Source organism: Tamandua tetradactyla, chromosome 13 (assembly GCF_023851605.1).
Source record: "Tamandua tetradactyla isolate mTamTet1 chromosome 13, mTamTet1.pri, whole genome shotgun sequence".
Taxonomy (NCBI): Eukaryota; Metazoa; Chordata; class Mammalia; order Pilosa; family Myrmecophagidae; genus Tamandua; species Tamandua tetradactyla.
Window position 1 is genome coordinate 80341834 of NC_135339.1, and position 144179 is coordinate 80486012.

The 144179-nt window shown below is 36.8% G+C and overlaps 1 protein-coding gene and 1 pseudogene across 14 annotated transcripts; both read right to left on the bottom strand.

The window, feature by feature from the left end:
- Window positions 1–5426: 5426 nt before the first annotated feature.
- Window positions 5427–69949, bottom strand: RAB11FIP2 (RAB11 family interacting protein 2). 14 transcript variants are annotated; one of them, XM_077126157.1, is made up of 9 exons: window positions 69107–69947; window positions 61975–62417; window positions 60822–61290; window positions 28924–28969; window positions 23150–23299; window positions 22380–22424; window positions 18433–18592; window positions 17046–17133; window positions 5427–8669 (listed from the first exon to the last, which is right to left on the bottom strand). In XM_077126157.1, exons 1-7 carry the CDS (start codon window positions 69457–69459, stop codon window positions 18515–18517), a joined length of 1584 nt encoding a protein of 527 aa, XP_076982272.1. In that variant the 5' UTR covers window positions 69460–69947; the 3' UTR covers window positions 5427–8669; window positions 17046–17133; window positions 18433–18514. The 14 variants fall into 14 exon arrangements, with proteins under 14 accessions (XP_076982272.1, XP_076982275.1, XP_076982269.1 ...); XM_077126155.1 differs by lacking the exon at window positions 5427–8669 and adding an exon at window positions 12240–12452 and having other exon boundaries at window positions 12875–17133; XM_077126156.1 differs by lacking the exon at window positions 5427–8669 and adding an exon at window positions 12275–12981.
- LOC143654663 (U6 spliceosomal RNA) lies at window positions 7989–8089 on the bottom strand (annotated as a pseudogene).
- Window positions 69950–144179: the final 74230 nt, after the last annotated feature.

Consider the following 144179-nt stretch of genomic DNA (forward strand, 5'->3'; position numbering starts at 1 on the left):
CAGAGCCGCTGCCAGTCTGGACTGAGGGGTTCAGAGAAGGGACACATTGGAGGAAAAATAACTTCAGAGGCAAAACCGTGGAGGCTGAGGTCTGAAGTCAAGAAGCCTCGGGCCAGGAGAGTGGACCCACCCAAGCCCGTGGAGAGGGTGAGTTTGCCCCAAAGGCAGAGAATGGGCCTTCCACCTCATTGCAGTGGAAGAGTCATGCCGCCTCAGGCCTTGGAGAAGATGAAGCACATTCTTTGGGGTTTGGGGGGAGCCTGGCTGCCACCACATGGAGGGGTTAAGCGTGTGCCCCGGAGATGGCAGAGAGCCCGGGTGCGGCCCCAATGCTTGGAGAGGGTGGAGCCAAGAAAAAGGTGGTCTCCCCAATATCCCCCAAGGTTGCATTCAGAGAGAGGCAGGCGTAGGCATTTGGAAAGGGTGGGACTGCCACTTTCTAAAGCCCTGAGGATAAATGACTCTCAGACTTTGAACTCTAATGGACTTTGCCCTGCAGGTTTTCGAAACTGTATGGGTCAAGTGACTCCTGTATTCTTTTCTCCCTAAGGAAATGTGTATATGTATCCTATGAATGTTCCTCCTTTGTATGTTGGCAGCAAATAACTTGTTGTGAGTTTTCAAAGGTCCAGAGCAAATGGAGAGAATTTTGCCTTAGGACAAACCATACCTGTAACTGACTTGATGAGATTTTATACTGTCTCTAATTTTGTACTTCATTGTATTGCTACTGAAAGGTTTAAGGTTTCTGATATTGTTATGAAGTTAATGTATTTTGCATATGGGAAAAACATGTCTTTTTTAGGGGCCAGAGGGTGGAATGTGCTGGTTTGAAAGGAAGTATGCCCCCTAAGAAAAGCCATGTTTTAATTTAGATCCCATTTCATAAAGGTAGAATAATCCCTATTCAATACTGTATATTTGAAACTGTAATGAGATCATCTCCCTGGTTGATGTGATTTAGTTAAGAATGGTTGTTAAATTGGATTAGGGGATGACATGTCTCCACCCATTTGAGTGGGTCTTGATTAGTTTCTGAAGTCCTATAAAAGAGGAAACATTTTGGAGAATGAGAGATTCAGAGAGAGCAGAGAATGCTGCAGCACCATGAAGCAGAGAGTCCACCAGTCAGTGACCTTTGGAGATGAAGAAGGAAGATACCTCCCGGGGAGCTTCATGAAATAGGAAGCCAGGAGAGAAAGCTAGCAGATGATGCCGTGTTCACCATGTGCCCTTCCAGCTGAGAGAGTACCCCTGACTGTGCTCGCCATGTGCCTTCTCACTTGAGAGAGAAACCCTGAACTTCATCAGCCTTCTTGAACCAAGGTATCTTTCCCTGGATGCCTTTGATTGGACATTTCTATAGACTTATTTTAATTCTCGGCCTTAGAACTGTAAATGAGCAACTTATTAAATTCCCCTTTTGAAAAGCCATTCCATTTCTGGTATATTGCATTCTGGCAGCTAGCAAACTAGAACACTAATGTAAATTATGGTCTATAGTTAAAGGTATAATTATAATAATATTGTTTCATCACTAGGTTACAAAGTTACCATATTAGTGCAAAGTGTTAATAATGAGGAAAACTATGTGTGTGTGAGGACGGGTATATGGGAACTCTATACTCTCATTTTTCTGTAAACCTACAACTTCTCTAATTAAAAAAATAATTTTCATATATTTCTGTCTCTGTCAATGTGGTAGACTAGGGGTCAGAAAAAACAAGAAGTATGAATCTAAAGCATGTATTTGCTTTGAAGTTACCTGTTGACCACTGATAACCTAGACCTTAGGTTTTAAAGGGCTAGGAAAAAATGTGAACAGAAGACAAAGAGTGCTACTCATACAAAATGGAAGCTTAATCAGAGAGCCTGCAGAAAACCAGGATCCCAAAATAGGTAACATACCAATTACATCAACTATTGTAAAAACCTCAGAGTACAGACAACAGAGAAATTTGCCTGTCTCAGATTTGATTCTGAATAGGGAGAAATTGCTGCTTGATAATTCCTAACTATTTGCCCCATGGATTTAGATAGAATCTATCTTCCTTATCTGGTCCAGTGCACCCTGGACCAGATAAGAAAGATTTTCATTTAAAGTAGTCCCAGATTGATGGCATTTTAAGGTGGCAGGCAGAAAAAAATGCAAATTTTTTCTGGCGAAAAGTCTACAATAAAAAAAAAATAACAAAACACAAAGAAACATGCCACAAGAAAGAGTGAGCAGAAATGATAAAATGCAGAATGAGATTACCAAGACTACATATATTTGCATTACTCACTATAGAATATAAAATAAAACTATAAAAATATTTAAGGAAGTATAAAACTACAGCAGAGAAACAAGAGCAATCAAAAAAGATCTGGACAATAAAAATGAGAATACTAAAAATGAAAAATGTAATAAAGAAAGTAGAAACTCAAGGATATGTTAAAGAGGTCATTAGATACAGCTAAAGAGAGTGGAGTAGAAAATAGCTGTGAAGAAATAGGATATAGCATAGCAAGACAATGTGTTAAAATTCAAGAAAAAGAGGTTAAGGGATATGGAGATATAATGAGAAGGTCTAACATATATCTACACTGAATTGAAAAAGGCACTAGAAAAAATGAGCAAGAAGCAATATTAGGAGAGATGACGGCTAAAATCTTTCTAGAAAAAATGTGCTGAAAACACAAATTCTCATTTTCAGTCTGACTGATGAAAATCAAGCAAGACAAATAAAACAAAAAATATATAAGAACAACCCAGTGAAATTTCCCAGCACCAATGGAAAGAGAAAATGATTTATGACTCAGATAGGAATTATAATTTAGACTGTCAGATGATGTCTCAACATCAATAATGGAATCAAGATGACATTAAAATGATATTTTCAAAGGATTGAGAAAAAAGTAACTGGCATGATGGAAGTGAACTCTATACTTAGTGAAATACCTTTTAAGAACCAGGATGAAATATGGATATTTTCTACTAATAAAACAAAAACTTTAAAAAGGCTTACAACAAACAGACTTTTAATAAAGCATTTTGGATATACTTCAGTAAAGGGGAAAATAATTTCAAGAGAGAGGCAAGAAGAAATAAAAAAGAAAAAAAAAACACAATCTGTCTAATATGTGAGGTTAAAAAAGAAGATGGAATAAAAATTGGACAATAATATACAAATTGATAGGGGGATGACCAGAGTTAACAACTATTCCAAAGTCTTTGTATTGTTTGAGAAGGGGACACATCAACATGTAGCTTTTAATAGGTTAAATAAGCATGGTAAAGATTCAAGAGTAATTACACAAGAATAAGAACAGAATGTACCATTTCCAGCTCTGAAGAGGGAGGAAAATATAAGGGGAAAAATAAAAATTTAATCCAAAAGAGGTAAGAAGGTAAAAAATGTGGGGAAGTAGAGACATAAAAAAATGGAAAGCACTTAATAAAATGGTAGAAATAAATCCAAATACATCAGTGAGCAATACATATAAATATTCTAAACTATTCACTAAAAAGGCAAAATTGCAAGAAAGGACTTAATAAATTCTGGTTACAAGAATATGGGCACCCAAATTCATTCTCCCCTAGTTCCATAGTCATTTACTATAGCTAGGCCCATTGCTGCTCAGCCTCACTGTGCTTCTCAGTCCCTCTTGTAGTGTGGACTGGTCATGTGACTGTTTTCACTATTAGGAGTGATACTGATTTGTGCCTCCTCCAGTTTCTTGGTTCCGGCTCCACTGTCATTTGGACAATGAAACCAGCCTAAAGAATGGCAAAGCAACGTCCTGGATGGTGATCACAGAATGACTGTATGGAACTACCCTTCTAATTCAATTGCTCACCTTTTACTGTTCCATGGGATAGAAACTTCTTCAAATCAATGGCTTATTATCGGGGCTAATCCTTCACAGACTCTTTCAGAATATCAGATAAATCCAAAGAAAGTCAAAAAAACACATTTACAGAGAAATTCTATTAAATATTCCAGAAACACAAGACTGATTCAAAATTTTGATTCAAAATTAGAATATTTAATAATCTAAAGAACTATGCTAAAATATTAAAAGAATAAAACCATTAGATCAGGAAAAAGCATTAGATGAAAAAAGCATTAAATAAAATCAAATATCCATTTATACATATTTCCTAAATTAAAATCTAGAAAATTAAAGTAGAAAGAAACCTCTTTGACTTCGGGGCATCTAAAAAAACCCACAGCAATATGTAATGATAAAACATTAAAAGTTTTCCCTTGACAGATACAAGAAAAGTACGCTTGCCGTCATCACTTTTATTAAACCCTTTGGTAATGGTGCAAGCAGAGCAGGAAGACAAAAAGAAAAAAAAAGAAATTAAAAGATATAATAATTTTAAAGGTTATAAGAAATAATACCTAAAATAATCCATTAAACAATGATAATAAGAAAAGGCTTAACAAACTTGTTGGGTATAAAATAAATATATTAAAGTCTATAAAATTCTATACAATAGCATCAAGTGGAACATGTAATTTAAAAAACAATAGCCATTCCTGGTGCCTGCCCATGTCAAAAACAAAACAAAACAAACAACAGCCATTACAATAATAACAAAAATATGAAATATAGATAAACATAACAAAATATGTTCAAGATCGTGATGTAGGGAAAAAAAGTTGCAAGATATTAAAAACCCAAATAAATAGTGGATAGAAGTGAATAAGAATACTATGCATCATTAAGATATCAATTGTCCCTAAGCTGATCTGTAGCAATAATTCAAATGAGAATTTCAAAAGCGTTTTCATGGAGGTGCAAAGAACCACAAACTGCCAAGATTCTCTTGAGGAAGAATGAGCAGGAGGTTTCAAACTTTTCCCAAGTTCTGACGACCTTATTTTAAAACCATACTAATTAAAACAGCCTGGTACTGGCAAAGGGATAGATAGATTAAAGGAAAAACAAAAACTAAAGAGCCCAGAGAAAAGATTCAGACAAATGGAAATTTAATACATGGCAGAGCTAGCAAATAAGATCAGTGGGTATTGAAACAATTGTTTATTTATATGGAAAAAATTGAATCTACCTCATATCATATAAAAATCTATTTCAGGTGGGTTTAATATTTATATGTAAATGATAAAACTTTAAAACTTCTGGAAGAAAATGTTTAAAGGCAAAACTAAACTTTTTAGAACATATTTAAAAGGTAAAACTTTAAAGTTTTAATAGAAAATATAGAATAACTTAAGAATAAAACACCAAATAACTATGCTGAAATGGGGAATTTAATAAATAAGACAAAGAAAGTATAAAAGAGAAAGGAAGAGATTGATAAATTCAACCTCAAAGATCATTCGTAAAAAAAATCATAAAGGGAGTGAAAAGACAAGCCAAAATCAAGGAAAGATATTTGCAATGTGTATAAGTGACAAATATCATTATCCAGAATTAAACCTACTAAAAATCAGTAAGAATAAAAAACAAACCAAGAGTCAAATAGACAAAAGACATGGACAGCCATTTCACAATGGAATATAGTCATCCTCATTAGTAATAAACAAATGTAAATTAAAATCATGCTGAGCTATATCATCTAACACCCACCAGATTGACAAAAATTTAAAAGTCCAGCAATGCCAAGCTTTGGCAAGAAAGTAGAACAATGTGAAATCTCCCTGCTGGTGACAGGGTAAATTGATGCAACTTTAGAAAACAATTATTTAGAAAAATTAAAAATGTACACATCTACATTCCTAATAAATACTCCAGCAAATATATATAAAAATATTTATGGCAGCATTGTTTGCAAGGGGAAAGTCCTGGAATCAACACAACTGTTTATTCATAGGAAAATGGATAAACATCCTTGCGTTATATTCCTATAAGTTTCACATAGTACTAAGCGAAAAAGTAAGTCATGCAAAAATATGGACAGCATGAGTACATTTATTAAAAAGTCAAAATGAGGTAAAACTAAACAATATATTGCTTAGGGATAAACATATCTGCAATAAAATGATAAAGATAGGCAAGGAAATATTTAACACAAAATTAGAGAGAGTAGGGGGAGGGAAGGAATTAGAAAGGGGTTCAGGGAAAACCAACAACTCTCTTAGGCTTAAGAGTCACCCCCAAGAGAGCCTCTTTTGTTGCTCAGATGTGGCCTCTCTCTCCAGCCAACACAACAAGCAATCTCACCACCCTCCCCCTGCCTACGTGGGACATGACTTCCAGGGGTGTGGACCTTCCTGGCAATGTGGGACAGAAATCCTAGAATGAGCTGAGACTCAGCATCAAGGGATTGAGAAAACCTTCTCCACCAAAAGGGGGAAGAGTGAAATGAGACAAAGTATCAATGGCTGAGAGATTCCAAACAGAGTCAAGAGGTTATCCTGGAGGTTATTCTTATGCATTGAGTAGATATCACCTTGTTATTCAAGATGGAATGGAGAGGCTGGAGGGAACTGCCTGAAAATGTAGAGTTGTACTCCAGTAGCCATGTTTCTTGAGGGTGATTGAATAATGATAAAGCTTTCACAATGTGACCGTGTGAATGCGAAAACCTTGTGTCTGATGCTCCTTTTATCTACCTTGTCAACAAACGAGTAGAACATATGGAATAAAAATAAATAATAGGGGGAACAAATGTTAAAATAAATTTAGTTCAAAAAAAAAAAAGGGGGTTCAGGAGGGCTTCCAAAGTACTGCTAATGTTCTATTACTTAAGTTAGGTGGTGCCTGCACAAGTATCTTATTATTACTCTTCAAACTGTATTTATATACTGTATAAAGTTTTTTTTGTATGTTCTATAAAATCTTCCCTATAAGAAGCATCCATCTACTTTTTATTAATGGTTTTATCAGGAATGGGTGTTAAATTTCACCAATTGCCTTTCACCATTATTGGAGATCATCCTGACATTTCTCCATTGACCTATTAATATGACCAGAGTAACACATTTCCTAATATTGAACCATCTCTGTATTGTTGGAATTAATCTCTTTTGGCCAAGGTAAAAATGGACTATTGATTTCCTTTGCAATTGTATTTTTTTAGCATTTTCACATTACTACTAAGTGAGAACGGTCTATAGTTTTGCATTTTCTTTTAAAGGACAGTTTTTAACCTCTACTACTTAGTTTATCAGTTTTAAATATTATCAATTGTTTCCTCAGTGGAAAGATAAATCAATATAATCACATTCGTTCCCACTTCCTCTCCACCCCTCAATGCATAACTATTTACATTCTATTCTGCTACTCTGTCTACAATTCCTGTAGTCTTCATATATAAGTAGATTTAGTGCTCACCCTTGCTTCTTTTCCATGGCTTCAAAAAATAATGGAACATAATTCAGAACTTTAAGGAGATAATGTTAAGAATATCTAGGCAGCTGAAGTCAATATCAGATATCTAAGTTCCAAACTACAGGTCCAACAAAATATGTTTAATATTAATCTATGTGCTAAAAGCAGGATATTAGTTGATGTTAGAGCATTGCTTGTTCATAAATGTTATCCAATCTGTCTTTTTGGGTAACTGTATGTATTTACATGCATTATCCTATAAACATTTCAATGAATCAAAGTTGTGATTGTAAGCATGATTCTTTTTATACTCTCTATGACCATTTTCACAAATTGTGCACAATTCCCATTGATGTTAAAGGTTTTTTTTAAAAAACTTTTTATTTTGAAATACTTTCAAACTTACAAGACAGCTGCAAAAATAATACCTGAGAACTCTAACATAGTCCCTCTACCCTGACTCTCTGCGCTGGCCTAGAGACCCATATCCACCAATATAGAACATGTTGCCACATATCTATTTATCAATCTATCCATTCAACTGTCCAACCATCCACCTGTCAGCCAGTCTATCTACTTTCTAAATATTTGAGAGGAGGTTGTACACATCATGCGCCTTGAATATTTAATTCTTCCATGTATATTCCCTAAGAACAAAGATGTTCGCTTATATAACCACTTTATGTACAATTATCAAGTTAAAAGATATGGAACACTTCATGAATTTGAATGTCATCTTTGAGCAGGGACCATGCTTATCTTCTGTATTGCTCCAATTTTACTACATGTGCTGTCAAAGCAAGCAATATCAATGGGTTTTCTTAATGTAATTCCTTATATTGAGAAAGTTTGCCAAGTAAAACTTATTTGGAGAAAAGATCTGACTTTTAAAAATCCTATCACCCTTCATGCTTACCTTTTTCAGAAACTAGACTGGAAAATGTCAAAGACTTGAAGTTTTCCAGATGCAGTTATTACTTATCATTATTAAGAGAATAAGTGTTATTATTCCTTTAAGAGAAAAAAACAAGTTACTTACATTAATCCATTCTATTTGATATTATCCCTTTCAAGGGTTAGAAGCTATATGGCTATTCAGAAATTCACCGACTTACAAAATTTCATCCCAAATGTAACTAAATTATTCAAGTGTTTACAAGTTATTTCCCAGCATTCTTGTCAAGAATCAATCATCATTTAAAATATGAATAATTTAGAATTCACATAGCCTAATGGGGCTCTGAGCATCACCTTGCTCACTACAGAAGATTTTTATATTTCATCTGTTGAAGTTTCCTATTTTCAATAAAATGGTCAAATTAGACATTACCTGATACTGGGCATGAAAAGTTTTCAATTAGTTCTTTTCAATTTAGAGGTTACTGAAAACAAACAAACAAAAAACTTTAATGTACAACTCTTAATCTACACAGCTTTTTGGTACTTATTTTTCTCCAAATCTACAAACTCACGGGTCATGAATCTTAATAGTTTGTTTCTTAAAATTCACTTTCATTCATCTTTCATTTCTAAATGACATTGTTACAATTCCAGGTAGAGAATGATAATGAATTTCCTGTAATGTAGAAAAGGAATCTCAATAGTCCGTTTGCATCGTTACTTTTTATTCAGAATTGTTCCTATACTGGAGATAAAGCAGTATTTTTTTTTTTCAATGTTGTTTGGAAACATTTACCAAGTTTCAACTACATTTGTTCAAAATTAAACTCACAGGTTAACTAATGAATTCCATGTGGGCTTAAAATCAGTCTTTCATGCTATGGGGTACATTTATCATTAACTTATTGCCTTGGATCAGCACGGACTGAATAACATGAAGTTCCATCCTCACAAGAAGGTAACACTCAAGTTCCATGAATTGAGTTGTGATTAGCTCAAGAGTTCTTAACTTGTTGCTCTAACTTGGGTAGGCCTTAAAATTTTTTTTTTGAAGTCCCTTTAAAAATGGAAGAAAAAATGCTGGAGACACAGGTTCAATTCCCAGAGCCTGCCCATGCAGGAAAAAAAAAAAAGAAGAAAAAGCATGGACTTCATTACTTGTAGGTGACACCTCTAATCGAATATGACACTATTTCCCTTTATCCATTTTGTTCAACTTTGTATCATCAGTGCTTGGAATAGTGTTTCGCACATAGCAGGCATTCAGAATGTATTTACTGAGTGAAAGAAAGGATGAATGAATATATACTGGATTGGATCAATGGGTGGATAGAAGAGACCAAATGAGGTCTCCCCAACTTCTACAAAACAACAGCAACTGCTAATGGATCAATTAGCATTCAAGATGAACTCTATTTACCTCCCTGGACAGAGGTTTTATTCTGGACTCATTCTTTCTGACCATTCAGTGGAAGACATGTAATATTAAATAAAGCAAAGAAGCCTATCTTGCTCAGTGTTCTCATCAAAATGATTTATTTCTGCATTGTGATATAATTGAGAAAACTATTTTTTTTTATATCTAAGTTTCTATAAGACTCCTAAACAAAGGAAATCAATGTTCTTGCTGTTACAGTTAGGGACCATTCAAGATTTCCTTCTTTCTCATTAAGTACAAATATAAGTCAAATTAAAATGAGAGCTCCTCCCTTCATTAAGGACTATAGTAAGTATTTTATAACAACCACGTTGTAATATTTTAAAGTACAGATAATTAAAACCTCAGCATGCTGCCATCCAAATCACATATAACAAAATAGTAAAACCTTATACCATATTTCAAAGTACCAGCCACTGAACTCCTTCCTCCCCTTCCTTGCTTTCTCTGGCATGCCTTTACTGAGGATCTGGAATGTGGCATGCCACTTGTACACAGTGGGGAAGAAAAAGTGAACAGATAATTTGTTCTGTTCAATATGCATGCAGATGAGAAGGGCATAAGGACAAGTAAACAATTACCTACAAAATATAAAAAGCCCTCACTAAAATAAAGGAATCATGCTCCTCAAATTTTGGTAGACTGCCTGTAAATTGAGATAAACATTTATTTCTGCCTGGTCCCAGTTTATTCCAGCAATGTTTTCATGGTAATCCTCTCTCTTCTAGGTCCAGCTCCTACTGTTTAAATACTTATTTTTATTCATTTCAAAGGGGGTTCCCTTAAGAGATAACATCACTTTCTATAAAAGGTTTTTATAACAATCCTATGGGTCTAGTAAAAAATAATTTGATCACCCATTCTAGAAATATTTATGGAGAATGAATCATCCAGGCACTTGGCTAGGGGTCAATTTTAGTGCTACCATGACTAGAAGCTACAACCCTTTGTCAGGAATCCTTAGTATATTTTTTAAAAATCGCTATTAGACACAGAAACAAGGACAAATAAATGTGCAAGGTGAGAGTCTGCTGGAGGTCAACAAAACTCAGATGGGGAACTCTGCTTAGAATGGAATAAGCAGATTTGAAAGAAATGCCAGATGAAAAATTTATCCATATGATGCACCACTCCACAAAATATTTGAGGTGGTTTACAAAAATATATACAATTCAATATGGTGAATAAATAATTTACGGAGTCAGTACAGAGAAGTATGAATAAGCAAATAATAAAGGTAGGAGTAAATTTGTGATTTAGAGACACATACTGAAATTCATTTATAGTTACTGGAGAATGCCAAACACAAAACGGAAGAGTAACTTCAATGAACCCTGTTCAACACACTTTTCACTTAACAAATAGGATGAACTCAGTGTAAAGAAAACTGAAAAGCATTCATAAAATGACTGACTAGTGTGAGAATCAGCAGAAAGAGGAGTCCCAAATTCTTTTAGGAGAATAACAATAAACACTTATGGAATCTGTAATAATGTTGAAAGGGTAAGGATGGGACAAAAGGTTGGGATAAATATGCTAATATCCCAATATAGTGATGTATCCATATCTGATGTAGCCAATCAGAAACTAAGATGTGGCACACTGCTGCGGTCTTATGGCTTTTTTTTTTTTTTTTGGTATGCTGTATGGTGGGTGTCATGGTCAGGTTCATGTGTCAACTTGGCCAAGTGGTTACCTGTTTGGTTGGGCAAGTGCTGGCCTGTCTGTTGCTATGAGGACATTTCATAGAATTAAATCATGATTCCATTTGTAATCAGCCAAGGGCAGTGTCTTCTGCAATGAGCAATGCTGGCTCCAGTGGTTTCCTCTATGTTTTCAGTGGCCTTCTCTCTCAGTCTCTGTGTGTGTGTGTGTGTGTGTCCTTTTCTCTCTATTTCATGCTCTTATAAAGGACTCCAGTAAGATGCTTAAAACTCATCTGGAGCCGCCTCAACTGAAATAACCTAATCCAAAGGCCCCCCTACAACAGGTCCACACCCACAGGAATGAGCAAGCTTTAAAAATATGATCTTTTCTGGGATCCACAAAACCTCCACACATCACAAGTACTATACTTTTTATCCATTCTTACACCTCCCCAACCCAGAAAAAAAAACTAACTCCAGGGCTTGCAAGCTTAGGCAATCACAGGGAGGCTTCAGAGGCAGTTAAATATAACAAATAACTGTTAAATCCATTGTACCTCTCTCTATTAGTTTTTCCCCAAGCTCTTTGTTTTATCACTATGTGGTTCATGCAACTCATATGCCTTCATGAAAACAAAGTTTTAACTTTTGAAAGAGCACCACATTATTCTAAGATTATTCTCAGTTTTTATTCTTTTCAGTAGCTCATTATAATTATTATCCCAAAGCAAAAACAAAAACACCTGCTGTATTGTGCATAATTTTCTATCAACTCGTCTGTAGCTTTAGCTACTGATTTCTTTAGAAAGGGATCAAGCAAACTATTAGTCCACATAGAAAATGTGAAAATAGATTTAATAGATGAGAATATTTTCATTTCAAAGTATTTTTCGTTTCTTCACCTTTTGCAATTATGGAGTACCAAATCCTTTTTGGTATTCCCCATATATTTTTCATAATTATCTTTTATGATATTTATTGGGGAAATATCTGAACATTTGTCACAAAAAGTACAAGAACAGATATATACATGCATACACACATATACATACTCACTACAGATATTATGGTCCTGTATATTCTAGGAGATTCAAGTTTTCATTCTTCCATTCTCTAAAATTCTGAATCCACTGCTTTCTCTGTTATAAACTGACACACTGATCATAAGGTAGAAAAATGACCTGAAACAAAGAATTTTTGTGCATTTTTCATGATATATTGGATGAGATCAGGCTCTGAAACTGCAGGAATGAAGGTTTGGGTCATGCCAGGCAAAGAACCATGGCCAGCTGAAGTGCTTGCTAAGAGTAAAGGGAACATGGAATGAGTAGTGGAAGGAGGTAGTGATAAATATGAACTACGACCATGTGATCAGTTACAGAAACGAGGACTGTAATGCTGTTTTATTCATGTTATACTATTTAAGTTGTAAGATATCAAGTTTAAGAATGATTACCCAAGGACTTGCACCTTATTCTGGAGAGATTTAATGTGTTTCCAGTTATATGCAGGACAGTTGAGTATTGGTGAAAGAAAAAAAAGTGTGTTTTATTGTTTTTTTATTTAGAAATTAGGTATGGTTTAAGGTGATGTGTATACCTACCAAGTTGACAAGGGATGGACTGTCATGGTCAGGTTCATGTGTCAACTTGGCCAAGTGGTGTACCTGTTTGTCCAGTTGGGCAAGTACTGGCCAGTCTCTGTCTTTTGCTGTGAAGACATTTCATAGAATTAAATCATGATCACATCAGCTGCATCCACAGCTGATTCCATTGTCTTCTGCAATGAGTGATGCTTAATCTAACCACTGGAAGCCTTTTAAGGAGGATACAGAAGAGACAGGCTCTTTTCCTGCTTCAGCCAGCAAGCCTCTCCTGTGGATTTCGTCCAGACCCTCCATCAGAATTATCAACTTCACGGCCTGCCCTACAGATTTTGGACTCTACATTTCCATGATTACATGAGACACTTTTATAAATTTTATATTTATAAGCATTTCCTGCTGATTTTGTTTCTCTAGAGAACCCTAACTAATACAACGGGGGTCACATTTCATTCTTTTTCCATGTGAGCGTCCTGTTATTGCAGTACCATTTGCTGATTTATTTTTTTGTTTGCGTCTTTTGGGAAGGGCATGGGGGTCTTACAGCTTTTGACAAGGAGATGTGCTTTGGAAGTTTGAGGGACAACCATGAATCTTACATATTGTGAGACCAATAAAAACAGGAGGCTTTTAATTCCAAAGGGGGGTGTGTGGAGGAATCAAACACAGGAATTGGAAGCAGTTAAGGGAAGGCACAACTAAAGAGTAATAATCAGGAGCAAGACTTATAATGGGTCTGGCATTCCCTTGACTCTAGTAGAATCAGATTTTTTGGGGGGGTACATGGTCCAGAAATTGAGCCTGAGTCTCCCGCATGGATGGAAGGCAAGCATTCTACCACGGAACCACCCAGGCATCCTTAGAGCCAGATTTTGCTCCACATGCACACCATTCTGGCACATTCTTAGAAGAGGCATTATAACGGATATGTAGTTTTGTAACCCTAAAGTAATAACATGTCTACCAGGAGTGGGTGAGGTTCCTTAGGCTCATTCACAGCTAAAAGGTATATGGATCTAAGAATCCAGGAGTATACATGCAGCCAAATGACATAGGAAATCTCAATTTTCAATCTTTCACAACAAGGTCCTTGTTCTGGGAGCAGGAAGACACAGTTGGGAGACCACGTATCATGTCAGTCTCCTCTACCATTATCACTAGTACCAATTCAGAGGAAAGAAGTGAACACATAGCCTCAACTGGCAATAGGATTAAAGTATCCTTCAAGGCCTAGGATTCAGTAGTGAGTCATTGCAGAGCTCAATGTTTCCAAGACTAACAAATCTAGCACTCCCCCCAAGCCGCTGCCTGCAGGATGATTCCAGAATAGGAGAGTTGTCCCCTAGTCATAGCTTCCCTCCTTGGTTTTCTTCACAAAACATACTCTTATCACTGTTTCCATGGAACTGATGTAGTTACTCTACAATTATGTCTCACACTGATGAAATAATACTTAAGAGTTCAAATAAACAGAATTCTAATTAGCATTAACTCCAATATTTTTATTTAAAATCTTCTCAATTAAAGTCAAAATGATATCTTAAGGCCATTGCAGCACAGTAATTTTCCCAGATGAAGAAGCAGCTTCATTATTGGAAAGATTTACTACTAGATTTCTTTTTTTAATTAAAATACATGGATTGTTTTCATTACAACTCTTCCTGAATATTTCATGTGTTTTGTACTTTATTTGCTGTACTTATCTTCATCGTGTACATATTATTCAAATATTCTCAACAGATGGTCTCAAGTGCTACATATAGCATTAAATGAATGGGTTGGAAAACAAATGAGTCAAGGATTAAAATATTTTACAGCTTATAAATCATGAAAGATGTTCAATAACAGTACATTAATAAAAAATCTTTAAAAGTAAGCATAAAAACATTAAATGACACAATTGAATCAAATAAGAACTATTTATGATAAATGTTATTTCTTAAAGGAGGTGTTTGTCCTGTTTGGTCTCACAGGGTATAACCTAAATTAACCCAAGGCTGACAACCTGGTTGCCAGCAAGCCTGGCCTCCTGTCCTTTCAGCCAACTCCTGTAGATTTCCTGCCATCTTCCCGCCTCATTAATTCCTCATCATAACTAGGAAAGGAAATAAAACTCATAATTTTGTTACTTTTCAAACTGTCCTTAGCAAAATTTTGCTGAAAGAGGTTGAAACTACAGGTTCCAATTTTCAATTAACTGTGAAAATCTGTTTTCTCTAGTTCCCTAATACTAGGTTTCTATTATATGCTCATCTAATGTATGACATTTTCATTGAGAGTTTGCACAACGATTTCAAAAAACAAAAACACCGAAACTCAGTTTTTGCCTGTGTTCCGATGTCTTTGAACCCATTTCATATTATTAATGTATTACTGTTTCAGACATTATTCCACTGAGAAATAAAGACTCTCCCATTAGATGATCTCTCTCACACTACCCTTATTTTGAATTCTGTTATTTAACCTAATGCATAACGACATTCTCCTTATCATTTACTGTTTCTGATATTTGATGCAAGACCTAACAAGACTTTTAAATTTCATTCTAGATTTCCCTAGGTTGCTGTCACCTGGCCAAAGGTCTCAATGCAAATCAAAATAAGAACTTGACCCACTTTTGATTGCAAGAAGAATGTAAGCTTTGTATAATCACTATGCTATTTGACTAAGCAAGTTAATGCCATAGTAAAGTTACAAAGTGGCGTTAAGTGAAACCTCTCAGCAAGTCATCAGCCTGCTTCATTTGTAATAGTAAAGTCCATTACACAATTTCAGCCATATATTCAAAACTCTATTCTACCAAATTTCATGTGTGGTTAGGCTCAGTATTTCCTTTTATATGCTAATATCTTTTAAATCAAAGGCTTCTGTGAGGCTGAGAAAGACACCCTCCTTAACCAAATATGCAAAGGTAATCAAATCAGACCAAATAGAACATTCTGATAATTTTCTATTAAGGCCCATATTTATTTTTTTTCTTCTCAACCACAGTAACACATTTATCACACAAACAAAACACATCACACCAATGAATCAACAGTACTTATAATGTATCTACTGTGCATAATTCATGTGCATACCTCAGGCTCATTCTTCCAATATGAAGCTTCATCATACTTCAATATAAAGCTTCTTCAAAATATAAAATACTCATTTCATTAAAAAAAAAAACTAAAACTATAGATTCAGAAATTAAATTAGAAACTTGCAAGAAAAATTATAGTTAGCCAAGAAAAGTATTCTCTAAACTACATTAAACTAATAAAAGGAGAGAATTTAAATGTATATAAGAATCACCTGAAGCCTTGTTAAATCAGATTTCTGGGTTCTACTCTCAGAGTTTCTGATTCAGTGAGTCTAGGACAGGGCCTGAAAATTTGCATTTCCTACAAGTATTCACATGATGTTGACATTGCTGATCTGGGGACAACACATTAAGAACCACTGAGAACAATCCATTTTTCCTGATCTGGCTGGGATCAAAAAGTATGGTGGAATTTTTTTTTAAAACTTTTTTGTTGTATAGTATAACATATATACTAAGCAAAGAAATAAAAAACCAATAGCTTTTTCTTCAATAAGCAGTTACAGGACAGATTCCAGAGAGTATGGTAGAATTTTATATAGCTGATGTACAAAACCAAACAAACTACTATTTTAAAAGTTAAATAGCCATTATAACTAATAGAATTATGTATTTTATAACTTAAAACTAAAATGAAAATAAACATTTACTTTAAATAAATTACTGGAAATTATCATACACCATTTGTGTTTTGGCCTTAACACAACACAATAAGCTAAGCTGATCTTTGGGACAATGATGGTTTTTATACAATTTTTACTAAAAAGCAAAAGCATCCAAAATAAGATATTGGAAAGTCCCAGTTAACTCAAAAAGGCTACGTAAAAGATCCTGAGATAACATTTTAAAATGTTCTGCATACAAAAGCAGTGGCCCTCAGAATGTAAGTCAGGCTACCTATACTGTTTTCCCTTTTGAAAGCAATCACACAGGCTCAGTGACAGGCATGCTGGAGAAACTCTTGAGCTGTGGTTCACAGTCTTATGTAGCACATGCACCCTACACACTCCTCAGCCGATCCAGTTTTTTTCATTAAAATCATTTGTGGACAAAGTAAAAAATAAACAAAATCTGAATTGTTCTTACCATTATTATTATTTTCATTGATGGCACATCAAAAATAGTGACTCAATAAACAAGATATTGCAAACTGGTGGCCCTCAGACTGTTTGGCCTGCATTGTTGGAAAAAAATATTGAATTATTTGCCAAAACGTAGAAATCAGATTTTCTCATAAAAATCTATATTGTCTAGAAAGATCAGGTTTAGCAACTTTGGCCTTTGCAGTTATTCCCATTTGGCAACACTGAGCTGGAACTGAACAGCTGTTGCCGCTTTTAGTGGGGAAAATATGCTCTCCAAATCACCACTGGCTCCAGTAACCTCTACTCTTGTACATCCAGTCTGCCTTATTATTTACCTTAGCTTCCTGCCTCTGTAAATTTCTGAGTTTACAATCCTTGTCTTAACGGTTCTAGTACAATGAAGAAAGTCTGCCAAGAACTGCAAATAATGTACAGTCTCTAATATCCTTTTCTGTCATTCAATATAGTAAAACAGAATGTGAGTAACATTATTATAGCAATAATCTTTACTCCATTCTAATTTATACAGAAAAATAAATCACTTGCAAACTTTGTTACTTATTATCAGTAACAAACTAAACCATTTCCTACATTTGAGCATAACACACCACGCTTGGGAAACACTGATAGAGAAATTTTTTATTTCAGACTTCCCAGTACAAATTGCAGCTTTTCAGTATGCTTAACAAATGATGGAGACCATTGAAAATTTAAAAATCATATGTTAGAACGTGAGGAGCATAACAATGAAATCATGCACTCCCAGTTCATGTAATTAGAGACATATAATAATGTTTATAAGTGTTAACCTTATATAATTATTTAAAAAATGTTAAAGTATGACATTTTGTTGTCATGTAAATTATTTAGGGGGAAAAGGGTAAAATGTTGGAAATCCAGCTCACAGGCCTATTTCGAAACACTGAAGAGAAATATTTCAGAGAAAGGTACTACACTACACTGAAACAAAACCTATGTGAAAAGTGGCCCCCTTAGAATAAAAATAACTCTCCACTTTCAAATTACTCCTTTTATCTATGTCTCATTAGACTAAGGAAAAATACATGTGTGCTGGGGATAGGTAGAAAGGGTAATGATCCAGAGGAAGAAGACTGGGGGAAGTGGAGGGCTAGGATAAATGACCCTCCAATCTAGAGAAAACTAGAGGACCGGAAGGTGTTCTGGCCCGCAGAGAAATCTCTTGTTCCAAATGTGTATGATTTCTGTCCAAGACTGCATATGGATGACACGTCATAATCTGGAATAGTACAACTGCCTAAGACACTGCCAGGGGGCAAACACACACACACAAACACACACACAGTGTGTGCTCAAAACACCCTGGACTTTTAGACCCACTTCTCCCCTCGGCCTCTCAGGCTGTTTACCTGAACTGCTATGTTGAGAGGACGATGTGGTGATCAATTAATAGGAAGTGTTGACAAATGCTATGGGTTTGCCAATCCTACTCTACTCTTCCTTGAGATCCACAAATGGTTTCTTCATTAGTTGTCTCAAATTTCCTCTGAAGGCTTGTACAATCCTTACCTAATAACAGGGTGATGTGAGGAATAAATGAAATAGTACATAATAATAAATAAGACAGTCTACATAAACACTCAGATATTGCTTTTGCCAACCCATAAGCTTCACCTCCACGAGCAGATGTCTGGATTCCTCACTACTTTTTTCCCAACCACTAAGTAAAGTACCTTACATGGGAGGGCATTCACAAATTTGTTGAAAGAACATTCACTCAAAAGTACTTAGTATCCACTCTCCAAATGACTTTTCAGAACTATTTTCTGAGTATGTAAGTATTATAGATTACTTGCTGCAATATATCTAATAACAGGCAGCCCAAATGTTCATTAAAAGATGAGGAGTACTTATGCACTGATATGTTATGGTAACACTGTTTTGTCTGCAATAAGAAATTTTGAGAACTGAATTAAGATTAAATGCTTTAATCAACTATAAATCAATAATCCTTGTATACTATATAAAAATTGATTCATGCATCAGATTACATAAATTATACAGTTGTCACATTATGCAATGATTACATTACTTTGAGTTTGTACCTACAAAATGTATGCAAGTTTCTAGAGCATTAACTTATTAAGATAAGTAGAATACACTTCAGTTATAAATAATGTTTACAACTTTCAAATACCTGCTAAATATATACATTTCAAGATCTGCAGCATTCTGTACCTCAAAATACAATCTGGAAGTTTCAAAACTTAATAGGCCCAAATGTGTCATCTGTTATAGAGTTCAATTCTATTCTAAGAGTAGGTTTTTCGACAGAATATAAATGAAAGAAAACGTCAACTCTCGTTTAATGCTTGAAGAGCTTCTAACTTCTCACTTAATAAATGAGAGAACCCTTCATATGCAGATTAATTAGTTAAGGTGTTACCGATTGCATATTAAATACTTTTACTGGTTGCACCTGGATTACTAAATTATAAATCTGTGAAAATGGAAGCTTTCAATGTGTGCTGACAGACCCTTACATCTACCATCATGAACCAGCAGCACCAAGACATTTTACCTCCTACTTCAAAGACAGTGAGTGAATGCACATGCTTTATATTTCACTTACACATACACAAGAGGCACTACCAATATCTCTAAGACATATGAACACATGAACATCAAAAAGTTTAAGGTCGATTTACAAATCCCAGGTAGGTTGCTTTTTCTAAAAAGCTACACAGGAAAATAAAAGTTCTAGTGTAATAATTACTGTAGATATATTAAAGACAGCAATTTTTATTTCCTTTAAGATTCTCCTTGTTAAAGAATAAGGACCTTATTCTTCTTTTGGGGGGGTGGAAATGGGGTTGTGGGGGTGGGGAAATTGGTAAAGGAAGGATGTGAGGAAAGCAAGTTTTTCACTAATGAGCTTAATTTTACTTAGGTTTCCAATCATGAAACCCTTTTAAATTACAAGGTAACATTCTCATAGCTGGAAAATTACAACAAAATCTTGACTTACTGCCAAAAGCAATTGATGCAGTCATGTATAATCTATGGATAATACTACATTCATGGGTGGATGGCAAAACTAGGCTCAATGCATAATACAGCAGCAAAAAGCAATACTTAAAAATTTTTCACAAATGGATTATACATTAGTTTATATACAGTTCTAAGATGTGACCCTGGTATTCAATAAATGAAACCTGAAGCAAAAGTGGGAGGACAGTATATTTAATACTTTCAAAGCTGAATTTCAGAATGGGGAGGGTAACTGGGGTCACAAAGCAATACTGTTTTAAAAATAATATCAGAAATATATTAACTATATAATAGAAGCATGTTAGCATAAAATACGTTTGAGACGAATCAATTTTGTTGTTTTAAAAAAATTTTTCTGTTGGTGAAATGTTTTGAGCACACATTATTTTTACTAAACATAAAAGCAACAGCAAAATCTGTTTATAAGTCTTCCTGTGCATTATTTAATAAGTACGTATATTTTATTTACATTTCTGAGCTACTAACAAAATATACCATTAGGATACTTAAAAGTTATATTTTGGAAAAGTAAACTAAGGTCATCTTTTGGCTTTTTATTCTATAATGACAGAAATTAAAATGACTCTGCTTACACTTCTACAAAAACACAGGAAATACTGATATTTACTTGGGAACACATTTCTACCTTTTGTTTTTAGTTTATTAACTGATTCTCAAAATATGTAATAAGTGCTACTCTAGGTCATGAGTGAAAATTCATTAACGTTAGAAGAGGAAATTTCCAGGCAGTGGTAAATATAGATTCAGTTTTCAATACAATACTTGTCACAGATTTAAAAACAGAAATACTGATTCAGTTATAACCAAATAACTCACTATAGATAAGTCTAATCCTTAACAGTTTTTATGTAGGCAAAGAATCTCTCCTTAAAAATGAATTTCCTCATTAAAAAATAGCAATGTTTGAACCATATTTTTAATGAGCTCTATTTTTGTAAAACACCCCCACAATGCAAAACTGACATCTTGATTCATCTATAAAGAACAAATTTGGTCAAAGCATATTCAAATATTTGCAGATACCTATCATAATACTGAAAGCACACGGATTTCGCATTTTTAAAAGTGTAAGAGCCTCAATTATACAAACAGAAGAACCACATGGTAAGAGTTTTGTAATATTTGGTAAAAGTTCATTGAAATGGTGCTATGTTTAAAAAAAATACTAATTACCAGAACCTCAAATGAGAAAATAAAATTCTACACTTGACTTTGAGGTTTATTAAAGAACTTTATAAGTGGAGGGAAAAACTGTCAAGTGCTATTTTTCTTTCTCAATTTCTTAATTTCAGGAAGTTACTTATTTTTTATTTGGGAAACAATTCCAGAATTTAAAAAAGTACATGTTCTCACAGGAAACTTAAAGAAATTCAGAAAATACAAATAACAAGGTATTGTAGCTTATGCATATAAGCTAGACCTAGTATTACCTGATTCAAAAGATTAAAATGAGCCTGCTTTTTAGATTACTTTCAGTGATGTCTTAGTAGAGACAAATTTTAGAGAAAATGCAGTTTGTTAAAAGACTGGGAGAATCTGTAAGTCTTTATTTACTGCTGAATTTTTCATTTTAAATTCAGAAAGATAAAGATACTCTCAGTGCTTCATATTTTAGATGTTTAAGTTGAAAAATAAGCATTAGATGATTAGTAACACTTTCATACTATTGTTTTTCACTCTGAACTTCAGACTAAATTTGTATAAATACATAAAGATATCCATGGAAGTAATCAACATTGTTGGGGAATGGACTTTAAAAAAAAAGTAATATAATTTTGTGATAAATCAATTTCTTAAAGGGTGGGTGTAGAGTAATGTGTAATGTCATGCTTGTAAATATCTGCTCTAAAACCTCACTCCTCCTTTTGTACCTCTTTATTTGGTTCGAGACTTAAAGGCAACCATCTGTTCTATTATTTATGTAACTTGAAACCAAGCCTAATTCTTCATTCCTAGAATATGCCTATCGCTTTATCAGGCATCAAATGATCACCTACTTTTGTTCCTTCAAAATTATCTTCAGACACATTTTGCTAATATTTTCTCTGCTAGTGATTTAAATGCATGCAAAATTTCTACACAATAAATTACATTACCTTACTTTCTGCTTACACCTTAAACAAAACTCAAAATGTTAAGAAAAAAAAATAAATTCAAAGGAGTTCATGCTGACATGAAATTAATATAGTTTCCTAAAATACATCATTCTTTAAAGGACTTTGGGTCAGTACTTTTGGGAAAAAGAGCAAAAATATTGATGCTGGAATAAGATATAGCAGCTCACTTTGAAACCAAACTTCACATAGTCAAGAGTGATTTGAAGCAGCTTCTGAAAAACAAACCATAATAGTAGTAACAATGATTTGTTTGCATTGATACAGCACACATATATTTTCAGATTAAGAAACTGGTATCCCAACCTTAGAGGCAACTGGTCTTTTTAAATGTTCCCAAATCCATGTATATATGAGGTATATGCATGTATTCTATATACAAAGATACATGAACATATATATTCATGTATATATGTATATAAATATAAACTTTTTTAGTAGTTTATAATGAGCAGTATTCTTGCTGCTAAATATGTCTACAAATTGACATCTGAGAGACCAACAACTACAGTATCAATTCTACTTTTTGAGAAATCTATTCCTGAGGAACAAGTCATATACTTCGGAAGATATTTCTAGGCCTCTAACAGATGAGTGGGCCGGCACCAGCACCTAAGTAAATCCCAAGGAACTGCTTATTCACCAAGAAACTGGCCCATTTTCACTTTAAAATTTTATTGAGCTCACTTCAAAAGTCACTCTTTTGATAGTCTTTGCTAATATTTACAGGTAAAATAATTTTTCACAATGACAGGAAATATATATAATGAAACCTGATACTATACTCTCTTTCACTAATGCCGTTTTTCCTTTTTACCTTTTTTTTTTTTCCAAAAATTATAAATGCAGTACAACTGGCTTATTAACTATTGGAGAATTTGCCAGCTTTCCTGGATGGTTCGTATGGCACTCTGAGAATACTGGGGGTCTCTTCCATTACCCGTACAAGGAGATTGTCGATGTAGTCCTCTAGTTCCCGGATGTGAGTGTCTTTCCTCCTAAGGAGCTCTTTGTGTTTCACGAGCTCCTGGAGCACCTCCTCATAAGTCAGACTACGATACCCTGCAGTGGCATCAAAAGGGTTGCTGTCCTAGAACAGAATAAAGACAGTCATTTTAGTAGATAAAACATCAGGAACAGACATTAGGAATTATTTAGAACTTCAACTTTTAGTTTTTCAAACTTTGAATCAAGTTTTTTCCAATCCATGACAAATCAGATTGTCTAGATAGTTCTATGGCAAGGATGAGGGCAGATGCATTAAAGCCTTGATTATAAGCCTAATTCTTTTCCTAATATTAGAGTTTCCTATGATTTAAGACTAAATTGAGGTAAAATATTCTATAATATAATTAAAATCAATTAAAACTAAGGATCTCTGAATTAACTTAAAGGCACTATAAAAAGCAACTGAAAACTATACACTTGGACATGGAACTGCCTCAACTCAACTGTGGCTTGATGGCTTTTTATTGAAGACTATTACTAGAAGTAGCAATTTCAAATCTGCTTTTGCAGTTTGCTATGAAATGTTGAAGGTATTCAGAATTAAATCAATGATCATCTTCATAAGAAGCCCCTTGGGAATGACTTTTGTTTTAACTTAGAGACAGGAAAAGCTTTTTTCCCTTGAGAAACTGGTCTATTTTCTTCCATTACTTAACATCCATCCAATTTATCTTATTTCCCTTTTTGCCCTGGCTATCAGGGAATTCAAGTTAAACTACAACTATGTAAATACTTAAGGTTAGTGTATTTGCATTATTTTTCTTGCATTTCACTTATTTACTTATTTTATTAACTTTATATTATTAATAAAATTTTTTAGACAAAATATAAATATAACCAAAAATAAAAGAAAAAGGCATTGATTTAATTTATTTTTACTATAAAGCATTATATTAATGGCAAATTAAAAGCAAAAAAGAATAACATTTATCAGGAAATTAATCAAGAATTACTATAACCTTGTTTTCTATTTATAATTTGTAGTACTTAGATTTTTCATGATGTAAAATATAATACCCAAATATATATTAGCAATTTTTATGCCCTTTAGTTCTATCATTAAACTTAACTTAAAATGATCTCCATCACTGTTTTCAGAACAGTTCCATTTGGCTTTAAGAAAAATAAACCACAATTTTGTGGCAATTAGTTTACTTGCTTTTAAGAACTAATAGTGTCTAGTCTATTCAGTGTATGGTGGTAAATGTAGAAAGGCTTTTTTTTTAAGCAAGAAATTATATATGTCTATACTGATTTTCAGAGTCCACTTTAATTGTGCTACGCATCTAGGAGTTTTTACCAATAAAGCCAAGGTATAACTTGTTAACCCCTCTGAGGCACTACAATTTTGCAACACCAAAAGGAAGAAGCTAGAGTTCAGATATCAGCTAGCTGCTTGTGTTACCGACACACACCCTATTCCTCAAGGATAAAGAAAAAAATTAGGAATGAAAAACTTCTCCAGTTCCACAGCATCTCTCAGGTGTTACAGAGAACACGGAATGTGCACTAGGCCTTCAAAGATTATGTCAGGCAGAAAACGGGAATGGGCATTTCAAGCAGTGGGCTCTGCTTGTTCAAAGGAGGAAACAAGGTTCAAGGAACAGTGGTCACTAATAGATAATCAGCTGGACTGGGAAACAAAGTACAGGATAGTGAGAGGGAGAAGGAGAAAGCACTGAAAGTCGTAGGTTGGCAAAAGAACATCAAAGATATTTAACGCTATTAAGGCTTTTGCTATAGGAAATAGGATGTCATTGAAGCTATCTAAACAGAGGACTGACATGATTAATATTATGAGCTATGTTCTAGGAAAATTAAAATGGCAATAATGGGTAAAATAATTTGGAGGGAATGAAAAGATTATTTATAGGGTTATTGAAATATTCAATAAAAGGTTAAAAAGAACATCTGCTAGGTCAACAGAATGAAAGGATAGAATACTGAAGGAAATTGAGTTTAATTTCTGTAAGATTTATTTAAAACAACTTATTTTAACATCAGAAACTTGGGACGCATATAATTTATGCATTATATTACCCTCATCTCTAAAAACTTTTCAGAATATTGCTTTAAAACAATTAAATTACAATTCTAGAGACAAGTGTTGGTTTACTTTTTATTCTCTTTTTCCTCAGATCAAATTAATCTTTTATATAAGTTTACACATGCTAACGATTTCACTAGTTTATTTAACCATTCATGAGCAATTTAGATATACAACATAGTAAAAAATCTCTGAAATGCATTCCTATAAAATGTTTATTATATTGAGATTTCTACAGAAAAGACATACTATAGAGATAAGTATACTTTTAAAAATCTGTTAAAAAAAAAAAGCTAAATTTCATGATGTAAATTTCATGATGACTTTAACCAAAATATTTTTACATAGATTAGAGTCATAAACTAACCTGTCTCACTTTCCTTAAATGAGATGGTCTCAAGGTCCCTATCAACCCTAAAATTTCTTGATTTACAAAGTAATTTTACTGAACTGCAATTTTAAAAGTAATAAAGTCCAACATTATAATGTGATTTCATTTTCCTAATAGTGCATTTACTGAAAAATAGCAGTCCTTCTAAGAATTGCAAAGATTAATGAAATTAAATGAAATGACATTCATTAACGATTAATTGACTGCTTTACATTTTTTCTTTATATAACAATAGCATTTATGCAAGTCTTTCTAAACTTGCAGTACTACTGGATAATGTAATTTTAAAAAAATTCAACATTCTTTAAAGATAAAGGATGAAAGATGTGTCAAAAAATTCTTGTTTTGACATAAGTGGTTTAAATTAATGCTATGATATTATATCACAGCATTTAACCTCTCAAAATAATCAATTACTATCTCAATATTATTCAACACTTTAGAACCATGATCTATAATATACAGATCCATTATTTGTCTTATTTTTACCTTCAGAATTATCTAATACTATTGTTTAGAAAAATTTCCTAGAAATATACTTCTTGCCTTTTCAGTAAGTTTTCCATGTCTTTTTATGTGAAAATTTTATCCCAAATTTCTGCATCAAGTTACTGAGCAAGGAAAACATCTTAGAAACACATGTACTATAAACTAGATTCTGTAAAGAATATAAAATAATTAAAACAGCTTCAGGCTTAGTTCTAGCTCTTATCATATATTAGAAAACCATGTAAACCATTCTTCAATGAACAGATATACTCAATAAATATATATCCCCTTCTCTTTGATATAAATTTTTATAATGAAGAGTATTAACTAATATATAAAGAAGAAAATTAAAATATTTTCTGATTATAAAAATTATCTTGCTTAAATAGGAAAATGCTCTGACAAATATAAAAATTATTTTTTCAAAAGATACTTTCAATTTTATTCTTGGAAAAACTTCAAAAATGGGGAAGCCCCCAAACCAGCAGACTCAAATGTAGCCAACAATGGGACTCCTAAGTACTCAATATTTTTCTTACAGTATTACTCCATATAAGATAGCACATATGTTTTTAAGATATTTTCTTATTTTAAAATGTAATGTAAAATTCCTTCCTGCCCACTCCTTCCCTTCCAAAACCAATTCTTTCTCATTTCTACCAAACCTGTTAAAAATTTCCATATGCAGATATAAGAAAACGAGAAGTAGGTGAGAGAATAATAGAACTGTTTCAGTCAATTTTCTAACTGAAATTTGAAATAAGAGTTGTGCAAAAAGATTTTGAGAATTACTAGTGATCTATTTTTACTTTACACATAGTCTAGCCTTTTAAACTAGGAAATGTATATTTTTTACAATATTTAAATTTAAACAAAAGCAAATTACCAGGACTCAAAATAACTGAAAATTTAAAGAAAGGTTGTCCTGGTAACCAAATATTGGTGGGGTACTAACTGACATCCAAGGCAACTAGAGGAGAGAGAGAGAGAGATAAGATGAAGGCTTGGCATTCTCTGATCATCTCATTATTGTTCTAATGAGGAACTTTGCTCTGGGAATATCATCTCAGCTACTTTCACATCTTTTGTCCTACTCCCTTCATCTCCCTTTCAGTTCTTAATTAGGCCTTAAAGAGCTCACACTGCCCTTTCAACTGGCTACTGCTCCTGTTTAAACACTGTGCTTTCACAGACAGGTGTTGGCACTAGCATGTAAGATATACAAACTTAATTATAAAATACTATGTCCAAAAGGGGAAAAAATAACTTGGTGGATGGCTATTATTGGAGAACTTAATGTAAATTACTTCAAACATCTTATAATCTTCAACAAAAAAAATTTGTTCAAATACTTTTCCTCAATACTGACCAGTATGAGGAAGAGTTTTCTCCTCTTAATTGTATCTTGCAATAAATTAACAACACCTAGTAATCCTTTAACCGTCATTTAGAATAGTTGGTATTCCAGAGAAAAGTAATCACACATCAAGGATTCTTTTATCACCTTTAAATTCTTTAACTAAAACAATTTTCACATTTTATTTCTTTAAAGAATTCTAAGGATGCTTTTACAGCAATAAATTACAAGATTTGGAAAACTGTATTTACAACCACGTGGAAATTGTAATTAAGGTTACTTAAAAAACAATAGCTACACATTAAATCGATTTTTTGATGTTGCATTTTGCTTGAGATTAAGTAACCGCCTGATAGAATTCATTTTACTATCTGATCAAAGGCTGATTTCATATATTCTGACATTTCTCGCCAGACTGCCATATTAAAAAGATTTGAGTATTTATGAAACATCAAAACTAACAAATCATTTACATAAAACAGAAAAAAAAAACAGTACAAAGTCATCTGCTTCTATAATGTTTTCTACAATTTTAAAGACAACTACAGTTAAGAGTGGTTTATAAAATAAACCTTCACTCCACAAGGGTTTCTTCTAGGCATATCACATCATAGAAAACTGTGATGTTATTGCTTAAAAAAATTCTTATTATACATCTGGATCACACACACTAAGGATAGATGGTTCAAACAGTAACTACCAGTTTCTTGGAATAAAGGTTCTATTCCTGTTCAGTATGAATTTCGTTTTCTACCATATTTTTGTATAGTAACTTATTTTGTAGGTTTAATATATTTAGAATTGGCTGCAGATGCAATGGAACTTTGAACAGAGAACTAACACTGGACTTCAAAAAGAACTAAAATGAAATTAAGTTATCTGAATCCATGTGAAATATTTGAATTAAGTTAGCTGGTCACTGACAGTCCTGTTAATAAATTTAGTTTTGTTCTGACTAGGAAGCTAAGTCTCCTAAAGATTCTTTGGAATTCTTTCTTGGTTAACTAGATTTCTTGCTAGGATTATTTTCCTATTGTTGAATGTTAACAAGCAGCTTTGTTCTTTCTTCAATCTCTGCCTCAAGAACAACAAGAAAATGTTATATCTTCTCCACAAGCTCTTATTTCATAACTAGAATGTCATGACATTCAGCTTTCATATTAATTTCAAAACAGTTTGCAAACAAAATGTAGATATTCTAAACTGGCTTCAGTTATAACTATGTTTGCCTGAACTATCATCCTATCACATATTAAAGGTAAGTTTAAATTTCCCTTTCTTTCTTTCTTCCCACACTACCCGGCCAGGCTACAATATTCCCATAACTGAGGTATTCATGAGGACTGATGGAGTTTTAGAAATGTGCACCAGAGTGAAAAACGCATGTTCTTTGGGACTTCTTTAGCCCCCTCAGGCACTTACCAGTATTTTCCTGAGGTCTTCATTGCTTGTTGGATTCATATGAAAACTGAGGAATTAAATATAAACATAAATGTTAAAAGTGTAACAGAGTCCACATGGAAGGAAACACATATAAACAGACAATATTTAAACCAACATTGCAGTAACAATTTCCAAAGCCCTAAGCAACACAGAGTGAATTTTAATCCAACACATAGAAAAGAAACAGTATTTCCTCAGCATACTTAAAACATCTACAATTCCAAATATTGAAGGAAAACTCTTCAGTTATCATCAGAACTGAAAAATTGTACATCTAAATATGTCATTTCTAACTATAGGTAAAATAAAAGCAATTTTATCTTGCAAGATATTTTATAAAACTAATTTTTGCATTTTCAAGTATTATTCATTATATACACACACTCTCATTTGCCTTGGGCCTTCTGATATAAAACTATGGAGAAATAAGTAAAATGTGGATAGAAATAATGTAGAATAAAAAAACTGAATCTATATTTTAGAAAGAGCTAGATATTTAAAAAATGAATTTTAAAACATTACCCCACCAAGAAGGAATTCGGATTTGGATAAGCCTTTTCTGTAACTAAATTTGTCATGATTTTTAAGTAGCTCATCTTCAAAATGTAAATACCCAAACTGACCAAAACAAAACAGATTTCTTCCATGTAAAGAATAAGAAAACTTCACAACTGAATGCTATAATCATTTTCTTCTTTGAAACAAGTCCACTATGAAGGGGGTTTTGACCAAAAAGAAGCTAAACATCAAAGCCATCTCATGAGTAAATATTTCATAGCTGCTATTCAAGTTTAATTTTTACCCAGCACTGAAGAGTATTAGCCATTAAAACTTCTACGAAGCATTACTGTCCAAGGAGCATTTTCATTAAATAATAAAAAAGTTAACTGTAAAAAATATATAGCTTCATTTTCAATGAATTATCAAAATGCACTGTGAGGGCAAAATGACTGGAATTCTTGGATGACTTAATAAATTAACTTAAAACTTGAGAGTTTACACCAAAAAATCTAGAAACAACTATAATGTCTGGAAAATATCTATTATTACAGGAACATATCCCAATCTGCAAATCGACAGAGCAGACATGCATGTACAGTTCAACTCCCTCAAGAGAATTGGCCACCTATTCATGTTTTCAGTTGTTATGACTTAAGATTCATAGTACTAGTTTACAAAACTGGTTGCTGACATTTTCTAGAGAACTATTATGGATACATCTCACATTTCAAGAGTTGGGTGACATGGAAAAGAAGAGTGAAGCATTTTAAGAACCTACAATGCAACAGTTATGGCTCTAGGGGGCTGACAAATTTTCTCATGCCTTGATCTCACTTTCTTTGTGGAGTTCTGTATGGTTCTGAACTTGAGTTGCTGAACCAGCAAAGCTTCAAGAGCATGGCAAAAGAATAACTTAACAGGAAACAGTAAAAAGAAAAGCCAAAAAGACATCACATAATAGTACTCTGTCTAGAGTGCTGCAGTAGCAGCTGCTAACACCTGTGGACCATCCCCTCCGATTTTCCACCCAAGGTAGCCAACATAAAGGTCCCTTGGGCTAATCTCATGTTACCTCACTATCTCACAGTACAGTTGTTTATTAGTATCAACTCATTCTGCCACAATCTCTCTCCATTTGATTGTGAACTTCTCAAGGACAAAATGATTTACATTCAGGCATGACAGAGTACCACGGTGGTTGGTAGTAGAATAGAGGATAAGGCCCTAGAGCCAGGAGGTATGAATTCAAATCCTGTTTCTGCTCTATACTTGTTGTATGATCTTGGACAAGTTACTTACCTTTATTGTGTCCTTTTAACGGTTATTGTATCTGGGTCCCCTCATCTGTAAAATGATGATAATAACAGTATCTACCACATAAGGCTGCTACCAATATTAAATGAGTTAGGAACATGTGAAACACTTGGTATGGCTACTAACATTTAAAACGCATTCAATAAATTATTTTTCTTAGTAAACATTTACAAAGCACTTAATTCAGGCCAGGTACTATTCTAGGCACTTTACCAATATTAACTCATTTAATCCCTCTAGCTCTTAAAGTAGGGTTAATACCTTAATTTACTGAGAATTATTATACTAATTTTCAAAGTGAGGTAGCATGCCACAGAGCAGTGAGGTCATATGCCTGCAGTCAGCCAGTCGGTAGTAGAAGAGCTGCCCGGATCTAGAACCTATGACACCCAGTGCTAGTCCGGAGCTCTGCAAAACGGTCTACATAGTAAGCCTGGCTGCACTGCTGAGAAAATGCTGAACACACAGGGCTCACTGACTAATTAGACAGTAAACACATGGGGGGGCGGGTTAGAGGGATGCACTCTAGATAGGCCCATTTTAAGACCCTCAGAGAAAATAAGTATTCTATCACAGCAATTGGTCAAAGAAGGCCTAATTCCTGGAAAATATAGGATTTTAAATTACATGAAGGATAGATTTGGCAGGCTAGAGAAAGAGGAGCTTGCAGACATATGGTGTGGCCTGAGGCTGCTAAGCATGGCATCGCTGCAAATGCTGAAGAGACTGGAATACAAGGCAGAATGGGAAGGAGCTTTTGAAGGGTTTTGATGCAAAAGATCACAATATTAGACCGATTCATATAGCAACAGACAACTTTTGGACAATATCAATTTTTTTATAAATATTAAAATGTCTTATGTTCAGGAGCGTAATCCATCACGTTATATCCTTGAAGAATAAAAGATCCTGTGACTATATGCATTTCAGTGTATGCCTCAGAAAGAAATTATTAAATTAAGAAACAGGAATAATAATATTATATGTATTGTAATGGGGGGTTTTACAGAACATTTATAACAAAGATGTTATCAAAATCACAAAACCAACATGTAATATCCAACAGCTTTAACTGATGGAACTAAAATGAAGTTCAATGACCACCTAAAAAAATACCTGAGAATTCTTCAGAATGGTTCAATTAAACAAGTCACACCTTAAGGGAACAAGGTGTCCAGTGTAGCAAGTCACAGCTACTTCCCATTATTCTACCTGCCTGTTAATAGTGGTCTGAGGCACTCTCTCCAGTTCACCATCCAGCAAATCTGAGCACGAGGGCTCTTTGATTGGGTATTGTCTAAAATCTAAAGGCAGAAACTCTCCCTTGTGGTCTGCTTTATATGCACACATTGATGTGTCAAACACATGATGAACTCAGTCATTCATGGCTGCCTTTTTTCATCTGTCCTGAAGTAGAAAAAAAAAGAGTTAACTGAACTGGATTGAATTAGCTTGGGGAAAAATAAAATGTCTCTATTTATCGAAGTGTGGCACCAATTTGAGATATCTTTCTTTTTGCCTGCTGTCCTCATGTCAGACAAGATACTGAATAATACAATCTGACTGCTCAACTGAGTTGCTGAAAGGTTAAAGAAGAATGGTGTTTTTCATCAGGTATAAAATAAATTGAGACATGCTCACTTTGAAAATGAAGTACATATAAATCTAAACTTCAGAATTAAGAAAATTTAGTCTTAAAATCAAAACTGAAGGAGTCTGGGGTTGGCAGAAGATTTTCAGGTAACTTTAAAACTGATAGTGTTTTACTTAAACATTCTGAAGTTTTTAGGTGAAAGCTTGTAAAACTTCACTTAGTGTTATTTACTAATATGAAAGAATTTTTCCAAGTAAACTCTAATTTTAAAACTTCAAAATAATACTCAGAGGCTATATTTCTAGAATTATCTATATTTCTTTCATAACATCACTTATTCATTTATGCCGAAGTTAGAAAAAAGAATGAATAAAGAAATAAAAACTAAATAGATGAGAACTTGAAATTTCCTTTGATTTCTGCTATGCACTAGTTTTCCACATACAGCAAATCAATCTTAAAGTGATAAAACTAACTGCTGCAATAATTATTAAGGCATTTGCCAGTGGATATAGGTAGTGCTTTGTTTGTTTGTTTTCCACTCTTTTCTCTTTTTTAAACATATAAATAGTCTTTCGGGACAAGAATACCTAAAAAGGGAAAGAAACTAATTAGAATGAAAAAGTATAAAAGATCCTGCAAAGACCTAAAAAAACACAAAAGAACAAAGATCTATTGAAAGTGCTTAAGAGTAAGCTAGTATAAGACAATGCAAACACAACTGTGTGAATTCCTTGCTCTCTAGGATTTTAAATCTTTCAATGAGAAGTCACTTAACAACACTTAAAGCTCTTTTGAAGGCATTTAAAAACAAGTACAGAGTATTATTACACCTTCCATAATATCTCTTTCTAAACCCCATTACTGCCGAAATTATAAAGCAAAGTCTATACCGGTCTACAACTTGATCCCTTTTTGTATTTAATAAGTGAATTCAAGGTATTTGCAAAATCTTGGGGTTGTCCCATCTATAACCCTCTCCCCTGGCTGGGGGGGAGGAGAGAAAGGGAAAGAGGGGGACTAAAGAGACAACTGTCTCAAAACACCATTCTATTCTTTATTGTATATGGGAAATAAGTAGAACTTTAAACTATCACAAAAGAACTGCTGAAATTAATTCTGTTCAAAGGAGAGTATCCTATTGATCTTATTTAACTAAAGTGTGAGAGAATGGACTCGAATGGACCTAGGGCTTCACTTTGGAGACAAATGCATACTGAGAACTGTAACATATTCTAAATAAAACCTTAAAGTGTGAGAGAATGGACTCGAATGGACCTAGGGCTTCACTTTGGAGACAAATGCATACTGAGAACTGTAACATATTCTAAATAAAACCTTTAATGAGACTGAAAAAAAAGGAAGAGAAAAAGATCCCATTTATAGTGGAGAATAATAACACTAGTCCTAAAAACAACGGATATTTATTGAACTTTAACCAGGGTACCAAGCACCGAGTACTTTACACATTAACTCACTTAATCCCTAACAATCCTATAAATTGGCTACTATTTTATTCCCATTTACAGATGAGGAAACAGGTACAGAGAGGTTAGGAAGCTCTCCAAGGTCACACAGTTATTACTAAGTAACAGTGGCAGGGTTCAAAGGCAACCAAACTCCATATCTAGTCCAAGCTCTTCAGCCATAAACTGCACTGCTTCTACATGGATGCTCTCTGTTAAGAGTCCTACTGTGAGCTCACAATTGGTTGGTTTCAAGGAGTCCAATACAATTTCTTAAGGACTTTTCCAACCAGAAATGACTAAGCAAAGTCTTAGGCTTAGAAAGTCATAAAGAGTTAGAATAATGGCTGAACGATTTTAAAATAACTGTGTTCATTATTTGCCATGTGCCCCTCCTGCTCCACTCTGCCCTGCTTCCTGCACCCAGGAGGTTGAACCCTGCAGAGGACACCACCTGGTTTCCTTGCCCTTGAGCTTCTAGTTATACTCTGCCACTGAGAGACACCTGCAGGAGATGGGAAAACAGAAAGGAGAGGCAGGGTATTTAGCCCATCTCTAACCCCATCTCACCACTCCCGCAATCCCTCCCTGTTGGGCTGCAGGTTTTCATAACAGCTCCTCTCCATACAGCAGCAGCTGTAGCTACAGCTGTTTCTTCACACCTAAGCAAGGTCCTCCCTTCCAGACATTGCTGATTCCTGGTGCTACACTCTCCCTCCTTGGTGTCCTTAACCCTGGCCACACCTCTGTAAATAGTCTCTACATTAAACCACCTTTGGTTATCTCTTTGGAGTGTGCCACCTGTTTCCTGCTGAGACTCTGCTACAAGAATACACAATAAATGCCACAAGATATTCACTTAATAATTTAAAACGGTTTAGGACAAAGGTTCATTCTATTTTCCTTTCAAAAAGAAAGAAGAACCAAAGAAAAACAATATATCATGATTACTCACATGAATTATCTACACTTACCTTTTCCCTTCAATTTCTGATTTAGGCTCCACAACTACTTATTTTAACACTTTTTTCCTTTCCCAAAATATACATAGTCTCCTACCTTGCAAACCCTAATTCCCTGCTAGCCACTGGCAGAAATCATCCTGGCCTTCGTTTAACAACACTTTTCACAGCCACAGAACTAGAATATTTTACATTCAAAATTATCTTCAATTCAGGACTCACATTATTAAAGATTGATTACTCCTGCAGTTTTCAAATGGTATAATTGCTTAAAGTAATTCTGGTTTGAATGACACCACCCCATATTCACATAGTGCCTTACAGTTCACAACACATTTTGAAAAACAGAATTCTCTGGCATGTGTCTAAAGGAACAGTAATCAATAAGGTATGAGAAAAGTAGTGTCAGAAGTGTTTCACTTCTAAGATCTCTTACAATCAAAATACCATCTGATCAATCGTCTCACTTTTTGATTCTCTCACTTCCTCACACAAACTGGATCTGCTTTGTGGACTTCCACTCCATCTCCTAATCCATTTCTATTGGCTCACCTCTCTCCCCAGAGCATATTTACAACCCATCACCCCTGGTACCTTTTTATTTTGCCAATCTCTATTCCCTCCCAGGTGAACCTTGTGGACTGTTACTCTCACTCACTCACCTTCTATAATCTTCAACATATTTCTACCACCAATACTCATTGCTTTTTCCATGAAAGGTTACTAATAATATTTTTTTACCGAAAGCAATAGCTGTACTCTCCTTCACCTCTCAACTCCATTTCATACCAATGACTTGTTTTTCTCTCTTCAGTGATATCTGGTAGCTTGAATTTTCTCCTAAGTTTCCAATTACTCCTTTTCTTTGTCATCTTCCTCTTCATACCCCTCAAGTGGAAAATAATGGATATTTGTTCGGGTTCTGTTTCCAGACCTCTTTTTCTGCTTTACCTTGGTGATTTCATATTCTTATACTACTTTACCATCACTATAAATGGATGACTGCTACATTTTTTATCTTCAGCCACAATATTTTTATCTTTTATGACACTACCTTTACAGATGCCTGTTGAGTATCTCAAACAGGATATCCCACCTGTACCTAAAATTGATACATTCTAAACCAATCATCATCTTGTCTTGCAAATCATCTCTGTCTGGTTTTACTCCTTCTGGTACAATTTATCTCCTGGTACCCAAGGTGAAACCTTGGAAACCTCCCTGACTCAAGCAGCCCTCATAAAAAAGCCAACTTCTCCCCATCCAGCTTGCATATACAGATCTCTCATTTCTTCCCAGCCGCTCATTTTCACTGCTCACTTTCTGATATCAAGAACACATTAACTAGACCCCAGCAATAAATAGCTTATTAGCTTCTGCCAGTCCTTTCTTATTCAATCCAGCCTACACCTCACTCCTGGATATGGCATTCTAAAGCTCAAGCTAGCCTCAATATTCATCTGTAAAAAATTTTTGGCCTCCATCTTCCTTCAGAATAATGATATAATTCTTCAGCTAAGCATCTGACCCACTTTACCTTTCCTGATTTATGGCCTACCATTTTAGTGACTAGGGGCAACTTATTTAACTTCCTATAAATTTCATACATTTTCAAATTTTAGAAACAGAAATGCTACCACCTATTTTAAAGAGTTAGGAAAAAAATAAATGTGAAAATGTTTTATATAACAAAGTGCTATTTAAATATATGGTATAAAGCTTTACCTTTTATGTATGTACCTTAACCTTGCATTCCCTAGCTCTCCAAGCCAGCTGGAGGAAGAAACCACATTTCATTAAACTTTCCAGTCCCCACCAACTTGCAGAGTGCCCAGGGCACAGTGGATGCTTAACAAATGCATACTGAACAAACAGCTTAATGAAAATTTATAAAAACTCGACTGATTGTTGACCAAGTAAATCTGTAGCTCAATAAAAGTTTTCCCAACAAGTACCAAGTTCCCAATAGTGTAGACAATCATCTGTTCTCTAGATAACAAAAACTATTTATATCTAAACTTGGTGGGTTTATCAGTGGAATGTTTTTCAGTTCTTTCTAAGACAGGAAGAATTATTCCAATATTTGCAACTGCCAATAAGAATGTAAGTAACTAAGTTTTCAAACTGGCGGACTCTCAATAAAATCACTTCAACTAACCAGTTTATCTAGTACAGTTTAAGTATTTGACTACAATACAGATTAATATGAAATTGCTCTGGTAAATTCAGAAACAAGTTATTTATTCCAGAGAGGTTATCTGTCAAAGGAGTTTAAAAACTGATGTTATGTCCCGATATATCCCAGAGTAATTTGGGCAGTGAAAAAAAAAAGTTTTGCAAAGTCTCCTTTAGGGACTGGGGAGAAAAGAGGAAATATTCAACTTCCCAATTTGGAGAAATCCTAATATGCTTGCAAGCAGTGGGGACAACCAAATCAATAGGCTGAATCCTTAGATCTTGGGGTTTGCCCCTATGAAACTTATTCCTGTAAAGGATAAGCTAAGCCTACTTATAATTATGCCTAAGAGTCACCTCCAGAGAACCTCTTTTGTTGCTCAGATGTGGCCTCTCTCTTCAAGCCAACTTGGCAGGTAAAATCAATGCCCTCCCCTCTCCACCCCCCACAACCCGGGACATGACTCTCAGGGGTGTAAATCTCCCTGGCAATGTGGGACAGAACTCCTGGGATGAGCCAGGACCTGGCATCATGAGATTAAGAAAGCTTTCTTGACCAAAAGGGGGAAGAGAAAAATGAGACAAAATAAAGTTTCAATGGCTGAGAGATTTCAGAGTCCAAACATTATCCTGGAGGCTATTCTTATGCATTAATATAGATATCAGTTTTTAGTTTATGGTGTACTGGAATGACTGGAGGGAAGTACCTGAAACTGTTGAGCTGTGTTCCAGTAGCTTTGATCCTTGAAGACAACTGTATAATGATATAGCTTTAACAATGTGACTGAGTGATTGTGAAAACCTTTGTCTGATGCTTTATCCAGGATTTAGACAGATGAGTAAAGAAATATGGATAATAAATAAATAAATAGGGGAGATAAGGGGTAAAATAAATTGGTGGTCAATGAAAAGGAGGAGTAAGGGGTATGGGATGTATGAGTTTTTCCTTTTTTTCTATTTCTTTTTCTGGAGTGATGCAAATGTTCTAAAAATGATCATGGTGATGAATATAGAACTATGGGATGATATTGTGAGCCACTGATTGTACATGTGAAAATTTGTCAATAACAATATTTAAAAAGAAAAAAGAAAAGCAACAACAAAATATTTTTTTAATGATCCTCTTTTTCAAAGGCTCTAGAAACTGAAGTGTTCCAAAACAAAATTCCACTATGGTAATCATAATCACTGGTACATTCCAATTATGTTTATAGCCCATGCAAACAGGGATTAAGAAGCAAGGTGAAATTCACCATTGCTTTTCTTCTTTCTTTTTAGATAAAGTAAAAAATCAGTACCAACTGAAATTAATGATTTATAGATTAAAATACTACATTACCTCTCATGGGACAGGGCATGCACACTAAACACCTGGATGACAAAACAAAACCTAACACATAAATGTCTATGGGGATTAACAGTAATTTACTTATTTGTATTCTCACAGGATATCTTATATGAGATCTCACAGGCAAGACAATTAAAAATTGTGGTCAGTGACATCAAAGATCATGGACAGCAAACTCAGACTAGATGCTTTTCTATCATGAATAATAGTGAACATTTTGATGGAAGCCCTAAAATTTGATAATCTAAAGACCTCTATGAAATTAAGGCATGTTTCATCAAGAATATAGTATTCAATCCAAGTTTAACTCACTATTTTCTTCTGGCGATAATCAAAAAGAAACAATTATTGCAATGAGAGAAAAAACGATTCACAAATTTCCAAACATTAGCTCCATGGATTCCAAAAGTTCTCCAATAATTTAAAACCAAGCTTCTCAGTTTTTTGTTTCTGTAGTTCTATACGGCAGCCTGAGAAAAATAAATCTGGTGTCACATGCAGAATTTATATGCTATCTCATTTTTAACTTAAAAATTCAGATGGATCTTTGTATTTTATTCCATAATATAATCACATATCTCTTGAAATAAAAACATTCTTTCTCCCTAAAGCTTCAGAAGTCTGTGACTCTGGGAAGTTGTACTGGGTTTACCCTGTTGTTCTGAGTAGATCCGGGTCCACTGCCTGCCAGTTATCCATAATCTTGGGTCTACACCCCAAAATTAGAAGGCTAGCATTAAAAAAGACATTCTTGGAGATCAAGAGCTTGTTTTAATATGACCATGCAATAAAGCAATATATATGCTGAAAAGGAAAATTTTATTTTGTATAAAAATACATCATCCAGGACTTGAAGGACGTAGGTAGAGGACAGTAGACTGGATTCACCCCTGCTCTGTGAAACAAGAAGAACCAGGACAGAAAAAAATGACTGGGACTACAGTTACAGTGTGTGAGTGATCTAAGAGGATCTTCTACATTTCATAGGGAAGCTCTGAACAAAGGAAGCGGGAAATTGAGATAGGAAAATAGGGTGAGTCTGTTCAGCTGTGACTCAACCAGGGGCAGGGGTTGGAGCGCGAGGAAGTGCAGGTCCAAGGGAGCAGACCGTCCCTCTACTCCACTCTGCCCTAGTAGCTAGCTTGGGAAACCTCCCCATGCAACTTCATAGCCAGCAGCAACATAGGGAACCTAGAGGTGTGCTTAGTTACCCATGGTAAAAAGTCACTCTGCTGGGTGCTGAGATCAGCAATCCCACCAGGTGCCACAAATAGCCATCCTGTTGGGCAATGTGAATGGAGGATCCGGTTGGTACCAGGCATTGTGACCACCTGCCCTACCAGGTGGTGTGAATGGCTGCTCTGTCCCATGCACTGGGACCACCCGCTCTACCATGCCCCGGGAACAACCCCCAGTCACACACACCATCTTACTCAGTTGGCTGCCTCAAATAGGGGAGACACAGGACTGAGGGGAAGAGGTGGCTCAAGAGCATCATCTGCTGGAAAGAAGCAGTAAGTGCAATCTGGCAAACTCCCTATCTACTCTTGTGTTCTTCCTTCTGTGGGAACATGTCTGAGTTCATTCCCAATATATCTTGGGGTGTCTCCTTTCGGCTTTGGTGTATACTACTGTTGAGGAATTTTTTTTATTTTTGCTTTTTGTTCTGGTGCATTGGCCAGGAGTTGAGTCTGGTTCTCCAGTGTGGCAGGTAAGCGTTCTGCCATTGACCTACCCATGCATCCCCACCTACCTTTTAATAGACCCTCAAATAGAACTGCATCCCATCCATGAGATATGTACCGTGGTTTGACAGGGAATCACTGACATACCAAGTACAAAGGAGATCTTCAAAACAAATTCAACAAATACAAAACCTTAGATGAGTGGTGGAAATCAACTTGCAATATAACCTTATTAAGATAACCAAATGTCCTGAACACAACAGAAAATGACAAAGCATGTGAAGTTTTAGCCAGACATGGTCCAGTCAAATGACCAAATCAAATCGTAGAGGGAACATAAAATTTGGAACAAATAATCAAAGTTGTTCATCAAGAAGATATGAGAAGTGCATAAAGAATTATTTGAAAAAGACAGAAAAACAGCAACTCTCACAAAGATGAAAGATACTGTAGACCAATTTAGATATACTAGAGACACATGATACCAGATTCAATGAAGCAGAAAGAAGAATAAGCAAGCTAGAAGATAGATCAATTGAACTCAAGTGCACAAATGAACAAATGGCAAGAAAGATGGCAAAAATGGCAATGGATTTCAGGAAAATGAAAAGACAACATCAAACACACAAAGATAAGAATCACTGGTGTCCCAGAAGTAAAAGAGAAGAGAAAGGGCTAGGAAGATTAGCTGAAGAGATAATGGGAGAAAAATTCCCAACTATTATAAAAGACACAAATAGGCAAATAAAAGAATCTCAACTAACCCCAAATAGAATAAATCCAAACAGGCCTACACCAAGAAACATACTAGTCAGATTGTCACATGTTAAAGAGCAGCAGAAAGTTTTGAAAGCAGTAAGAGAAAAGCAATTTACTACATTCAAGGAAAACCACATAAGACTGAATTTAGACTACTCAATAGGCACCATGGAAGCAAGAAGGCATTGGGATGATATATTTCAGATCCTGAACAAGGAAGGCTTCCAAGCCAAGAATTCATTATCCAGCCAAATTGTCCTTCAAAATTGAGGGAGAGATTATATCTTCTCAGACAAGCAAAGGCTGAGGGAATTTGTCAACAAGAGACCTACCCTACAAAAAATGCTAGAGGAAGTCCCATCAGCTGAAAAAAAAAAAGGAAGGAAAGGGAGGTCTAGAGGAGGGCACAGAATTGAAGAGTACCAGTAAGGGTAATATAAAGGATAAACAGAGAGAGAGGGGAAAGAATATACAGAGCTGACAAACAGATGTAAAGGATAAGATGGTAGATTCAAGAACTGCTTTTACAGTAATAACTTTGAATGTTAACAGACTAAACTCCCAATCAAAAGATACAGATTTGGAGAATGACTAAAAATATGATCCACCTAAATGTTGTTTGCAAGAGACACATCTTAGACCCAAGGATACACATAGATTGAAAGAGTAAGGATGGAAAAAAGATGTTCTATGAAAGCTATAACCAAAAGAAAGCATGAGTAGCTGTATTATTATCAGATAAAATAGGCTTTAAATGCAAAGATGTCACAAGAGACAAAGAAGAACCCTACATGCTAATAAAAGGGATAATTCACCAAGAAGAAATAACAATCATAAATGTTTATGCTCTCGATCAAGGAGCTCCAGTGTACATGAGACAAACACTGGCAAAACTGAAGGCAGCTATAGACAGATCAACAGTAATAGTGAGAGACTTCAATACACCACTTACTACTAAAGACACAACAACCAGACAGAGGATCAAAAAAAAAAAATAGAGAATTTAAACAGTGCGATAAATAAATTAGACCTAATAGACATATATAGATCATTACACCCCAAAATACCAGGATATATATTCTTCTCTAATGCCCATGAATGTTCTCCAGGATAAATCATATGCTAGGACACAAAACAGGTCTTTATAAAATTTAATAAGATTGAAATTATCCAGAGCACTTTCTCTGACCACAATGGAATGAAGCTGGAAATTAATAACCACCAAAGAACCAGAACTTTGACAATTATATGGAGATTAAACAACACACTCTTAAATAATCAGTGGGTCAAAGAAGACATTTTGTTAGAGAAATTGGTAAATATCTGAGACGAATGAAAATGAGAATACAGCATATAAGAACTTATGGGATGTGGCAAAGGCAGTGCTGAGAGGGAAATTTATTGTCCAAAATGCCTTATATTAAGAAACAAGAATGAGCAAAAATTGAGGACTTAACTGCTCACTTGGAGAAATTAGAGAAGGAACAGCAAACCAACACCAAAGGCAACAGATGAAGAGAAATGACAAAGATTAAAGCAGAAAAAAACAAACAAACTGGAGAACAAAAAAGAAAAAAATAGAAAGAATAAACAAAAACAAATGTTGGCTTTTTGAGAAAATCAATAAAATCGACGGACCCCTAGCTAGGCTGACAAAAAAAGAGAAAGGATGCAAATAAACAAAACAGAAATGAGTGGGGGGTCGTTACCATGGATCCTGAAGAAATTTTAAAAATCATGAGAGGATCTATGACCAACTATATGCCAACAAACTAGACAACTTAGATGAAATGGACAAATTCCTAGAAACACACAAACTATCTATACCGACTCAAGAAGAAATAGAAGATCTCAACAAACCAATTACAAGTAAAGAGATTCAATCACTCACCAAAAATCCTTCCACAAAGAAAAGCCCAAGACCAGACGGCTTCACAGGGAAATTATATCAAACATTCTAAAATGAACTAACATCAATCCTGCTCAAATTTTCCAAAAAAAAAGAGGAAAAAAAAATGTTACTTAACTCATTTTATGAAGCTAACATCATTCTAATACCAAATCCAGATAAAGATGCTACAAGAAAGGAAAACTGCAGACCAATCTCCCTAATGAATATAAATGCAATAATTATCAATAATATACTAGCAAATTGAATTCACCAACACATCAGAAGAATTACACATCACGACCAAGTGGGCTTCATACCTGGAATGCAAGTGTAGTTCAATACAAGAAAATCAATCAAGGTAATAAAGCACATCAACAAATCAAAAGGGAAAAAAATCACATGATCATCTCAATTGCTACTTAAAAAGCATTTGACAAAACTCAACATTCTTTGCTGATAAAACACTTTGAAAGGCAGGAATTGAAGGACACTTTTTCAGTATTATAAAGGGTATATATATATATATATATATATATATATAAATACACACACATATATATATATACATATATATGTATATATATATATATATATAAAATCTATAGCCAGCAACTGGCTGTGATTGAAATTATTGTGAGAGACTGAAATTATTCTCCATAAGATCAGGAAGGAGACAAGGATGCCCCCTGTCACCACTATTTTTCAACAGTGAACCATAAGTCACAGCTAGAGCAATTAGGCAGGAGAAAGAAAGTAAATAAATAAATAAATAAATAAACAAACAAACAAATAAATCCTTCCAAATCAGAAAGGAAGAAGTAAAACTTTCATTATTTGCAGACGACATGATCCTATACTTGAAAAACCTTGAGAAATCTGAAACAAAGTTAATTGAGCTGATAAACAAAATCAGCAAAGTTGCAGGCTACAAGATTAATGGACAAAAATCAGTAATATTTCTATTCACTAGTAATGACCCAACTGAGGAAATAATTAAGGAAAAAAATTGCATTCACAATAGCAACCAAAAGAATCAAGAATCTAGGAATAAGCTTAACCAAGGACTTGTACACAGAAAACTACAAATACCGCTAAAAGAAATCACCTAAATAGATGGAAAGACATCCCACGCTCATGGACAGGAATGTTGAACATTGTTAAGATATCAGTTCTACCCAAACTGATCTACAGATTCAATGCAATACCAATCAAAATTCTAGCAACCTTCATTGAAGACTTGGTAAAGCTGGTTACCAAAATATTTGGAAGGGAAAAAGACCTCGAATAGCTAAAAGTATTTTTAAAAAGAACAGAGAAGACCCACCCGCCCTACTTCTCCCCTAGCTTTCTCCGCCGGCCCACCGCGCGGCGCCCACGCCCTGCAGCAGCCGACCCGCCCGCCCTCCTTCTCCCCTCTCTTTCTCGGCCGGCCCGCCGCGCGGCGCCCACGCCCCGCAGCAGCCGACCCGCCCGCCCTCCTTCTCCCCCCTCTTTCCCCTCCTGCTCCGGCGGCTCTCCAATCACCACGGTGCCCTCTTCCCCCGCCTTCACCGGCTCCTCCGCCACCAGCCTCGACAGCCTTGCCGCCCTCACCTTTCCTCCTCCAGAACAGCTACTGGGGGAGTGGAGATAATACAGAGCAGCTCCCGGAGCCACGAGGGAGATCAAAGGGACGGCGTACCCCATCCTGGAACGGCTGACTATCTGGGAGAACCAGCTCCGGTGAGATCACCAAGGGGCACGGACTTTCCTGGGTGGGACGGCAAGCGACTGGAGTCCCTCCCTTCCACCTTCCCAGGCCAGCTGGTAGAATTGGACAGGCGGTCCCCTTAGGCCACAGCGGCTAGTGCCCCCACCACGCGAGGCCCCCCGGACCAACTGAGATAGTTGGGTCGGAAATCCCCAGACTGCGGAGAACAGTGACCGGGGGATCCCTTCCAAACACGTGACTCCCCCGTCCGGCTGGGAACAGTGCACTCTACCGGGCTGCGACAGCTGGCGCCCTCCCGCCACGCTTGGCGCCCCGGGCCGACTAGCTAATTCAGCCGGACGCTCTCCCGTGCTGCGGCGGCCGGCGACCCTCCCCGCATTCGGAACCCCAGGCCGGCTGGCATTCTTCCAAGATGCTTCGGCTGCTGAACCTCCCCTACGGCGAGAATTTTCCAGACTTAAAGGACCCACAGCAACTTTCACTGGTGGAACCCGTAGACAAACGTGTGCCACGAGCGCCACCTACTGGGCAGGATAAGAAAAACAGAACCCAGAGATTGCACAGAAAAATCTTTCAACCTGTGGAGTCGAAAACCCAGGGAAATCTGACTAAATGCCCAGACGCCAGCAGAAGATAATGGATCACGCTCAGAAAATTGAACATATGGCCCAGTCAAACGAAGAAACCAATAGTTCAAATGAGATACAGGAGCTGAAACAACTAATGCTGAATATACGAACAGAAATGGAAAACCTCTTCAAAAACGAAATCGATAAATTGAGGGAGGACATGAAGAAGACATGGGCTGAACATAAAGAAGAAATAGAAAAACTGAAAAAACAAATCACAGAACTTATGGAAGTGAAAGATAAAGTAGAAAAGATGGAAAAAACAATGGATACCTACAATGACAGATTTAAAGAGACAGAAGATAGAATTAGTGATTTGGAGGATGAAACATCTGAATTCCAAAAAGAAACAGAAACTATCCGGAAAAGAATGGAAAAATTTGAACAAGGTATCAGGGAACTCAAGGACAATGTGAACCGTACAAATATACATGTAGTGGGTGTCCCAGAAGGAGAAGAGAAGGGAAAAGGAGGAGAAAAACTAATGGAAGAAATTATCACTGAAAATTTCCCAACTCTTATGAAAGACCTAAAATTACAGATCCAAGAAGTGCAGCGCACCCCAAAGAGATTAGACACAAATAGGTGTTCCCCAAGACACTTACTAGTTAGAATGTCAGAGGTCAAAGAGAAAGAGAGGATCTTGAAAGCAGCGAGAGAAAAACAATCTGTCACATACAAGGGAAACCCAATAAGACTATGTGTAGATTTCTCAGCAGAAACCATGGAAGCTAGAAGACAGTGGGATGATATATTTAAGTTACTAAAAGAGAAAAACTGCCAGCCAAGACTCCTATATCCAGCAAAATTGTCCTTCAAAAATGAGGGAGAAATTAAAACATTCTCAGACAAAAAGTCACTGAGAGAATTTGTGACCAAGAGACCAGCTCTGCAAGAAATACTAAAGGAAGCACTAGAGTCAGATACAAAAAGACAGAAGAGAGAGGCATGGAGAAAAGAGTAGAAAGAAGGAAAGTCAGATATGATATATATAATATAAAAGGCAAAATGATAGAGGAAAATATTATCCAAACAGTAATAACTCTAAATGTTAATGGACTGAATTCCCCAATCAAAAGACATAGACTGGCAGAATGGATTAAAAAACAGGATCCTTCTATATGCTGTCTACAGGAAACACATCTTAGACCCAAAGATAAATATAGGTTGAAAGTGAAAGGTTGGGAAAAGATATTTCATGCAAATAACAACCAGAAAAGAGCAGGAGTGGCTATACTAATATCCAACAAATTAGACTTCAAATGTAAAACAGTTAAAAGAGACAAAGAAGGACACTATACACTATTAAAAGGAACAATTAAGCAAGAAGACATAACAATCATAAATATTTACGCACCAAACCAGAATGCCCCAAAATACGTGAGGAATACACTGCAAACACTGAAAAGGGAAATAGACACATATACCATAATAGTTGGAGACTTCAATTCACCACTCTCATCAATAGACAGAACATCTAGACAGAGGATCAATAAAGAAATAGAGAATTTGAATATTACTATAAATGAGCTAGACTTAACAGACATTTATAGGACATTACATCCCACAACAGCAGGATACACCTTTTTCTCAAGTGCTCATGGATCATTCTCAAAGATAGACCATATGCTGGGTCACAAAGCAAGTCTTAACAAATTTAAAAAGAGTGAAATCATACACAACACTTTCTCGGATCATAAAGGAATGAAGTTGGAAATCAATAATAGGCGGAGTGCCAGAAAATTCATAAATACATGGAGGCTCAACAACACACTCTTAAACAACAAGTGGGTCAAAGAAGAAATTGCAAGAGAAATTAGTAAATACCTAGAGGCAAATGAAAATGAAGACACAACATATCAAAACTTATGGGACGCAGCAAAGGCAGTGCTAAGAGGGAAATTTATTGCCCTAAATGCCTTTATCAGAAAAGAAGAAAAGGCAAAAATGCAGGAATTAACTGTCCACTTGGAAGAACTGGAGAAAGAACAGCAAACTAATCCCAAAGCAAGCAAAAGGAAAGAAATAACAAAGATTAGAGCAGAAATAAATGAAATTGAAAACATGAAAACAATAGAGAAAATCAACAAGACCAGAAGTTGGTTCTATGAGAAAATCAACAAGATTGATGGGCCCTTAGCAAGATTGACAAAAAGAAGAAGAGAGAGGATGCAAATAAATAAGATCAGAAATGGAAGAGGAGACATAACTACTGACCTCACAGAAATAAAGGAGGTAATAACAGGATACTATGAACAACTTTACGCTAATAAATACAACAATTTAGATGAAATGGACAGGTTCCTGGAAAGACATGAACAACCAACTTTGACTCAAGAAGAAATAGACGACCTCAACAAACCAATCACAAGTAAAGAGACTGAATTAGTTATTCAAAAGCTCCCTAAAAAGAAAAGTCCAGGACCAGACGGCTTCACATGTGAATTCTATCAAACATTCCAGAAAGAATTAGTACCTACTCTCCTCAAACTCTTCAACATAATCGAAGTGGAGGGAAAACTACCTAATTCATTCTATGAAGCCAACATCATCCACATACCAAAACCAGGCAAAGATATTACAAAAAAAGAAAACTACAGGCCAATCTCTCTAATGAATACAGATGCAAAAATCCTCAATAAAATTCTAGCAAATCGTATCCAACAACACATTAAAAGAATTATACATCATGACCAAGTAGGATTCATCCCAGGTATGCAAGGATGGTTCAACATAAGAAAATCAATTAATGTAATACACCATATCAACAAATCAAAGCAGAAAAATCACATGATCATCTCAATTGATGCAGAGAAGGCATTTGACAAGATTCAACATCCTTTCCTGCTGAAAACACTTCAAAAGATAGGAATACAAGGGAACTTCCTTAAAATGATAGAGGGAATATATGAAAAACCCACAGCTAATATCATCCTCAATGGGGAAAAATTGAAAACTTTCCCCCTAAGATCAGGAACAAGACAAAGATGTCCACTATCACCACTATTATTCAACATTGTGTTGGAAGTTCTAGCCAGAGCAATTAGGCAAGAAAAAGAAATACAAGGCATCAAAATTGGAAAGGAAGAAGTAAAACTATCACTGTTTGCAGACGATATGATACTATACGTAGAAAACCCAGAAAAATCCACAACAAAATTACTAGAGCTAATAAATGAGTACAGCAAAGTAGCAGGCTACAAGATCAACATTCAAAAATCTGTAGCTTTTCTATACACTAGTAATGAACAAGCTGAGGCGGAAATCAAGAAACGAATCCCATTTACAATCGCAACTAAAAGAATAAAATACCTAGGAATAAATTTAACCAAAGAGACAAAAAAACCTATATAAAGAAAACTACAAAAAACTGCTAAAAGAAATCACAGAAGACCTAAATAGATGGAAGGGCATACCGTGTTCATGGATTGGAAGACTAAATATAATTAAGATGTCAATCCTACCTAAACTCATCTACAGATTCAATGCAATACCAATCAAAATCCCAACAACTTATTTTTCAGAATTAGAAAAACCAATAAGCAAATTTATCTGGAAGGGCAGGTTGCCCCAAATTGCTAAAAACATCTTGAGGAAAAAAAACGAAGCTGGAGGTCTAGCGATGCCAGACTTTAAGGCATATTATGAAGCCACAGTGGTCAAAACAGCATGGTATTGGCATAAAGATAGATATATCGACCAATGGAATCGAATAGAGTGCTCAGATATAGACCCTCTCATCTATGGACATTTGATCTTTGATAAGGCAGTCAAGCCAACTCACCTGGGACAGAACAGTCTCTTCAATAAATGGTGCCTAGAGAACTGGATATCCATATGCAAAAGAATGAAAGAAGACCCATATCTCACACTCTACACAAAAGTTAACTCAAAATGGATCAAAGATCTAAACATTAGGTCTAAGACCATAAAACAGTTAGAGGAAAATGTAGGGAGATATCTTATGAATCTTACAACTGGAGGCGGTTTTATGGACCTTAAACCTAAAGCAAGAGCACTGAAGAAAGAAATAAATAAATGGGAGCTCCTCAAAATTAAACACTTTTGTGCATCAAAGAACTTCATCAAGAAAGTAGAAAGACAGCGTACACAATGGGAGACAATATTTGGAAACGACATATCAGATAAAGGTCTAGTATCCAGAATTTATAAAGAGATTGTTCAACTCAACCACAAAAAGACAGCCAACCCAATTACAAAATGGGAAAAAGACTTGAACAGACACCTACCAGAAGAAGAAATACGGATGGCCAAGAGGCACATGAAGAGATGCTCAATGTCCCTGGCCATTAGAGAAATGCAAATCAAAACCACAATGAGATATCATCTCACACCCACCAGAATGGCCATTATCAACAAAACAGAAAATGACAAGTGCTGGAGAGGATGCGGAGAAAGAGGCACACTTATCCACTGTTGGTGGGAATGTCAAAGGGTGCAACCACTGTGGAAGGCAGTTTGGCGGTTCCTCAAAAAGCTGAATATAGAATTGCCATACGACCCAGCAATACCATTGCTAGGTGTCTATTCAAAGGACTTAAGGGTAAAGACACAAACGGACATTTGCACACCAATGTTTATAGCAGCGTTATTTACAATTGCAAAGAGATGGAAATAGCCAAAATCTCCATCAACAGAAGAGTGGCTAAACAAACTGTGGTATATACATACGATGGAATATTATGCAGCTTTAAGACAAGATAAACTTATGAACCATGTAATAACATGGATGGACCTAGAGAATATTATGCTGAGTGAATCCAGCCAAAAACTAAAGGACAAATACTGTATGGTCCCACTGATGTGAACGGACATTCGAGAATAAACTTGAAATATGTCATTGGTAACAGAGTTCAGCAGGAGTTAGAAACAGGGTAAGACAATGGGTAACTGAAGCTGAAGGGATACAGACTGTGCAACAGGACTAGATACAAAAACTCAAAAATGGACAGCACAATAATACCTAATTGTAAAGTAATCATGTTAAAACACTGAATGAAGCTGCATCTGAGCTATAGGGTTTTTTTGTTTTTGTTTGCTTGTTGGTTTGTTTGTTGTTGTTGTTTTTTACTATTATTACTACTTTTATTTCTTTTCTTTATATTAACATTTTATATCTTTTTCTGTTGTGTTGCTAGTTCCTCTAAACCGATGCAAATGTACTAAGAAACAATGATCATGCATCTATGTGATGATGTTAAGAATTACTGAGTGCATATGTAGAACGGTATGATTTCTAAATGTTGTGTTAATTTCTTTTTTTTTCTTTCCGTTAATAAAAAAAATAAAAAATAAAAAAAATAAAAAAAAGAACAGAGAAGTGGGTGGACCAACACTTTCTGACTTTAAAGCTTACCATAAGGCCACAGTAGACAAAACAGCATAGTACTAGCACAAAGACAGAAGTATTGACCAATGGAATTGAATCAAGAGTGCAGAGATAGACCAACAAATCTGTGGTCAACTGATCTTCGACAAGGTCCCCAAATCTACTGATACAGGACAGAAAGGTCTTTTCAATAATTGGCATGGGAAAAGTGGATATCAATAGTCAAAAGAATGATATCAATAGCCTTACCTTATACCCTATTCAAAATTTAACTCAAAATGGATCTAAATGTAAGAGTCAGTACCATAAAAATCCTAAAGAAAAATGTAGGAAAACATCTTCAAGACCTAGTAATAGGAAGTAACTTCTTAAATTTTACACCCAAAGCACGAGCAATGAAAGAAAAAAAAGAGGCTGGCTCTTGGCACATAGTAAGCCTACAAATGGTAGCTCTTATTGTAATCTTAGTATATGGCATCTACAGAATACATTTCAGTTGCTTCAAATAATTACTTCCAAACAATTACATATTCCGGTTTTTAAAAAAATCTTAAATAGAAGTAGAACTTAGGAGTTAATTTTTTTTCATTGACCAATAAAGGATAGTTTTTCTAGTTTCTTTCAAGAAGTATGTTCAATAATAATCTTTGATGAAATAAACTAGTTAAGTAAAAGTATTTTCTGTATTAAGTGGCACATTAATGTTATTACTTTATAAGGCAAATGCATTATAAATAAATATTCAATGCAAAGTCCTTTGTTCAGAAATTCTTGCATAACATTGATAAGGACAATGCAGAGTAGATATCTAAATTTTGGTTTTACAGGAAAGCATGATGAATATTGCCTTAATTCATATGGCTGAGGTCAGATTAGATTGCTAAAGAAGACAGTTAAAACTATCATAGTAAGAAGGATAAATGCTGCTTACTGAAAACACCTCTAAATATTTCTGGGACCCCTTTGGGAAAAAGATACCTGCTATGTTAAGTTCCCACAGGCCACTAATATGTATTCCTCCTAATCAAGATCTGAATTCTTTATCAGTAGAAGTGTTCTCTTTTCTGTTTGTTTTCACTGAGATTTTAAGATTCTACTCAATTATATAGAACATAGTTCCATGATTCCAACTAGAAAAGAATTGGTAAAATAACTAAGTTGTTAGTAAAGAGCTAATGGATATAATCGTATATAGTCATTGTTTATAAAATAGTCCTTCAAAAAATATCTGGTAAGATTTTAATGAGCTTTCTTACTACCACAAGAAATTAACAGTTGTCTGTCTACTCACTGTCCAATTTATAAAATCAAGTTCAACAGTCAAAATCAGGGCAAAGGCCTCCTCCTTGAAGAAGCATTTCCTGATTTCTAGTAGGTTGACTTGCTTTTTCCTCTGCCTTTCCACCGCAAATTGTTTATACTTCTGTGCAATACAGTTCATTCTGCTTTGATTATAGGTCATTTCCTACATAGCATTCCCCCTAGTTACCATAGGTAGGACCTGTTTTCCCTCTCTATGAATGATAACCAACCTCCCTACCCCCATCCCTAAAAGAGTTTTATACACATTTGTTAAAACAATCGCAAAAACTGGTTATTTGTAATGCAAATTTTACTCTAAGAAGGCCAAACTCATTCACATAATTGCTATTTAAGTGGTATTGGCACTTTTATAGAAAGATTTGAGCTTAAAATGTATAAAATGCCATTCTGCATTATATTTAATAAATCAAATCAAAGAGCAATAATCTATTCTTAAAATATAAGTTCAAAGAGACAAATATCAAATACATAGTATATTCTTGGTTAAATGTATGTAGGAAAATCATTTCCAAATCCAATAAACTGCTTTATTTTGTATCACCAGCAGCTATTTAAAACACCCTGGTCACAAAGCAACACTAGCATCATAAATCTATACAGATACAGTATATCAAAAATTAGAGCCTTTTGATATGAGAAAAAATATTTAACAGGCGATGTGGTGGTCATAGTGACCCAACTGAAAATGCTCTAAACATAGAAACAAAAGGCCTGGAAAAAGTGGCATACAGGGGAAGTAAGGCTAAGTATGCAAGAAGCAGAAGTTATTTTCTTAGTGAGAAATTGATGAAAAGGGTTCCATAAGGAACAAGGTCAGGTAAGCCAAAACCGCTGGAGAGAAATATATGTAGCAATTACAGTATTAAGGTAAAAATATTTTAAATGCATATATCCATAAACAGTTACAGAAACTTGCAACCTTATGTTTAAAGACAAAGTGTGTTTCAGTGCTCAAAAACACACTTTCAAGAATTATTACTGTTATTAACCTGCTAGTCTCAAACAACTCAAAATACGGTATTTCTATTCTCTAAAAAAAAATCTAAAATAAAGACAGCTACTAATTAAAAAACAAAAAACAAACAGAAAAAACTCAAACCTTTCCACCAAAATTCCAACTGTGATTCAGACTACAGAACAGATGATGTTATATTAAATAAAACACTGTTTTTAAAATGATGTATTTCATCAGACAGTGACTGAAGACACCACACTAGAATAATTCTTATTGTTTCAACAAGCAGAATTGATAAGGCCTATTTTAGCCAAGATATATTTCTCAGAGATAATCCCTTCTTTTCCATCCTCATTGCCATGTGACCTCCACGAACTCTCAGCTCAATGGTTATTCCAACTTCCAAACTAGTTTTCCTGCCTCAAGTCCATCTCCTCCACTCTCCTACGACCTGCCCAACAGATTCTTCATGCTAGCCCAAGGCTATCTGCCTAAAACCTTGATTTGACTGCATCACAACCCCTTTCACGGTTCCCCACTGCCTTTCCTTAGGATGGAATTCAAACTCTTTACAACCCAATATTTACATGCCTGTTTCAATGAGGTCAAAGAGCAGAATTTATATTTTAAATCCTTTGTATACAGCAAACATTCAAAAATAAATGAAAATGAAAATATAAATGAAAGAATCATTTCATTGTCAGATTAGAAAGTTGGAAAACATCATCCTGAAGGACTAGGGTAGACACACTGAGATGGGAGGCAATGAAATTAAATGCAAGATGCACAAGAGCCTTCTTTAGAGTCTTTACATTTAGAGTATACATGTTTATAACAAATGTTGTAGTTTTCTGAATCAAATTGCACATTCCAACAATTTCAAATTTACACAAGGAATAACTGAACCAAATATTTGAAATTGGGAATATCCCCAAAATCTCAATAAAAAGTAAACACCAAACTGGTGCGTTGAGAGTGTCCACTGGCCTAAATCCTAACAATTTTAAAGCACATAGAGAGCAAGGTTAATTTGGAATAGGCAATTTTAGCCTTTAGGCCATAGGTGAAAAAAAAAACCAAGAACGATTTAAAATCACAGAAGTCATGTGTTTCCAACATATTTTTCTCAACTTATGCATGTCCGTTAATGGCAATTAATAATTATTAATCTATTTGTATCATGTGCCCCTGCTTCTTGGTTTTACAAAGAAATAATCCGCTCAAATCCTATCTTAAAAATTAAACTAGGGCGAGCAACAGTGGCTCAGTGGCAGAGTTCTCGATTGCCAAGCTGGAGACCCAGATTCGATTCCGGATGCCTGCCCATATTAAAAAAAATAAAATAAATAAACCAAACTACCTACATGTTGATTTAAAAACATTACTGCCTTAGGTCACTGAAATTTAATCTTAATATTTTCCTATCAGAAACCTCTTCAAGAGAACTTACACACTGTATCTGCATTTGATCATATTATAACAACCTGCTCTCTTTTAACTATTGGACTCACTGTGTTATCCTGTCCAGTGCCTAAGAGCTCGTTAATTACCTAAACTATATCTCCATAGGTCTTGTTAATTACCCGTCTCCTGTCTCAGAGGACCTTGTTAATAACTTGTACAGTCTCTCTAAAGAGGTCCTAACAACACATTAAAATTAAAGATGCTTTTCTTTTAGCACCTGTCAAGTGCTGTAAATTGAGAAATTTTCACATCAGTTTATTAACCTACAGTAGTTTTTTGTGGATTTTTTTTTTTTTTGGTGGGGGCTTGTTTTCTTCTGTCTCACAGAATCTCTGTATCTCAATCTCTCAGGTTGGAAAAAAGTAATAGCTTAGCAAAGTTTTATCTTTTTGTTACAGAGCTTTTTTTGTTTTCAATTTTGAAGTCGATAAATTATCAATTTGCATTAGTGAGCTAGCAAAAGGATGGCATAGTTGGCATTTGCAAATTAACCCATTGGGAGATGCACCAATTAATGAGAGCTATTATAATGAGTATTAGGATGACAAAGGGTAAAAAAGTTTCGAGTAGTATCTGGGGAGTTAAGCATAAAAGTTCTTGTTACTGTTAAGGGAACTAATCACACTGTATGTTTTATGTTTCCAGTCATTGTTCCACTGGATACATTCTGTAAATCCCTGGGCACTAATGGATTAATAGCTCTAAAACTCATCTCAAAAGTTTTTGTTTTCTGTCTCACAAATGAGACTACAAATTTTCACCTGTGTAAAAGATTATGGCCTGTTATGAATAACAGGCAAATTATATTTAATATTAGACAAATACGAACAAAAAGTAAAGTGTACTATTAAATCTTACGCATGGTAAGGTTTACAATGCCAAAGGCTGAGCTTTAAATTCATACAAGAAAAAAAGTACATAAGAGCTATTATAAAAATGTAGGTTTAAAAACTAAGAATAAATCTTTTCTTTAGAATGACTTGCTTACTGCAGCTTTTTTTTTAATCAAAATTTAAGCCTATGGTGGAAAGCCCATCATTTTTTAATGGACATATTAAAGAATTTCATATAATCATATAACGATTATATGCTTTAAAAGCCTATAGTGATTCTTTTATTTGTGAAAATTAGAAACACACTTATTTAATATACATTCTAGGTCAACAATTTTTCATAGTTTATAAGAAAGGTATAACACATGAAGCACTGACCAGTTAGGAAACAAGGAAAGAAAGAAAAAAGGGAGGGAGGGAGGTTACCTTGATCCCAAAAGTAAAAGCACACTCTCTTGCAAAATTTTTAAATAAGTCCTAAATTTTGATCTATTGATCTATTTCTGTACTGCCCTAAAAAATAACTATTTGGCCTAAGTTTACCAGCTTAAAAGGGTCTAGTTTCTACAGCAAATATTTCAAATGGAAATACATGCACTAGTATAATTAATAATACCAGAAATATTACAAAACATACCATTAAATTATATCAGAACTACCTCAGAGTTTGCTATGTAGTATTTACAACTACAGTAAAGCAGAAAATAATGAACAGGAAGCACATTCCTTGTGCAAGTCACAAATAGATGGATGTTCCCAAAGCAAAATAACTTAAAAATACCTGACAATTCCTGATGCCTAGTCATCAATAAGGACTTTCTGAACGTCTATAAAATAGGTCATATAATTTAGATCAGTAATTTCTAAATCTCACTGATAATCAGAATCACATGGGAAGTTTTTTAAATGTTAATTTTCTAATTTCAGAACCTCACTCACTAAGGTTTCTAGTTCAATCTGAAGTGGTGCCCAACATACTGTACTTAAAAAAAACTTTTAAGTTTTAAGGAGAACTTGATCTGAGTCACCCAAGATCACCCAAGAAAAAACGATTCAGCAAAAACTGTTAAGGTGCTTATACAGCTTAGTTAAAAAGACTACAATTTAGATACAACAAACATCATATAGCAGTTATGTTCTATACCAGGAGCAATTTAAAGACGGAATTAATCAAGAAAGACCTACAGAGTTTGTAGCTTCAAGGACAGACTCAGACATTCCGACAAGTTAAGAGTGCATTCCAAGATCAGGCCAAGGAATGGAGATGAGATGGTTTACATGGGCCCCAGGATAAAGAAATATAATAAAGAAATTCATTTAGATGGAATAGAGAGACAAGGCATAGTAAGAGAAAATTGGATAGATTACAAAAAAAAAAAAATCCCGCAATACAATAAGCCTAGAAAGTTAGAAAGAAGAATTTGGATTTGGTGGTGTAAAACTGCTCTTATACTTTTTGGCCTAAGCACACGGTGCCCTGCTTACTAGGATAAGTATGCTAAATGCTTTAATAAATAAATGCAAAAATCTCAGTAACTTAATATTCTGAGAATTTATCACTCAGATAAAGTCCAATCAGTTATTCTTTGCCTGGTGGCTCTCCACAGGCATTCAGGAATTCAAGCTGTTTCCATCTTAGAGCACCATCCTCCTCTACCTACTCAAAGATCCCTTTCCCATGCAGCTAGTGTAGACGTGAGCAAACCTCTCCTCTAAAAGGCCAAATAAATATTTTTGTCTTTGCAGGCAGACCATCTGGTTTCTGCCACAACTACTCATTCTACCCTTATAGTACAAGAACAGCTTTTTTTTTAATATGTGTGTGTTCCTATAAGACTTTATTTACAAGAACAGGCAGCAGGCCGGATTTGGCCCACAGGTGCAGTTTGCTGGCACCTGGTCTAGAGTACAGAGGAAGAGAAACAACATGGAGGATTGCATAGGAGGTTTTCATGGACCAGGCCTGGCAGTGGTGTATGCTGCTTCCATTCACACTTCAACAGATCGAGAAATTGGTCACATGGTCCCATCTAAATGGAAGGGTCTAGCTGTGTGCCCAAAATAAAACAAAAAAAGAATTAGGTTTGGTGAACACAGTGGAAAACAGCCCAATGTTAAATAATTGGTTGTAAATAAAGTATGAAATGGTATAACATCCAGGTATATTTTTTATTGGACAATTATGTACTACCAGTGCAAAAAAAACATTCCTTAACAAATTGTGGGATTAACCAAAGAACAAATTAGTTGATACTTAAAATGCAGGTAGGTTTTAATTTAAAAGCAAGGGTAGCAGCAATTTTAAAACACAAACAACTCAATACCAACCAAATGGATAAAACATCATTCCTGCAATTTTTAATAATTCTAACTATAATATCTGAGAACATGTGTAATAGGAGTTTTATAATATGCCAATTTTTAAGACAACATCCAAACTTCTCAGTAGAAGATGAACTAGCATCAATGGCATACAAAATGCTGCATATTTACAAGACCTAATTCATTTTCCTCCTGAGTACACAGCTAAACCATATTTCTCAACCCCCTGCAGTGAGGTCGGGATGTGACTGCATTTTGGCCAATGGAACATAAACAGAAATTATGTACACACTGCCAGACCTGGCACATAAGAATGTCCCACAAGATCCTCCATTCTCTTCCCCTTCTGCAGCACCCTGGGATGTCATGTGGCATCACAAGAAGGAAGGAGTCTGGTTCTGGAGTTACTGTGTGGATCTGACTGACTACATAGAGCAAAGTACCCACTTTTACAATCCCCATCTCTCTGTGCTGGATTTTGACAACAGTGAGCAATAAACTTTTACTGTGATAAAACACTAATATCTGGGGTTGCACACTACAGCTAATAACCTACCCTAACTAACACAGAATTCTTCATTAAAAAAAAACTGAAATGTACTATTTAGGTTATGAATATTACATTTTAGTCATCTTTTAAAATTGAATAGATTTTTCATCATGTTTAGTTGTGCATAAAAATGCAAACTTCTGCCTTTATGGATCTATTCTCAGTCTATCAGAAAGAGCCTCACAGCCCACCTTGGGCTAGAAGCAGAAGAATGACACAATAAAAGTACCATTTAGGCAACTGTCTGCTATACAATACCATGTTCATTCATTCAAAAAATGTTTTTCTAATATCTGACTACCAAGCATTATAGTGGAGATTAAGGGCAAAATGAATGAAATGCAGGTCCTTCCTGCATTGTTCATGGAGCTAGAAGAGAAAAAAGTGACTAAACTATTAGTGAACAATGCTGCAACTCAGGGAACAACTACCTCTCCCAAGAAGAATCAGGGGCTTCAAAGAGGTGACAGGTAAAAGGAAAGAGACTGAGGATTAGTAACTAAGGGTAAAAGGCTCTTTGTTGAAGTAACTCAACATAAAGCCTAACTAATATTCTATAACAGTTTTATGCAAGGCTATGGGATCTATTCCAAGAAGAGAAGCAAAATAGTACGTTTTTTTTTAATGATTTACGAGGTAATTTCTTCAAGTAGACTTCATTACATGAAAATATAAGAACTCTTAACTTCTAACAAAGTGTTCCTCAGTACATTTTTAATTTTTTGGCATAAAGGAAATTCTTCAGTTTTAATCATACACATTATTCACTTCCACCTGCAATCACAAGTGAGCCACTTTCACTGGCAAAGAACAAAATATGTAAAATGTAACTACAAATTTTACCCTCAACTTTGTTCAGTTTTCCCCCAAACTTCAGTCTCAAGAGTCCAGGAGACCCTGAAAATAGAACTATTTAGCACTACTGGGAAAATAATTCACAGCACATTTCCTAATGATGTGCGTTCATAGCTTCAAAAGTTCACTGGGCTTGGGCAGGCCACGGTGGCTCAGCAGGCAGAGTTCTCGCCTGCCATGCCGGAGGCCCAGGTTTGATTCCTGGTGCCTGCTCATGCTTAAAAAAAGGTACACTGGGCTTCAATTTCGATGTGAGATATCTAAAATTCCCCATAGTAACTAAGGGAAGGTACTGGGAAGATAATAACAATATGCTGGTATGTAAAGACAAAACTAACTTGACTACATTCTTTCAAATTTCACTCAAAACAAGCTGCTTTCCAAAAATCTGAACTGTACACTCTTCTTGGGTCAATGTGTTCATACCATTAATTAGAGCTAGAACTTTATTGCAAATGTTTACATTTATCATAAAGATGGTTTATGAATCAAAAGGAACAATATTTTCTAGGGAGTCTACCAATGTTTCTGCTCTCATATCTGGCACTCATGAATATTAAGGAGAAAAAGCCCTCATGTTATAAAAAATCTGTTTTTTACACACTTGCAATCATTTGATGCACAGATCATGAAATAGCTCCAATTTTGATAAAAACAGCATTAATACTGAAGTAACTCCAAATAAAGCCTAAATCTGACAAAATGCCATGATCACACTTTTTATAATCCATGGTGGTCCACATAAATATAAACAGCACAAATACAGGGCAAATCAAGATTTGAGTATACTTATTTTTCCATATGCCACCATAATTAAAAACATTATTTTGCTATGATTTCCCATTTTTCTTGATTTTCTTGGACTCTAAAATTACCCATTTCTATGTTGTCTCAGTTGTTTTTATCAATCTTATGCAAAAAAAAGTTGAATAAAAGGGATGGGGGGAGCTATAAATAAAAATACATTACAAGGTGTTTCTATTTCCCTCCATAATTTAAGATTTAATGCAATAGATGAAGTACACTACATAAAATACCAAAAGAAAATATTTTAGAATAGCTGATCAAAACTATGGACTCTTTCTTTATAAAGTGTTAATACCATGTGATAAAAATATATTTATTTTGCATAGTCTTTAAAGAAGACTGAACAAAACTTTCTAAAACCACAGCAAATACCCCACTTACAGATTGAAGAGAACAAAAAAAAAGTACCCTTCCCTTTGAAAGCTGTAAACAATACTTTTTAATATGTCATTAGAATATACAGAGAAGTAGGGGACTATAGCCTAAAAGGATGATTGTTAATACCTTTTTCATTTACAGTGGAGCAAAGTGACACGCTGTTTTTGAATAAAAAAATGACATGACAGTACATGAACCATAACTGCAGTTACCCTTTATGGATTCCCTCTTTGAGGCCTGGCTCTGTACTATGTACTTCCTTGCCCAATCCTATCAGGTAGGCATTATTTTCCTCATTTCAAAGATGTAGATGCTAAGGTTTCTTGAGGTTGGTCCTACTGAGCCAAAAATCCCATTCAGGTCTGTATGGCATACATTATTGCTACAAAGGAAAAGCCTCTGTGTTACACAGTACATCTTTACCAAGCTTTTTCATGGTAATTACTTAAGATTCCAATAAGTTCATTTTACTTGGCCTTGAGATTTCCTTAATCAGCTATTTCATTGTTTCCTTCTACAAAATCCATAATCATATTTAAATACATATGGTTCTAACTTTCATCAAGGAATAAGACAAGTACCATTGTATACATAATAGAGAACTCTGAGTTTGAAAATCTAATCTTTATCTTGGAGGATGATTACCTCGATGACCATAAATCATCATACAGATACCCTCTGGTATGTCTATGGTACTGAGAGGGTAATGATTCCAATAAATATTCACAAATAAAAACTATTTTTAAGTAGCCATTTTATAAGGATAGTTAACACCTATTATACAAATCATTCACATTTAACTTACGCCAATGTTTTTTACAGAATAGCCCATGAGCTACTATTTGTCCACGAATCCTATCCAGATAGCCCATGAATTAATCCCTAGAAAATAAATATTTAAAGATAAAACATAACACCTAAATTTCTGGCTTTAATTAACACCCACTGGTGATTCATTCTTTGTCTGTCATCCCAAAATAGCCAACATCCCTCATGTAAGCTTACCTTGAAGATGGCATTATATTTGAAACCCTGAATTTTGTTGTAAACGGATTAGTTGACTCGTAATCAAAATAGTCCTGACGAATTTCACTAAATGCATTAGGCGATTTCAAGTCACATGGGCTAACTGTGCCCTCACTGTTAAGTTTATCAGATCTTCTGCTATCTTTTTTTCCAGTCACTCTTTCAAACAGGCTAACTTTCTCCTTTTTCTCTCTTTTATTTTCTTTTCTTACTTCATTTGATTTTGAAAATAAATTCATGCTGCTGTCCCATACTTCACTGCTTTCTTCAAATGGATTTTTCTTCCTTGGCAGTGTCGCAAATTTTTGGGGTAATGAAGCAGTCACATTTCTAAATGGGTCATTTTGTCTTCCAAAAGACGATTCACCTTCATCTACATTGTTGTCAGGTTGGTTCATTTTAGAAGTATCAAAGCTTAATGTTCTTCTGTGTGGAGATTTGAGACTTCCTGCAAACAATTTTGTAGTTAGTATATAATCAGCAACACAATACATCATTCTATTTGACACATTCAGTGTGCTTACTGGTTCTGCTTTTAGAAGGAGAACAATTGCCTACTTCACAATATTAACCTTAAAAATAATCAAGGAAAACAATTTTTAAATGCAAAGGTATAGCAATCTGAAATGCAGGCTAGTAACAATTATAATTTACTCAACTGAGAAAGAAACAGTCACCTAAATAAACTATAACGTCAAAACTAGAGGTTCTTTATGGCACGATGATGCTATAAATTGTCGGGTTTTTTTCCTTATTTAGCATTAAATTTGTTTTCTTACTTTCAAACATGAAAGGTTTTTTCTAAGTAATTTCTGATGAAAAGGAATATTTGTGTATGCTTCAGGCTTTTGAGAGAGAAAAAAAAGTAGCAAAGAAGAAATCAGGTCACGAAAGGTGGACAACCTCATTTTATTATCATCTAGTAATATAAATATGAATTAGACAAATTCTGCCTCCAATGAACTTATCAATTTTTGATATATCCTCAACAAAATGTTGATGAATTACTAAACTTAGAAAATACTCTGTAGAAACTGCAAATTGTATTTTCTAACTTTAGAAGTTAAACTTTAAAAATTAAAAGGGTGGTTCAGACCACTGATGAAACCATTGAAAAGAACACGTCACTTACCACTTTCTGGAACTGCTCCAGAGGACTCTATCTGGCGCCCAAGAAGATATGTTTGATTAATGGTAGCAGACTTCAACTTCTCAGAAGACATGTGCGCCCCAGTTAAATCAGACATTGAATGCGCTGAAGAGAGTCGCTGAGGACCCAAAAGAAAAGGCTTTTTTGGTTTGGATTTCATCTGTATTTCACCACTTGAAAATTCAGTATTGGCATCAGGCATGTGAGTACTTGGAATGATTGCAGAAGATGTATCAGAAAATGTCCCATCATTTTTTCTGCCTTTCATCTTATCTTTTAATTTTGCAAAAGGAGATCTTGTTTTGTCCTTCATTGATAAGTCAAACATACTCGCTGTCATATTATTCCTCATAAATTGAATACTGACCTTTATTTCACCCCTGTTTTTGGCTCTTTTTCCTTGTTTGGATTCTAACCTAAACCACCTTAAAGAGAAGAAAAAAAATGGGTTGTAACATCTAATCAAACGAAGATATCCAGCCTTGTTATATACCAATAGCTTTATAGGTAAAGCTAGTATACATTAAGGCAAACTGAGCACTGAATGAAAATCTATCAGACAAAATATTTCTGGTTTTACTCATTGTTTAATTTAAAGAACTGATCATCATTTCTGTGATGTGACATGTTTCAAGTGAGGTTTGAAAAGAAAAAGTTTCAGATAACCTTTATTTTACGATTTGAAAATAACTCCTCAAAAATTCTTATTAATGATAGCTAATGTTTCCACCTGGGTTAAGTATTGCTAACGAACAAAGAACATTTTTTAACATTACAAGACACAGGTAAAAATTCAGAAAGCATTCATCAATTCAAATCTTTAAGTACTATAAAACTGCAGATGACCACATTTTTAATAAAATCATAAATTCTTTGGGTCCCTATCCCAAAATATCACCTAGGTAAAAGTAATAAAAGACTTTCGTTAATGTTGGAGACTACTATATATGGTTTGCTAATCATAAAAATTATATATGATGTAATTCATGAGAGTCACATAAAATGGATCAAAGCCTTTTCTTGAGTAAAATATACAAAATAAGCAAAATCCAAGAAGTGACAAATAGTAATAAATCATGTGAATAATTTTTTTGGAGGAGAGCCTAAATGCTTAAATGCTTCCTCCTGCTACACTCTATTTGCTTCATTTACTATTGCTACTGTGACAATACTGAATAAAAATTATTTTGAATGGAGCCAAATCTTAATATTTCAGTCACTCCATTGAATTACAGTGCCCATCTTTCAATAAGGTATAAAAAGTAGAATTTATTTTAGTTTTGTTTACAGTATTTTTATCCATGAGAAATTCTCCAGTAGTCAGTGGCACAGTATTCATTCTACAGGGCAAAAAGTCAAAAAATTGCCAATTGAGTCTAGAAGAGAGTTTCTATGTTTTCACATTACTTAACAATAAAGCAAAATATCTGTTCCTGCACACAGGTTATTATTTAAATATAGCTTTAATCAAGTGTAACAAATTTTCTGAGCTACAAAGGAATTCTCACCTAATTTTACATTAATTCTTTCTTCATTATTACCAACTGGTTATGGCAGAAGAAGATTACATTTACTTAAACATCATGTGGAAGACTGGTTCACAGGTGTTTCAGGCAGAAGAGAGAGTCTGCCCATAATATTTAATTATACATCAGCCACATCTTAGCAAATGACAATAGTATAAATGGTTTAGAGTGAGATATTTATAGTGAATTGTGCCCTAATAAATTTAAATAACTACAGAGATTATCAATCACTTCTGAATAGAGCATAACTGTAGTTTTTGAGAATTATCTTAGAACAAGAATATATTAACATAGTGACCTATATTTTCATCAATCCATCCCTTAGTTTAGCAAGATTTCTTTCCAAATTCTTGCCCATTATTCCAGGAAATTAAAGCAATTAAGAATCAAGCATATATATCTGGGCATGGACTCATATAAGAAGAAATATTTGAAGACCTTCATTACTAAAATACTAAAAGCACTCTCCCAAGACCCAGAGGTCTGACTCCAACAAATGCAACTCAGAAGCAGCAGTTACATAAGTACTATGTCTGAGTGGCCAAAGGTCCATGAATATGCTATCAGTCTAGCAACTGCCCCAACCTAGAGAAAAGTCCAAATGTGAAGCAACCTTAACATTTTCTATATATCCATACAATCATCAATCTGATAAATCTACTTTATGGTATTTTTATGTATCCCCTTTTTATTCTACTAGCTCTATCTTCAAACTCTGGGTACATATTCAGAAGTTCCTTAATTAAGGTTAGTATATAATAACAAGTATTATTAAATAATTAAAATTTAAACCTAAATAGTTTTGAAAGAAAAATTCAACCCAAAGATGTCATTTTTTCCTTGTTTTGATATATAGGCCAGACAATGATCTTAACTTTAAATATTTCAATACATTCCAGGAATCTTCCCTTCATCTTTAATGAAGATGACCAAGTGGCAATGTATATTCTCCCAAGAGAATTTCCCAAAGAACTTTCAAAATCTACAAAGATCTTAAATCAGCTTATCTGGAAATCACGCTGATGAGACCCCAGTTAACACTGATTTAACACAAATCCGACTACCCGTCACTAAATAAGAACCAAGTGTAACAATGGGAACAAAGACAATCTATTCTTACCCACACCTCAAAACCATTATAGCACATACGAACAAAATAAATCAACAAAAAGTCCAAAACTTGCGACAGACTTCAGACTTTGAAGTGGAAGGAAAACAGTCATTTCTCTAAGTGTGGTCTTCTGAGAAAAATCAGGTTTATAAGGTAGGTTCTTTACATTTATATTTCTTCCTCATGGACAGAAATACAGATGCCTTACTGACCTCCATTATCAGTAAATGCAAGCAGTGGGAACCTTTAATACTTCCACTGAATTCCAGAACTGGAAGATACCTTTGAATTCACCTAGTTATTTCTGACTCCTAGTCCAAAGCTCTTTTCATTGTCTTTCCAAATGACCTTGGGATACTGGTATCCCATTCCCTAAAATAAAAAATCTTGAGGCCTGGCTGTGTACCAGAAACATATTTCATCTTCATAATGAACTTCAACTCTACTAGTCTCTTAAAGATTGACAATTCCCAGAAATTGAGAATTAATTCTCATAAATTAAGTAACACACAAGAAAATGATTGGCTTGACTAAACTGGAGCAAGTCAGCTAATTAAGATCAGGTGAGTCAAAGCAAGCAACTTCTTTTTTTTCTTAGAATAGAGGATTTTATAATAGAAAGCAATAATTAAACTGAGACTTTAAACTGAAAAAATCCCTAATCTGAGGCAAATGGTGAAATCTGAAAACATGGGGATTAGAAATAAGAAATCATAGCAACAGACTGTGGAATAGAAAACCTCGAGCAACACAAAATTGAGCACTCAAAAGGCCTGGAAATGAAACAAGAGTGGGTACCCAGTTATTAACTCATAGTTCCGAAAACAAAGCCATTTTCAATGGGGGGAGAAATACCATAACATCATCAGACTATAGAGAATAAATGCACTTTACAAAAAATGTAATTCAACATACCAACAGCAGTAGCAGAGAAGCAGGTAGGATTTCCATGTGTACAAAAGATCAAAGCAGGTGTGAGAAGAAAATAAACCATCCTAACCAAGGTGAAGGATGGTGCATGACGGTAAGAAAACAGAATTTTAGAAATGAGACCAAGTCAGTCATCTACTTTACCAATCTTATCCCATAGATGAGGAGACCAAACACAGAGAATGCCAGGTAACTTCTCAGTGGCAGATTACAGTCAATAAGGAAAAAAATCCAAAGCTGATGGGTAACATCTGCAGGAAAATAGAAATTCTTTCTATCTAATGACCCACATATGTTAAGGTTAAACACAAAGCTGGTCACTTATTCCGGGACACTGTATTTGATCAGAAGACATGACAGCCAAAGAAGAAAGCAATATAGATTTTCTATTGCTAGAGTGTAAGCTCCTAGAAGCCAGTGTGCCTTGTACTAAATTAATGTTTATTGAATTTGTGCTTCTACCACCCTTTTTCTAAATCAATCAAGCTACAAATCTATCTCTGTGTATCGTTTTGTTTTGTTTTGTTTTGTTTTTGTAAGGAACTCTGAAGACTTAGGTTAAGTCTTAAAGAAAAGAGTAAGTCGTTGTTTGGATACAAACTACCCCAAAAGAAAACTGCAAATAATTTTTTTTTAATATACTAAAAAATGGAGGCATGACAAGTAATTTTACCTGCTTTGTTTTCAAACTGTAATAACAGGGAAGTCTTAATGAGACCTTCAAGAATCATTCCAGAGATGGCACTGATTTTCTGAAGCTTCATAAAGATAAAATGAAGACCAAGCATTTGGGGCTTAGGGGATTAATGCTGCTTTTTTTTCACCTCTGGAGTACTGGATTTAAACTGTATGGCCTCGGTTCAATTTCTAGTGGGCACAGGTCCATGTTCAAAAATCACCACACATGTGGGAACTATTCCCAAACAATTGGTGCTGTGTGGTCAGAAATGGGACAAGATTGGCAGTAAGGGTGCCAGAGGCCAGGATGCAGGTGCACTGCAAAGACGCACACAAAAGTCCTGAAATCTGCATGTGTTTGAACCATACCTAACTCTAGGGACTCTGATCATTATTACTTCTCAGGGGCATTAAAAAAAAGTCAATATCACCCACGTCTGTTGTAAAAAATAAATAGATATTACATAACAGCATGAACTATTTCACCATTCTATTATTAAACTTTGTTTTATTTCCTTAAATCTTGTGCCAGGATTAACCCAGATACCCATTAAAGTGGGAGATACAGCAGTTCTCTTTCCAAGCCCCACGCAAAGTGTTCTTACCCAAGCCTCTTTCCTCCTCTCCTTAGAAGAAAAAAAAAAAGCATTATTTGAAGATATAAAAATAAATAAGATAATAGTTTTAGCCATCACACTTCTTTGCCACAAATGGAAGATGGGCTGTATTTGTCTTTAGTGTCAAAAAGTAAAAAGTGTCACATCCCACAGTTCCATGGGACTTCTAAATCAGCTGGTAGCCTTCATCACTCATACTGGTTTTCTAAAAAGCACTTGGGAATATGCTGACAAGGTTCAGCAATGTGCAGAATATTAAATATCTTTCTTGTAATACACTAGTGACTCAAGTCCGTCTCTTATTGCGCCACATGCACAGCTGTGTTGGAAAAAGGAAACTATTAAATATATTAAAAAACTGGAAATATTACCAATAAAGATACCTCATTGAATATGTGGTCCCCATTTATCCACAAAGAAAGAAAATACTAAAGGTACAGTAACAAATGAAAATCACTTTGAAAGTAGTAACATCGCAAGACCTGCTAACATTTAAAAGCATTTTCTCCCCACCAAAAGTTACAATCAATTTTATTTAGTATACGGCATGGAATTCTGTAGGGAGAAACAACAATACTGGAGTGCTACGGGAACTTATAGGAACTATGATGCTGCCAAAGACGACACACAAAACAAGAAGAAACTTTAAAAGGCTATTTCACCATTAGGTTCACACTTGGGCCTACTTTCACTTGAAAAGTTTGTATTTCAGAGGAGGCCTATAATACATTATCAATATTAAAAATCCTGCAAATACAGTTAAGAAACTTAAAGCTACAACAGATTTAAAAATTTACATTCAACACATTTTAAAATATACTGTCACCCCAAACTGGCAATTCAGAACGTGGTGACTAACCACTTCTCATTTTAAACTGTATGAACTTCCCAGAGGAAACTAAAATACCACTTTTTAGGTAACACAGTTTTGTTATTGAAGTCGCTGCATTACAACTTTACATTTTTTTCTTTTTCTCTCCTCTTCCTTAAAATAATTTCATCGCCTCAATTAGTTTAAATATTTATCATTTTCCTCTTACATTCGGAGTATCTTATACCTTTCTACTCATTTACCCTGCATATTTTAAACCTTAGGTAAAGACCTGATAATACAAATTCCAATCAAGAGAAGTATGCAAGCAGACATTTACAGAAAAGAACAAGAGATAATTATTTTAAAACGGACACTTTAAGAAAGTTATCACTTTAAATATGATTTTAAAGAGGTACATACATTTCAGTTATGACAAAGAAATACCAAAGTAATCTCAGGAATTTAAAGACTTCAGTTTACACTGTTTTTTTCTCTCATTAATTTTAATGTTTTCTCAAAATAAGTGCAAATTTAAGAAAGTGATGAGTATATTGAGCTCTGAAAACATTTTTTCTCATTTTCAGATAGAGTATTTTAGTGTTAATTAATATATTTTTTAAATAAAAGTTAACTCACTGAAGCTTGAAAGTCACACTATGACAACTATGCTATGTTGATGTCATTAAATCATTTCATCACAAGAAGTTAGTCCTTGCCGCCAATCTTCCAGCATTTAATATGGTCTAAACACACTGGCTTTGCAGAACTAATTCTGAATACACTATTGTCAATATATTGTAAATTCCAAGGAAAATGCTGTTAATACATTCAGGGTTAAGAATGTTTGTACATAGTTTTAAATTTTATTTTTTTTCTTTTAACAGCTTTAAACTCTATCAACACGTATGGACCCTGAAAAATGGCTAAGCTAAAATAAAGGCCAATTGTGTTTATAATTTTGAAATGAAGTACTGAGTTTTAATTTTGGTCATTTATCTTTCTGCAATTTCGAAGTTCAACATTCGTATTAAAATGTTACATTTCAGGTTTAATTTTCAGATGTTCCACTTCATCAACAACTCTAGTGTTTAAAGATCGTAAATTGTAGGCATGTTAAGTTTTAGTTGGCAATCCTGTGATCCAGTCTTCTTACAAATAGTGAAACACTTTTAATTTACTTGAAATCCAAGGTAAAATATTCTATTTGATAGCTATTTACCTCAAACAGAAATGAGAATAACGGATTAATGACTCCGTGGAAAAAATGTTTCCTCACAGATGCCATTTTTACGTCAGATCCATGCAAACATGGTGCTTAAAACTTGGTCATATTTTAACCCAAAACTAATGCCCCAGGTAAACAAATAATTTCCAAAAATAGAAAATCCATAAGACATATTTAAGCGCCCCCAAATTTAAAATAAATTGCATAACTTACTCTGTTTTCCTTCTTTGTTTGTCCTCAAAGATGTCATTGAGATTGATTGCCACCTGCCCTAAAAATTTATCCAGACCCACTAGGGACCTGTGCATAACTATGAGGAAAAGAATGTATTTCTCTGGATTCCCCTGCATTAGCAATCCAGGTAGCTCAAAAGAGGCCTCTTCCTTCCAGACTGGCTCAAGGGTTTTCTCAGCTACAGAGGTGGAGTATTTTTCCTTGCCCAGTTGAATTATAGTGTATGTGTCATTGGTGCCACTTTTGCCTTTTGGTTTAAGATCTTTGGCTTGGAGCACTGTGACCTGCACGTGGGTTGGAAACCACTTTGGGGCTTGCTCTGACAGCATCATTCCGCCTTTTTTGCTCTACACGGAGTCCACGAGCGCTAGCAGTGCCCCTCGCGGAAGGAGACCCTAATTCTTTAATTACTGCATCCTAAGGCCACTTAACGGTGAGCTGCCCAGTTTCCCTAGAGCTAATGTCAAAACGGCCGCCGGACTGGGGCAGTCCGGGGACTCGGCTGTTCTGGGTTCGCCTTCCCTCTGGAGTCACAGGGCCCACCATCACCTGGCCGCGCTGTCCAGGCCTCCGTGTGGACCCCGCGCCTCGCGACTCCACCTTCACGCTCCGCGGCTCTCAGGGACCAACCCTGGGCAGCGGGCGGCTGGCGGCCCTGCGGGCAGGTGAGGCCCGGCCACCTGGGCCCAGGCCGAGAGCTCGGAGGTGGGAAGGAGGCGTCTTTTTAAAAAGTGACTGGTGAGCCCTCCGCCCTGCAGACGACAGCTCACCGGCCCGGACTCTGCAGCCCTGGCCTCCCGCCCGCCTTCCCGCGGCAGGGCCGCCCAGCCTCCTGAGCGCCTCCCGCCCACCCCGCGCAGGGCCACGGCCCGGCCCGGCTCCTCCTCCCGACCCGGGTAATACGAACCGCCGGCGACTCGCGCGGCCTGGCTCCCTCTCACAAACCGCTCCCTCCTCCTCCTCCTCCCCGTCTCGCCTCGGCTCCTCCTCTCGGGCGGGGGCGAGTCGCCTGGGGGTGGAGGGGAGCGGAGGGGCGCGGCCGCCTCGGCGCCGGCAGGACGAGGGGCGGGCCGCGGGTTGCTGGGCGGCGGCCACGGGACTCGGCCTCGCTGGGCCGGCGGCTCCTAGTACCGGGCGGGCTGCAGCAGCGCCGGCACTTCCGGGTTGTCTTTCTCCATGTTGATCTCGGAAACGCAAAGGGGCGGGGCTAGGAGAGGCCGCGGGGTCAGGGGTCAGCACCTCCCTGGTTGCCATGACGACTGGGGGCGCGCCGTCTGGGCTGTGGCGAGCTTTGGGGCGGTGCTGCGGCCCGGAGTTCCCTAGCCCGTGCGTGGTGCGACTCGGCAGGATGCTTTGCCCGTCGCCCGGACACGGTGGTGGGCGATGGGGACACGGGATCCTATAAAGGCAGACTGGGGCGCTCTCCCCTGAGGAAGAATTTAGGCCCCGGGCCTGCCCTAAACTAGACACACCCAAATTAAGCCTTTGAGAGTAGAAAATGCCTTGCTGTACCCTGGGTGCCCAATGCCTGTACCAAGTGGAGGGCAAATAGTGGCGGAATGAACTGGTCCCCTTCATTGACCTAAAGCACACATTTCCCCCATGCCCCTTTATCCACCGCTCTCTTTTTGAAAGGAGAGAAGACCGTCAATTTACTGGAAATGACATCTCCATGCAGAGGAAGGGAGAAAGGGAAGCAGTTACAAAAGATTGCAGAGCTAACGCGTAGTTTAATAAAGATCTCGGGAGGCACTGGGTCGGAGCCAGAAGACCTGGTTCCAGCTCCATCTCTGCCACCATCGGTCAGTCTGGGCGACCTGGGCGGGTCATTTGACCTCCCCAGGCCTTAGATTCTTCACAAGTGAACTGAGGTTCTCCACCGTGTCTCAGATTCCATCGTGACTCCATGGTCTCAACATCAAAAGGAACCCCCGCCCCGGGAACTTCACCTGGAAATCATCCCTTGACTTCGGAAGCCAAGCCCTGTGGACCTCAGAAAGACAAACGGCTTGTTTACTTCACCATGGGGGACAACTGCCATCCTGTGCCTAAAGCAAGGACTGGATGAGCACCAGTGCGGTTGGAGTGAAGAAGGCTTTGTTAAAAAAGAAAAGAGAGACAGATAATACTGAGCCTTTTCTGGAACTAGCCTAATCTAGCAGAGAAAGTACAGATTATGGTTTAGGATGGGTCCGGTGTTTTGCCAGTTCTTTCAGCTGCGGGACCCAAGGGACTTCACTTCTGTGAGCATGGATTTCCTTGTCCATAAACTAGATACAATACTCATTATAGGGATGAAGGGAATATTATGAAATAATAGACGTCTGATTCCGAGCACAATGTGGTACACAGTTCTGTCTCCCTTTGCCTATTTCTCACCTACAAGGGGCACTTCCATACTACTTCTATTGCATATGTTTCTGCTCATGTCTTTTCATCTCGAGGAGAGTCTAAGCTCTCAGACTGCTTTGTGTACCGTGGAATCCTCTCATAACATACCACCTGCCCTTCCATTTATTGAGTGATTTAATACCTTTTCTCCTTTACAAGGCTATATGGTAGATGTGAATGCACTTTGCAACTTAGAATGCCCATACAAGTGTAAAGTATTTATAATTTTCAGGTTAGGTTCAAAACTTCTACATTTGAGAAGGACTTTCTGTGCTCCATGTTTTCTCAGTGTCTCCATTTTTACAAGATCCTTTTTGCAACACTCAAAACTCTAAGAAGCAAGTGAAGTTAAGGGTCTTTACTCTGTAGTCAATACTGTTTTTCAGTGGGGGCATGTGAGAACCCAGCATATTGGTGTTAGAGTAGCAGCCATATAGTTGGAGTGAGGTGGGGTGGGGTGGGGGTGAGGGAACTGCATTAATTTAATCTTACAGCCTCTGTAAGAGGCTTGACTGGAAAGATAGCACCACAAACCTTGAAACCACTCAGATTCCAGCATATTCTTTCAGGGATCCACTTACTTGCTATTGTCTATAGATTTCCTACATTTGTTGTAAACTTCAGTATTTTAATTTGCTTACACTCTGTGGCTGCATGAGTTCTGCATGGTGTGAGTCCTCCAGAAAGAGACACTGGGTTAATTTACCACCAAGATCTTCCGAGAGCTTAGCTACAGATACATCTTGAAGAAGCCAAGCTAGATACCTAGGATCTTTTCATCTAGGATGAAAGAACCTAAGTTTTAAATCATCTTAATGAAAGTTTACCATAAAATGAAAAGTTAACCACGAAATGGAAAAAAGAGGCACAATTGTCCTCCTCTGGGAAATAGTAAATGAAAAGGCCATGTACAGAAAGTAGAACAAAATCTGGGTCCCAGAGTGGGCGATTGTCAACTTTAAAGAAAAATATTCCTGGGGAGTTTTAAAGACTACATTGGAATAGTCAATGGTGGAATTTCAACAGCATCCCGAGGGAGAAACACTTTGATACCTGAAACTTAAAACAAAATAAGCATCACAAAATCAAACTTAAGTTTAGAATTTTTGTAAATTGGATTTTAAGTATTCATGTCTCTATTAAAGTTTATAATTAAATAAACAATAGGCAATTATAATACTAGCTGTGTGTTTCTAAAGAGTTTAAATTGTTTGGTAAGCTTTATTAAAGATTATAAACTTGTTTACAAGTATCAGTTCACTCATCTCTGAAACATAGTTATCTCTAGGGTGGAAGTTGGCAGCAGTAGTTCACAGCAACCCAATAACATTCTCCAACACAATTCGGAGAATACTCTAAAGTATTTGACCTGAGTATTTAACTCAAGAGCTGAGCAACTGGAATCACTAAATCTCTTCCTGTAGTACCTAAATTTCTTTTTACTTTTCCCAAAACCTGGCTAGAGCCAACATTGTTTAGTTTTACTATCTGGCAAAATCAGAAGTTATGACTTTATTTTTGTAAGTCGGAATAAGAAAACAGCATATTTGAGGCCATGAGGGGAAAGAAAAAAAACAAAATGAGTTAAATACAATCTGGAATTACATTACAAAAATGAAGTAGCTTCCTTTTAGAAAGTGTTTTATCATATTGTTTTGGTTTGCTTTGCTTTCTATTGTATTAAGGAAGTTAAAACATAATAGTTGGGTCAACTATGTAGATGGCTCAGGGTGAAAAACAATGGCAATTACATAAGATCCGGATCAGAGCAGTTCAGCCAAAATGTTTATTGTCTTACAGTTTTAAAAATTCTTTTTACTAATTTTACGATATACTTGGACAGTAATTTAAAAAGGGAAGAAACAGCACATGCACAAAAACAGCATGCCAGAATCGAAGAGAGTCACTTTTTTTATTATCCTGTGACTAATGATCTGTCTGGAAACATTTGGTACAATTCCAAAGTCAAGCGCTTGGGAAAATAATATATCTTCAAGGGGGGAAATGTTGAAAATTCTAATTTTAAACTGTTAAAATGCTGCTACAATGAATAACAGTGATTGGACCAGAAAGTAAAGATAGCCAATACTTATTCCTCAGTAGTGGAGGATTTCACAGATGAAAATATTTACTAAATGTTATAAAGTCCCAAAAGGGAAGTTCATGTTATAGCAGATTTTCTATAGACATCAGCATCTCTATAAAGACATTTTTCAAATCTATTGTAGGACAATTATAATGCTCTCAGTGTTTAAATAGTTCACTTGGTCAAGAGTGTTGATGCTGCCATATACATTTTGTAATGGATAATGATTGTTTTCCAGATGGAGATCTTTCAGAGACATGAGGGAAGCATGAGTCTTTCCCAAAGCTTCATTACAACCTTCAGACTTCAGACGCACGTGTGTGTGTGTGTGTGTGTGTGTGTGTGTGTGTGTGTGTGTGTGTGTACAGTTCAAATATATAAGCAGCTCAAATGTGTATACAATTTACATACATAAGGCAAAGCTCCAGAGTTATTTTGGAAATAGATCAATCCATCTCCATATAACTAGTTATAAGATAAAGAAAAAAAAGTGAATTGATTTGAAATTATAATAGCAATGTTTTGTGTGTGTGTGATTTTTTTGTTGTTGTCTTCATCACTAAACTGATTAATTTGTCTTCTAGAATTAGACAGTGTATGGCCAGTTTGCATGCCAGGAGAAGTGAGAGTAAAGGGCCCTAGTCCAGTCAAAATGGGATCTTAATAGCAGTCTGCTTTTACTAGCTGCACATCTTTAGAGTAAATTTCCCTCATTTGGACTCTGTTCATCTGTAAAATAAGAGAGCCCTAACAGGAGCCAGGAAAACATCCCTTAACGTTTAATAATTTTGAATAGTACATCCACAACACAAAGAAGCAAATTACATTGTAATTACCTAATTGAATTTGGTCAATATACTAAGGCAAATTCCCTTTTTTAGTAATTTATTAAGAAAGATCCTCTAATTGGGGAGAAAAAAATCTTCAAGATGTCCTGAGTGCTCTCTCTCCCAAATGAAAGTAATTAATGATCACAGTAAGAGAGGAAATATAATATTTATTATAGGCTCTACATGAGGAAATCCACACCAACAGCTCAAGATTTGGAAGAAATTACATTCAAGTGCATGTGGTTTTGAAAAGCCTTAAACTTTTCGTTTGTAATAGACATAACTTCTCTTCATATTATTTGCAGCGCTTTCGAACTGTGAATGCATGCTGAGGAGAATAAGAATGAAAGCAAATACATATTCGCATGTAGGAAAGTTTCTTGTGGATGTCTTTTCATGGTATTCTGCTATTATGTTGTGCAGATTTTGTTCCCTCAACAAAATCAATGTGTGCAAATACACAGAACTTGAATCCATTCACTTTAAATGTGATATGATATCAGGGCCAGTGAACAAGCCCCATTTGATGTTTCTCTTTCCCCAGGACGTTTAAGTTGTTTCTGATTTTTCACTATTACAAACATGGCCACTGAGACATCCATAGGTGTCTCTTTATGAATATGTGTGGGAAATTGTATTTGGAATCATACCTCTTTTTGACAACTGGCAATGAAATTAATGGGAATGTATGAGTGGTAGTTTGGAAGACACACCGGCCTGAGCAATAGAAGACCTGAGTTCTAATCTTGACTCAACAATTAAAGAGTTGGGGACTCGGCAAGCCACAATACTGGTGTGCTTCTGAGGGTCCTTCCAATCCCAGAATTCTCAAAGTCCATACAAATGAACTTTCTATAAATTACTGAGAAGTAGAGCTTATGATTAGAAGAAAGCTTTGCAAACATGCACGTATTTGTCTTCAAGTTTCCATTGTCTTATCATCATGAGTCTTTTCGAAATCTTCCAGAACATTGCTACTTGTATGGATTTTAGTGAAAGTTAACAAAGACTGGAGAACTTTGATTATTAGTGAAAGAAATGTTTACCAGAGATACATGAACATATACTTTGTAAATATCTGTTAATTTTTTTTTTATGTTCGGTCCAAGACATGGGACTTTTTTTAAAACAACTTATAAGCGACTAGCATTACAATACTTCTATAACTAATATATATGTTCATTTAGAGGATATTAAACTGGTGGGCAGCTGGCAAAAGCTTTCGGCGGTGGGTTGTTTTTTTATCCCCCCTGCATAAGATCTAGTGCTCTTTCCCTTTCTATTTATTTCAGGGCCTGTTTTTAAATCATTTCTCCTAAGCAGTTTTACCTGGCCTGAACAATGTTTTAGTCCATCTGAATATCTGATAATAAAAATATTTCTGGCTCAGAACTAGGTACCTATCTTTTTTTTTTTACATGTTCTGGGTTAGGTCACCTTCAGAGCACCTACAGGTTATGATATAGGGAAAAAGTGGTACAAATTTGCATTATAATCATTTTCTAATTGTTGGAATAATCATGGATGATCTGCATAGCCAAAATTAAGCATAGGATTTAGTTTAGCAATGCAAACATAAAAGAAATATTTTCTTCCAGAAAATTAAGTAGCAAAATATAAGGAACACTGAAATAAGAGAAGTAATCTGTTTCAAACAACTAATATTGTATATGATCTTGAGCAACTTCGACTCTCCCTTGGTAAAATAGTGACTTTAAAGCTTCTTCCATCTCCAGACTTGCATCTCAGATTATCCAGAATAGCTTCCCAATAGACCCAAATCAACGTGTAACGGTACTTTACTTTGGTTACATTTATGCAGGAGGATAAAGTATATAGATTGTGTAATTTGTGCCTGTAACCCAAGGTCTCCAGAAAAATTAAGGAAGTTTTAAAAACATCCTCTCCAGTGTCTGAAGTCTATTGCATTGATATCTAAATTAAGTTTTGCCTAAATCACCTTTGTAATTTCAAGGGGTTGAAACATAGGAAATGCTCAAAAACTGTGGGTTGCTATTGATGTGATCTCCCTTCTCTTTGCAACTGCTTTCCTCCCATCTGAAGGTAAAGGCTAGACAGCCTGGTGATCTGGGTTCTTCCTCAGCAAGAAATTAGAATCTGGGGCTGCAACAGCTGCCTCTTTAGGCCCAAGGATAAGCTCCAGCAACTGGAATCCCTGAGTTAATTTGTTTCAAACCAAACCCAACATTATTGGACACTCAATAATCCCTTAATCAAACCCCAAACCCTCCTTTCAAATTTGATGGTAACTCTTTAACTATCATTTATAACAACTGTATGAAAATCAATCAGATTTAAGTATGGTTATGTGTTAGATGGCGGACTTCCTCTTTTTTAGGCATTGCTCACATCAGGACACGGCAGGAAACTTGGAAACCAAATCCTTCATATCCTTTGAACAACTCTTGTACTTCAATTGGCTTTAAGTATTATCAGAGCATCCTTGACACAATCCTAAAACCTAACAGCGCCTTAGTGAAAGCACAGAGAGAAGCAAAAGACAATCGATCTGTTCATAGCATACTCAGTGTTTTGCGCAGTTTGCAGTACTGCAGTCTTTGGCATCCACAAACTACAGTGGGGATTGAAATGTGTTAGGAGCCCTATATATTGAAACACTGTCACCCTGGATTCTTCTGCTTTCCTAACCAAAGAAAAAAATGCTAATAGTCTGGCCCGTGTGGGAAAATATCGGGTTTTCAGTCATGAGACCAAGGTTCACACGAAACTTCAACTCACGTTAGATATTTGCTGGAGAGAAAAATCTCGATATTGTTTCTAAAGCATATTGAAAGCTGTAAAGAATTTTACCCATATGAAATTTTATCATGAATTTTAGATTTGTATCTATTAAATGTGCCTATTAGCAATCATACCTTTTCCTCTAGCCTCAATGGTTGCTTAAAATGATGGATGAACAGATTTAAGAGCAAGAAAATCCTAATCTATCATCATTCCAATCATGTTAGATCCTGCTTGACTTTATAAAATAAGCAACATGTGAGGGATAAATAAGGACATGATAGTTAAGCAGATAAATATGTATGATGGGTCAAAATTGACTGACTATTGCAAAACAGACATAATATGTAATATTAACTAAAATTTAGCTGTATTGTGGACTGGCAAACCCAGTGCCTCCTTGGGGAAAAAAAAAAAACATATCTTAACAAGTTCATGTGGTTATAATGTTGCTAATATCTTGATAATAACTTTTGTATTTCTCATACCTACTAATCCCCTTTTCCCTTGTGACCTTTCTCTCAGTTTCAAGCACCAACTGGGGGAGTCCAGACACACTGCTTCAGGGAAGGGAGGCCAAGGCATACAAAAGGGTCAATTCTCAGCTTTCCTTCTTCAAAGTAGATGGTAGTGAAAGAGGTAAAAAAAAAAAAAGCCAAAGTTTATGCAATGAACAAATAATTTACAAAGAATACAACTGAGAAAGAGTTAGACTTGAAAAAGATATACTGGTCAAGAAGAAGGAAAACAAAGAAGGTGGTAGAGAAGATCAAGAGAGTTGGACATGTTGAATGTCTCTAAGACTTTCCATTCCATTACCATCTTGTTGAGCAGAGGAATTGGGCAAATTGATGATAGTGCCTCCAGATAAATCTCGGCCTCCAAAAGCAGATGTAATTTGTATCTTGTTTCCGAAGAGGGACCTTAAAAGTGAGCAAGGTCTTAGAGCCCCCTAATCATATGCACTCTATCAGCTGCGAACAGCAAGTGTAGCAACTAAATAACAGAGCAGGGGCCCTCAAGACAGAGAAGTTCTGAGGCAACCCCCTAAGCCTTCTGTAAATCAGGGAGGCACCAGAAAGCTCTTGGAATTTCATCTCCCCCTGAAAAGCATGAAAATAACTGAGAGAAGGCTCATAAACCTAAAGACTGAGAGATGTCAGAATTGGAAAGATTAGAGTACGTAGGGCCCATTGTGGTTGTGCTGGTTTGAAACTGTTGTGTACCCAGAAAATGTTCTTTAATACTGATTCAATATTGCTTGATGGGATCTTTTAACTAAGTCATTTCATTGAGATGTGACCCACCAAATTGTGGGTGGGATCTTTTGATTAGGTGGTTTCCATGGAGACGCATCTCCAACCATGCCAGGTGGGTAGTTCACTGGAGTCCTTTAAGAAGTAACTATTTTGGAAAAAGCTTCAGGGCTGACAGAGAGAGCCAACACAAAGAGAGACATTTGTAAATGCAGAAAGAAAACACCTCCAGGAAGCTCTCCACAAACCAGAAGCCAAAAGGACCAGCAGATACCAGCCATGTGCCTTCCCAACTGAAAGAGGTGTTCTGGACTCATTGGCCTTCCTTGAGTCAAGGTATTTTTCCCTGGATGCCTTAGTTAGGACAGTTTCATAGCCTATGAACTGCAAACTTACAACTTAACAAATTCCCTTTTTAAAACCATTCTATTTCTGGTACATTACATTCCAGCAGCATTAGCAAAACAATACAGTGATTCCTACCATATTTCTATAAAAACAAGATGCTAGCAGCAAGCAGTGACTTCCCTGGGGCTTCTACTTCAACTCAGCCCTTAGAACTCTGTCTCTGCCCCAAGGAAAAAGAGAGGGAGGGAACAGCCTGAACTAAGTTTAAAACCTGAAAGGACTGAATTTATCCAGATCTGACAATCTCTTGATGAATTCTGACAGAAGTAGAAATGAGGGAATGAAAACAGATTGAGTAACAGGAAAGTAGTTACATTTCTTGCATTTCACTTGAATACATGGCCTGATATAACATACCTACTCAAGGGACAATGCACTGTAAGCAAACTGGAATGATTGCTAAAGCCCAGGAATTTGAGAGGCCCTTCCATGACATTGGGAGAAAGGTTTTAGGTCCTCTTCTATCAGTGTGTGGTAGTACGTTGGGACTAAATGTTATAAAATATATTAACGTACATCTGATATGATGTCTCTAGTGAACTTGCTCCTAAAAACTAACTACATACAGATTAGATGGTGTGCCAGTTCAAAAGGATTACGTACCTTAGAAAACCCATGTTTTAATCCTAATCATTCTTGTGGGAACAATGGTTTATTCTAATCCCTATTCAGTACTATATGCTGGAAACTTGATTAGGTTATCTCCATGGAGATGTGACTCATCAATTGTAGATTAAATTTGATTAGATGGAGGCATGTCTCCACCCATTCTATCTGGGTCTTGATTAGTTTACTAGGACCCTATAAAAGAAACATTTTTGGAGAGAATGCCTTTTGAAAACAACGAGAAAGCCACAGCAGAGCCACGAGGCCAAGAGAACCACACAGTCCACCAGCGAGTGACCTTTGGAGATTCTGAGTGAGCAGAGTAGGACAACAGAATGACAAGAGCCATGAAGCAGAGTCCACCAGCCAGCGACCCTTGGAGATGAAGAGAATGCCCCTGGGGTAGCTTCATGAAGCTTCCTGAAGAGGAAGCTAGCAGATGTTGCCATGTTTGCCACATGCCTTTCCAGATGAGAGAGAAACCCTGAACTTCATTGGACTTCTTGAATCAAGGAATCTTTTCCTGGATGCCTTAGATTGGACATTTCTACAGACTTGCTTTAATTGGGACATTTTCATGGCCTTAGAACTGCAAACTTGTAACTTATTAAATTTCCCTTTTAAAAAAGCCATTCCATTTCTGGTGTACTGCATTCCAGTAGCTAGCAAAATAGAACAGATGTTCTAATAGCACACAGGGGAAAGTTGCAGCATTTTGGTTGATCCTAACTGCAGAAGAAATTGATATTAAGTGGTGTGACTGCTTTAAAAGATAAGGCAATAATAGGAGCGGTGCGATGGTGGCTCAGTGGCAGAATTCTCGCCTGCACCTAGGTTCCTTTCCCAGTGCCTGCCCATGTAAAAGAAAAAAAAAAGATAATGTGATAATAGATAATATAGTTCACGAATATGCCCCCATTGTCTCCTTAGACCTCCTCTCCTCTCCTGATACGATGGATTGACTATCTATTCCCATCTGAAGATGTTCCCTCTACTGAGGTAATGGAAATCATCCTGTCTTGTGTTCTCAAGGATTTCACGTCTGCTGTTATCCCTTGTCCCTTTTGCGCCATCAGTTGTTTCCTTCTCTAGTGGATCAGCCTTATTAGTGTACAAGTATTTTCTAATATCTATCATTTTAAAACAAAATATAAAACAGTTCCATTGACCCTATATCCCCTCCAGCTTCCACATCATTTCTGGTGTTTTGTTGGCCATACTTGCTCTTTCTCCCATTTTCTCTTGAACATAATCAGATTTTGGTCTATTTTTTACAATTTTGGCTCTACTGAAATTGCCTTTGTCAAATTACTAGCATCTGCATTTTGCCAGGGCCAGTTCTCAGTCTTCATGTTATTTGACTCATTATCCATATTAGATACTGTAAAATTGTTGTTTAAGATCATAAAAGAGGGAAAGTAACCATTTATAAACAAAGATATCATAAAACAGTCCCAAGTTTCATACTGATGACCCACTTATTTGTAGTATTTCATGTGCTGTCATTTAGTGTTGTTATGAAATGGATGATAAGCAATGAAAATGTAAGCCAAGAGCCAGTTTAACATGCTCATTTAGTATATTTTTCAAATCGCTTTCAAAATTTCTCATATTCATCTAGAGCACTACCATAAAGTTATTAAACAACTTGAACATATCGAGTTGCTTCTCCGAAAAGCATAGTCACTAAAGAGAACTCTAATTGGGTAGTTATTTGAAGATAGGTGAGAATCAATTTGCTATTTATAGACTGGGGTGTAATTAATTCAATGAACTTACAGCAGAATATCTCAACCTCAGCACTGTTGACCTTTACCCTGTTGTGGGGGGGTTGCCCTGCACATTGTAGGATATTTAGCAGCATTTCTGCTTCACCTGCTAGATGCTAGCAGCACCTCCCCTCCATGTGTGCACACACACTGTGGTAACCAAAAATGTCTCCAGACATTTTAAAATGTATTGTCATTTTATAGTAATGTGTCAATCTCAGAGCTCTAACAGGGGACTTGGAGGACTGACTTCAGGCATAAAGGTTTGGGTCCTAGGACTTTTTTCCAGTTTAGTGAAAAATATAAGGGCCTATAATTTTATATATAACAATTATTTATGAACATATAAGTTAATATTTAATATATAGCATTTATGTTATTACTATATATTTATTACTATGTTATAAATATACACACATACTGTATTATAAATGTAATACATAAATATATAATTACATGATAATAGGATATTATATACTAATTATCCTATAATATGCAGAACTGATATAATTTTCTGGGTATGTGTATGTATATATAACTTATAGGTTCTTTCAAATGTGGAATCTGAGATTCATACCAATTAATATGTTGCTTAGGGCAGTTTCACCATATCAATTTATGTGGAGCAAATTTAGATATATGGAATCTCATGGATGTTTTAAGCATCAGAGTCAATTCTGGACTGGGCGCCCTGCAGACTGGAGCTAGAGGTTGGGAGTTTGGGCTCCCCTGCAGCAGAAGTTCCTGAATCGCACCGGTGTTCTGCCACTGCAGGGCCTCACTGCTCAGGCTCTCCCTGGGTAACTATCTACCCATAGTTATCTTGTACTCCGTATCTTGTCTTTATCCCATAGCTCATTTCTGTTCTGTTTCCTTATCTTAATGGTCCCTCTCCTTGCCGGCACAGTCTCTGGCACTGACTTTCAGCCTTAACTTCCATGGCTGAGGCGGACCTCAAGGGCCCAAGTGAATTTGCCCTCGGCTCCTGCACCCCTGGCTCTGACGGCTACGGGGAGAGGGTTGGGAGCCTTTGGTCTGCGCAAGCGCAGTGCCCTTACCTGCGCTGTGGGCAGGCAGATACAGTGATTGGCATAAAAAACATTTTTAAACCGAGACATTGAAAACTTGGTGTGGTTCAAATTTCAGGGTCAAGCTTCATTCAGGAACAAAGAATGCACTCTACTTCTCCACTTATATAAAAAAATGTGTTCAAAATTCACTAAGCTCTTGTAATATAGATGCTGTATGATAGAAAAACATATTACTCAAAGTGTTTCTTTTTATATTCTATTATATTGTAGATATTTTTCTTTCACTTGGACTAATAATCATTTTGTCAATTATAATTGCTAATATTGTTTAGAGTGGAAGGCTTTTCAAATCATTAATACCTAGTTTAAAAACCTGAGTTATATTTGGAATTTCCTGGATTCTTCTGTCATGAAAATACTCAGTTCTGTTCTTTTTATGATAATATGAAGTAAAGTAGTTTCTCATAGTAACATTGTAAATCATTTGCTTTCTATTACATGCAGCTGGTTTCGTTACTGTAATGATTTTCTATGAGTGCATATTGTTAAAACACATAGATGCAATGTGATATCCCTTTATTCAAAATTTATATACAATTATTGTTTGCCCAGAAATAATGAGACAATTTGGAAATACAGTAATTGATTGTAATACAGCTCTTTTCAAACTGTTTCTAGATTGAGGAACGAAATCTAAATTTCTAAAAATGACAGACCATGTCTTTTTTTCTTACACAGAATAGAGTTTTCATCTCACTGAAATTTCAGAATCAAAATCAAAAACAGCTGAGGTAGTTACTTGGGTGCCTTCCTTTAGCTTATTCAAAAGAATATAGGATGAACGGTAAGAATTAAATACACCACAAATTATTTTGGAGTGTCTGGTATGTATTATAAATAAATTTTTCACTGTTGGTTGTTTTTTTTTCAAAAGTATTGCCTGTATTTTTGATATTCACTCCTGTGATCTAATGTAAACTATATCATACCAGTTTAATGTATTGTTAGTTCATGATTACATTTTTTTATTGCATTCATATGCTATAAATATTTCTCACAATGCTCTTTTGGATCTCCCCCAAATAGCAATAACCTTTAATTCATGTCATAGAAAATGTTACTTAAAGAAATATTCCCCTTTTGTGTTGGCACGTATTCATTTCACTCCTTGAATAGAGTCTAACCATATTAACAACAAAGCATCTACTTTTAAGGCTGAATTAAAGATTATTTATTAAGAGACACACACAAAAAAAGAGACACTCTGGCATCAAAATTTTGCTCATTATTGACTGTTGACTAGAATTTTAAAAACCTCACGATAAACTCACATTAGTTTTTAATTTGATGAAATCACACATGGTAGGTTAGTTTTTTGGTTTGGTTCTGGTTTTGAAGTATTAATATGTATGAACCTCTTCTTACATAGTTAGAGATAGTAAACATATACAAAGGTATTATCACTGACACAGTTCACTGCATATCATATGGTAGAAGGGAGATTAATAGTTATTGTCTATTCACCACATATTCTGAGAGCATATTTCATTCTCACTACAATTTTCTGTTATTATTCTCTTTTTTCTCAGTGATTCCTGTGGCTCCCCGTACAGCACCATGACATTTATAAGAGGGGTCAGAACAGGGTGACATTACACCAAAAGAGGTTTCTGGAGGCCAGAACTGATGGGGATGGTGAGCCTTTCCGAGTGGGACATCAGTAATAGAAGGGCCAGCTGACTGTGCCCAGGGAGAGCCATGCACACCATATATCAAGTTGTTGGAGCCAGTCAACAGCAGATGAAACCAGCCAGAGCAGCAAGATGACAAAGAACCCCTCCCCACTAAAGACCAGTTACTTAAGAAGACCCTTTCGACCCCTAGAAGGGTTAGTTCTTCAAGGGAGGAAATCTCAAACCAGACTTGCCCCTCTAGTTCCTCCCCATCCCATTTAAAGAGAAAGCCAAGCTGCCTCCCCTTCCAAGCCCCTTGAGTCACAGGTTTGGGGTAAGGTAAGGTGGGTGAGTGCTTTGAATAGGATATAAATTTAGCTTTGTCATCTGGACCACATATGTGTTTTAATTTTAGGGTGGCCAGAATAATATAAAAGTGCTTAATAGATTGTTAAGGGATGGGTTGACCATTAACTCTAAAAAAATACTGGAAAAACCTGTTGATCAAGCCCAAAAAAGTTTATTAGACCTACAGCGAAGGAGGGAATGCCACTTTGACAGAGTCTTTGTGGTTCCTCAATGTGGGTAAATCAGGAAAGGGTATTAAAGATGCACTGGGTAATTTTAAGGTGGGTGTTGCAAATCAGGAGTAGGGGGGCAGGATACTGGGTGAGATTTGGCAGTTTGTGACATAATAACTTTGGATAAGTATAAAGCAAGGCTAGGGTCTTGAAGTCAATCTTACACAGAAAGTTGCTAGTCTTAATAATAAGTAAGCTGTTTCATTTGAAATCTTATCTTCCAGAACTAATTTACAGTGTTATCTTCCAGAACAAAAAAAGAAAAAAAAACATTTTCTGGAACAAGCAGCCAAGTTATTTGTTTGGTCTCAGTACCGCTTAACACAGGGACATAAAATTGTCCCTTCTCTCACCCTGTTTAACACAGGGACAAGAAATTATTAAGGTTACCATTCTCAAATGTTAAACAATAAACAATGTTAAAAGCAGTGACTAGACAAAAATATGAAAAGCTTTTCCATGTTTATACCCCCACTTCATTGCGACTCTGAAATCAATCAATCACAGTCTCGAAGAGGTTAAAAACTTGCCCCAGATCCCAAAGCTTAAGAGTGGAGAAATCAGGATTCAAACACAGATCAGTGTAAGGATGATCTGTCTGAAACATTTGCCACTGCTCTGACTACCTTGATTGACACTATCTGACTTTAAAACCTATGTTTTTAGCCACTGTACCCTATTGCCTCCGAGGAAAGGAGGGAGAGAAGGGTTTAGACATTTTCTTAGCAGAGCTTCAGAATGATTTATTTTTCCTTTTATAGCTTTAAACAAGAATATATCCTTGGCATGACATGTGTTACTACTTAATTACATACTATCTTGCACAGTTCTTTATTTCTGTCTTTTCTCTTCGATAACATTGAAAAGGGCAGGCACTGCTCCTTATGTTTCTCTCGTATCTTCAGCACTTAGAGTGTGCTAAGCACAGGGTCGGAGCTCAATACATACACTGAATCGAATGAAAATGTTTCGCATTCCTTGGATGGCACCCAATAACCTCTCCACTACAGGGTTTTAGCTACTATTTAAGATAGGTGCTCTGCCAAATATTTGTTGCAATGAAGAAGCAACAAATATTTCCCAATTCCTGAATGTTCAGGCAAACACATTCTCCCTTCAAACAGATTTTTCACTGGAAAGCTTTTCTCTTATGTTCAGAAACTGAAAACTAAAAATCTATAGTATCTCAACTGATCAAAAATACAGATAAAGCTATAGAAACATTTGTAAAATAAGGACAAATTGGCATTTCAGTGCCAAAACATATGGCGGTTTTTTTCACCATGCATTAATCAAAGATGGTGGTTTTAGCTGCCTGCCCTGTGGGAATAGGATAGCTTGGAATTGGACAGTGACTCTGGCTGAAGTGGTTCCCTGTACATGCTAAAAAAAAAAAAAAAAATCATCTCTTACATCACTGAGCTGAAGGGAGGTGCAAAGCAGGAGTGCATGTTTTCCTGAACATATTCCCCTTAAGCTGTGCCCTTTCAATATTCCCTTACCTGCCCTTCCTCACCTCCCCAGACCACCTTCCCGATGCCATTCTTTTCTTCTTTAGGGTTATACAAAGATTCATGTAGCGTCAATTTTTTTGCCTCGATTAAAATGTTGGCAACTGGGGCCCTTCTGCAACGTTATTTCCTGAGGGTCCTGCATTCATCTCAAGGGAGCTAGGGTTGCGACCATTTTGGTCATAATTATTTGCTGAAATGCGAACTGTTTACAGTGACTTAAGATTCTAATTGTTAAACGATGGAGAAAACAAGCAGGAGGGTGGTCAGTGGTCAGTGAGTGCTTTTAGTGGTTTATTGTGAAGCTTAGTGCTCAAAGACAGACGTTGCTGTCAGCATTTGGATAGGGATTATAAACTGTTTTTATTCTTTGAGGAGGCAGAGATGCAGTTAGAGATGGCTCCACCTCTGGAAAAGAGGGAAGCTTCCCAGTTAAAAAATATGAATACAAAGCCAGTGTGTGCGTGTCCTCTAAGAAACCATCTGGTATTCTATGCTTTGAGTGAAGATCTACCAGCATGGAAAAGTCAGTAATCATTTTAGATACAAATGTTTTGATTTGAAATTACTTGGATAACTAATGCATTGCATTCTGTTGGTGAAACTGAAGTAATCTTTCAAATTATTTAGCAAATAGCTCTAATTACCCATTTTATTACGTTAATGGACTCAATATCAAACATCCAGGGAATTTGGAAAATGTCCAATACTATGTGAAGATAATTTTCAAACCTTTGAGGCTGGTGCAGGGACAGCCCCTTTCTTATTTAGTAGATGGAGCTCACACCCCTACTTCTCAGGGGGATCTCGTACTCTCCCTCTTGCTTCCCTCTTCTTTGGTCTGTCTTTTCTCTTCCCACCTTCCACTTCCTATGCAACCTCATTATTTGCTGTTTCCAATTCAGAATGCTTTGGGTTGTGTGGACAAAACATCTCATTGTTTGAAAAAAAAATTGGCAATTTTTATCCAAGGTCACATTTAGTTGATTGCTTAAACTGTTTTTCTAGTTTCTTCCTTTTATATTCACCTTTTTCGGAACTTCAGTTTCTAAAATATACCTTTTAAAAACAAGCAAACAAACTAAAATTACTTGTTCTAGTAAGGCTTTGAGTTTATAAGGGCTTTTCATTCAAGACCATCCACAAGGCCAAATGAATTTCATGGCCTCCTTTTTAAGTAAGGTGGCTGAGATCCTCTAAATACAGATGCTCTGCAGAAAAATATTCCGCCAACCAGTCAATGCTAAGAAGGAAACAAACACCCCTATTCTGAAGGTCACCTATTCTTCAGCTTTTATCTCACTTTGACTTTCAGGGAATTGGTTTCAAGTTTGATAACAGTCGCCACCCTTGCACCGTGACTTGGCCTTCTGGTACCAGGTCCCTGTTCTAGGACTTCTAGGTGCCCACTCTCTCTGTTTGTCTTCTTTTTGTTGACCTTGGTTTTTTTAACCTCATTAACTCGAGCTACACAAACCTGTAGCAGGCGGCCAGCCGCACCCCTCAGGCACGCGGTTGTCCCCTCCTGACCCACCAGCCCCGGGTCCAGCTAACCGAGAACAGACACTCTCGCTTGGTTAGCATCTTCCCTCAGGGAGCCAGAGGGGAGTTCAAGTAGGTTAAAGCATTACATTTGTAAATTTGTAAAGGATCAAGTAGTGAAAAGAAGGGCAATCCTGTTCCTTGAGACTTTATTAGCCAGTAAATGCAATATGATACATTTATAGGAGGGAAGATCCAGATTTTCTGAACTTCAGTACGCCAGAATGATATGTTTTATTTCATAGAGTTTATGGAATGACTGCAGCACACGTACATTTTTACAAGACTCTGCATTGACTTGAGGTAACCATAAAGTGAAAATGGGCAATGAGTACTTCAGGTCTAAGTATAATTTATATGTGCATTTACCCAATCAAATACAAAGACCCAAATCCATATGTTTCTAATTTTAGGTTTAAATTTTAAGCTCCTTAAAGTTTGCTTTTTTGATATGAAATGATGATTAACCTTTTAAAAATGTTGCTTGTCACTTTGTACAAACCTGGTGTTAGTCATAATAAAAATGCACCAGCTGCAGTAACAAACACTCCTATCAGCAAAAAGTGACATGCGGTAACATTAAAAAGTTCTTCACGGTGACCAAAGAAATTGGAATTGTACCATAAACCCTTACAGCTTGTTATCATTTTGTTAAGAAAATAGAGCTACTGGACCCTTTTAGGTGGTGAAGCTGAACATAAGCAAGAAAGGTTTTTCAGATGACAACCAAATTCTGAAGCTATATTGTGCCACAGGTAATCTATTTCTTATTTCATGGATTTTGAAAAATATATGTCCTGAAGGGTAAGGGTGGACATTTTAGGACTGGCATGAAAAGCAGTATAAGTTATCAAGGAAAGACAGAGAATATAAATAACAGGAATAGATATTATGTTACACAGACAGGTAAGTGATAGATAAATAAACAATGCACTGATGATACAGATAGGTGGATAGATGATAGACGGATAGAGAGATAGAGAGATGATAGATAGAGGTGGATGATGTTTTCTCTTAATTTTGCAAGTTAGCTGACTCAGGAAGTGGTTTGCACAATAAGACATAAATTTAGGTGATTTGTTTTTAAAATACATTTATTAATTTTTTATTACAGCAAAGAAAAAGGTGGTGCCACTTCATTTATTTCTATTCTCATTGTATATCCTCAATGCACATGAGCCCAACAAATCAAGTTACACAGCACAAGGCTTGGCGGTCTCTTTGATGCCCCTCCTTTTCCAATGTCCTGCCTGAAGACGGTAGTGGTGAAGAGTTGGGATGCATTCTTACAGTTCCCTTCGTGTGTGTTTTACACTTAGGAGATCATAATTTACCTATGGTTCTTCAGCCTTTTTCCACTTAGTAAGTCCTGCAGATCTTTTTAGGCAAGCAGGTGCTGGTCAACTGTCTTCTTTTTACTGGTTACATAGAATTTTGTAGCATGGATGTAGCAAGTCTATAACTCGGTTCTCTATTACTGTACATTTACATTGTTTTTCATGTTTCACTGTTATAAAAATGCTACAGTAAGTATCTTTGTACATGACTATGGTGGCTTGGAGCTAAGTACTCAAGAAAAACACGTTCTTAAACTTAATCTATTCTTGTCCATATGTATTGGTTTACTAATGCTGCCAGAATGCAATATACCAGAAACAGAACAGCTTTAAAAAAGGGAATTTATTGCATTACAAGTTTACAGTTCTAAGGCCATGAAAATATCCAGATTAAGGCACCAACAAGAGGTTACCTTCACTCAAGAAAAACTGATGCTGTCAGGAACACCTCCATCAGCTGGGAAGGCATGTGGCTGGCATCTGCTGGTCCTCGTTCCTGGTTCCACTGCTTCCAGCTTCTGATAATAGTGTTTTCCTCTCTAAGCATTTGTGGGCCTTCACTTAACTCCTCTAGGACACAACTCTGGGTTCTGGCTTGCTTAGCATCTCATGGGAAGGCACATGGGGTTCTGCTGGGCTCTGCCCAGGTCTAGGCATCTGCTCTCTCTGTTGGCACCCCAAGCTTCTCCAGACATCTGTGTCTCTGTCAGCTCTGAAGCAACTGTTCTCCAAGTGTCTGCATCTGAGGTCTCTCCAAAATGTTTCCCCTTTTAAAGGACTCTAGTAAACTAATCAAGACCCACCTTGAATGGGTGGAGTGACATCTCCATCTAATCAAAAGTTCCCACCCACAACAGGATGAGTCACATCTCCATGGAAACAATACAAAGTTTCCCACCCTAAACAACACTTCTGGCCCCACAAGATTGGATCAAGATTAAAACAGCTTTTCTGGGGACACAACAGCTCAAACTGACATAGCATGTGAACCCATTGTAAACAGGACTTTTGATGAGGTTATTTCAGCTAAGGTGTGGCCCAGCTGAATCCAGATGGTTTTAAACATATTAGTCATTTTACTGTAGACCTTAACAAGCAGAATGAAATCAGACACAAAGAGAGAAAGTGACAAAAGAAGTTAGAAGTCAACAGAAACCAGAAGAGAAGCCAGGAGAGTCTGCCAGGTGCACTGCCATGTGACAGAAAGCCAAGAACTAAGAATCACAGCAGGCAGCCCCAAAATGCCACAGTCTCCCAAAAGAAAGCCTCATCTTGGTGATGCCTTGATTTTGAACTTCTTCTAGCTTCCAACCATGAGACAATAAATTTCCATTGCTTAAGCCAAATTCATTGCAGAGTATTTGTTTTAGCAGCTAAGAAACTAAAACAATTACTTTTTTTAAAAAGTAGAAATGTTAGTATTTCTTTGGAATAGACTCCCAGTAATGGAATTGTTGATCAAATAGTAAGCTTACTGAAAAATGTTTAAGGCTTTGCTAAGTTGTCTTCCAAAGGCTTATCTTTTCACTAAATCTGAATCTTTTCACTGCATAAGAGCACCAATCTTGAAAGCCTTTTATATTACAAATCATCTTGTTCTATTGTTCCAATCATATGAATAAACATTATATTTCATTATTGTTTTGATATGCATATACTTCATTATGAGGGCATGTGCCAGTTTGGAAGGATTATACGCCCTAGAAAAGCCATGCTTTAAATCTGATCCATCTTGTGAAAGCAGCTATTTCTTTTAATCCCTACTCAGTACTGTAGGTTGGAAGCTTGATTAGATTATCTTCTCAGAGATGTGACACATCCAATTGTGGCTATTAACCTTTGATTACGGGGAGATATGACTCCACCCATTCCAGGTGGGTCTTGATTAGTTTACTGGAATCTTTTAAAAGAGGAAACATTTTGGAGAGCCACGAGAACCACAAGAGCCCATGCAGCCAGAGACCTTTGGAGATGAAGAAAGAAAACACCCCCAGGGGAGCTTCATGAAACAAGAAGCCTGGAGAGAAAGCTAGCAGAAGTCATCATGTTTGCCACATACCTTTCCAGTTGACAGAGAAACTCTGAACTTTATCGGCCTTTCTTGAGTGAAGTGACTTTGTGTTGGTAGCCTTAATTTGGACATTTCTATTGCCTTGCTTTAATTTGGACATTTTCACAGGCTTAGAACTGTAAACTCTCAACTTAATAAATTCCCCCTTTTAAAAACCATTCTGTTTCTAGTATATCGCATTTGGGGCAGTTAGCAAACTAAAATAGGGCATCTGAGCAGTTCTCTCTCTATTTATCGTTTTTGTTCTTTGTGAATTGCTTATTCATGTTTTGTTCATTTTCCTTTGGGGTTTTTTTTTTTTAGTGATTTGTTGAGGACTTTATATATTTTGGAGATTAGTCCTCTCCCTGTTAAATACGTTGCAAATAGTTTTTCCAATATACTTACCTTTTGGGCTTTATTTCTGAATCCTGTTTTAGCCTATAAAAATATTGGTATCACTTAAAATTTCAATAAATCTGGTAGTTAACATATTTATTCAATATCACAATTATGACTTAAATAATTTTTAAAACATAAACCTGAATTGTATTTATTGTATTCTGAAAGGGCTAACCAGAAGTGCTTTTAAAATATTTTTCCTCTTTAAAGGTTTTCTTCTTTATAAAAACATTGCCTACGTTATTATCACTTTCACCTTTTAAGTTATATCGATTTTTGACATATAAACAGATACCCCAAATATGAAAGGTACCTATGGTGGACAGACTGTAGGTGACCCCCAATAATCCCCTCCTTCTAATATCCGTGACATTGTATTATCCCCTTCCCTTGAGTGAGGTGAGACATGCTTCTAACCAATAGAATATGGCAAAATTGATGGGTAGCACTCTACTGATTACATTACCTCATATAATACTCCATCTTGTAATCCTCAGGCTCTCAGTCCCGTGCTGTCATCTGCTTATGGATAGCTTAATGTGGAAGGGACCCATGGGCGGCCTCCAGGAACTGAGGGCTTCAGTCACATAGCTGTGAGGAAATGATGCCGCCAATGACCTCAATGACCTTGCAAGCAGATTCCTCCTCAGTCTAGCCCCCAGATGAGAATGGAGCCCATCGAGAATGTAGGCATTGTCTACACCTCATTTGTAGCCTTTGAGGACTTCTGGCAAAGTTCACAGATAAGTTATGCCCAAACTCCTAAATCAGAATATTCAAGATAGTAAATGTGTTCTTTTAAGCTACTAAATTTATAGGACAAGTGAGCTGGTGCCTCAATGGTTGTTTCAACCAATGTTGCCAACGCAACCCCAGACTTGAAATTAATTATTCGGGTGATTTTAGAAATAATACATTACATATTTTTTAACAATTATTTTTGAAATAATTTAAGACACACAAGAAGTTGCAAAAATAGTACAGAGTTACTGTATATTCTTCACCTAGCTCTCCTTAATGATACCTGGAATACATTATCAACTGATATTAAATTATGATTATATTAGATAACTGATACAGTATCTGAACATCTTTAGGGAAAAAAGGACTAAGGGCAAGAGAATTAAATTGTTAGTTCTTTGGAATCAATTTTTTTATTAATTAATTTTTCTAGCACATAGAACACAGCTTTAAGATTTTATTATGTTACTAATATGATAGAGCAAGCCATCAGAAGCTGGGGAAAACAAATAGACCTAGTTTTAAAATCTCTGGAAATGTATAGGCCAACATTCCTAGTGTAGTTATGATGAGACTGATAACTGGTATTTCACCTGTGTAGACAACAAAGTAAATACAGCTACCACACTTGAGCCCTTCAAACTCACAGCTGTTTATATGTTTCATGAATGAAGCTGATAAGAGACACAATAAGAAGTGAGAAAACAAAATCTTCTGTTCAATGGAGGAATTTCTGACTTTGTTCTATCATCAGTCTTTGTCTGCTCTTTACTCCCATAACTCTTGCACTGGTAATGTCTGTGATTTGTCTTTCCTTTCTTCTTTCTCTTTTTCCTTTTGCTCATCTTATTTCCATCATACACATATTGAGACAGTGCTTTAAAATTTTATTGGCTTTAAGCATTTGGCTTTTTAAAAATCTAATATCAAGTCATTCTGTGGTCAGGCTTAACATTTTATTCAGTTTCAGCATACATGCTGAAAAAGTTTCGTTGCTAAAATGCTCAAGGGTACAGACATAAATAACTTCATTCCTTTTGGGCTCTGAGAATTCCTGAGACATATGTTCTAGCTCATATCTACCTCCCTTTAAACTTATTTGAGTATGGTGCATGTTTATTTCAAGCTTAACCATATTTGCTTTTCTCTGATCTACATTTTTGTTGATCTTGATTAGGTTCCTTTCATTACACTTGAAATCTTGGTTTCTACCTTTTCCAGATTTGCCTGTGTTTATAGGTATCAGAATGAATTTCAAATATTTCCAAACTTCTCACAGCACTTTTCACTTTCTACCTTGCAGTAAGATTATTTCTGCACCTCTTATCTTTAGTTTTTGGAAATCCACATAATGTGATTTGCAAGTAGTCACCGAATAAATGACTCAGTGAATGAGCAATTATAAGAGTTTAAAGATGCTTTAAAGATATTTAATCCAGTGGTTATTGGAGTTTTTATTTCATAGATTGGTGAAATTAGAAGGGGGAAAAATGAGGGCTTAGAAAAAAAATGTGTGACTTAGAATTACATTAGAGTTACATTTTTATTTTGCCAAGCAAAACATTTAAACAAATAATTATCTGCTACCACAATTATTTCCTAAAATATAGTAAAAATAAGGTTTATGAAATAAAATTCAACATGTACTAACAATATTTAGAGGACATAATGTTAGGATAAAAGACCAATCCTTCCAAAAATGGATAGATCAACCTTAAAATGACTCATGCATTGAACTTTTCGTGTTGTATCGGCATATTTTAGGAACCAGTTAACTAGGTTAGCCTTTACTCTGTGAACATATCCTCTCTAAGCCATCTTGGCTAAGCTATGCTTGTTGACATTCAACCATCAGATCCTGACCCTATCTGATTAGTAATAGATGGGAAAGAAGGTCACAGCAGAAGGTAACCCAAAATCTACCTCCTACCTTTCTCGCAAGCACAGAAAGGCAGATGTATAAAAGAAAACAGGACTTTTTTTTCTGCATCGTAGTATGTATTAAAACAATGTGCCATTGAAAACTGAGACATTTTTTATGCTCTTTGTTATTTCATGCTATTCTATTGGAGGAGGGTAGCAGCTTTGGCCAAGCGAGCTTTGGCCATTTTTAGCTCAATGGTGGTTTCAACCAATATTGCCAACACAGCCCCAGACTTGAAATAATTATTCGGGTGATGTTTAGAAATAGTATATTACATATTTTTAACATTTATTTTTGAAATAATTTAAGACTTAGAAGAAGTTGCAAAAATAGTGCAGAGTTCCTGTATATTCTTCACCCAGCTCTTCCCAATGAGAACTGGAATACATTATCAAATTGACATTGATACTATACTATTGATCACTCAACACTGATTTCACCAGTTTTTATCTGCACTCTTTCTTTTTAGTATAGAGTATTATGAAATTTTATCACACATGTGGGAATATATGTAACTTCTAACCATTGTATGCAGAGCTGTCCCATTACCACAAAGAAATTCCTTTGTGCTACCCGTTTAGATGATATATTTTAACTAATTTATTAGTACAGGGTAATCATAAATTCATTTAAACTCAGAAAGTGATGAATGGAATTGTCTGAACAGCTGGAGGGTGGACTTTTACCACAGGGAGCTGGTGTAACATTTGGAACATCTGGTGACAGTTCCCACTTCCCATCCCACCATCAGATTTTCCCAAGACCTGCATGGCCAAATCAGAGATTATGGGAAATAGTTTTCAAGGAGGTGTGCCAGTCCCAGAAGTAGAGAAGAATTTGCTGGAAACTTTAGATAGGACATATTTAGAGGTAGCTTCAAGTTCTGTGGGGCCTAAAGCATAAACTATTTGGGCGAATATTTACTGAGAAGAGAACTTGAACAAATGAAGGGACCTGAAGGTTAAGCTTCATTAATTTATAGTAAGTCTGCCTCTGAACTAGTCTAACTCTTGACTAAATAGATAATAGTAATTTGTATCTTTCTTTAAGTGGTAAGTACCCACCCAGAGAGATTTAACAAATTAAGCAGACACCTAATAGGTTGCCACGGGACAAATTAGATCATCTGCTAGGTTGTGGGAAGGATACGAGGTCATTTTCAAGCACCAGGGGTAGGAGTCCTTGTGTCGGTCATGGGATTCTAGGACCCTGATTCTTCCTGGCACCAGCACTACATCAATGGGGACAAGGAAGGGGGGACCCAAAAACACAGAAGTGACAGGAACTTTTACCTCTTTCACAGTTTTTACTACAGTTGGGCATATTTTTAAGGAGGCACATGGCTTTAATGCTAAACATTAGCCATTTGCACATACATTTGTAGGATATTTTTGTCTAGGGTATTCATTCAATATTCATGTTTCCTGGCTAAGAATCTGCTATTACAAAACTTTAAAAAGTCAAACTACCCAATGACATGTAGAAAAGAGTACCAATGCCTACTGATGAATAGGATGGTTACAAATACATTGACCATTTTTAGAAATTATATTAAGGATTTTATATATATACATATAAAGCATATAGCAAAAAGCCTAGCCTAAAGTAGATCTTCAGTAAATGGTAGCTATTATCATCAAATGATTTATATTATCATTTGATCTCATGAAAATATTGTGAAGTAGTCATTATTATCCCATTTTTACAGAGCTGGAAACAGGATAAGAAAAAGTAATGGCTTTGCATTAGATCACAGAGAGGGATGAGATCCTACTTCAGTGTTCTGATTCCAGTTTCAGAACCTTTCACCTGCAACACAACAGTCTCCTAAATTTAGAGATCTCAACTCCTTAATTTCTATCAATTTTACCCATGCCTAAATATCTCTGAAGCGCAGATGATATGCATTATTTTTATGCCATTATTTATTACATAACCTCTTAAAGAAATATTGGAACATATAAAAAGGCTAAATTAATTTCACCAAGACTTCCCCTTAACTCTGGATTAAAAAGGAAGAAAGCGTTACCGACCCATCTCTTAGACTCACACTCCATCACCCATCACCTCTTCCCATTTCAATACCCTTTCCCTAGATTTTTTTTTAAGTCAATAAATCTTTGTTGAGCACTATTATATCTCTGTATCCTAAGGTGCCAGGAATCAAAAAATGGAATACAAGGACCCTGCTTTCCATGATTATCAATTTAGCAACAAGACAGACAACTACATTATAAACTGTAAAGCCAGAAAAGGCATTGATTGATTCTGATGGGACGATTTTTACACATAAAGTAATGTCTGAGCTGGTCCTGGAAAGAAAAGGAAGAATAAGGAGAAAGGGTGGTCAGGCAGCAGAAGCAAAGGGTACAACTGAGAATCACAAGCATGTCACTCAAGCCTGGTCAGTGACTTATGTGGCTATAGCAGAAGGTTCCAGAAGGGAATGGACTGTAAAGGTAGGTGGGGGCTAGATCACAAAAAGCATCCAATGCCTTGCTAAGGACTTGGAGCTAAGCAGTTGGAGTTCATCAAAGGATTTTAAGTAGGGATGTGATATGATCAGATTTTTTTTTTTAAGAAAGACCATCCTGGCTTTAGTATGGAGAATGGATTAAAAGGGTGAGAGACTACAAACCGGAAGATCACTTTAAAGGCAGACTTTTACAATAGCTTCTTCCCTCTAGGAAACAAACTCATCTACCTCCTGGTGAGGTTCAAATTAGGAATAAGAGGGTGAGTTCTTTTTTCTTATGAAAAACTAAAGATGAAAGTGGAGATGCCTCACTACCATGAGTGGTTTAATGAAATTTCTGACTAAAAGGACAGCCCTAAAACCGGCAAGTAGCTTAAATTAGTCAGATCACTTTTTCTGGGACCTCTTTTATTCAGACATTTTCATGGGTACTTGAAGTAAAACAGACAATGAATGCTATAGGAGCATCTAATAAAATCAGTATCTTTTTTAACAGTATAATAATTAGCACTTCACTGAAGCGCTGAGGGAATTTTTAAGCAGAAGAAAAAAATTGCAAGTAATTCTTTGGTTTCAACTAAAAAGCCTGACTGTTCCTTTTCTACTACTTGACACTGCATTGCATTTTCATGCATTTATTTGTTATCTGCCCCTCTGGCTGGGCAGCATAAAAAACACCCACCTCAAATTCCTGGCACTAACAGCTTAATTTGACAATTTGTAGATGGTCTTCTTATATTACCCTTTAGGACCTTAATAATTAGTTTTTCTTTAGTGCAGTATTAAAGCATTAAAGGTCATAAATTCCACAGTCACCTGTATCCATTTATTGCTAATTTATTATGGAACATATCATAAAACTTTCCTTGACATATAGGCCTCTTCATAACTATAAATCTTTTTCCAACTGTTTAGATAACTTATGCTTAAGTTCAAGAAGAGACCTCTAGGAGCAAATATTTAAAACATCTATTTATTACACATTAATGATGCAGGGTGGATAACTCTGTGAAGTCACTGCAAAGTATTCATTTACATTCAGTATATTTATCACTTCAACCCTGATAAAGATAAATTTCTTTTCAAGAGGGAAAAATGTTAACTGTCAAGTAGCTGTTTCACTAAATGTTTAAAAATGTCCAACTGAATAAAGCCATCTTTCTAGTTAGTATACAATGCAAAAAAAAAAAATGCTCCCATTGAGATGAAATTTGTCACTGGTAACTTCAGTTAAGCTTAGAAACTTTTCATACTAGAAGGTTGTATCTTCACATGGCAAATGTATCATGCTATTTGACTGAGGGGTCATTTTCCTTCAGTTTGAACTATGGAAATGATGTGCTGTAAAAAAGGCAGTTACCAAATGCATTTTTCTTACTGCTTAAATGTGTATATGGATGCATATTTGTTACATACCTAAATAGAAAAGGGGAGGAGAAAATTAACTTGCTGGAAAACCATTCAGTTGAATGAACAAGTTGCAGAAAATTAAGTCATTTCCATTAACTTTGCCTAATGCTATTTATTAGTAATCACAAGGCATGAGATGGTTGCAAAAGTATTTGGGATTATTTTCAAAAATTTAGTTTAGCTTTAGTTTTCTGGAGCTGCCATGATTAGCCAAACCAGAACAGTAAAAATTTTATGAAACTATGACATTAGAGAAGAAAAATATCTTGTATATTTCAAATTAAAATGAATTGTATCAAATGTCTTATAATTTATAAACAAAGGGAAAGGTTTTCCTCTTTTCATCACATTTTCTACCCAGCCTTCTGTGTTCTTCTTAATTCACTAAGTTAATCAGCTCAATAAAATATGAACATTTTTTATGTGTTTTAAGCTTTCGAGAAGTACTCAATGTCTCAAATATTAGACATGAACTTGCCATCTAACTGAGCTGGCTCTGACAAGCCCACTACGAATGGCAAGAAAGGCCCTAAACTTATTATCAGCAAAACTAAAACTAAATTCAAACTCAAACTCAGATAAACCGTTAAGCAGTCCATCAACATCATTTGCTGAAATCCTGCTTTCTAATGGGAACCATGGAAGCCTGCTCTGTGTGTAGAAGTGAGTGAAGATACTAAGAAGGGATTAAATACTCATGAGTAGGACCCCAATGTGAAATAAATTAGCTGTAAGTATAGAATTATTGAGGAGAGAGTACACTGGAGCTCACATTTTGACACCCATGACATTTCAACCATAAAACAAGTTTCAGTGAGACTCATTAGGGTCCCTAACAAGAATCCAGTTCCCGTCCAGGCCAGAATCTCTAACTCACAAGCAACTTAAAATAACTGGGATAGTAACGGACTTCCTTTAATCCTAGGAGAATTTGGAATTAGGTATAGGGGTCATTAAAATTGAAATATTAGTGCTGGGATGTTAAGAAGGAATCCGTGCACACGTGTATTATACTTGGCCTACTGGAATTATGGTTTTATAGCCTGTATTGAAATTATGTGATTCTGTGATTTTCAATTTAGTGTAACCAACTCATTTTAATTTGCCTGGGACTATTCTGGTTTTAAAACTGGAAGTCCCACATCCTAAGACCCTCAGTTGGGGATGGTTGGTTATCTTATTCAGACTTGAGATTTAAAATTGAAATCTTACTAAACTCATATATAATATTTGACCATCTTAGGAGAACTTTAGTGTCAATATGTGAGTTTAATGTATTAAATATATAAAAGCTATTAAAGTATATACTCTTGTTTATATAATTCAGATAATTAAAATGGAAATGGAATATATCAAATGTATAAAGTGTAAAGTATTTGAAGGTGTTTAACCAATGAGACCAAACATTATTCAAAGCCCCCTTAAAAATAAGCATTAACAGTTGGTAGACTCGTAAAACAGACTATTGAGATTTGTGAGGGAACTAAAGTCTAAAGGAGGATTAGGTTTCTCTTAGATAATAGAATAAAAATTGTTTAAACCAAAAAGCAAATTGAGAAGCTGTCTTAGGGGCATACTAAAGCAACTCTAAAGGACACTGTGATGGGTTAAATTATGTAACCCAGAAGAAAAAAAAAATATTCTTAATCTTTATCCATCCCTATGAGTATGGACCATTGTAAATATTTTTGGAGGATGCTATTTTTTAATCAAGGTGTGGCCCCACTGAATGAGATTGGCATTATTATCAGAAGCTTTATGAAGAGAAAGGCACATGGAAGTCAACAGAACCCAGAAGAGAAAGGAGAGGCCATTGCCATATGACAGGAAAGCCAAGGAACTCAAAGACTGCCGACCAGCCAGAGCCCTGCCAAGCCCAGAAGGAAGCAAGCCTTCCAGCCTCCAAACCATGGCTGCTGTTCTGGTTGTTGTGATCAGACAGCTCAGTTTTGTCATTTTTCTACCAACATGTACCAACATTTTCATTTGAAAAATTGACTCAGTACCCGCCTCTTTTAAATGGAGCACTGCCTTTGTAGTGTGACTTAAGACTAAACAGGATTTAATCCCATTTGAAGGTTTGAAAAGATCACTACAGTTTAATATTTTAGAATTTATATGCTTTAGGTTTGAAGAGGAATATTATTTAAATACAATTGATTTTTTTTTTTACTTTATTTCCCCGACAAAAAAAAACTATACTCAGAAATGTGGTTCATCCCACAAGCTTTACCAAAGCAGCAATTTCAGCAGGAAGTCTAAGAAAACATGATCTCGAAAGAACCACTGAGCTGTCCTCAGCAATATTTATAGGCGCTCAGATTCATGCAAGCTCTTTTCGGGTTGTGAAAGGCTTCAAACCACGTTTCCAGCCTGTTATCCTATTTAATACTGTTATCCTATCCTAATACTGGAGAGCCAGTATTGAATACTTACATGAGGCATCAAAACCAGATGGCCAGTGACAATTGCTTCCTAGCTACTTCTTTTTATTATATACCTATCTCTGTAGCATGTCCCATTTGAACTGTGATTCACTGGCTATTGGGCTATTTAGTTCGAAAAGCAGGAGAAAGACAGCATCGTGTGTCTTCCACTGCAACATATGCCACTACATGCAATTTTTCTCTTACCAGGTTACAGAATAACTCAGCAAAACTCACAGGTCGCAACACATGGCCATTCTGTTACTGCAGAAGAGACTCATCGGATGATCTGGAAGATAAACTCCCATTTTATTCTCTGTTACAAATCCCAACCTTAGGTATTAAATCTTTCTAGGAAAAATCATATTTTAAAAGGTGGTTTATATTATTGTAATGGATGTGCTACTGTTACATTAAAGAAAACCATACCCTTTTATTAACTCTTAGGCATTTAAACATACATGGTTAAAGAAAAAGGCTAGATTAGTAATATGAAGATATTTTCATTAATCTGAGACTGAAATTTCTTTAAAAATCCTGTTATCTAACTTATTATGAAGGAAAAATTTTCAGGAAGGTTAATATTTGTTTTTTTTTAAGTTATAAGTTCTTAAATTATAGTTTTAGAACAGTAATTGCCAGTGTTTTCAAACAGACTTCGTTTTATCGAGGAGCTGGTATCTTTCTGTTGACTAGACCTCCTTGATCTTAGTCTGTATGGATTGTTTAGTTTTATTTGGTGCCACAGGGACTCCTCCAAAGTTATCAGAAGCCCCAGTTTAATACTGAAAAAGAGAGTCTCAGAACATGTCAATATAATACAGTTAATGTTTTCCACGTTTATGGTGCCAGGGTCAAAGTCAAACATCTTATTGTATTAATAATAGCAAAGCAAAAATAGGCTTTGTAGTTGTGAATTCATGGTTTTAAAGAATAATTTCCCTATGTGTTTATTAATTCAAGCCATCCATTGAACCATTCAAGGATTCCATTATGTGTTCCAGTGAAATCTCTCATATTGTACCTTTAACTTTGGAAGACTAGGAGAATGGATATGCATGTGATTCTTTATAGCCATCAACCTAGTATATTTCCTTTGTTCAAAGTTATGCCAACTTATAACATTAAAATTAAATTTAATAAAATAAACTATAGAGCCTAGTAATGGAATAATTAAGCAACAATTCTCTTCTACTAGTTATTTGAAATAGCATTGCTTGCAGAATAGTTCACATGCTGTACGTTATAAAATATGGCCATATCTTTTGGATTCTGATACTATCTTGTTTGTATATCTGCAATAATGAGATTTTAATGAAAAAGACTCTAAGGAAAATCCAGATAGCCTCATCTCACCAAATGTTTCCTTCAGAGAGTGTATTGAATCCACAGACCATTTAGCAGTGAGTAATGATGAAAAGAAGCCAAAGCAGTTGTATGTCATAAGAGTCTCTTTCTTTACCGAAGCTTTCATTTAGGACAAAGCTGGCATTGATGTCCAACCAGGTGACAGGGGAGTGAGGATGGAGTGACTTGGCAGCTCTTTTTCCTACCTGTGGGCTCTTCTGTCATTCCTACTTGCCAAATTTGATTTTGACGGATAGGGTTAGGAAATGACAGCACAGCTCAAAGCAACCTGTTCCAGGTGGTAGACCAGGATTATGTACCTCTCAGAGGGACAAGCTCTTCTTCCCTACTCCCAGAAGAAATACATCTTTGCCTAGTCAAACCTACTTCCCCTACTTGAGGTCATAGGTAGGCATGTCCCACAGAATGATGTTCTCCATTAGACTTTGCAACAAGGTCCATTTATATGTTGCTGATGCTTGGGAGAAAGACTCTGTCAGCTGGAATGGCTCACGGGTGAATGGTAAAGCCCCAGTTTCAATTACTCTGGAAAATGGAACACTTAGCCGCCTTTCCTTATGAACTTCATGATTTTATTTGTCATGTCATTTTGCCAGCAATGTACTTTTCAAATGATTTTATTTGGTTTGCATCACACAAATATCCAAGAAGTCAAGTTTCATTTCCAAAAAATGGCAAAGAATATCTTGCCTCTTTCTCTCCTATGATAGATGAGTTTTATGACATGTGGAAGCTAAGATTTCAAACTGAATCCATATTAACTTTCTCCTAAAATTAGGAGAATAATCTTCTTTTTAACCCATTTTCCTAAGTAAAGGGTCATAAATTTTGACTTTTAAGAAACCAGAGATGTTCTACTTCAGTGCTTCCCAAATTATGTCTTAGAAATATTGATTGATATATTTCTGTCAAATATGTTTGGGAATCCTGGTTTAAAGAGAGCTAAAGATCTTTTTTTTTTTAACAGAGTATAAGAGGAAGTATACCTGTAGTAATCTCCTAGAGCTGCTGTACAAGAAATTACCTAGTGGCTTAAAACAATAGAAATTTAATTCCAAAATCCAGATGACTACAAGATGGGTTCCTTCTGGAGACTCTAAGGGAGAATCTGTTTCATGTCTCTCTCCAGCTTCTGGTGGTTGCTGACCATCCTTGGCATTCTTTGGCTTGTAGTAGCATCAATTTGATCTCTGCCTCTGTCATCATATGACTTTCTTTGATTGTATCTCTGGTTCTAAATTTTCCTCTTCTAACAAGTATACCAGACTTTGGATTAGGGTTTACCTTAATCCAATATGACCTTTTCTTAACTTAATTCCATCTGCAAAGACCCTATTTCAAATAAGGTCACATTTAGAGGTATAAGGAGTTAGGACTTAAACATATGTTTTGGGGATACATAATTTTTATGGATAAAACACAATAACATATAAACACAAACATTCTTAACATATGAGCACTCCATTCTTGGTATACATCAATGGCTCACAATATCATCACATAGTTGTGTCTTCATCACCGTGATCATTTCTTAGAACATTTGCATCACTTCAGAAAAAGAAATAAAAAAAGAAAAGAAAGCACTCATACATCCCATACCCCTTACCCCTCCCTCTCATTGACCACTAGTATTTCCATCTACCCAATATATTTTAACCTTTGTTCCTCATTATTTTTTTCTATACCCCTTACCACTCCCTTTCATTGATCACTAGTATTTCAAGCTGCTCAATTTATTTTAACACTTGCTGAGGGACATAATTTAACCCATAGCAGCCAGTAAGGAACCAAAAAGGTCTTCTACTTCAGTGGTCCCAAATTATGCTCTAGAGATACTGGTTGGCACATTGTGGTCAAATAAGTTTGGGAACACTAGGCCAAAGAAAGCTAAAGATGTCTCTCTACCAAGTCTCAGAGGCAGTATACCACAAGAGTGAGGGGTATGTACTCTGGAGCCCCTGCTTTGATTAGACCCCTAACTCAATCACTTACTAAATGTGTGATCTTGGACAAGTCATTCATTCTCTCTGTACCCAGTTTTCTCCTCTGTAAAATGAAGCTAGAAATAGGGCGTCTCTCTCAGGGTAACTGAGGATTATTTGAGTTGGTATGTATGTGGGCCTTAGAACAGGGCCTGACATAAAATTAGCCCCTTCTAGATATTAGTTCATTATTATTACTAGGATTATTATTATTATTATTTTTATTAGTTTCCAGGAGAGAGATAAAATGGCCAAGCGTTTCACAATCTTATTTCTTGGCTTGTTTACTTATTTACTCATCATTCATTCTTAGAAGCGACTCCTGAGTTTGTGCCCTATGGAAAATTGTCCCAGGTTGTGTTCCCCAGGAAGTAGTCTCTCAGACGGAGAAGGCAAGAGGTTTACTGGTGACAGCTTGCTCTGGGGATCAACAGCAGGGAAGGCACTCCAGATTTCTGGTCCAGAGTTTTTTCTGAGCAACTGCTCTCATTCAAAAAATCATCATGGCACCAAATGCTTGTTAAGTACTTACAATGTACAAGACACTGTACTAAGCATTCTGTGTATATTATTTTGTTTCATACAATGTAGCTCTATATAGATGATATTACTGAATCCTCATATCATTTTCCAGATGGTGAAACTGAGGCTCAGATAGATTCAAGAAAAAATTTTAAGGTCCCACCGCCGTAAAATGGTGGAGCCATGATAGAAACTGAGGCTAGCTAACTCCAGAGTCCATACTCTTAGATGTAACTCCACTCTGCTTTAACTAACTTTCTACATCTTCTGCCTCTTGAATGCATTCCCATAATTTTCAATGTTGATTTATGTTTTCACTGAGCTATATGAGAAATGCTTTTTACAAGGTGTGAAAGCATAAAGAGTAAATGCATGATCTTGTTGCTAGAGTTGAACATGTAACTCTGATCACTTGACAGATTCACTTTATCTTAGAAAAACAGCCCACTTAGGACACTTTGGTAACTGGAGACTAGACCCAATTGTCATGCTCCCAGAGCAGGTGTTCCTGCGCTGAGATCCCTAACTCCCTTAAGATCCAAAACCATTCTCTTCTGCCCATTATAGACAGCTTTGAGTGAAGGAGAGATTGTAAGTTAACTGGTATAAAGGAAAAAGTAATCACATCTTCAGTTATTTGGGCTAATTATGACTACAGCCTAGCTTTACTGAGCATTTGCTAATTCACTGCTTTGTTGGCTTTAAAGATTGGATAAGTACACAATTTGGGGGCTAGGCTCTAGAAAGATGAAAAGTATTACATTGTTTATCAGGTTTTCACTGTACTTTTCTCTGAAGTCCTCTCTTGATGTTGAGGAACAGATGCTTTGAAAATACAAATTCATGAATTTTCTTATTACCTTCATTCATTCATTTATTCCCCAAATTTTGTTTGTGTGTCTACTGTGTGCCAGGCACTGGGGAGACAACACTGAGTAAAATAGACAAACACCCTAGCTGTCATGGAGCTTGGATTCTGGGAGTCACAGCTATGCATGTATCCATCCAGTGAACACAAGAGGTAGCAAAGCATAAAACATTTATGATACTCACAGGCCTATTGAGTAGGATGTGGGGATCCTTTCCTCAAGAGTGAAGCCAGGGTATTGATAACCCACTGCTTCCTCTCCCTTGTATCTATGAACATGATATAACTTTTTTTTTTAAACCAAGTCTATGTTTAATCTCTGAGGTATGTTAAAGTAAGGGTTTGAAGGGGAGGAAAATGTGACTATAGGAAGGGATGCTGGGATAGGCCAAGGCAGAAAGGAACAGAAAAGTGGAGAAAAGAAAGGCGAGCATCAATCAGATGCACTCCCAGTCAAGTGGTTTTGCCCAGGCTCAGCACCTAAGGTGCCTGCCTTTCTTTTAAAAATCCCTCTACTGTGGATACTTATAACAATGTTTCCTAAAGTGAGATGCTTTTAGGTGGCAAACTTTTTATGAACAGTCACATATTTAATACAATTTGTTTCAGAAAATAGATATCCAGCACATCAAATCTATGCAAGATAGAGAAATTTCACCTTAACAGAGTAAATTTATCTAGCTATTTATTTTAATGAAAGTGAGTCAAGTTTGTTGACAAATTTGATACTTCAATAAGTCAAAAATTCTAAAGTCACATGTGAATGACAAGATTAGGAAAAGTAGGTCTACAATTAGCTTTTGTTTAGGTGTATCTTCTAACCTCTTTAAACTTAAAGGTATAGGGGAGTGATTCAGGACAGTCTGACATTGCATTCTTACCAGAACTGACTTTTTCAATGTGCATTTGTTACTCCATCACCTTTCTCTCAAGCATTCCAACAGATCTCCATTCCCAAACCCCCCACCTGTGAATGAGGTGGGGACAAACTAAAAGGGTGAGAAAACTAGCTATTCTGAGGCATTACTATTTCATTCAGTCCCTAGAAACAGAAGTACTCCCTACACACACACACACACACATACACACACACACACACACAGTTTTCCTTCTCCATTATATTCCAGGCCATTCAATATTTAAAGCAGGAAAAAAAATATCTTGAGACAAAAGCTTTCCGCTTGGAAATTAATTTTTGTTCAGTCAATTATTTCTATAATTTCACATTTTTTGAACAAGAGATGGTTCATAATATATTTTAGTTTTGTAATATTTCAGGGAAGTAACATTCTTTTAAGAAATGTCCTCAGAGGGAAGCAGGTTCATTTTTCAGAGGAACAAAAGCCTCCTGGGCATTTCTGAATGTTTCATTCAAGACTGAGATGAGACCAAAGGGGGCTTGACAGATGTGATTGTCATAGTGCTCTGGGACCAAAGTATCCTGGGTATTAGAAACTGAATGTTAAAACAAAATTTGAAAGTTCTTTCTTTACACGCTTTCCCCTTCTTCAGATCCCTAAAGCATTTGTTTTGTAAAATCCTAAAATGGAAACACATTTTGGTGCCATACTTTCAAACAAAGCATCTCTTTTTGAACTCTGCAGCCTTGATGCATTAACACAATAGCATATCAAGTTCACAAAATTTCAGATAAACCATGTTTAAGCTATAAAAATGACCAAAAAAAAAAGAATGTAGTTTTTCCCATACTACTTTAAGAAAGCCCAGCTTTGGCATCTAGTTGGCAAGAGGAAATACTGCAGATACACACACTGTTACACACAGTCTGAATTATTTGCAACTTAGTCTAAGTTATCTGACCCTGTGTACCCTGTTAGGCAGCTAAAGATGAATCCAAGGAGACACAAAGCCATCTTAACAACATTTACCATTTTGTGAGATACAAACTAGCTGTTACTGAGTAGCTGAACACGCTAAGAAGCCAATGGTTAAAGTAAATATATTAACTGTCATTCATATAGGAACCCTGTCTTTTACAACCTGCTCTCAGATAGATAGAAAATATAAATTTAAAATGTAAAGATATAAATGCATTATCATTCTGAGTCCTATGTTTTCCCTAAACTAGTGTGTGTAAAGCATTGAAAAACTACCAACTTGCTTTTTAAATTCAACTTAAAATATTTCAGTTCAATAAAGATTATCTATGGGAAATTCAAGCATTATTATAATTACTTATCTGGATAAATATGGCTGTCTTTGTCTTGTTTAATTTGACCCGCTGAAGATAGTATCCAAGCGCAGAATAACCGCAAAGAGAATAAGAGAACTCAGGATAAATTCTCTTCAATAAAATGAAAAATGTTTTTATTATTGTTCAAATGCTCTATTAATATAATGTAGCAGCTGAAAATTTAAGAAAATATGGACAATCTTTAGGGCAAAAAAGGTGCAAATCTCTAGGAGGCCAAGAAGAAAACATGATTTATTCTGATTTTCTAGCATTGTCATTTCCAGGTGTTCATCTTTTGATTCAGCTGCAGGCAATGATTTTCTGAAGTGGTTTCTGATGATGTCTGACATCACTTACAGTACTCTTGAACAATCTTGTAATGTGCAAAACTACATCAAATTGAGTTACTGGCCAAAAAAGAGCCCAATAGGCCCATGGGTGTCATGAATGTTTTGCTACTTGCTGCCTCTTGTGTTCAATTCTCATAGGGAAGAAATGAAGTTTTCTGATTCTCTAAAACCTTGAGTGGTGGATTTGGTGGAAAGCTGTATCAGATTTGGGGCAAGTATGAAATGAATCAACAATCTTAAAAGCATGTGGAAGGGTGGGCCAGGTGGCTGGCTCAGCAGGCAGGTTCTCACCTGCCATGCCAGAGACCTGGGTTCGATTCCCAGTGCCTGCCCATGTTAAAATAAATAAATAAATAAATAAATAAATCTTTAAAAGCATGTGGACATCTAAAACTACCAGATTAAGTCCTTTTCAGTCATTCACTTATTCACATTCATTCGGCCAAGCATTCACCAAATAGCTAATGAATGACCACTTTGCAATGTATGGCAAAATATGTTGTGTGGGATATAGAGATGAGAGAGACCCTGATCTTGAGCTCAATGAGTTTATAATCTAGTAAGAGAAATGACATGTATAAGAATTGACTCAAAGGCAGAAGAGTGCATTGACATATAAAGTGATGTAATATCTGAATTCAGAGAAGGGAGAGGTTTCTTCAAGGTGGTATGATCAAGAAAAGATTCATTCATTCATCTATTCATTATTTTGCACACAGGCATAGTCAAGGACTCTGATGGGAGTGGAGTATATAACAGATAAACAGGCAGTTACAATTTATTTACTTGGTCTTTCAACAAATATATATTGAGTATGTATGGTATGTCAAACATTGTTCTACACTCTGGGGATCATTTGATGAATATGCAAAGCCTTTCCTTCACAGAACTTATGTTCTAGTAGGGAAGACAATTGGCAATCAGTAAACATGATAATGCAATCTCAGATAATCAATGTTACGAAGAAAATAATTTCATTTAGGGAGGGTAGATGGTGAGAAGGCATGAAAGGTGATTTTAGATAGGATGGCCAGGGGAAAGTTCTGGGGGGAAAGAGGTCTGAGTCATAAGAGAAGGTAGCCATGGAAGAACTTGGAGGAAGAGCATTCCAAGCAGAGGAAAGAGCAAGAATAAGGCCCTGTGAGGAGAGGAGACTGGAAGAATTTGAGGAGCAGATGGATGGCCCAAACAGCTGGAGCTCAATGACGAAGAAGGAAAATAATGGAAGATGAAGTTGAGCAGTAGCAGGGGCCAGATCATTAGAACCATGTGAGTCCAGGGTTATGCTAAGGATTGGGAAGCCACTGAAGGGTTCCAATCAGGGAAGACATAGATCTGAGTTTAACAGTGGATCATAGTGGTTCAAGATGCAAGAAGCAGGGAAACTATTTAGGGGACTAAAGAGATGATGGCAGCTTGAACGAATGTAATAACAGTGGGTTTGATGAGGAGCAATCAGGTTTGGGGGTAGCTTTTACAAATAGAGAGGATAAAGCATATAGATCCGATGTGAGGTGGGAATGAAAGGGAGGAACCAAGGATGACTCCGGTAGTTTTAGGCCTGAGCAACTGGGTAGACTTTAGCACACCTGACTGGCATGAGGAAGACTGCAGAGACAAAGGTTTGGCAGAGAAAAACCAAGAGTTCTGCTTTGGGCATGTGAAGCTCAAGATGCCTATTAGATATCTAACAGGAAAAGTTAAATAGCAATTGGTTAGAGAGTTTGGAGCTCAGGGTAGAGGTCAGGTCTTGAGATGTACATTTGGTAGTCATCAACATGTGGATGAATATAAATCCATGGTGCCATGCTGATGACAACCTGTACCAGGAATGAGGTGGTGGACAGGGTTGATGTTAATAATAGTTAACCATCAGTGTTGCAAGGCCAATGATAAAAAAAGAACACTGGCTGGAAACAAACATTATAGCTGTATGGCACATTGTGACTGAATATCATCTGCTGGTAGACATGGCAAGGACTGGACAGATCTCAAAGCAAGAAAACGGTTAGAGTTGACAGAATTTATTTGTTGATCGAATGAGAGAGATGAAAGAGAGAGAGAAAGGGTTCAAAGATAATGCCAGTGGGTGGGTGGTGAAACTAATTAATAAGGTAGGGATCTCGGCCAAAAGAGTAGATCTGTTGAATAGGTAAAGTTTTTTTGTCCAGTTGGGGATAGGTTGAACTCAAGGTTCACTTAAAACATACAAATCCAGAAGTTCACTAGGCCATGGAGAGAGCTGGCAAGGCGATACAAACTTGAGATCTCAGCATACAGAAAACGGTAATGGTAACTCTGGGAGTGAATGAAATCATCAGAGGAAAAGCAAAGAATCCGGAGTAAAGAAGGGCAGGGATAGAAGCACCGACTTTTGAGGTATAGGTAGAGGAAGAAGAAGTTTCAAAAGAGGAAGGAAGGAAGGGACAGAGAGGCAGGATAAAAGCAAGGAGAAAGCAGTGTCAAGGAAGCAAGTAAAGAAAGTATGTCAGGAAGGAAGAAATGGTCAAAGGAGTGGTGAGCTGCAAAGAGGGAGCCCAGGCTAATACTGTTGGTATCAAGAGTGACCCTAGGGAGGACCTAGGGAGTTTGAAGACATAAGAATTCCATTGCTAGTGGTAAATGGGACGGTGAAAAGCCCCCCTGGCATGTAGACACAGGTGGAAGTTGGCTGTGGAACTTGAATATTATGGGGCAATTATAATTACATGGATTGTGTAGTGGGCTGGCTTTTGTTAACTGCTTTTAGAAATCTTGTGGGGAAAAGTCTTAAGCCCAGGTCACCAGTTATCAGCTTCAAGCATACAGTGAAGCATAACTCCTGAAGGATTTTTTGTCATTTTCAGGAGCCCAACAACTTTTACACGCACAGAGAAGACTGCAGAAAATTAGACCCAGGATCTGATTTGAAAGGGGAGAGATATAAAGGAGCCTGAAAGCACAGATCACAGGTTTTCTGTGTTAAAGTCAGTCTTCATAGGAAATGAATATGACCTTGAGACCTAGGAAGGGGACATTTTGGTAGACAGATCTAATTTAATTCCCTTATTCCCATAAAGCCCAATGCCTTACCCCAAGCCAATAATAGAAATAGCATACTTAATTATGTAGATAAGAGCAGCTTCCCCTTGCCTGATTGTTCCACCACATCACCAAGGTACCTGTCATACAAGGGGAAGATTTCTTCCTCAGGATTCATCCCCACTTCCCCTCATTGCCTTTAGGCTGATAATCAGGGTCAGGTCTCAATACACCCCCAGCAAGAGACCCTGCTCTCAAAATAGTTTATACACTGAAGGGATTTCAGGACTTGTCTAACATGTACTGGCAATACAGGGAAATATACCTTGGAGTGGACCTTGAGGGTGTGGAGGGGAGCTGGGAGCAGAAAACAAGGATGGATATGAGAGACTTGATTGACAAGGGATTATTCACTCGTGGCTCTGTATTCAATATTGTGGCAAAATCACCTGGAGCTAGTCTTAATATGCTACTGGAATGGTTCCTTAAATCTTGGACAGGATGACAGCCTGCAGTAGATGATGTGTAGATGCTGGACCTGCCTCAGCACAGGAATGAGCAAGAGAACAGAAGACTCAGGGAGGCAGGAATGTTAGAATAGGTTTATTATGTGAGACTAGAGAATCTACCACCTAATTACAGTCAAGGGAGTTGGGAAAAGTGAAATGCCCACACATTTTAGGGGATAATGAATAAGGATCCCAACCAAGACTGAAGTCTAGGAACCAGAAATGCATCATGATCCTCCAGGTAGAGTCTGGGTATATGAAAACTACTTGTTACATGGTGTTTAGACCCAACCGTCCCTCACTGTCCAATGGTTCCAGACACTCACCCTATGTTTTCACCAGTTGTTGGGTGTATAATTGAATCAATATACTTAGTAGGCATAGAACCCTCAGCTTTTGTCCCTGACTTGTGGAGTAAGTACTATGTGGCAGCAATGGCTGCTCCCTTGGGGTAGGGGAATTGCAGAGATTAATATCACTCTTAAAGATGTTAAAGTTGCTGGAGTAATCCTGCAACTTAATCCCTGTTCTGTTAATCCCTGTTCATTTCACCCGTCTGGCCTTTACAAAATATGACGGACTATGATGAGTGACAGCAAACATGGTAGACAATGTTGGTGATCCCCTCAAATTTCCTTCCCCCTCTTCTGTGCGCACACCCTCCAATTTTGATGTGCTTTTGCTTCATTTCTAACACCCAGCATCTGAAGCTCTTCTTTGGAGAATTGCCCTTGGGTTACTAAAGGCTGCTTTGCCTCCAGGTACTGAGAGCTGAAAATCCTTGAGGACTTACTCCCCCCATGAAGGTCCTAGCTATGACACAAATGACCTGGGTATCTTGGGTCAGAGGACCAAGCATATGTGAAGGTGCAAGTCTCTGTGATGTGTAAGGAGGCTCTGTGGCAAACTGGGAAGCTCCTACAGATGCAATGCAGATGCCGCAGTTCTAAAGCAAGGCCCTGCTTTTGGGACAGAGAACCATCTGTCCATGAAAATCAGCTCCTGGTTATGCTACTTGGTCTTGAATGTTGAGCATGCAACTGGAACTGTTCATCATAATCTGGATCACCAAATCATAAATAAAGCAGGATGGGTACTGTGGCAATCCCTTGTGTGATGATACTAGTACATTTGCAATCAGGCCAAACAGGTCCAGAAGCCAAAGTAAATTATACAAACAGATAGCCCAGGCATCCATGGTGTCACCCCTGTTGTATCAATACCTCTCTTTCAACTCACACCTATGACCTCATGAGGAGGGAATAAAATTCAGGCTTGATTCACAGATGGGTTAGCATGATATGTTGCTGTTAGTCTAAAAGAACCATTTTCCTGCTCAAGAGTGCCCTAACATCAGTAGAGAAAGGAAGTTCTTCGAGTAACAGAGCTATGAGCAATGTACTTGATTGTTCACTTTGTATGGAGGGAGAAGTGACCTGAGATATGGATATACACAAAATTCTGGGCAGAAGCGAATGGCTTGACTATTTGGTCAACAGCTTAGAAGAAGTAATATTGGAAGACTGGATATTTGAAAAAATATTCTAGAAGGGGCGTGTCTAGACGGACAAATCTTTGGAAATGACCACAAAGCATATTAATGCCCACCATAGAGAATTCACTGCAATGGAAAGATGCAACAACTGGATTGAGTAAAAGATAGGCTCCGTGGCTTCCAGGAAGCCTCCTTCCTCAGTCACTTGATGTTGGTTCAACAGGCCAATGAAAAGGAGGGCCTGGTAGCTGAGACAGAGCCTAAGCATAGGACAAATAATGTAGACTTCCTCTCATCAAGACTCATCTTGATATTATCCATCACTTGTTATATATAAGTATAAGCTCCATGTTCCAGTGATTAGATCAAGCATCACTCATTAAAGAAGACACTCCCCTTGGCTGATTACAAATGGAATCAACTGTGGATGTAGTCGACATGATCATGATTTAATTCTATGAACTGTCCTCATAGCAAAAGACAGGCCAGCACTTGCCCAACCAGACAAACAGGTACCAGCACCTGGCCAAGTTGACACATGAACCTGACCATGACAGGACTTTTGTCTGCTTTATTCATTGTTCACCTCCCTGAACTGTGTCTCACACATAATACAGTTTCAACAAATATTTGTTGAATGAATGACATGATTTGTTCATGCAGCCAAGAAGATCAAGAGGGTAATGTGGGTTTAGGGAAAAACAGTTTAATCAAAGGCCTGAAGTCAAGAATTTTCAAGCTACACATAAGGATCAGTGATTCGCTGTTCCATTTTGAATAATTTTACTTGCACAATGACTTTTTATACAGAACTTTTGATAATTTCCTTTCATAACAGTTTAAAATGTTAATGTGTTCAAAAAAAAGAAGGTAGAATAAAATCTGTAGAAACTTCATCTTGACACATACCAAAAACTGTTGTTCCACTACTAATAGTAAAGATGGCAAAACTTCCAAAATAATTCTTACTTCTTCCTACCTGAAAAGATGCTATAGTTGGATGCATAAATTAAACAAAATACCCTGCCACTCAGGGAAGCATTTCCTTTGCATTTATCACCAGATTGTCTAATATCATTTCCCCAAACAGGCTAACTCTTCATTTCCCCATATTGCCTGTGCTAACAATTCCTCAGGCTACGACCAATTTCTCACTGCAAAAGGAAGAACCTTTTGTTCTTTAGGGCCTCAAAGAAAGTAAAGTTACTTATCTGTCTCATAGTAAAACCAAGACCATAAACAAAATTAGATTGACATAAATGATAGAGATCACCTTGGAGCTATCTGTTAAGAGAGCTCTGTCTGAAAGAAGTAGAAGCTATGTGCTTTCCTCTACGGATTTTTTTCTGCAACATCAAGGGATAGTTTGCCTTGAAAATTTGTTTTTATACTTCTAAAGTAGTTATAGAACCAAGTGGAAATACACAGAAGCACTTTATCTACAGGAAAAAAAAAAAAAGAAACTGGTAATGCAGATAATTTTCAGAAATAGGGTCAGGAGGGATAAAAAGTAAAAATCTTACCAAGGAACAGTAATGTTGGATGCTTAAATTACTCAGATTGGTATTCTATATTGAGAAGTAGTCTTCCCTGGGACTTTGTAGACTAGAGGCATTTCTTTGAAATGATAAACATCTGCATAAGGTTCTGTTTATCATTATATTGGACAAATTGAGAAATGTTTATGGTTCCTCACCCACTTATTGTTGGTTTTTATTGTTAATCAGGGAGAAAAAGTTTTCATCTGAATTTACTGTAAAGAAGGAAGTGAGAATGAGTCACGATCACACAAATGAAGTGAAAGAAACTCTCATGTCCATTTTAAAGCCTTCTTACTAGAGGTGACTTCAGGGATTATTTGGCCCAATTCATTTATTTTGCAAATGGGAAAAATAAATCTCACCAAACTTAAACTGCATAACCAATACTATAGAACTAATTGGTCAGAACTAAGACCCAGGCCTCCTGGCTCCTATCCAGTACTTTTTTTCTCTTTGCTTAAACAGTCTCCCATCTATTGGCAGTGGAAATGGAAATCATGACCTCAGGTGATGAGAGTTTTTATTATTTCTTTCCTTAGCCTTTTTATACCATGAAATAAGGACACAAGAATTCCTTCCCATGACTGCCCATCTCTGGCCATCTCTGCTTTTAGATGCCTCATGAAACCAACTGCATCAATCTAACTGGGGTTCTTGTTTTTTCTTAGATAATAGTGACATTAATATGTAAGGCTTAGACTATAAGACATATGAGATCCGAAAAGAATTCTCTTGTAAGAGCCATGTATAAGAAAACAAAAATGATTTTTCTATATCATATATTAACAATTAAAATCTCAAACATGATGACACACTAGTACTATTTCTACTTAATCATACCATTCAAGTATTCCATTTTCTTTGCAGAAACAGGGCACATTTGCACCCAATTTGGCCATATCAGAAAACACATCAATAATTCTAAAGGTAATCACGTTTGATTTCCCTCAGTCAGACAGAAATTTGACAAGTGTTTAATGACTGGGGAATAGGAGAGGAAGGAAAAGGTGGAAGGCCATCTCCAAAACTTAGATATAAACTAAAGGGAGAGACAGAAAGAATATTAGGATAGATGTCAAAAAGCTAAAGGAGAGTGCCTGGGTGGCCAAACATTATAGCCCTTGGGCAATCATCAGGTTGGATTCCTGTATCAAAAGTAGAAGAGAAGGGCCATTTTAATTCGGGAAATATACTGCTCTTCAGAAACGTCAAGTAGCATTATATATGGCATATGAATTTAAAGATTTTGCTAGCTGTGTTCTCAGATTGCTGTTACTTTTGTTCATACAGGCCATTTTTGTGACTGCTGGGAACTTTCCAGAAAAATGCAGTGTTTAGGAATTTTATTAGGTCTTATCTGTATTCTCATAAAAGAGCAGATTATGATTATTTCCTTAGGCATGTATGTTACATCCTTCTAAAAATAAACTGGAGGATTTCCTGTTATGTAAAACATATATTAAGAAGAGAAAAAACCCTGTCTCCAGTTAACTTTTTCCATTCACACTTCTTGTACTTTTCCTAATCATCCATTCCTTTATTTATATACTGATTAATTACAAAAAGCAGCCTACCATAAAACAATGCTCCTCTTTATAAACATACTATATCTATGTTTTTATGAAAAACAGAACTTATATACTCAAACAAAAATAAATACCAAACAAAAAAAACCTATATGGAGTTAGGTTTGGGAACTTGGCTTGGAGATAGTTGTGCCAGAAAACCTAGACTGAGGACAGTTAATATATTTCAGTACAAGAATCCTTTAATTTTGTGAATGAAGAGGCAGTTTACATATAAATTTTTTTAAGGACATTTCCTTCAGTTCTATGTATCTTTCCACTTTTTCCCAGAGGTCAAAGATGGTGGACCCCATAGTGTAGGGTCCAGAAATCTGTATTTTTAAACAAGTAGTCTGGATATTTCTGATTCAGGTTAAAGTTTGAGAGGCACTATCCGAGGGAAATTTCTCCACCACTGTTTCTCTTAAAAGTAAAGTAAAATACAATGAGTTTTACATGATTTTCTTCTAAAAGAAGGGAAAAAAACTATATTCAAACACAAGAGAAGTGTCTATATAGTAAGGGATTCTGTTTATACAGGGACAAAACAACTAGTTGAAAATCAACATTTCAGACCTTTTGTCTATCTAGAGAGCCCAAATGCCAGTATGTTTTACGATGTCTTAATGATTTAACTAATTTTTTCCTGCATCATTTATTGAATTAACAAAGTAGACATAGATTCAATCTTTTATATGGTTTGAAGACCCTCTACTGGATTGGGCACTGTTAGATTACATCATTTGGTCCCTATGTGGATCAGAAACCACATTATCCGGAGAGGCTCCTTGAATCTATCTTTTAAGACTGATAATGTCATCTGTACCAACAAAGAGCACTGTTCATCTGAACACAAAATTCTGACTTCCTTCCTGTTACTGATTGAACTGCGTCTCCCTAAAAAAGATATGTTCAAGTCCTAACCCCACGGTGTTGTGAGTATAATCCTATTTGGAAACAGGCTCTTTGAAGATGTTTCAAGTTAAGATGAGACCAAACTAAATTAGGATGGATCCTATTCCAATATGATCTCTGTCCCTATGAAGAGAGGAAATTTAGACACAGTAGAAAATGGATACAGAGAAGACAGTCATATGACAGAAGGAGAGATTTCCAACGAGCCATCGAAGGAACCCTACAGCCTCCAGAGGAAGCAAGGACCTGCTGACACTTTGATTTCAGACTTCCAACCTCGGAGACTGTGAGACAATAAACTGCTGTTATTTTAAGCCATCCAGTTTGTGGTACTTTGTTACCGCAGCTCCAGCAAACTAAAACAATTGACGTTTTGGAGGGTTGCTTTAAAACATCTCCAATAATTGCTATTATGTAATATTTTTTCCAGAACATGCCTTAAAATCTTTCAGAAGGAGATAAGTTGATGTGATGTATCTTCCCCAGGGTCTTTCCCTTAGTCCTCAGGGTATAACCCCGACAGCAGCCTCGCTGGACCCACTGGTCCACATTAGCAGTAGAAGTACCTTCTGACTGGGCCTTTCCTTATGCTTCCCTGTACATTCTTACAGTCAAATTGTGGCCCTGCTCATCCTGTCTCTTTTATACTTGTTAACCTGGTCCCATCATTTCAGACTTCCTTGTCTATCTGTTTTCTGACATCTTTGTCTACAGTTTGGCCACGTGGTTATTTGCTTACCCAGCGAGGCCAGTTAGACAGAAAGGAGGAACAGAGCAAATAATAGCAACAAGAAGCGTAAAAATAACTTATAGGAGCTTATCATGCACCAGACACTAAATGTATATATATATATAAACTCATTTAATTCTCACAATCCTAACAGGTAGATCCTCTTTTACGCCCCTGCTTTACAGTTTAGGAAACTGAGGCACAGGCAGGTTAAGAAACTTAATAAAAGTTAAATAAGTAGTGGAAAGTAGAGCTAGAATTTGAATCCAGGGAGTATTGCTCTTGGGCCCATGCTGTTACCCATTTATCTATGCTGCCAGAACTTAATATTAAATTCAGTAAAAAGGAATATACCTTATATTTGTGTAGCTATAAACATTAATTCACATGTTCTTCACAAGAGCTGTGAAATGGGTATGATTGTCCCTATTTTGCTCTAAAGGAACAAAATGCTATTATTATTTATTTTATGCAATCTTGTGGTGAATAACCCTATAAATATGTAATTGCATATATTGGAATTATTTCTACATCTGAGAAAAATTTTATTTCCCATCCTGAGATGTTAATACAGACAAACATTTTTCCATTTGTCCCTCTGACTTTGTTTTATTATATTAAAATTATATATTCAATATTATATTAATGTTATATATTTTAAAACTGTCTAAAGTAACTCAGCAGAAAGATTAAACATCATTGCTAAGGGAGGCTGAGAACCATTCAGTTCCTTCAGAGAAATTTGGGACAGATGTGGTTTTTTTCTTCTTCGATGGATGTAGAAGACAAAAAGTATGTTTTATTTCTCGTGAAATGCATTTTCCTGTACATCTCAGTAGGCGGGACTGTCAAAGTTTATACATTTGGCAGTTTTTTAGCATGGCCATTCTGTTCTTCTTTAGAAAATTATTAAATCTTTATCTTTTATGAAAAACAGAGCGTGGTAGTATTTTTTCAACTTTTGACATTTACTTGTTGGTTAGGGTTTTTAACTCACGCTTGATCTCAAACCAGAATGACAAAATACTCAAGACTCAAGTGTTTCTAAAGATTATTTGAAAAGGAGGAGGCACTACAGTGTGATACTTTCTCAGAAGGGAAACAAACCGGTTACCATTTTCTAAGGTTTCTTATGCAGCAATGTTACTAAATTGCAATGTGTAAAATTCATGGGATTTAAAAATTTTGTGTGGTCTTGCTTGGAGGCTGGTCTTGCAGGAGTGCAGACTACTACATGGTATTCCAGTTTCTTCTTGGATCCATGATCCAAGAACATTCCCAAGTCATTTCCTGGAACCCACGAAGCTCCCTTGGCCTGCCTACCCTACCAGCACAGAAACCACAAGGTCTCCCCACCAGTGTCCCAACTTCCTTTGACTTTTAAGGTAATATTCAAGCCCTAGTTTTAGTATTCCAGCTTTGCCTGAGCCACTAGCTATTGTAAAGAGCTTCAGTATTGAGGTTAGTTGTTTCCTACTGCATTGGAGAACTCATTCTATTATCTCCAAATTATTATACTGGATAATTGGGCTAACAATCTCTAACAGGGTTAGGTGAGGTTTTAGTTTCATTCCCCTGTGATCATGGTGGTATTTTTTTTTTTTTTTCATTTGTTAAGAAGCTTTCTGCATTAGAGGAAATGGCTAACCATACAATTTCTTTCTACAGCTCCTTCTAATTTTCTTCTTGTTAAATGTCTACCTTTAAGTATTGTGATTTAAGAATCAAGTTTCTATCAAATGTGTTAACTGAACTATAGCACAAGCAGATATGATTTAACATGTAATGTACTTCGACCTGCTTTGTAGTTCACCTCTTAAACTTGCCAGGTTGGCAGGACACAATCTTGGGAAAAGCACAGAAAAGGAAAAGGAAAGAATTCTCCATAGATGTGTATGAATATTCATATGATGGGAAAAGAAAATGGGGGTCTTCTACAAGTAAGTTTTGTTACTTCCTACACTTTCACAGGCTGAATTTTCCTGTGTCCTGTTAGTCTCCTGTTGGATGCAGGAGAAAATAGCTACTCTACAGACAGCTCATGAAAGAGTGGCCAATGAACGCAGCTACATATAATTCTTTTACAAAAACTTTCCAGAACCCGTAACTTGAATGAAAAGCTCTTTTTCCTTTGCCCCATTTGTGATGAGAACAGTTTGTTTGACTCATACCAAACCAAATCAAGCATTTCTGTGGGCACAAAAAGGAATGTGGGGCAAAGAAAGATTTCTGTCCTAAAAAAATAATATGTGTATGGAAAACAAAATTGCTTTAAATTTCACAACATCCTTACCATTAAACATTGAGGGCATATCTGGGTCAGTCCAATTTCCTTTGCAGATATTTGACTTTAAAAAGTACATACTCAACTTTAAAAGATGGATTTGTGTGAAATGATATATAAAAAAATCCCATGTATATAAGTCATGATGAGTTCTGGCTTATATTTAACCTCTGCCTCTTCATCTTTAAGAGATGCAAATTGCCTTTAAGCAATAGCAGAAATGTCCTGTTGTAGTTCTTACAAATCAGCTCCTAAAAACATTTACATTAGGAACTCAGAGAGATGCTTAAATAAATGAGTTTCTTCAAAAAGCTGGCTGACCCCTATCTAGGAAATTAAAAGTCATTGGAGAGAATTTTTTAAAAGCACAATATCAGACAAGTACAGAGTTCTTGGCTTTTCAGTCTTACCCTGCTAGGACATTGTAGAACCTCAAACGCCTGATTCTGTTAACTATGTGGTTAATTTTAAGAAAGAGAGTACAACTTTTTCTAAATGACTCAAGTATCATACTTTTTCAGTTCTTGCAAGAAATCAGATTTGTGACTGTGCTTATTCAAATGTTATGCATTTGCTTTTCTCTTTGAGAATGTAACATTAGAAATTTATTCTAAATGCAATTTGATCAAAGCTACAATAAATCTTGGCATGCATTTGAGAACTACAGATTCTGGTTCTAAAGTCAGAAAGGTTTTTAGCTTCCCTTAACCTGAAAGCAGGAATAACATCATCTTGTCTGCTATGTAAACTGCTATAAGCATTTACACTACGAAAAAACTCAGATAATCAACAGGTATGGCCTTGGCAATTCTCCTGCCCACTGTCCCACTCAACCCCACAACAATGTTATTGGAAGGCAGTTATTACCAATGTTGTTCCTATTTTACAGATAAAGAAGTTGACACCTAGGGAGAAGGAGTGATGGCCGCAAATCACAGAGTTAGTAAATGTGTGTAGAAGATTGTGAATTATGTACCCCAAGAAATGGCATATTCTTAACCTTAATCCATGTTCCTGTGGGTGTGAAACTATTTGTAAATGGCATTGTTGAAAATATTGAGGTGAGTCAGGGCATGGACTCATTTGCAAATAGATATGCCCAACTGAATTAGGGTGCATCTTAATCCATTTTACTGGAGGCATTATAAAAAGAAGACACCAGAAGCCAAAAGTCAGAGAAAACCACAGGGAAGAGCTAGAAACCTGAAGAGCAGACACAAGGAGAGGAGATCACCACATACCAGGGGGCAGAGTTGCAAGCCAAGGAATCCCAAGGATTGCATAGGCCAGCAACAGGATGCTACAGACTTTGGGGGGAAAACAAGGTCTTGCTGAAGCCTTGAATTTAGACTCCTGGTCTCTAAAAATACGATAATAAATGCTTATTTTAAAGCCAACCCACTGTGTGGTATCTGTCATAGCAGCCTGGCAATCTAAGACAGTGTGAGAACCCAGAAGCCAACTCAATGCTTTTGACTTTAACTCCCAATGTCCTTTCAATAAAGTGCTATGAAATTCTTTTATAAAGTGCTTTACAAACGGGAGGCGTCATACCATCAGATCCCCTAGGGTCTTAATCCTGTCCTTCTGAGGCCAAAACCAGAGGAATTTAGGGAAATGCTGGAAAGCTAAATCACTGGACTTTTCATAGGACAGGTTAGGAAAAAGGCCAAACAGAAATGGAGGCAATATATTGGATATTTGGAGTAGAAAACTGTGATCCATGGGACAAAGACTGGTCATTTGTTGAGAAAAGTAGCAGTGGGCTGGCAGTCAAATGAAGAAGATTGCAAGAAAGAAAGGTGGCTGAAGAAATAAAAGCCTGGGCACAAGGAAAGGGGACACAAAGAGGCCAAGCTGGGATATAGCCTGGTGCTGAAGAGTCTGACAGGGTTTCATCACTAAGTTCCTTTTGCATGAGGGTTAGAATCCTTATTGTGGCAGAATTCAAATGGCTATATTTGAACCCAAGTGTGCGGTGGAAGCCTGCACACATTCCTTCCAGTCTTACCACTGCCCTGCACACTCATTGTCCCAGCTGTCAACACCCCATCTCTAGACCTGAGGATCTTCTCTGGCAGGCAGAACCTGCTCTGCCTAAGCACAGGCTGGCAGAAAGTACATAAATACTCCAATTATTTCCCTCCTTGGTGGTGCAGTGAGACATGCTCTCCATTGCCTCTGAGTTCTCTGTGGGATTAAAGTCCATTTATTTACCGTGGTAACTTGCTTTATAATGCTCCCTTATTTTGACTGAGTTATCTCTTGTCTCTTTTCTCCGTTTCCCTACCAGCATTTCCTTTGCCTTCCAAATAAACAAGTTGAGTTTGAATACGTCTTTCAGAGTCTGTTTCCAGAGGAACGCAAGCAAGATGCACCTTGCTCACTGGGGACTATTGCCATCTTGGGGTACAGCAACATCTTGTGGGACCAGGACCAGGGACTAAGAGAACCAAAGAAAGGAGCAGGAAGAGAAAAAGGTTTCAGGCCCATGAAGTCTCACCATAGCTAAGAAATCCATTGCAAACAATAAGTCAGGACAGCAGATCGGGCCCAGAAGACATTGATAATGGAGTATAGTTAAGCAGCCATCGCCCAGACAAAGAGTCAGGAGTCACAAATCAGGCAAGTTAAGGGTAAGAAGAGATATGAAACTCTCTAATGAAAAGTAACTAGAGCTGCCAGACCAAGAGGACTCTTTATGGCTCTATCACTATAAAGGGTCTAATTCCCAAGGACAGGTGCCTTGGGTTCTACAGGAGTCATCACTGGCCACATTGGCTGATGCCAGGAGTATTGGGGCAGGGAGAAATTCAGCACTTATTAGATTCTAGCATGATCTTGGGCAGAATTTAACCCAACCTCTCACTTTGTGGATGACAAACCAAAAGGACCAGAGATAATGAACATCTTACCCTAGGACAGTCATCCAACCACATAATGAAAGAACAAGGACTAGAATTTGCACTGGTACTTTAACCCCACACCATGCTACATTGGAAAAGGTAAAACCAGTATTTTGATTTTCAAACTTAACAGTTATCTTGAAAGGAATGCCTGGTCCTCTAGAAACAGAAATACTAGAATTAGGTCTCAGTTTCCTCCTTGTTGCTGACATGAGCATAGAAGGGTAGACTACATGGTCCAAAGTCAACCTATTTTAGAAAGTGTGTATAATAATCCTCCATCACCTAATGTGATTGCTGCTGTGAGCTTTAACTACTATTTATTAAGGGCACAGATGTGGTCTGTTACATGAAATGTTCTAAGTGAATTTCATGATCGTTTTATCAGGTTATAGAGAACTGACATACACTAAAAACCCAACTATTATGATCAATGCTGATGCTGTTGTTAATTAATAATAATAAGGGGAGGAGGATGGAGAAGAAGAAATAGTGACTTATACTAGTATATTTAGTTATGGTCTCTCTTTAAAGCCAGAAAATATTTACTGTTGAAGCATATTGTTTCTGATGGGTTCTAAGTCTGGTTTCAAAGGCGACAACTGCACAGAATTATCTCCTTGGAGAAATCTGGAGGAAAAGATGCAACAGTTCCATCATTTTCTCTTCTTCTCATAAATGGCTACGAACATTTATGAAAACATTGTACCTCTGAGACACTTTACTGGGATAAGCTCAGGGTCCCTCTTGTATGCTCTTTTAAAAAAGATTATTAAGGTTAATCTAGAGAAATAAAGATGGTCTTAGTAGAGCTATTTCTGAAGTAAATAACTGAGGATGCATATGCACACACACACATACACATAGTCTGATGCAGTTTTTTGGAGTATTTTAAATACTCTTTAATAATATTACCTGTGTATCTCTTTGGCTGGAATACCTAGTCATAAATAGGATAAACAAGCAAAAACTGGATCCCAGGGTATAGAAGACTGATTTATTTCAAAGTCTTAATTGTTGGTGATAGAAGGGACCAAGGAGACCATTTATTTCAGCCATCTCATTATATGGCTAAGGAGACTCAGTCCAGATGGAAAGGACTTGTCCAAAGCCACCCAGCTCATCAGTGGGAAGCCAGTTCTTCTGAACCTTAGTCTAGTCCTTTCCCCCAAGACCAGCAGAATAGCTTTCTTGCTCCCTGGCTCCTTCTCGGCATTCCTTGTTGTTCCACAGCATCTCTCTTAGGCTCAGATGAAGATCCTCTTGGGAATAAGTACAAGTTCCTCCATCCTTGTTGATGCTACTCCATGGAGATGTTTAGGATCAAGAAGAAACTGCCACATGAAAAGTTGAAATATTTGTAGAATTGTAGTGATAACAATTGCTTTGCAAATTGCCCTTTTCCCATTTTATGAGCTCCACTGCATAGGTTCTAAAAGCCAGGTTGCATCTTTCCATTAGCAGAAGGATGGTACCAACGTCCTGCCTAGGAAGCTTTACCAATTTCATTTCTGTCATTCTCAGTGGATTTTCTAGGTGTAGGAAAGGTGGATCAGGAAGTAGTGCAGGCTGGTTGAGGTTGTTCAAGGCACTATGACAGTCAGGGTGACATTCAAAATATAGAAGAGGCAGCCCCCACCCTGGCATGATTTCAACCAGGGCCCAAGGGAGACCCCTTCCTGTATCCTTACATTCACAACCCTCTTGGTTGGCATCTAAAAGGCCACCATTTATGGTGTCTTCCTTGTCTTAGATTCCTTTCTTCCTTGTCTTAGATTCCTATAAATATATAACTACCTCCAATAGAAAAGCCCACGATGTTATGTCATTTTGTCCCTTAAGCTAAATGAAGTTTTGGAAAACAAGTTTTGATAGGGAAGAGAAAATAGAGCATATACAGGAGGACCTACGATGCTTCCAGCAGATAAGCAGAGGGGAATAACATCACTTAAGGAAGGGAGATGGACAATCAGGGAGATGAGAGTGTTGAGGTTGATGAATAGAGTCCTTTACATGGAGCTACGGCATGCTCTGTTCTCCATGTTTAATACATCTAATCCTCACAACAATCTTTGGAGGTGGACACTATTATAATTATAACCATCTCCATTAGAGATGAGGACATTGAGCCAGAGAGGTTAAGTAACTTGCCCAAGGTCGCACAACCGATACATAGCAGATTGCAAATCCAGGAAGTCTGCTTCCAGAGCCTGTGCCCAGAACCATTGACTGTCCACATCTACATTACAATTTTGCAACTGCAATGTCCGGGTTGAGCCATCTTGTCTTTCTTACCACTGAAATGCCTCCAATAAAACTCTTCCCTGCACCATAACTGGCTAAACTGATGACTTCCTGGGGATGATACTTAGAGTCCGAAAGCTGCATTGTCTTCAAGATCCCTATATTTACACTGTTTAGTCCAAAGGGCTCCTATGGGAACCTTCATAGGAGAAGCACTGAATTTTGGGCAGTCCCTTTGCAAGTGGATTTCTCTATAAAGAGTAGATAAGGAGGTGAATGACAGTTGGGGGGCTGGGAGCTGGGCAGAATCGAAGGCTACCTATTTAAAAAGATCCTGGGAAAGGCTATGCTGTTTCTGCTGATATGTACTCAGTTCCAGAATCATAACAAGGTTTGTGTCTCTATGGATGCAGAAGCACCACCTTGGCTCTGAGGTGGAGAAGGGCAATGAGGTAATGGCCTTCAGCTCAGCATCTAAGTCTATACATTAATAATACAGACTCTAGGATGGGCAGGGCCACCACGTCTACTCCACATTACAAACAGAAGGCTGGGATTTCTGGGCCATCCAGGGTAGCACTGTCCGCAAATATCAAACATAAATAATTTAAGAGGCAATGTTTAAAAAATTAAAATACAAAACCCCAGGTGAATTTGCCGCTTACCACTCCTTCCTTGGACCTCTGCTTCTGCTGAAGGTTCACAGGTACAGCAGGGGCTGCAAGAGGCTTTTGAAATATTCTGTCATATTCAGAACTTACTGAAATTCTCTTAGATATTTACGCCTTTTGTCACTGTTTTCAAGAGGGTCACATAATAGAATAATGGATTTCAGGAGTTTTTCTTAAACTACTTATTTTAACAAGAAGATGAAAACCAAAATGTCCAGGAATTTAGGGAGAAAAGTTAATGGTCTGTATCAGCTTAGAATTTACTTATATCTCTGTTGGAATCCCACCAAAGTGGAGAAAACTCTAGTATAATATATAGCAAAATTAATTGTTGCCACATGAATCCTTGATTTTTACGGCAGCGATATTTGTTACATCTCTTAAGTACAGCTTCATGCACAAAACTCTGCTCACACTTAAATGTAATAAATAAAATTCAGAGAACTTTTAATTTTTCTAACAATCTCACCTATGAAATCAGTGCTAAACTTCCTTAGCCCTACTTTCAGCTGAGACATATGGCTATTGTTAAAATTAGAAGCATGAGCTCTACATTCACGTTTGTCAGTTCATCAAGTTAGATCTGCCTGATAGCTATGATGGCCAGGCCATGTCAAGGTTACATGTAGAACCATTTAAACCCCACACATTATACATGTGTGTATACAATCAATTGGTTCAATATTTAAAAGGAGAAAGCTGAAGATACATAAATTATGCCATATTGCCAAAATACTCTGTTAACAAAGCCTTTCCGGCATAAAATACACTCAACAAAATCATTTCCCACTAGTACAAAGGTAGCAAGAAAATATACAATCTAGCTGTGCCAAAGTAGTGTAATAGATGCGATTCACCAAAAGGAACCGTGTAGAGTTTGGGGGGTCATCTTACGTCCAATGTGACTGAGAAAAAGATTCTCTCCAAAGCCTTAAATTATGAGATTATAATGGAAATGTGGACAAGTCATAAAATGTATCAGAAACATCCCTTTGCAAAAAACACAAAAAGGACAGCAATACCCAACAGCATGGGAAGAGGAAGACGACAAGATGGCAGGGATTTTTTTTTTTTTTAACTCCACAATGTCAAGGGAAAACAAACTGTGGGCTGTCAAAGCAAAATCTGATGCAGCTGAGCGCTGTCCTTGGCAGACATGGCGGCTCCATGGCGCTGTTTTGCTTCGGCCCACCATGCTTTTCATTAGACCCTAGAAGCCCAACCTATGGGTGGGTCACAGGGAGGTCAGCTGTTCATCTCGACTGTTGGTCCAAGTATGGACCCCGGCCACTATGGGAAGTAGGGAATGATTTCTTTAAGGCATCGGGCTATTTATAAAATAAATATAAAAATCTAATATCTTTTATGAGCAAATGATAGGGAAAGAGGGTTCCAGCAGCTGTATATTTGCTGAACATCAGCCTCCTGTGAGTATAAATTGCACCGTACTGAAGAGAAATACAATACAGTTCACCAGAGACTTTGCTGCAAGGTGTAACCGCTTGTCTGTGGGCAAGTAATGACTTGCGTTTTCAGCTGCTTCTTGGTAAGAGCCTTAGTAATTGGAATCAGTTATTCAAAACATCGCTAAATGTGATTTAAATGGCAAGGATTTAATAACAGAGAAAGAAGCCATTAAAGAGGTCCAAGCAGGGGAGAGGGGAATTCCGTTTTTTAGAGCAGAGGGAGAAAAATAAAGCAATTACTTGATGCAAAGGCCAGAAACAGGACTCCTGCTGTCAGGGAGAAATCAAATCTGTCAGCAATTAGTGGGATCTTAGGAGGTAAAGAACTCTCCAGTGTTGAGCAGTGAATAAGGGGTTAGCAATTATATGAACTGATAAAAGTGTTCTGGTTTCCAAACAGCAGGTTAACAAGCCTTACTTTTTTCATAACTTGATGCAGATGTGATGAGTCACACTTTATGATATTTTTCGGTGGTTCGCCAGGAAAGTTTCTTAATAAGTGCATTGTGAGGCCTCTTTCCATCTCAAACTGTGTTCCTGCTACCTAACCTCAACTTATGTGCAGGAGAGCAGCTTGGTAGCAAGAATCTTCTTTAATTAAAACATATAGTAGTAATTTTCCTCAACATGCAATTTCAAAAAAAAAAAAATCAAATGGGACTGCTACATGCTTGTGTCCACTCTTCTCATGGGGTTTTAATTACATGTATTTTTAGCATGAAAAGAACAACATCCATCGTAGAAAGGGGAAAACTTTTCATCAAATAAATAAGCTAACTTTATATTATATGTTCTTTATTATTTTGTAGCCTTAGGATTAAAAAAAAGCCTATGACATATTTATGTATGTTTGCAGCCCATAAATGACTCCTGTATGAGCTCTTTAAAAATCATCTCGTATTGATGTTTGTGGACTGTGAAGCTCAGTATGATACGTAAAGTCATATCAGCAAGAAAAATCAATTGTTCTGTCATAAAAGAGTTACAGCCTTTCAATACAAGGAGATCTCTCCTCTGAGAAGATGCACCTTGTCAATAAAAGATGTATATTTAAAGTAAGGTCATTTGAAATGGTTTCCCTAGAATTCTCTTTGACTTGCTAGGATGGTGACCTGTTTATGTTTTCATTGACATGTATTGTTTCAAAGACACTAGCAATTACAACCAAGCAGCAATATTGTAAAGAGAAATCTATCATCTAGCATATGCTACTGATTTGTCAATTGAAAACAGACAATTGAAAGCAAAGATTTTTTCTTCCTTGCTTCCCACACCTCCTCCCAGGAAATTCAGTCTTAATATATCTGGGCATTGAGGACTTTTCTTCTTCCACTTCAAGCACTGTGTAAGCTAGTCATTCAATAATTTTTAGATCATCTAACCAAATCATCTAACAAATCGCAAGGGATTTGTCATTTTGAGCAGAATTCCCCTGGCCAGAAAACTTCTATCCCTTCTCTCTAGCAAATCATTGTTGTGGGTTTGCAGGGCTCCCGGTGCCGAAACAACTAAGTGCCACTAAAAGCCGATGACCATGAAACATCTGTGAGACCCAAAGAGATTCGAAAATGTAGTTTGTCACAGTGCGGTTTTAAGAGCAGCTCTTAACCAGGCTCTGAAGTCAACAGAAGATTTGTTATTTTTCTCTTTTGCAACATGGCTCCAAATCATATATTATTATATGTTATATAATTACATTATATGTTATTACTCAGTTTTCTTATATATTAAATTTGTTTTATATGAATTTTCAAAGAGCATATTGCAGACTTTGTTGGATAGGGGTGAGGTGAGGGCATAGTATGATAGAGGGGTGAGGTGACATCAGCTAGAGCAGCTACAGTTCTATGCAGAGAACTAGAGCTGTTCTCTTTACATTGCTGGTGTCTAATGCAAACCTCGTACATTCCACACCCCCAACAGGCTGGGATTAATTTACTTTAAAAAATTAAAAATTAAGCACTGTGCTAAGTGCTGTGCATTCTTCTGTGCTTATGTTTTGATCACTAAGATGCTATGAAGAGTTTTAAAAAGACACAGAAGTGATACATCCTGCCATAACTGACATAATTGTTAAATCACACACCCACACATATACACACACTTCCCTCTCTCTCTTTTTTGAATGGCTCAATTTTTGAACTTTCTTATTTAATCCCCAATTTTCTTACCACTTTCCATGGTCTTAACTCCAAAAGGCACTTAACCCCAAAAGGCGTCAAAAGCAACTGAGGTAGGGAAGTGGTAAAGACTGGAAATCACTGGAGGAAAATATCCAGGACAAGGCTGCATGCTGCAGCCATGGTTTCCATGAAATGATTGTACCAAACTTCTTACCAGCCACATCCTCACTTTTGGACCAGGTTGATGGCCTTTGGGCTCAGGTCTCCTCTTGGCGGGGGTGGGCACACACTGAGCTGGGCTTTAAAAAGCAGACTGATGGATTTTCACATGGCCTCTCCCCAGAGCTGTCATTGACGGACTGAGCTTCCTGTAACAAAAAGCTTCCTCTTCCTCAGTTTCCTCATCTGCAAGCAGCAATAAGAACATTTATCAGAACATCTGTGACGTTTTCTACACTCCCTGGAAGTTATAAAATGATAATATAACATTGCCAAAGAAAAAAAAATTGGACTAAATAATCTCTTAAAGGTAGGAAAAATGAGTAAGATGCTTTTTATCAGGTGCAGGGCTGTCCTGTAATATCTCAGAGCTTTGCTTATCTAAGGCTGAGCATTAATTCTGGTTTTCCATTCAAAACACCCACAAAGTGACTGCAAAGAACACACATCTGGCCCATCCCAAAAGAACGTAGCTGAGAGATAGAAACCTATTTTTAAAAAGCCTGCTTTCCGTACCATCACTGAGAAAACCAATGATATTTAAATTAAGCATACAAGGAACTAGAAATTGTTCAGAGGAGTGCGTACAATGCCCAAGGACACGTTCACCGTGATTCATCAAGGCAGGTTCAGGATTGTTGCGATAACGCGTACTATGAATAGAGCCATGAAAGAATTCTTCATTAGCCGGAGATGAACACAGGCAGAGGAAGGTTCAGAATCCAACTCCGTCCTTTGAAAGCTGCTTGCCTTTGAAAGCAGCACTTGCCTAAATTGCCTGACGCTCTTCTGGCCAGAGGTTGCAGCTTGCAGAGCGGGAGCAGCAGGCAGGCCTCCGCCAGGGCAGAAGCTTCGCGTGGCGACAGCAGCCCGTGCAGCCCGAGGGGCCTCGCGCAGGACCCGGCGCCTCGCTCAGGATCCGGCGCCTCGCACTGGACCCCGCGCCTCGCGGTGCTTCAGACCCCGGCAGCGGGGCTACGTCTCGGTGATTATCCAGAGCGGCTGGCAGGAAACCCAGGACAGTCTCATGGAGACGTGGGAAATGTTTTCACTCGCCACTTTCTCCCAGCCGGGTCTTTTTGGAGGAGCCGTCCTGCTTTCATGAATCGGCCAGTGGTGAGTTTCACGCAGGAATCAAGACCGTTGCCAAATTTTAAATCTGAAGTGTCTCCCCTGGGATGGCGAGTGTGAATTTTGATATGTCTGGCAGACAATTCTTAGAAAAGTAAATCTAGCAGTTTGCTGGCACCTCAGCCTTCCTCGTTAGCAAGAGGAAAATTTGGTGAACTGTGCTTTTTGGAAGATTGGGCTAGGGAGACTTCCAGGCTTTGAAACAGAATGATTTGCTAAATCCCTTCCACCAGATTTGTGAAGGAGTTGCCCTGTTGGCAACTTTGCACTCCCTCACTATTCCTGCTGGGCACCACAGCAGCTAAGACATTCCTTCTGTTTAAAGGTATGATTGAACTCTGTCTCTTAATTTTGTGATTTTGATCTACTCGAATTACTGAGTAATCAGTCTTCCAGATGGCCACTGGCCCAGGTGCTTGGGGGCAAATAATAAAGGATTTTGGTGTTGCTGACTGCGTGTCCTGGTGTCCCCATGCCTGTTCCTCTGGTTGGGGAACTGCAGGCTAGGAAGGCTCGGTGACCACCTGGCCTCTTACTTGCCAGAAGGAATTGTTTCTTACCTTCCAGTAGTCATGCTGCACTGGGGACAATGTCTCCTTGATCCAAGTTTGCCTCCCCTGGCATGACCATCTGGCAAGGTGTGTAGAAGGCAGCGGTGCTTTCTGTGAGGGGCGCCTGTCTTTATACTATCAAAATCTGATGCCAAGCCAGAGAAGACTACGCAGAAGCCTTCTAGATCCTGAACTTTTCCTGGTTTAAAGAAAAAACAGACTAACTTTAGCATAGGAACTTTCAAGATAGTATTTTTCATTGATCTTTTAAAAATCCTTCATGAAACAAATCTTAACAACAATGTTGGGTGGTCATGTTTAATTTTGCTTATTTTCACCTAAAACTAATGTTTGTATATATGTTTACACATATATGGAAATGGCAAAATCCATGAGTTTAAACAAAGAGAATTACAGGTCGTTGGTTTGCTTATTCTTTTAACACGCAACTCAGTTCTTAGCTTGTCTTCTATTCTTTTGGTTAAATTACTCTTATTGTGATCTCATTGTGTAGCAATGAAGCTATGACAGTCAGCATTACCCCATTCAGAAACTGTTTAAAAAGCTGAAAAAGTGATCAGACTGTTTAGAGATATGAATGAAGCTGAGCAGGACAGGACTAAGGTAAATCAGAATATTGGGTAAAGGAGGATATGGCCCATATTTTCAATTTCAACCTCTGTGCAAGATCAAAGGGAGGGATGTATGTTTGATGCAAAATTTATATTTTGGGTAATGCATTACCTAATTTAACCTGTATAGTCGGCTTACTTGTATACCATAATTACATGGAATCTCGAATAGGGCATAAGATCTTGTTGGCTTGTCCATTAGTGTGATGCCCTGATATATCCCAGAGTAATCTGGGCAATGAATAAAAAAGTATTTGCAAAGTCCCCTTGGGAAACTGGGGATAAAGGAGAGAATATTCATCTTCCCCTTTGGGGAATTCCTAATATTCTCGCAAGCAGTGGGGACAATCAAATCAATAGGCTGAGACCTGAATATTGGGGTTCACCCCTATGAAACTTATTCCTGCAAAGGATAAGCTAAGCCTACTTATAATTTATGCCTGAGTCACCCCCAGAGAACCTCTTTTGTTGCTCAGATGTGGCCTCTCTCTCTAACCAACTCAGCAGGTGAACTCATTGCCCCCCCCCCCCCCATCCCACATGGGACATGACTCCCAGGGGTGTAAATCTCCCTGGGAATGTCGGACAGAACTCCTGGGATGAGCTGAGACCCAGAATGATAGGCTTGAGAAAGCCTTCTTGACCAAAAGGGGTAAGAAAGAAATGAGGTAAAATAAAGTTCCAGTGGCTGAGAGATTTCAAAGAGAGTCGAGAGGTTATCCTAGAGGTTGTTCTTACGCGTTATACAGATATCCCTTTTTAGTTTATGGTGTACTGGAATGGCTGGGGGAAAGTAGCTGAAACTGATGAGCTGAAAGTGTTGGGGGCAAATAGTAAAGGATTCTGGTGTTGCTGGCTTTGTGTCGCCATGTCCTCATGCCTGTTCCTCTGGTTGGGGCTGCAGGATAGCCCTGATTCTTGAAGACAATTTACAATGTGACTGTATGATTGTGAAAACCTTGTATCTGATGCAGTTTTTAACCAGGGTGTGGAGAGATGAGTAAAAAGATATGGATAAAAGACAAATAATGGGAGGGTAAGGGGTAAAGTTAATTGGGTAGATTGAAATACTAGTGGTCAAAGAGAGGTAGGAGTAAGGGGTATGGGATGTATGAGTATTTTCGCTTTTCTTTCTATTTCTTTTTCTGGAGTGATTGATGCAAATGTTCTAAAAATGATCATGGTGATGGATACACAACTGCATGATGATATTGGGAACCATTACATGTATACCATGTATACAATGTATGTGTGTGAAGATTTCTCAATAAAAATATTAAAAACAAAGTAACAACAAAAAAGTGTGTTCAGAAACAGTTTGCTTTGTATAAGAGGAAGTAAAAATGGAAGTGTACCTTACCTGCATTAAATAGTTTCTAGAGCATTCCTATATAGTAAGCAAGTATTTTAAAGGGCATTTTCAAAAAAGGGGGGAAATGCAAATGAGAATCATTGGTTATTACCCAGAAAATAAAGGAACTGTCAAAGAAAAATCTAATGAAATATCAGTTGCACTGAGGAGCCTCACTCTAATATCAGAGAGAGAGCCTCACTCTAATATCATCCGTGGAATTAGATCATGGGTTCTTTTAATGGGTGGAACTCATACAAGAAGAAAGTCTTAACTGCCTTAAATGGGATCAAAGCCAATTCTGCCTTCTCTAAATTTCACCTTTCCTTGAGATAGTAACCGGGTAGTCATAGTTTAGAGACATCTGGGTGTTAGCAGGTGGTACCTGCACTGTTGGTGTGCTATTCTGTTCTCCCATGGGGGTAGAAAATTTCAGTATTAGTTATACTATTGCTACCTTTTGATAATGTGATGTCTTTTATAATGAAAATTAATCACTGAACTACAAGTACTTCAAAATTTTACTGATTTTTTTTTCCTCCCCCCCATTGGTAATAAGTAATCTCTGCTGGTCTATCTATTCTTTTGCCTCATTTCAAATCCTTCAGATCTTGGGTATATATTAGTGAAATAGTTGAGTGAAGTTAGGAGCGTGGTTTCTGGCCATTTTAATGGAGCAGTGCTATTTGGTCTTTGTTAACAATTCAGCCTACAGTTATTGTCTTTATCATATTAGCACAGGTTCCAATCAGTTGACCCAAGGACACCATAACTATATTTAGAGACAAAAGATTTGTGCTAACACGTTAAATTTGCTAAGGGCTAATGATCAATAAAATAGAAACCAAGAACTAGGATTCTGGCATGGATTTATTACCATCCTATTCACGTGAAACTGTCAACTCTGTACATTGCAGTTTTCCTATCTGCAGAATGGGGATGATAATGCCTGCCATGTCTATGTTACAGATTTGTCATGAAGAACAATAATTGAGATAGTAAGCATTAACATATATAAATCACGAGATGATGTTCTTCCTTTAACAATTAGTCAACATCCTGAAATCTCATGTCTAATAAGAGCAATTTTATTTACTAAAATCCTGAAAAAAATATGCCGTTCTCCTTCCCATGTGATGTTAAGGGGAAATACCCAGTATTCTTGCATCAGAAGAGCCCTCCCAAAGTGACTCAAACTTAATCAACTGCCCTCTGGCCCTACTTTTTTCCCTACTTCGAGGCTATATGACATTTAAAATTGTGCCGCACAAAATGCTTTTGGGGTCTGCTACCCGTGCACATTTGGCCCGTCTCCATCCGCGAGCACCAGGCTGAAGTGGTGGTCTTTGTGCACTTCTCATTGTCATTCCTGGGTGCCGCAGTCACTTGAATACTTGAGCAGGGCCAGCAGCGGTCTCAGGCGTCAAGTCACTTTCAGCTCTTGAGATCTGAAAGGCAGCCCACTTGGAGTTCATTACACATTTCTACTCAACACTCTTGCCTTAACATTGTATCGCACAAGAATTCTAAATTCATTTTGGCTGTGTTACAAGGCCTGTTTTCTGCCTGGATGCCCAGGTCCCTCTTTCTTTCCATTGTCTCTGGTTGGTGTCCAGGAATAAAGGATACTTAACATTTAAAAAGGCAGAATTGTTTGCAAAGAAAATACTTCCCGCTAACTGGTACTCTCTGAGAACTTTAGAGGCTCAAATGAGGACAGTCACTTCCTTTGGGAGCATACTTACTTTTCTATATCTTTTCTGAAAAAACAGAGTTATCTTTTCATATATCTTGCTTTCATAATCTGTTATCTAGGTGCACTTAAAGAAAAAGAGAAAATTTCTTAATGCAAAAAGACCCTTTAATGTTGAGGCACCTGGCAGTGTCTCTTATGTACAAAAACAAACTTTTTTCTAAAGATTCTCATGAAGCACCAGTCCTTCACACTGGCACATGAATTAAAGTCTATCATATGGTTAAATATAGATGTTTTAGAACATCTTAGTATTTTTATGTTGATAAAGGAAATCCATAATTAATTCACTTATCCTGTTTATTGAGCAGCAGTGAACAACAGGGTTGTAAGGTTTAATAAACCTTACATATCCAGAGAGTTATCCTTTGAAGCAATGCCCTATTTAGAGACTTATGTCTATCAGCCTCAGAAAAAGAAAGCCATTTAACTGCTTTTCTGAGAGGCAGAGCAGAAGCAGTGGATTTAGAGAGGTGGGAGGGAACGAGGCTGCATTTTTCAGCATCTATGTTGTGAATGTTGTGTGAGTGTGTGTCGTGGGGAACTGCTGTTTTCCACAGGAGGAAACTAATCTTTTAGTTTAGAACCACCTTAGGGTTAGGTTTAGTTCTCTCCCTCCTTTACTCTAAATTATTAAGTTGATTCCTTTTTCTTTTGCGGTATAAGATTAATGGCTTGCACTGGGCAGAGGTAACTCTGCAGAGCTCAGTGGCTCTCCATGTAACACCCGCTGCTAATTCTCCAGGGCCTGGTATCTCCCCAACACATCTTGGTCTTTAAACAATTTGTTCAGAAGAAGAAAGCTAAGGGTCACTGTGCACTTTGGTGTTGCTCAAAATGTGTTTTATGGGTAGTGCTTTCTCCCTCCAGGAAGTTTGGCCAGGCGGGTCCTTTAAAGTAACCGGTCATCCCAGCACTGCCTGGGGAGGCAGGCAGGCCTCACTACCCAAGCTTATAAGGGTAATGGGAACCCATTGGTCCTGAGGGGGTGGTGCCATGCTAATAGCTTTTGCTATTAACTTATCCCCTTTTTTTCTTATTTCTTCTTTCTTAGTAGGTTTCAGGCTCAGTTGAACTGTTCCAATAGCCCGGGATGTATGCGACTTCATGGAATGATGAAACACAAAAAAGGGAAAATTACAATGCTAAGGTTCAGTAACTTGTGCTTTCAGAAAACAGAATGCTCAGACAATGCCTATTACCAAAAGGGCCAGGGCTTGCCATTCTAAACGTGTCCTCATCTTTAAGGACGGTGGCAGAAGCACCTACCTTATATGGCCCTAGTTAAGAGTTCAGCAAATCTTTGTTGAATGAATGGTGATCGTTCCCGTTATCAGAAATATGCTCACTTAAGGTGAAGTCAGTGTGGTTACAAAACAAAGTTGTGTTACTTTAGGAGGCCAGGCAGCCTGCTGGGGTGAAGGACGAGAGGAATAAAGGCCCTGGCCAGGTTGTGCAGTCACCGCTCTTCATCAGCTTCTCCTGAGCAGGCCAGATGCTGCACAAAGAGCCACTGCGGCCCACCAGCTGCGTCAGGCATCTGGGATTTTTCTCTGTACAGAGAGGAACAACTGCCTTGAATATTCTGTGTGCTAATAATGCAGAGTTCTCTTATCACTATCTTCCATTGTTATTCACAGATAATCTTGAGAACAATGAATTCTTTCTAATTCACTTGTTCAGTGAGACCTGGAAAGGCTCAAGGACCTGGAACTCGAGGAAGCCTTAACCCTTTGTATGCCAACTTACTACATGGTTTCAAATTTGAAGTTTCCATTCTCTTGGAAAAGGATTCCTATGGCAACTCCAACTCATCTTTAGCTCAAGGTTTATTCTTGTCAAGGTAGCAAACACTTTCCCTGCCTATTTATTTCATTGGTATTACTGTATAATTACATAATAGCATCTTACAGTTGAGAGCTGCCCTCATGATAATTTCAACTAACCATTGCCTTGTGCAGATGAAGAAACTGAGGCTGGAGGAGATGGTGCTCCTTCCCCAAGTTCACGCAGCCTGTCCAGAGCAGAAGTGAACTGGAAGAAGTCAAGTCAGGCTTCTTGACTGCCTATGTGACATTCCTCCTGCTATACTATGCTGTCTTAAAAACTTGCATCAGTGTCATTTCTTGGTTTCCACTGTGACAACATGAATTCCTTGAATTGATGATTTCTAAACTTTTTAAGAGGGGCTCTCTTAGTACTATCTTAGAACTGCTCTGCAGTTCATGTATGACACAGATAAGAAATGGAGCTGCTTGGCTGAAGGGTGTCTGGGGCGGTCATAGGAGAGCTGAAGCCCAGCCTATCAGCATCCCCTCTCACCTTCTGCCCCATACCAGGTAGTCCCTGAGGCATAGCCAAAGAATCTGGGATCTAAAGAATCCAGGAGTTCAGGGAAATAGGTTTTAAAAATCACTGTTTTTGACCAAGCACAGGGAAAACCACTCTGCATGTATCTTCGTGGAGGAAGTGTTGTCAATAAAATGTGTTTAGAAGCCTTCACTTCATCCACCTTTAGAGTAATTCAGCAAAGACTCACAGAATGATATTATCTCCAGATAGCACAAAGTTTGGCACATATTGGCTGTTGAATACATTTTTATTGAATTAATAAATAATGCATGGTAACCATTCAACCTCCAGCAACACTTAACCACTTCTCATTGTCATTTACTCTCTTCCTTTCCAATGTTGTCAAAATGCATCACATATACTATTAAGATGGATATTTTCTCCATTTGCAGATGATGTTAATCACTCTACCTAAGATTCACCATAAAATTGTAAGAACTGGAATTCAAGCCCATGTCTTTCTATGTTCATTCTGTGAAAACACTCTCTGCTTTTTTAGATAAATTTATTCAATGGAATTTGTTCACATCACTCTTAAGTAGCACAGCATGGAATATTTGGCTATTTGCATACACTAGGGTCTCTCACTCATAACAGGTGCTCAAGAAGAGATTGATAATAAATGAATGGCTTCAGACTTGCTTTTTCTTTTTGGCTTCCCTTGCATAATCCCATCCTGACACCTATGAGAACCCAAAGCAGGGTTTGTTTGTTTTGTAACTAAATGCATACATATAATATTTCTACTAGGAATAGTGCCCGATATGGACTCAAGCTCCCTGGACTGGATGCCTAGAGTTCTTCCTAATTCTAGCTCTAGTACAGGGTGACCCTGGGCCAGTCACATAGTCTCCACTGGGCCTAGACTTCTTCATCTGCTTTCCCAGGGGGTTGCCAGAGTTAGCATACAATGATCTTTAGAATATTATAACATCTTCCAAAAATGGCAGGACCAAGTACATTTTACATGGTGTAATGGGCTGAATGATGATCCTCAAAAAGAAATATCTATGTGCTAATCTCTTGAACCCATAAATATGGCCTTAAATGGCAAGTGATGTGACTAAATTAAGGATTTTGAGAGGAGTAGTTTATCTTGGATTATCTGAGTGGGCCTAAATGCATTCATGTTTATTGTTATAAGACAGAGGCAGAGAAGTTTTGAGGCAGAAGCGGAGAAAATAATGCGACCAGAGATTGAAGCGATAGAGTTGCAAGCCAAGGAATGTTGGAGTCAAAAGAAACTGAAAGAGGCAAGGAATGGATTCTTCTCTAGAGCCTTCAGAGGGAGTATGGTCCTGTCAACATCTTAATTTCAGATTTCTGGTCTTCAGAACTGTGAGAGAGTATATTTCTATTGTTTAAAGCCACCCAGTTTGTGGTAATTTATTATGGCAGCCACAGGAAATGAATATACCTGGTTATATTACAAAATGCCTTTTCTGCCGGATTTACCATTAATAGGCACTGTTTACAGAGGAACATGCATAAGACCTGATGATTAATTAAGCATTCTCAACTCCACATCCATCTCGATGTAGCTATCAGAGACTCCGGAATGAAAAGTGTTTAAACACTTCTCTTGGGCAAGGGATCCAGGGCTCTGGCCTGCGTTTGATGGGTTGAGCAGGGCTTAGGTGTGGGAGAAAAATCAGTCTTTGGCTGGAGACTATAGAGCAAAGAGGAATAAAACAGCGTCTGCAGCTCCATACTTCCAAGAGCTAAAAAGGACTGTCCTGATTGACAAATCCAAACTGGAAGTACAAACCAATTGTGAAGTGGAAGCTCTACAAAGGGAATCAGCAAGGTGGGAAGATTCAGGATCAGATTCTGGAAGCACCAGAAGAGATCCTTGAAGCACTGGCCCATAATGACCAAGACTGAAGGCTTTGGGTAAGGTGTGAAGGTTGCTCATGGCTAATAAGGGTGCTGAATTTTATTGAAGGGATCTTAAAAAAAATCTTATAATCCAACACCTTAGATGTTTCTTGAATTTACTTAATTCACACTTAGCCATATTATCACCCAACCTATTAACATCATGCATTCATTCATTCCTTCATCCAGTCAATATCTGAGGGCCATCTATATGCCAGGCCACAATCATGGTTAAGATTAAGCATTCACAGTATTTTGTAATAAGATGTCACAAGAGAAGACGAATATTGTAGTGGAGGAGTGTACAATGCGCTGGGCCAGCCAGGGTGGAGTGATTAACTTTGCCTGGAGGACCTCTGGGTTGGCATCTGAGGAGGTGATATTTGAGCTGAGTTGTTAGAGGTGAATAGTGTTTGCCCCAGAGGCAGCTCATTTCCTCTTTGAAAAGTTCTTCCTTACTTTGAACCAAAATGTGTGCTTCATTAATTTTTACCTAATTTCTGAATGGTCATTATAACCCAAACCAATGACTCTTGAGGACTTTAATCTCAATGGATGAAAAGATACCAGGAATGTATGAAGTTTGTTTTCATTTAGTCTTTGCCTTAGAAAGGGACCTTGGAAAGGAAAGTACTAGGTATTCTCATTCCTTTCTTCCTTCCTTTTTAAGGCCAAGGAACACTGAGCCTGATCAGCTTGTTTCCTTTCTAGAAAGCTTCTGAGACCTTTGCATTTATGATGACCTCACTTTCTCTCCTCTGAACTGATGGTCTGCATTGTTCCTTTGACTATTAACTCTAGATTACCTTGTATATCTCTCATAAGCTTTGTCTTTCCCAAATATTAATGACTTTGAGGGCCACGTTGGTTTTGTTTGTATCATTCACAGATCAGGAACAAATATTCCTGAGCACCTGTTATGAGTGAGAGACCCTAGTGTATGCCATGGACCACACCTAGCACTTGGCAGGCCCTACTGGAGAGAGGTTCCGTGAGCATCTGTCAGTAGACCAGTCTAGGATCATTTTATAAGACAGTGCAAAGCTCACACTCACTCTTGTCAGGAACTGAATTATTTAAGCACCAGCACTGTATGTAGCTTACAGCGAGAAGGCAATTAGGTGACTTAAATTAATTTTTGGCAGCAACTAATTGGAGCCTCGAGTCTTTTGTCTTTAAAAAGCTAATCCAAAACAGCAAAATAAAATGATTAAGTATTTCTTAAACAATATTATTCACAGACTTGAAATATAGGATTTAATTAAGTTGGGGCTGCTAATCTTTTTACAGAAATTAATTTGAATGTCTTCAGAAAAAAAGGCCATGCCTACCTCAGGACTGTGCCAATGAACACCCCTCGCTCAGGTCACCAATTGCAGTGATATCTGGGGCTGGTGGAGGGGATGGCCTTAATTACTTCTACAGGGAAGATATGAGATTCAGTTTTCTAACTTCGCTGTGGTTTCATTTTCCCAGGGATGCTGAGTGGATCTAAAATTTGTAAATGATTAATGCATTGAAGGAACAGTGTTGATGTGATCATTTATTTCTAAGATAAAATGAAGACCATAATTCTCAATTGTACAAGAATATGACCAAATATAACCCAGCAACTAAAAACTATAGATAGACATGCATATGTGTGCAAAACATACATACAGAGTTCTTGCTACAAAACTCTCTTCATCTTCCAAGATGACTGTATCTCTGTAGTGGAAAAACCTCAGGCTTTGGAATCACACTGGCCTGGGGTGGCAGCTGTCCCAGGAATGTGCCTAAATGACTTAACCTCACTAAGCTTTGGCTTCCTTGCCTAGAAAAAGGGTAGGATGATACTGGTCCCATAGGTTTATTTGAAGATTAAATGTAATAACAAAATTAAGTGCTCAATATAATGTCTAGAACACAGAAAGTACTCAATAAATAGTTTCTTCCCACATCTTTCTTTTAAGTTTTCCTTAATAACCTCAGGTAGAATGAATCTCTTTTTCTAGCACAAATCTATTGCTCTTTGGACATACTTATCTTACAGAATTTAGCATGCTGTATTTTAATTTTTTGTACACCATTTTCCTAAGCCAGGTTTTTTGGGCTAATTCTTATTTTTTCCAGAGTCTAGCAAAGTACCTTTGTCCCCAGTTGAATAAATGGATGGAAGAGATGATAAATGACTAAAACTTCTTATCCATTAGCAAATTGATCCAGATCTCACAATCTTTTTATTCTTTTTTTTTACATTTTTATGTGGGATGAAGAATGGCCTAAAGATGATGGATAAATGGAAACTGAATTGAAAAACATTTCTAAGAAAACCCATCAACAGGATATGAACTTTTATAGTTTAAGTTTGTGTAACAAGCATATCAGCTAATAGAAAATATCAAGGGTAAATAAAAATGTTGTGAAAACACTGAAAATAGGAACAGGGCAATCCATACACTACAAATTTCAAGGAACTTCTGTGTAGCATAAAGCAGGGCATATTAGGGGAAAGTAAGTCGCCAAGGGCAAGTCACAACTTGCCTTCAGAATTGCTGCTATCCCTCAAAATCAGAGGAAATCCTCACAGACATTCAACGTGTAGGAGCAAGGGCTGAATTTCAGGGTGGCCTGGGAAGAGAGGGAGAACCTTCAATTGGAAGCACTATCATAGCCTAGAGTTTTCAGTAGCAAGTTGAGCTCTTTGGGATCACTGAGAATCCTTGTTGGCCTGGAGGAATTATTCAACTTCAAAGATAAAGAAAGAAGAAATTTCTCAGAGGGAAATCAGGTTGGTCTCAGACTTGACCACAACAATACTCACTGCCAGATGAGATAGAACAAAGCTCTGAGAGAAAGAAGCATGACTACTACCACTACTGAAGATGTGTAGTAACTGGCAGACATTGTCAAATGTTCAAGAACTTGAAATATGGCATCCCTGAGCCCTTCTTAAAAAAATTCTCATAATTAAATCTGGCCTATAAAGAGATGAATCAAAATAAAGAATTCAAGAATGACACATCCATGGTGAAAATATTGGTAGTGAGCATCAAGTCCATTTAAAAATAGAATTAAGACCAAACAACTGAGGGTATTGTATTGCAGTCTCTTATGCAGATATTAGAAATGTATTCATGAAATCTTCCTGAAAGAAACAAAAACAAAAACACAAAGTCCTCCCCAAACAAACAAACCTCAAGATGATTAATAGCTGAGAGGAATTTTTTTAAGTCATAAATGAGGAAGTACTGGTATGAATAACTGCAATTAAAAGAAAGCAACTGCTGTTGAAATCACTGAAAAATAAAATGCAAATGTCATAAATAATTTGTGTAAAAGATGTGTGATGTAAACAATGATCATTTAATAATAATAAATTAGGCTTTCTAAATTATTCCATCAAAATATACATGCAGTGAGTTGGAGAGGAAGAAGGAAGTAACAAAATGCTAATTTTCTCATCTCACATAAAGGGGGAGAAGTTGGGGCAGTCCATATATCATGTTTTATTTTACTTTAGATTTTTATTCAGGGAATATATATACAATATAAAATTTCCCATTTTAACTGCTTTCAAATATATACTGTTTTATTCTTAAAATCCAGAAATAAAGGGTCAATCAAGTTTTTTTTTTTTGTTTTTTTTTTTTTTTTTTTTAAATTTTTTTATTAATCAAAAAAAAGAAAAGAAATTAACACAACATTTAGAAATCATTCCATTCTACAAATGCACTCAGTAATTCTTAGTATCATCACATAGATGTATGATCATCATTTCTTAGTACATTTGCATCGATTTAGGAAAAGAACTAGCAAAACAGCAGAAAAAGATATAGAATGTTAATATAGAGAAGAGAATTAAAATAATAATACTACTAATATATATATATATATATAAAGGAAAAAGAAAAAAAAACAAAAGATACAAACACACAAACAAACAAACAAACAAAAAAACCATATTTCAGGTGCAGCTTCATTCAGTGTTCCAACCTAGTTACATTACACTTAGGTATTATTGTGCTGTCCATTTTTGAGTTTTTGTATCTAGTCCTGTTGCACCAATTCAGCTCCAATTACCCATTATCTTACCCTGTTTCTAACTCCTGCTGGTCTCTGTTACCAATGATATATTCCAAGCTGATTCTCGAATGCCGGTTCACATCAGTGGGACCTTACAGTATTTGTCCTTTAGTTTTGGGCTAGACTCACTCAGCATAATGTTCTCTAGGTCCATCCATGTTATTACATGCTTCATAAGTTTAGTCTGTCTTAAAGCTGCATAATATTCCATCGTAGGTATACGCCACAGTTTGTTTAGCCACTCGTCTGTTGATGAACATTTTGGCTGTTTCCATCTCTTTGCAATTGTAGATAATGCTGCTATAAACACTGGTGTGCAAATGTCCATCTGTGTCTTTGCCCTTAAGTCCCTTGAGTAGATACCTAGCAGTGGTATTGCTGGGTCGTAATCCATTCTGCCATTCTATGTCTTTTGATTGGGAAACTCAGTCCATTAACTTTTAGTATTATTACTGTTTGGATAATATTTTCCTCTACCATTTTGGCTTTTGTATTATATATATCATATCTGATTTTCCTTCTTTCTACACTTTACTCCATACCTCTCTCTTCTGTCTTTTCGTATCTGACTCTAGTGCTCCCTTTAGTATTTCTTGCAGAGCTGGTCTCTTGGTCACAAATTCTCTCAGTGACTTTTTGTCTATAAATGTTTTAATTTCTCCTTCATTTTTGAAGGACAATTTTGCTGGATATAGGAGTCTTGGTTGGCAGTTTTTCTCTTTTAGTAATTTAAATATATCATCCCACTGTCTTCTAGCTTCCATGGTTTCTGCTGAGAAATCTACACATAGTTTTATTGGGTTTCCCTTGTATGTGACAGACTGTTTTTCTCTTGCTGCTTTCAAGATCCTCTCTTTCTCTTTGACCTCTGACATTCTAACTAGTAAGTGTCTTGGAGAACGCCTATTTGGGTCTAATCTCTTTGGGGTGCGCTGCACTTCTTGGATCTGCAAATTTAGGTCTTTCATAAGAGTTGGGAAATTTTCAGTGATAATTTCTTCCATTAGTTTTTCTCCTCCTTTTCCCTTCTCTTCTCCTTCTGGGACACCCACAACACGTATATTTGTGCGCTTCATATTGTCATTCAGTTCCCTGATCCCCTGCTCAAGTTTTTCCATTCTTTTCCCTATAGTTTCTGTTTCTTTTTGGAATT

Coding starts and splice junctions, on each gene's coding strand:
- RAB11FIP2 (XM_077126157.1), bottom strand. CDS start 69,459: ATGATGCTGTCAGAGCAAGCCCCAAAGTGGTTTCCAACCCACGTGCAG. Junction 23,300..28,923: donor AAGACCTCAGGAAAATACTG/GTAAGTGCCTGA, acceptor ATTCTGTTCTAG/GACAGCAACCCTTTTGATGC. Junction 18,593..22,379: donor ATGTGAAGTTTGGTTTCAAA/GTGAGCTGCTAT, acceptor CCCTGTTATTAG/GTAAGGATTGTACAAGCCTT.